General features: G+C 44.8%; 1 protein-coding gene across 1 annotated transcript; it reads left to right on the forward strand.

Moving 5' to 3' along the window:
• The first annotated feature begins 41,438 nt into the window (after window positions 1–41,438).
• On the forward strand, window positions 41,439–119,296 carry LOC120989267 (prostaglandin reductase 1-like). The gene is made up of 12 exons (XM_040417257.1): window positions 41,439–41,564; window positions 54,446–54,561; window positions 75,567–75,612; window positions 86,190–86,249; window positions 91,122–91,289; window positions 92,040–92,157; window positions 94,597–94,752; window positions 95,355–95,460; window positions 99,013–99,131; window positions 111,047–111,161; window positions 117,865–117,866; window positions 119,285–119,296. Exons 2-10 carry the CDS (start codon window positions 54,456–54,458, stop codon window positions 111,155–111,157), a joined length of 990 nt encoding a protein of 329 aa, XP_040273191.1. The 5' UTR covers window positions 41,439–41,564; window positions 54,446–54,455; the 3' UTR covers window positions 111,158–111,161; window positions 117,865–117,866; window positions 119,285–119,296.
• The last annotated feature ends 24,883 nt before the right edge of the window (window positions 119,297–144,179 follow it).

The raw sequence follows: 144,179 nt of genomic DNA on the forward strand, positions 1-144,179 counted from the left end.
TAGTGGAGATGAGTGGTACCCGGTGGGGTCTTCTGCTGTTGTAGCCCATCCGCCTCAAGGTTGTGCGTGTTGTGGCTTCACAAATGCTTTGTTGCATACCTCGGTTATAACGAGTGGTTATTTCAGTCAACGTTGCTCTTCAATCAGCTTGAATCAGTCGGCCCATTCTCCTCTGACCTCTAGCATCCACAAGGCATTTTTGCCCACAGGACTGCCGCATACTGGATGTTTTTCCCTTTTCACACCATTCTTTGTAAACCCTAGAAATGGTTGTGCGTGAAAATCCCAGTAACTGAGCAGATTGTGAAATACTCAGACCGGCCCGTCTGGCACCAACAACCATGCCACGCTCAAAATTGCTTAAATCACCTTTCTTTCCCATTCTGACATTCAGTTTGGAGTTCAGGAGATTATCTTGACCAGGACCACACCCCTAAATGCATTGAAGCAACTGCTATGTGATTGGTTGACTAGATAATTGCATTAATGAGAAATAGAACAGGTGTTCCTAATAATTCTTTAGGTGAGTGTATATGATATTAAATGGCACACCTCCACAGTTCAGTGTTTATCTCCGTTACGGATATACAAACTGTGACCACTATCTGAGTGGCAGAAGCCGGTGTAGAGCTGTGCTGTATGCATTGGTTCAAAGAATCTGCTGCCAGCCTCTCAGCCATTTAAGGCCATCACTGGGCAGAATGACCACTCTGCCCAGTGACCCACAGCAAAACAACGGGAAGTTTTTCCTACAAAACCCCATTCTAAAAATAGTATTTAATCACTGGACAGAAATCAACCTCTGCCCAGTGAAGAAGACAAACTTTAATATGGGAAAAATGCTGATATGGCCATGTGGACCCCTCCTTAATGTCCGGGATCCAGTCATGGCAATTATGCAATGCATATGTCCCACACACATCAAGCATCCAAAAATTATACATTAACTATAAAATTAATACGTAACACGTGAGAGTGGAGATAAACCAATAGCCATGGCCTGTTTATTAACTCATAAATACAACCAATAACATGTTTTAGAGCCTAGTCATAAACTCAGACTCAAACCATAATAATTATTATTTCATGACCTCTGTAAAACCACCCACTAGGCCCATGCTGTTTCAACCAAGCGGCAGGGGCCCCACCCCACCAACAGCTATTTCTACCATAGCCTGAAAGTTAAGGTTCAAAATATCACAACCGATTTCAGAAAGGTGAGTGCCATCATGAAAATACAGGCCAGCCTCTCCACTCTCCAAGTCAACATGACAAAAAGAAAAACCCCAGAGTAACGGCATAAAACGAGACATTATCCGATTTATCCGCTTCCAGACTTTATCTTTAAATTTCAAGTAAGGATTCACTTTCCAGCACCACCTAGAGATGATTTCAGAAAAAATTTAATGGGTGTTTGGGAAATGACGATGTAAATCGGTCATAGTTCTTTTCATCTCATAGACAAAGTCCATATTGTCGCCACACCCAATATAATTTCCTCCTAAATGGATAATAATAATGTTAGGGTTAGGAAAAACATCATGCAAATGTAAAACCAGATCAATCAAACCTGCCCAACGGAGACCACGAACTCCAGCCCAGAAAACCTTGATGGCATCCGAAGGTAATGATAAATTCACACCATAACAGCACTCTGCAGCCCTCCTATGTGCCCAATGGATATAAGAGTGGCCCAAAATCCAGACAGCTCGACCTTGAAAAACTAAAATGATCAAATCAATAAATGGGGCCGAACATAAAGTTGATATCTATTCAACGACCTCCTATCAATTAGTCTGATAACAGATTCATGTAGACCAGCCTGTGCAGCAGCAGTCGCTGCACCGATCCGAAATGAATGAGAAGAGAAACATTTTGCACCAAGACCCAATTCAGCTAAACCTTTTGATAAAACTGCCCTGAACTGAAACTGAGACAAAGGGGACAGATCCCTGTAAACCAGAAAAATAGGAAACATCACCAGGGGGTATGATAGCTTAATAGTGTAAAACTGTCGTAACAGGGCAAATAGTCTTATGTGACACTGCATCAATATGAACATAACAACCTATCCCAGCCTGGTCCGTCTTCCACTTCCTAATAAAAATAGTTAAAACAAAACCACGCACACTAACCTGCTGTAGAGCCAGACCAGAATGACAGCGTTTAGAACATGGTAACAACTCGCTAATACTCAAAGCTCCAAAAAAATAGTAAAATAAAAGCTGTAGGAAATAATTGCAGTACGCAGCCCTGCTGGGTGAGCGAATGTGAGGTCACAGGGGTAGTTAACAAACCGAGGGTTGCTTTTGGTACTCACAGCCTTTATATACCCTGGGCAGGTGTATAGCAGTGATGGAGAGGCTGGCACACGGATCCTCTGGGGCACCCTCTGTGTATAGGGACCAGGCCAGGTGGTAGGTGAGGTGCCCTGGGTGTTGTAGGTTTAGTGTGCCAGTAATAATTGAGGAACACAGGTTGCAGTGAACCAAAACTTCTGTTTACTGAAACAGTTTAACTATTTACAGTCTTTGGTCAGTTCCACAGGTAAAAAGTAGTGACAGGCAGTCTTTATATCAAATGGCAGGCACAATGTTCTTGCAAGATACTCAGAGGGTTAAACACTTACAGATCAGGCTGCACTCTTCCTCAGAATCCTGTCTGTCTTTCTCCCAAGGCCTGTATGCCCTATTGCTGGCTTTATCCTTGGTTAGGGAAAACTTCCTCTCGTATATGATTCCTTGCTTTAAATATGTCCTTCTGCCCTTCAGCTCACTATTTGGCTGGAACAAGCTTGGCTCTGCACTGTACTTTTATGGAACTTGGTTTCTCAGGAGGCAGACTCTTCTCCTGGTGGCAAGCTAGGAGCCTGGGCTATCTAGCTGCATGTCAGAAGCTGCTCCTCAGCTACTCACTGGCTAAGGTGCACAACTTGACTTCTGAACACTCTTCTCTCCTCTCTGGTCTGGACCTGGCTATTTATACTAGGGGGTTCCCTAGCTCCCTCTACTGTCTAGGAGGAGGAACTACACCCCTACAGGCCTGGTACACAGGAGATAAACATAAATAACATGACAATATACAGTCGTGGCCAAAAGTTTTGAGAATTACATAAATATTGGAAATTGGAAAAGTTGCTGCTTAAGTTTTTATAATAGCAATTTGCATATACTCCAGAATGTTATGAAGAGTGATCAGATTAATTGCATAGTCCTTCTTTGCCATGAAAATTAACTTAATCCCAAAAAAACCTTTCCACTGCATTTCATTGCTGTCATTAAAGGACCTGCTGAGATCATTTCAGTAATCGTCTTGTTAACTCAGGTGAGAATGTTGACGAGCACAAGGCTGGAGATCATTATGTCAGGCTGATTGGGTTAAAATGGCAGACTTGACATGTTAAAAGGAGGGTGATGCTTGAAATCATTGTTCTTCCATTGTTAAACATGGTGACCTGCAAAGAAACGCGTGCAGCCATCATTGCGTTGCATAAAAATGGCTTCACAGGCAAGGATTTTGTGGCTACTAAGATTGCACCTCAATCAACAATTTATAGGATCATCAAGAACTTCAAGTAAAAAGGTTCAATTCTTGTTAAGAAGGCTTCAGGGCGTCCAAGAAAGTCCAGCAAGCGCCAGGATCGTCTCCTAAAGAGGATTCTGCTGCGGGATCGGAATGCCACCAGTGCAGAGCTTGCTCAGGAATGGCAGCAGGCAGGTGTGAGCGCATCTGCACGCACAGTGAGGCGAAGACTTTTGGAAGATGGCCTGGTGTCAAGAAGGGCAGCAAAGAAGCCACTTCTCTCCAAAAAAAACATCAGGGACAGATTGATCTTCTGCAGAAAGTATGGTGAATGGACTGCTGAGGACTGGGGCAAAGTCATATTCTCCGATGAAGCCTCTCTCCGATTGTTTGGGGCATCTGGAAAAAGGCTTGTCCGGAGAAGAAAAGGTGAGCGCTACTATCAGTCCTGTGTCATGCCAACAGTAAAGCATCCTGAGACCATTCATGTGTGGGGTTGCTTCTCATCCAAGGGAGTGGGCTCACTCACAATTTTGCACAAAAACACAGCCATGAATAAAGAATGGCACCAAAAAAGCCTCCAACAGCAACTTCTTCCAACAATCCAACAACAGTTTGGTGAAGAACAATGCATTTTCCAGCACGATGGAGCACCGTGCCATAAGGCAAAAGTGATAACTAAGTGGCTCGGGGACCAAAACGTTGACATTTTGGGTCCATGGCCTGGAAACTCCCCAGATCTTAATCCCATTGAGAACTTGTGGTCAATCCTCAAGAGGCGGGTGGACAAAAAGAAAAACCCACTAATTCTGACAAACTCCAAGAAGTGATTATGAAAGAATGGGTTGCTATCAGTCAGGAATTGGCCCAGAAGTTGATTGAGAGCATGCCCAGTCGAATTGCAGAGGTCCTGAAAAAGAAGGGCCAACACTAAAATTACTGACTCTTTGCATAAATGTCATGTAATTGTCGATAAAAGCCTTTGAAACGTATAAAGTGCGTGTAATTATATTTCACTACATCACAGAAATAACTGAAACAAAGATCTAAAAGCAGTTTAGCAGCAAACTTTGTGAAAACTAATATTTTTGTCATTCTCAAAACTTTTGGCCACGACTGTACATAAAAATGCAATATAAAATACAATGACCGTGTTCCACAGGAGGTGTAGAACAACGTGGCCCAATTGACCCTTGTGTAGTGCCCACCCTTACGTAGTCGGACACTACATAATGATGTCTCAAAAGAAAAAAAAAACAACTGATGGGTAACTTTACATTATCTTACCAATAACTCCAGAGATATAGGACAACGACCATCAGGCAAATGACCTATAGATTTATAACCTTTCAAAAGCTGCCTAAGAAAATTGACTTGGATCCAATTTTTTTTTGAAAAAACAAAAATCCTGCTAAAATCCTACAAACAGAACAATACGCCAGCTTCTGTCTAAACAGCTCCAAACAAAAAGCCAACGCCATCGATTCATTAGCTACCAAAGGAGAAACTGACAATACAGAGGCAAAGTGATACCAGCGCCACCAAGTCGATAAATAGCTTTTCCATGTTGCTGCAGCCACAGAATGGCTCAACAAATCCAAAGCTAAGACCAAATTAGTCCCCAAAGGTGATCCGGACAAAGGTCCCAAAAACATCGGCTGACAGCACCAAATTCCAAAAATGGTCCATCTGAAAAAGTGATAAAGAATCAGCAATCTCGTTATCAATACCTGGAATGTGCACAGCCTTAAGCCAAATATTTAACCTCAAACAGAGCAAAACTAAATGAGGTAAAAGTTTTATCAACAAAGGACATTTAGATGATAAGCAATTAACAGCAAACATTACGCCCTTATTATCTATATGCAAATAGTTACGTTTATCTCTAAAAGTCTGACTCCAAAGCACTAACGCCACTACAACTGGAAACCATTCTAACAAAACAAAACTAGACAATACAGCATTCGCAACCCATGAATACAGGATACAGTCCTAACCTCAGTATCTGAGGAAAGGGATTTAGGGGTCATTATTTCAGAAGACTTAAAGGTAGGCAGACAATGTCATAGAGCAGCAGGAAATGCTAGCAGAATGCTTGGGTGTATAGGGAGAGGCATTACCAGTAGAAAGAGGGAGGTGCTCATGTCGCTCTACAGAGCACTAGTGAGACCTCATTTGGAGTATTGTGCTCAGTACTGGAGACCATATCTCCAGAAGGATATTGATACTTTGGAGAGAGTTCAGAGAAGAGCTACTAAACTAGTACATTGATTGCAGGATAAAACTTACCAGGATAGGTTAAAGAACCTTAACATCTATAACTTGGAAGAAAGACGAGACAGAGGGGATATGATAGAAACTTTTAAATACATAAAGGGAATCTACACGATAAAAGAGGAGAAAATATTCAAAATAAGAAAAACTGCTACAAGAGGACATAGTTTTAAATTAGAGGGGCAAAGATTTAAAAGTAATATCAGGAAGTATTACTTTACTGAGAAAGTAGTGGATGCATGGAATAGTCTCCCTGCAGAAGTGGTAGCTCCAAATACAGTGAAGGAGTTTAAGCATGCATGGGATAGGCATAAGGCCATCCTTCATATAAGATAGGGCCAAGGGCTATTCATAGTATTCAGTGTATTGGGCAGACTAGATGGGTCAAATGGTTCTGCCGACACATTCTATGTTTCTATGAGTCGTGCCATAAAGCAGTGCACCAATGACCTTTCCAAAAAGCGCCAAAACCAGAACTACCTGCTGCATTTGTGAACAGATTCAATTGTACTGCATCAATAAAATCATCTTGCCATAAAAACCTACCGTTAAACTCTTGCAAAAAGCTCAACCACACCGAAAGGTCATCCCTGACATCCTTGCATAAAGATACATGTAAACAAGGATTGCACAATCCCACAATAAGAGCAGATAGCTGCCTGCAAAAAACTCAACCAAAAGGCATGATCCTGCAACAAAACGCTAACAAACCTAACAACGATTTAACTTCTCTAACAGTCACACTATGATGCAATAAAAAATTCCTAATTAACAAAATGGCTTTCTAAATTTTTTCTTCCGGTAAACGAAACTCACCAACACATGAATCAATAACTATCCCCAAATATTCAACACAACTAGAAGGCAAAACCGTCCTCTCAGAAGCCAGGGGAACACCAAACTCTTCACAAACACAAGAACATTCTGACAGCAAATCCTGACAAACAGATGAGTCAGCCGTACCCACAAATAGAAAATCATCTAGATAATGCACAATGCCTCCTCTCATGGAGTGCACTGCAACAACCCATTCAAGAAACGTGGAAGCCTTAAAAATAAAAGCACAAAACAGATACCTTTGGGTAAATATCTATCAAAATAAGAAGCGCCCTCAAAGCAAAAACCTAATGAATTAAATGTAGCTGGATGAATTGGAAGGAGCCGAAATGCAGACTGAATATCAGCCTTAGCTATTAAGGCCCCTTTACCAAATGCTTTAACAACAGAAACCGCCGTATCAAACGTGGAATAACAAACACGCGACAAGGATTTATCAATCTCATCATTCAGAGATTTCGCAAACGGATGAGACAAATGATGTATGATCCAAAAAGAGTTAGGCTCCTTCTTTGGTACCACCCCCAGAGGGGATAAGCAAAAATCCTCAAAAGGCGGCACTAAAATCCTGCCAGCAGCAATCTCTCTCTATATCTTCAATTTAACCCCTTCAGGAAAACTCTGCACAGAAGATAAATTGCTTACCATCGTACAGCCCTGTCCCGAAAATGGAGGCAGAATGAAAGCTTCCGAAAAACCAGCAGTCAACAAATCAGCTATCTTCTGATTTGGAAACTTGCTTAACCATGGAAGCATTTTCGCTAAGCTTACCGGCGTCCAGTCGTTTAGAAATAAACTCCTTCACCATCGGTTGCGGGGGCAAATTCGCCTTTCTAAAACATCTGGATAGAGGGTGACTCCAGCTGCAAAATGCACATTCGTGCTAACACTTACAACTTGCAGGCCATTTACACTGCGAATCATTGTAAGCAAAGCAAAGACCACATTTCAACAAACCCCCAGCAGGGGAAGGCTTTTGGGTTACAGCGGTGATTTCTGGGGAATCAAAAGATTTAGCCAAAGGCCGACATCCTTTGTACCCCAAGTCAACTGCAGATAAACTGCCAATTTCTGTCAGAAATTCTCGTCATACTGAAACCAGCCAAAGCCACCAGTACAATGTCAACGTGCTGAAACAACCCAGAGCCTTTCTCAGGATATTTTTCACCTAACACGCTGGCAAATATACAAAAAGCCTGAAGCCAATTATTGAAAGAGCGAGAAATAGGATGGCGCCTATCTTCCTCTGATCTCTCTTCTCTGCGATCCAGTTTGGAGACAAACTCATTGGAAGCAGGCAAGAGAGATAAAATATCCACATATTCTGAATTCCATATTTTTTCTTTAACTGATGCAGACAGATGAAAACCATGAGGAGAGATAGGTCAAGGTAGAACTTCCTTCAAACAACTCTCAGAAAGACCTCGACATCTGTCAATCACGGGCAAACAGTGTGGATCCGCTAATGGTTCCACAATGCTGTCCGCATTACCCTCCCCACCGTCACCTCCTGCCGCAAGCCAAGCAGAAGACACATCAGCTATGACAGGATCACATACCGCAGACTGAGGGGGGGCGGGTTGAGGAGAAGACAAAGGGAATAAAGCTTGAAGGAAGGACAGGACAGTGGACAAAGAGGACAGAACAGGGGCCAGCTGTACAGCAGACCACTCACCCGACTGTAGACCTGGTCCAGACTGAGGTTCCGCAGGTGCGAAGGTCCTAGGATATCCTGGAGGGGGGATCCAGCCGGCCCAACAGTCTCCTCTTGCCTAGACACTTGTAATCTGGGCGTAGGTCCCTCGACTCCCCGCGACACACAGCCTGACATCTGCAGGGAGCAGAATGGCACCTGTGCCACCCCGGCGTACTGCTGCCCAAGTCCTGAAGATCCACGGAGCACAGTAAATGACGCTCCATCTCGACGTCCGGCCCATTGATACGCAGCTCTGGAACGTCTAACGTCATCACTGCGCGGCCGCGCATGCCTAGAGGGCGATGGAAAGAATCTTCTCTTCTGGGTGCTCTGCCTCCGGCTCCTCTCGCGAGATTCTGCAGGGCAATCATCACCGGAATCTTCTCTCCTCTGTACCATGACCTCCAACATCAGGGATGCCGCCACGCTGCCGTTTTCAGAATACATCGGACCAGGGGAACCGCCGACATCAGGGAGGCTCCAAAGTTGAAGAGGTGGAGGAAGACTTTACACGCTGAAGGCAATCCCGGATCCAGTACGATGCACCATCCTCCGCAGCACGGCTGGTGAGCTCCCCATGAAGAAGGCAAGCCAGCCCGCAGTCAGGACAATTATAGCCTACTCCTGAACCACCTTCTCCCACACCAATCAGGCACCTGTTACCAGGGTCTGGGTATTTTTTACTGAGATAGGAAATTCACAAAAAAGTTGCAAGCTGACTCAGAAGATGTTCATGACCATGTGCAGTACCCAGTACAGGGGGTATCTGCAAATGTTTGGTTTTGTAATATTATTTAATGTTTGCACTGTACACCAGCGGGTGAGGTATGACACTAGGATTGGTATTAAATACCCCAGTCCCCCCTCTTGTTAGGAGTAGATTGGTCCTATTCCCTGCCAGAGGAAGGGAGTGTTAGCTAGAACTGTGAGGAATGATGAAGTGCATCTGATTGCTCCTGCTTCTAGGGCCTTAGGGACCTGAAAACCAACTCATCTGTGAGACCACCACTGCAGAGAGACTTCAAAGACTAGAGCTACAGAGATTCTTAAAGGTTACATTGTTAGAGTCAGCAGACTGACCAGCAACCATAGTTATCCTGACTTTGCTGCAGGTGAGGGACTATGCACAGACACTCATCTCCATAGATCACATGCAAGACAGGTTAACAAAACAAAAAAACATACTAGAGGTTCCAATATCAGTTACTTTTCCAGCCACCAGACCTCATCATCTGTGAAGAGAAAATGTGCAAACTACTACTTGATGTACTACAACTTCTATTTTGCACAAGACAGACTTGTTCTTCTACTTCTGGCCTAACTCTTTATACCAATTTTTTACTGCACCGATCCTTAGGGAGCAACAGCCTGAGGGAGTACATAATGACACATCATCTAATCAGCACCACTACCATTCCCATCCTCTGCACCGGCTCCTCAGGGGCTTGCTGCATATGTGCTGTCCAAGTGTAGAACTGAACAGTTTTCTGTACAGATGATTAGTCTGTGCTAGTGTTGATCGAGCACCAAAGTGCTCTCGTGCTTGGGTGCTCTGACCGAATACATCTACCGAGCACCCGAGTATAATGTGTCAATGGGAGAACCCGAGCATTAAACCAGGCACCCCCTGCTCTGAAGAGGGGAGGGTGCCTAGTTCATAGGAAAAGGTCAGAAATTGATGGAAACACCACCGAAATGGTTCAGGAACAGCATGGGGAGGATGCTTGGATTCATCTTGGACTCACAGGTCGCTGCTGGGAACGATGTAGTACACCACTTTTAGAGACTGACAATAATACACACCAAACTGAAGATAAAATCGATTTTAGAGGAAAAGTTGTTAGGAAACATTTTTTCCTGTATATTTACTTAAGGGCTGCCAACAATTACAAGGAACCGGCACTCCAATACACCCTTTGTTACACATAAAGGAGGGGCATCATACACAGCCTTGAAAAATTATGATTGATAGCCTGCTGGTGACCCTCAAAAACATTTGGAGCAAGGGCCTGCTGATCTGACCATCTAAAACATTATGGGCGAGGGCCTGCTGCCGCTTTGGTGACTCTAGATAACCTGGAGCCGATCGCACGTCCCCGTGACGGCGACGATCCATTCGGATGTCTGTCCTATCAACTTTCGATGTTATTTTCATAAACCATGGTGACCACGGGTAATGGGGAATCATGGTTCAATTCCGGAGAGGGAGCCTGAGAAACGGCTACCACATCCAAGCAAGGAAGTATGAGCGCAAATTACATATTAGGTATAATTAGTTGAGGGCCTGCAGGTGAGCTGACCGTGTAAAAGATTTTCGGTGCAGGCCTGCAGGTGAGCTGACCCTGTAAAAGATTTTAGGTGCGGGCCTGCAGGTAAGCTGACCCTGTAAAAGAGTTTAGGTGCAGCCTGCAGGTGAGCTGACCCTGTAAAAGATTTTAGGTGCAGGTATGCTGGTGAGTTGACCCTCTAAAAAATTATTTGTGAGGGTCTGCTAATGAGCTGACCCTGTAAAACATTGTCGGTGAGGGCCTGCTGGTGAGCTGACCCTGTAAAAAATTATATGCAAGGGCCTTCAGGTGAGCTTACCCTGTAAAAGATTGTAGGTGAGAGCCTGATGGTGAGCTGACCCTGTAAAACATTATATGCGAGGGCCTGCTGGTGAGCTGACCCTGTGAAACATTATATGCGAGGGCCTGCTGGTGATCTAACCCTCTAAAAAATTATATGCGAGGGCCTGCTGGTGAGTTGACCCTGTAAAACATTGTAGGTGAGGGCCTGCTGGTGAGCTGACCCTCAAAAAAATTATATGCAAGGGCCTGCAGGTGAGCTGACCTGTAAAACATTGTAGGTGAGGGCCTGCTGGTGAGCTGACCCTCTAAAAAATTATATACGAGGGCCTGCAGCTGAGCTGACCCTGTAAAACATTATATGCCAAGGGCATATATGCGAGGGCATTATATGCGACGAATAAGCATGTTAATATGATAGAAGAGGAGAAGGAGAAGGAGAAAAGGAAGATTCAACCATTTACCCTTGTTTGTGGTGGAAGGGGTGCATGGGAATACAGTGTATTCAGTACATTATAAACAACACATTTAAAGTGCCTTTATGTTCATCAGCTTTCCTCTGGTGGAGTCGAGAAGTCATGGTCAATCAAGGCCTTGTTCATTTTTATAAGAGTCAACCTGTCAACATTTTCAGTTGACAGGCGGATACGCTTATCTGTTATAATGCCACCAGCAGCACTAAATACCCGCTCAGACAAAGCGCTGGCGGCAGGGCAGGCCAGCACCTCCAAGGTGTAGAGCGTCAGTTCGTGCCACGTGTCCAGCTTGGACACCCAGTAGTTGTAAGGCACTGAGGGATCATTGAGGACGCTGACACGGTCTGCTATGTATTCCTTCACCACCATCTTGTAACACTAGGCCACGCATCAGGGTGAGGGTGCTGGCGGGGTGTCATGAAACTGTCCCAGGCTTTGGAGAGTATTGCCCTGCCTCTGTTAGAACTGCTGTGTGTTCCCCTTGTTTCCCCTCCTCGGTTGGCCAAGGAACTACGGACTCTGCCGCCAGCGTTGTCAGATGGAAATTTTTGGAGCAATTTTTCAACAAAGATTTTCTGGTATTGCACCATTTTGCTCGAGCTCTCCTCCAGAGGAATGAGAGATGAGAAGTTCTCTTCGTAACAGGGGTCAAGAAGGGTGAACAACCAGTAATCAGTGTTGTCTAAAATGCATATAATGCGCGAATCGCAGGAAAGGCAGCCTAATATGAAGTCAGCCATGTGTACCAGAGTACCAACAGGCAAGACTTCGCTGTTGTCATCAGGAGGATCACTCTCAATCTCCTCATCCTTTTCCTCCTCTTCTGCCCACCCACGCTAAACAGATGGAATTAAACTTCCATGGATACTACCCTCTGTAGCGGAGGCAACCGTCTCCTGCTCCTCCTCATCTTCCGCCTCATCGTCCAATTCGCGCTGAGAAGATGAACTGAGGGTGGTCTGGCTATCACCCTCTGAACTGTCTTCCCCCATTTCCACCTCTTCCCCATGAAAAGCATCCGCCTTAATTGTGAGCAGCGAGCGTTTGAGTAGACACAGAAGTGGGATGGTTACGCTGATAATAGCGTTATCGCCGCTCACCATCTGTGTTGATTCCTCAACATTTCTTAAAACTTCACAGAGGTCCGACATTCATGCCCATTCCTCGCTTGTGAATAGCGGAAGCTGACTGGAAAGGCGACGCCCATGTTGCAGCTGGTATTCCACTACTACCCTCTGCTGCTCACAAAGCCTGGCCAACATGTGAAATGTCAAGTTCCAGCACGTGCTCACGTCGCACAACAGCCGGTGAGCTGGCAATTTCAAGCGCTGATGCAGCGTTGACAGACCGGCTGAAGCTGTCTATGACTTTCGGAAATGTGCACACACGTGGCGCACATTCACCAGTAGCTCAGGCAAATTGGGGTAGGTTTTGAGAACCCGCTGAACTACTAAGTTTAAGACGTGGGCTAGGCATGGGATGTGTCTGAGCTTGCCGAGCTCCAAAGCTACCACCAAGTTACGGTCATTATCAGACACAACCTGATTCTAGGTTGAGTGGCGAGAGCCAATGCTCAGTCTGGTCTCTCATTCTCTACCACAGCTCTGCGGCGGTGTGCTGTTTGTCCCCTAAGCATATCAGCTTCAGCACGGCCTGCTGCTGTTTCCCCACTGCAGTGCTACACTGCTTCCAGCTACCAACTGATGACTGACTGGTGCTGCAAGCGGATAATTCGGAGGTGGAAGTAGAGGAGGAGGTGGAGGAGGAGGAGAAGTGGGGGTTGGAGCCACAACTGTAGGTGCTGGTGGAAACCCTGATTGACGTAGGGCCCGCAATCCTCGGCGTCGGTAACACCTGTGCGATCCCAGGTTACGGCTCGCTCCTGGTCTCCACAACATTCACCCAGTGTGCCATCAGGGAAATGTAGCGTCCCTGGCTGAATGCACATATCCATGTGTCTGTGGTTAAATGGACCTTCCCAGTATCTGCGTTGGTCAGGGCACGTGTGATGTTACGGGACACATGTTGGTGTAAGGCGGAAATTAGCACACCTTAAAAAATAGTGGCGGCTGGGGACTGCCTAACGCGGACGGCTGCAAACATCAGGCTGCGGAAGGCCTCAGTGTTCACAAGCCTAAATGGCAACATTTCCAGGGCCAGCAATTTGGAAAGCTGTGCATTTAGTGCTATTACCTGTGGGTGGGTGGCTGGGTATTTGCACTTGCGTTCAAATGCCTGGGGTAAGGACATTTGTATGCTGCTCTGGGACACGGAAGTGGATGTGGTTGCTAATGGTGCTTGCGAAGGTCCAGGTGCATGGCGGGAAGAGGAGAACACAGGGGAAGAGGAGGCAGTGGTGTGACCAGCAGACACAGATTGTGGACCCAGGCGTTCGGCCCACCTATTACAGTGGTTTGATGCCATGTGGCGGATCATGTTGGTGGTGGTGAGGTTGCTAGTGTTCACGCCCCTGCTCATTTTTGTATGGCACAGGTTGTAAATTACAATTCTTTTGTCGTCTGCACTTTCCTTAAAAAAAGCGCCAGACTGCGTAACACCTACCCTTTGGCAAGGGGGAATTCCTCAAGGGTGTGTTCCGGGGAACAGTTGTGGGCCTGTTTGGTGTGGCCCGTCTTCTCCCTTTTTCCACCCCACTGCCTTTTCCAGCCTGTTGTGGTGCAGCAGATCCCGACCCCCCCCTTTCTGTACTGCTGTCCTCGCTCGGCTTTCCACCTTGCAAGGTTGGGTCAATGACTTCATTGTCCACCACCTCCTCTTCCACTTTCTCACTCTGCTCATTCTCCTGACTTGTTGACCTAACCACTACCTCAGTGATTGACAACTGTGTCTCATTCTCTTCATCAACCTCTTGAGACAGTAATTGCCGTTGAGTTATTGGCAACTGTGTCTCATCATCATCCACCTCATTAAACAGTAATTGCTGTTCCCCACCGTCATCTTCTTGTGATTGTGGATGCTCAAGAGTTTGGGAATCAGGGCACAAGATCTGTCCCTCTTCAAGAGTGCTTGGCGAGAGGGCCAAATCAAGGAATGGCGCTGAAAAGAGCTTCTCGAAATATCCGAGTGTGGGATCACTTGTTTGCCCAGACTCTCCATGGTGGGAAGAAGGAGGATCAGGGTGAGGATTGAGTTGACTCTTTGCTACTGAGACTGGACTTGGTGGAAGACAGGGTGGTGCTTAACCGACTGGAAGCATTATCTGCTGCAATCCAACCGACCACCTGGTCGCACTGGTCTGACTTCAAGAGTGGTGTCCTTCGCCGCCCTGCAAACTGGAACATGAAGCTAGGTATCGTAAATGATAGTTTTTTTTGTGCTCTGGCAGCATGCACAGTTTCACCTCTCCCAGGGCCACGGTCTCTGCGTGCATCATCAGCATCACGGCCACTTCCCCGTCCCTTCCTGCTCGCCTTCTTTATATTAAATATTATAAATGATTGAAAATCTGTAACACATACAGTAGCGTAGGATTTGGAAGTGTATGCGCAAACAAATTTAAAAAGGCATTTGGGATATGGAAACGTCACACTGGAGATATCCCACACATAATCTCAATGCTGTCACCAGCGGCTAATGAAAAATTATAGGGAATGTCACAGGTATTTGGGATGAGGAAACGTTATACAGGAGAGGTACCACCGGTAATTTCACTGTACGCAGCGTCTACGCAAAAAAGTACACTGTATGTCACAGATAAATTTTTGAAGCGCATACATTACACTTTAGATGTGGCCCTGGTAATGTCACTCTCAGAAGCGCACATTGTCTATTGAAAAAGTACACTGTATGTCACAGATAAATTTGGGATGCGCACACTTTACACGGGAGATGTGACGCAGCTAATGTCACTGTCCGCAGCGGACACCGTCTATGGAAAAAGTACACTGGATGTCAGATTTTTTTTGGTTGCGCACACTTTACACTGGAGATGTGGCGCAGCTAATGTCACTGTCCGCAGCGGACACCGTCTATGGAAAAAGAACACTGGATGTCACAGATATTTTTTGGATGCACACACTTTACACTGGAGATGTGGCGCAGCTAATGTCACTGTCCACAGCGGACACCGTCTACGGAAAAAGTACACTGGATGTCAGATATTTTTGGGATAAGCACACTTTACACAGGATATGTGGCGCAGCTAATGTCACTGTCCGCAGTAGACACGGTCTACGGAAAAAGTACACTGGATGTCAGATATTTTTTGGATGTGCACACTTTACACTGGAGATGTGGCGCAGCAAATGTCACTGTCTGCAGCAGACACCGTCTACGGAAAAAGTACACTGGATGTCAGATATTTTTGGGATGCGCACACTTTACACTGGAGATGTGGCGCAGCTAATGTCACTGTCCGCAGCAGACACCGTCTACAGAAAAAGTACACTGGATGTCAAAGATACATTTTGGATGCGCACACTTTACACTGGAGATGTGACGCAGCTAATGTCACTGTCCGCAGCGGACACCGTCTATGGAACAAGTACACTGGATGTCAGATATTTTTTTGGTTGCGCACACTTTACACTGGAGATGTGGCGCAGCTAATGTCACTGTCCGCAGCGGACACTGTCTATGGAAAAAGAACACTGGATGTCACAGATATTTTTTGGATGCGCACACTTTACACTGGAGATGTGGCGCAGCTAATGTCACTGTCCACAGCGGACACCGTCTACGGAAAAAGTACACTGGATGTCAGATATTTTTGGGATGCGCACACTTTACACTTGAGATGTGGCGCAGCTAATGTCACTGTCTGCAGCAGACACCGTCTACGGAAAAAGTACACTGGATGTCAGATATTTTTTGGATGCACACACTTTACACTGGAGATGTGGCGCAGCTAATGTCACTGTCCGCAGCAGACACCGTCTACGGAAAAAGTACACTGGATGTCACAGATATTTTTTGGATGCACACACTTTACACTGGAGATGTGGCCCAGCTAATGTCACTGTCTGCAGTGGACACCGTCTACGGGAAAAGTACACTGTATGTCACAGATATATTTTTTAAGAGTACACGTTACACTGCAGATGTGGCACTGGTAATGTCACTGTCAGAAGCGGACACCGTCTATTGAAAAAGTACACTGTAGGTCATAGATATTTTTTGGATGCGCACACTTTACACAGGAGATGTGGCGAAAGCTAAGGTCACTGTCCGCAGCGGACACCGCCTATGGAAAAAGGACACTGGATGTCAGATATTTTTGGGATGCGCAGACTTTACACTGGAGATGTGGCACAGCTAATGTCTCTGTCCGCAGCGGACACCGTCTACGGATAAAGTACACTGGATTTATATTTTTGGCATGCGCACACTTTACACTGGAGATGTGGCGCAGCTAATGTCACTGTCCGCAGTGGACACCATCTACAGAAAAAGTACACTGTATGTCACAGATATTTTTTGAATGTGCACACTTTACACTGGAGATGTGGTGCAGCTAATGTCACTGTCTGCAGCGGACACCGTCTACGGAAAAAGGACACTGGATGTTACAGATATTTTTGGGATGCGCACACTTTACACTGGAGATGTGGCGCAGCTAATCTCGCTGTCTGCAGCGGCCTAACTATTGTACGCTATTTAGCGCAGAATGCGCTAAAAATAGATATTGCTGCCACACACAATAGTCCTTTTGTCATCAGATTTAACCCCTCTAACCTAAACATATGCTCATGTCCAGACTAATAAGAAGAATCCTAATCTGGCCTTATTAAACCTCACTGTGGCTCTATTTGCCCAAAAAACTGGTTTTTATAACCTGTCCATCACTTACTTAAGGTGCACAAGGGGAGGACCGTTAATACAGGGTGCCCGGCCGCACCCCTCACCGTCCGGTGCCTAGCGCCGCCTTCCCTGTCTTCAGCGCCACCTTCTACAGCTCAGCGCCGCCTCCGCAATCCTCCCCGTCCCTCTGCCAGATCCCGCGCCTGCGCACTAGGCTCAGCCTGATGCACCCGTGCGGACTCCTGGCAGCGGCTTCGTTGAGCGAAGTGTGCATCAGGCCGACGCGTCGGCCTGATGCGCACTTCGCTCAACCCTGATATGACCTGCAGATTGGCTGAGCCTAGTGCGCAGGCGTGGGATCTGGCAGAGGGACGGGGAGGATTGCGGAGGCGGCGCTGAAGACAGGGAAGGCGGTGCTGGGCAGCAGACTGCGTGGGGTGCGGCCGGGCAACCTGTATTAACAGACCTCCCCTTGGGCACCTTAAGTAAGTGATTGACAGGTTATAAAAGCCTGTTTTTTGGGCAAATAGAGCCACAGTGAGGTTTAATAAGGCCAGTTTAGGATTCTTCGTATTAGTCTGGACATGAGCATATGTTTAGGTTAGAGGGGTTAAATCTGATGACAGAATCCCTTTAACCACTTCACATCTGGGCCATTTGCCCCCTTCCTGACCAGGCCTAATTTAGCAAAACTGACATATCTCTCTTTTACTTATCCAAGCCATTCAGAGATTGTTTTCTCGTGACACATTGTACTTCTTGACTGTCATAAATTTGAGTCAATATATTTCACCTTTATTTATGAAAAAATCCCAAATTTACCAAATATTTAGAAAAATTTGCAATTTTCAAAATTTTTATTTCTCTGCTTTTAAAACAGAAAGTTATACCTCATAAAATATTTAATACTTAACACCCCAGAGTGGTATTACCATTTCTTCACCCTGCTATTGTCTTTATCGGCTACCAATAATGTCATCTATGTATTTCTTCCAGGTCCTCCTACATTGTGCATTCCTAATGTTGTTACAAAACTGTTTTGTACATGTAATATGCCTGGTTAAGCAGTAGGTGGCAGCAGATATATGGCAGAGATATCTTTAGACAGAATGGAACTTACCATACCATTCCATTCTCCCCCTTTTGGGCAGAAGTGGGCTAGTCCTATTTCCTACCAAGTGAGGGGGAGCAGTAAGTGTCTAGTGAGTCTAAACCAGGGCAGCGCTAGAGGCAGATGTGCCAAGATGTAGCAGTGACGAGAGGCCCCCCTGCAGCAGGAGTCACTCTAGAGGGAAGCAGCTCATAGAGCACCATGACTCTTTGCAGATTAAACTACAGAGTGTCACAAAGAGTTCAACAGCCAAAGGCACCCCACTCCACAGATAGAGAACAGACCGAAAGTCCAGCTGCCAGGATAGAGTCGAGTTTGGCACAGCAGAGAGATAAAGCAGAATATTCAAGTTTGCCTGCCAGTTTATGCCAAAACCTGTTGGAACCAAGGAAAAGCCTGAATATTGTCTGGATGCAAGTTTATTTAAGTAAAGCTGTTGAACATTATAAAGTCTGGACTCCACTTATTCTCCACCGTTATTCTCCCCTTTATTGCTTCGGACCAAAACCTGGGAATCACCACTATCCAGGTAGGAGCACTGTGACACACACAGAGACTATTAGGGCTGCACCACACCACTCGGCAACCTGGGACATGATTGGCCCTGGGGGGCGGTACATTGCACATCATATGAACAGCATTTAGTATAATGCACAGATGGGCCAAGTCAACCAAAGCATGGGCAGCTCTTGCAGAACTTTCTGGTCTAGCTCAAAGTGGGGGTCCCAAAGGAAGGGAATTCCCTCTATGACAACCATAAGGCCTAAAAAGTAATATAGACAGGGGTTGTATACGTGAGACTGTCCCTTTAAATACTCCATATCTGTGTTTTTGGACTACTATATGGTTTCCTTTGTTAGATAGAACATGCTGGTTATGGGGTTAGTACTTACAGTTTCCTACTGGAAGGTAAAGCGGATGTTTTTTTTCCTAGGTTAGAGTAAGAGTATTTTGCAGTGTACAAAGTGCAATGACTTATTCTTCAACCAATAGCAACATTTGTTGGACTTATATAGTCCTATAAACTGTGCAGATTACACTTTGAACTGCAATATCTGACTGCAGTGGCATGGAGATTATCACATTTGTGCAAGGTCACTAGAGTTGAGCGAGTTAAAGTTAAAGGAATTAACTTCAATCCGAATTTCAGGAAAAATTTGATTTGCCACTGAATTTCCTGGCGCTTTGTGGTAACGAATCAATTTTCCCTGAAATAGCGGGAAAAAACAAAACAAAGTATACACACCCAGATTTCAGCACAAAGAATCACCTTGATTGAATAAAATTAACCAGTTCTAACACGCGCGGACTTGTGACATCATCATGCAGGCGCACATTTTGCAGTGGACCCGCCACTTTTTTCTATACCCTAAAGCCTCAGAGGTGTCACTAAGAGAAGGATGATCAGGGATGAGTCTGTAATTGTCTAAACCAAAACATAAAGTAAATATTTGCTAAAAAAGCTTACTCATGTAGGCCCAGAAGGTACAAGTACTGTATTACCAAATAATCTCATGTGTGAATTTTCTATGTTCCAGTTAGTGTAAGCTGTTTTCTTCAAGAGATAGTGTCCCAACTTAAAGGACTAGGATCCATAGAAATACTAGGCATTCAACTGACTGGTGCAATTTTGTGAGAAATGGCTAGGTGAAGTAGGCTGAGGAAAGTGATAGTCTCTCTGAGACCTATAGCAGCACAGAAGGTTTGGGCAAAAGGCAATATTCAAGGATTCAGCCAATTCTCCCCAATTCTCCTGATCTGGTTGCTAAAATGACAATGAGAGTGCAGAACTGTTTGCTGGCTGAATCACGATCCGGTGCTCTGTACTGCTGACACATGTTCACTGCTGGTATATACAGTATGTGTGCGGTATAGTCACTGCTGATATACAGTATATTAGTGTGTGTGATATGTTCACTGCTAGTGATGGACGAACATCGGCCGGGACGATTCGCGAACGCGATCGTACGAACGCGATCAAATGTTCGCGAACTGCAAGTTCGCGACGGGCTCCATTCACTTTAATGGCAGGCGAACATGAAAAACCTTCAGGTCATTATTGCAGCCACCAAATACTTACAAGAAGTGCACAAATCGTCCCACAACATGGACAGTGACATACCAGAGGGGAATCAATGGCAAAAATTTCCACAAAAAATATGTATTTTAATCAGGGGCCATTTTTATGCGTCTTAAAGGGAAAGTGTCAAAAATGTGGCCTGCTGGAGCCTAGAAAATTTTTATTTTAGGCCCCACGGGAGTACAGGCCCCAAACATTAGTCATTCACCAGACAGAAAACATCAAGTGATTATGTGGCTGGAGGTATATTAGACGGTCATTGGATAACAATTTTACTTCAGGCCAGTGGAGTACAGTCCCCAAAAATTATTCATTCAATGTACAGAAAAGAACAAGTGATTAAGTGAGGCTGGACTAACATAGAGGGAGGCCGACATGATAGCTTTTGGTGCAGGGCCGGGAGGTGAGGGGTTAATAGGTAGCTGGAGGGGCGGTTGGATAGAGGGGGTGGGGTTTAAGTAATAAAAAGGGGCGGTCACGTGTAGGGAGGCGCCATTTTGAGAAGGAAAAGAAGGAGCAGGCAACTCAACTCACCAGTCAAAGGGTTTTGGAACCGCGCTGCTAGAAACTATGTCTCCCGGTCAAAAGTGGATGGCAAAAGGGTATCAGCCCCTCTCCTCGACACCTAAAGGATACGATCCTTCCCAGACCTCCTCCTCTGCAGGGTTTAAAGAAGATAGGCAGAATAGTGAAGCACCCTTAGCAATCTTTTTATAAAAGGTTTTATTCTACTCACAACAAGTCGGTAGACAAAAGGCATAAAATACAAATCAGTCGTCGCGTTCCTGCCTGACCCGGGTTTCGCTGCCTCGCCTCTGAAGAAGCGAGGCAGCGAAACCCGGGTCTGGCAGGAACGCGACGACTGATTTGCATTTTATGCCTTTTGTCTACCGACTTGTTGTGAGTAGAATAAAACCTTTTATAAAAAGATTGCTAAGGGTGCTTCACTATTCTGCCTATCTTCTTTAAACCCTGCAGAGGAGGAGGTCTGGGAAGGATCGTATCCTTTGGGTGTCGAGGAGAGGGGCTGATACCCTTTTGCCATCCACTTTTGACCGGGAGACATAGTTTCTAGCAGCGCGGTTCCAAAACCCTTTGACTTGTCTTTACCAGTGTGAGCGACCTACCACACTATTCCGGGACCAGCAGCAGCGCAAGTAACTGTCCTTGTTGGGACACAGGACTGACTTTCTGTTCTATTTTGTATTTTAACTCAACTCACTAGCACCATGTCCCAGGATATCGAGGCGGTTCTGAGGAGGCTGAGGGCGGCGAGATTGGTGGTGGGGTATTGGTGCAAATGCAGGTGGGGGCGAGGATGATAGGCCCAGGGTGGATGATGCGGCCAGGGGGGAGGTGTACGTGTGCTTTGAGGGCCCCTTGGGGGCGCACTTGAAACAGGAAACGAGGGAAAGGATATGGAAGGGGGAATACGTCAATATTTTCTCGCTTCTTCCTTTGGAGCGATTTAACCACTTCCCGCAACTGTAACGCCGAAAGGCGTCATTGCGGCGGCTCCCCCAGGCTACGCTAACGCCAATAGGCGTCATCTCGCGTGAGCCGAGATTTCCTGTGAACGCGCGCACACAGGCGCGCGCGCTCACAGGAACGGAAGGTAAGAGAGTTGATCTCCAGCCTGCCAGCGGCGATCGTTCGCTGGCAGGCTGGAGATGTGTTTTTTTTAACCCCTAACAGGTATATTAGACGCTGTTTTGATAACAGCGTCTAATATACCTGCTACCTGGTCCTCTGGTGGTCCCCTTTGTTTGGATCGACCACCAGAGGACACAGGTAGCTCAGTAAAGTAGCACCAAGCACCACTACACTACACTACACCCCCCCCCCGTCACTTATTAACCCCTTATTAGCCCCTGATCACCCCTGATCACCCCATATAGACTCCCTGATCACCCCCTGTCATTGATTACCCCCCTGTCATTGATCACCCCCCTGTAAAGCTCCATTCAGACGTCCGCATGATTTTTACGGATCCACTGATAGATGGATCGGATCCGCAAAACGCATCCGGACGTCTGAATGAAGCCTTACAGGGGCGTGATCAATGACTGTGGTGATCACCCCATATAGACTCCCTGATCACCCCCCTGTCATTGATTACCCCCCTGTCATTGATTACCCCCCTGTAAAGCTCCATTCAGACGTCCGCATGATTTTTACGGATGCACTGATAGATGGATCGGATCCGCAAAACGCATCCGGACGTCTGAATGAAGCCTTACAGGGGCGTGATCAATGACTGTGGTTATCACCCCATATAGACTCCCTGATCACCCCCCTGTAAAGCTCCATTCAGATGTCCGCATGATTTTTACGGATGCACTGATAGATGGATCGGATCCACAAAACGCATCCGGACGTCTGAATGAAGCCTTACAGGGGCATGATCAATGACTGTGGTGATCACCCCCCTGTCATTGATTACCCCCCTGTAAAGCTCCATTCAGATGTCCGCATGATTTTTACGGATGCACTGATAGATGGATCGGATCCGCAAAACGCATCCGGACGTCTGAATGAAGCCTTACAGGGGCGTGATCAATGACTGTGGTTATCACCCCATATAGACTCCCTGATCACCCCCCTGTCATTGATTACACCCCTGTCATTGATCACCCCCCTGTAAAGCTCCATTCAGATGTCCGCATGATTTTTACGGATGCACTGATAGATGGATCGGATCCGCAAAACGCATCCGGACGTCTGAATGAAGCCTTACAGGGGCATGATCAATGACTGTGGTGATCACCCCATATAGACTCCCTGATCACCCCCCTGTCATTGATTACCCCCCTGTCATTGATTACCCCCCTGTAAAGCTCCATTCAGATGTCCGCATGATTTTTACGGATCCACTGATAGATGGATCGGATCCGCAAAACGCATCCGGACGTCTGAATGAAGCCTTACAGGGGCGTGATCAATGACTGTGGTGATCACCCCATATAGACTCCCTGATCACCCCCCTGTCATTGATTACCCCCCTGTCATTGATTACCCCCCTGTAAAGCTCCATTCAGATGTCCGCATGATTTTTACGGATCCACTGATAGATGGATCGGATCCGCAAAACGCATCCGGACGTCTGAATGAAGCCTTACAGGGGCGTGATCAATGACTGTGGTGATCACCCCATATAGACTCCCTGATCACCCCCCTGTCATTGATTACCCCCCTGTAAAGCTCCATTCAGATGTCCGCATGATTTTTACGGATGCACTGATAGATGGATCGGATCCGCAAAACGCATACGGACGTCTGAATGAAGCCTTACACGGGCGTGATCAATGACTGTGGTTATCACCCCATATAGACTCCCTGATCACCCCCCTGTCATTGATCACCCCCCTGTCATTGATCACCCCCCCTGTCATTGATCCCCCCCCCTGTCATTGATCACCCCCCCTGTCATTGATCACCCCCCCTGTCATTGATCACCCCCCCTGTCATTGATCACCCCCCCTGTCATTGATCACCCCCCCTGTCATTGATCACCCCCCCTGTCATTGATCACCCCCCCTGTCATTGATCCCCCCCCTGTCATTGATTACCCCCCCTGTCATTGATCACCCCCCCTGTCATTGATCACCCCCCTGTCATTGATCACCCCTCTGTAAGGCTCCATTCAGACATTTTTTTGGCCCAAGTTAGCGGAATTATTATGTTTTTTTTCTTACAAAGTCTCATATTCCACTAACTTGTGTCAAAAAATGAAATCTCACATGAACTCACCATACCCCTCACGGAAACCAAATGCGTAAAATTTTTTAGACATTTATATTCCAGACTTCTTCTCACGCTTTAGGGCCCCTAGAATGCCAGGGCAGTATAAATACCCCACATGTGACCCCATTTCGGAAAGAAGACACCCCCAGGTATTCCGTGAGGGGCATATTGAGTCCATGAAAGATTGAAATTTTTGTCCCAAGTTAGCGGAAAGGGAGACTTTGTGAGAAAAAAATTAAAAATATCAATTTCCGCTAACTTGTGCCAAAAAATAAAAATTTCTATGAACTCGCCATGCCCCTCATTGAATACCTTGGGGTGTCTTCTTTCCAAAATGGGGTCACATGTGGGGTATTTATACTGCCCTGGCATTCTAGGGGCCCTAAAGCGTGAGAAGAAGTCTGGTATCCAAATGTCTAAAAATGCCCTCCTACAAGGAATTTGGGCACCTTTGCGCATCTAGGCTGCAATAAAGTGTCACACATCTGGTATCGCCGTACTCAGGAGAAGTTGGGGAATGTGTTTTGGGGTGTCATTTTACATATACCCATGCTGGGTGAGAGAAATATCTTGGTCAAATGCCAACTTTGTATAAAAAAATGGGAAAAGTTGTCTTTTGCCAAGATATTTCTCTCACCCAGCAAGGGTATATGTAAAATGACACCCCAAAACACATTCCCCAACTTCTCCTGAATACGGCGATACCACATGTGTGACACTTTTTTGCAGCCTAGGTGGGCAAAGGGGCCCATATTCCAAAGAGCACCTTTAGGATTTCACAGGTCATTTACCTACTTACCACACATTAGGGCCCCTGGAAAATGCCAGGGCAGTATAACTACCCCACAAGTGACCCCATTTTGGAAAGAAGACACCCCAAGGTATTCCGTGAGGGGCATGGCAAGTTCCTAGAATTTTTTATTTTTTGTCACAAGTTAGTGGAAAATGCAGATTTTTTATTTTTTTTTTTTTTCATACAAAGTCTCATATTCCACTAACTTGTGACAAAAAATAAAAACTTCCATGAACTCACTATGCCCATCAGCGAATACCTTGGGGTCTCTTCTTTCCAAAATGGGGTCACTTGTGGGGTAGTTATACTGCCCTGGCATTCTAGGGGCCCAAATGTGTGGTAAGGAGTTTGAAATCAAATTCTGTAAAAAATGACCTGTGAAATCCGAAAGGTGCTCTTTGGAATATGGGCCCCTTTGCCCACCTAGGCTGCAAAAAAGTGTCACACATCTGGTATCCCCGTACTCAGGGGAAGGTGGGGAATGTGTTTTGGGGTGTCATTTTACATATACCCCTGCTGGGTGAGAGAAATATCTTGGCAAAAGACAACTTTTCCCATTTTTTTATACAAAGTTGGCATTTGACCAAGATATTTATCTCACCCAGCATGGGTATATGTAAAAAGACACCCCAAAACACATTCCTCAACTTCTCCTGAATACAGAGATACCAGATGTGTGACACTTTTTTGCAGCCTAGGTGGGCAAAGGGGCCCATATTCCAAAGAGCACCTTTCGGATTTCACAGGTCATTTTTTACAGAATTTGATTTCAAACTCCTTACCACACATTCGGGCCCCTAGAATGCCAGGGCAGTATAACTACCCCACAAGTGACCCCATTTTGGAAAGAAGAGACCCCAAGGTATTCGCTGATGGGCATAGTGAGTTCATGGAAGTTTTTATTTTTTGTCACAAGTTAGTGGAATATGAGACTTTGTATGAAAAAAAATAAAAAATAAAAAATCATCATTTTCCACTAACTTGTGACAAAAAATAAAAAATTCTAGGAACTTGCCATGCCCCTCACGGAATACCTTGGGGTGTCTTCTTTCCAAAATGGGGTCACTTGTGGGGTAGTTATACTGCCCTGGCATTCTAGGGGCCCAAATGTGTGGTAAGGAGTTTGAAATCAAATTCTGTAAAAAATGACGAGTGAAATCCGAAAGGTGCTCTTTGGAATATGGGCCCCTTTGCCCACCTAGGCTGCAAAAAAGTGTCACACATCTGGTATCTCCGTACTCAGGAGAAGGTGGGGAATGTGTTTTGGGGTGTCATTTTACATATACCCATGCTGGGTGAGAGAAATATCTTAGCAAAAGACAACTTTTCCCATTTTTTTATACAAAGTTGGCATTTGACCAAGATATTTATCTCACCCAGCATGGGTATATGTAAAATGACACCCCAAAACACATTCCTCAACTTCTCCTGAGTACGTAGATTCCAGATGTGTGACACTTTTTTGCAGCCTAGGTGGGCAAAGGGGCCCATATTCCAAAGAGCACCTTTCGGATTTCACTGGTCATTTTTTACAGAATTTGATTTCAAACTCCTTACCACACATTTGGGCCCCTAGAATGCCAGGGCAGTATAACTACCCCACAAGTGACCCCATTTTGGAAAGAAGAGACCCCAAGGTATTTCGTGATGGGCATAATGAGTTCATGGAAGTTTTTATTTTTTGTCACAAGTTAGTGGAATATGAGACTTTGTAGGAAAAAAAATAAAATAAAAAAAAATCATCATTTTCCGCTAACTTGTGACAAAAAATAAAAAGTTCTATGAACTCACTATGCCCATCAGCGAATACCTTAGGGTGTGTACTTTCCGAAATGGGGTCATTTGTGGGGTGTTTGTACTGTCTGGGCATTGTAGAACCTCAGGAAACATGACAGGTGCTCAGAAAGTCAGAGCTGCTTCAAAAAGCGGAAATTCACATTTTTGTACCATAGTTTGTAAACGCTATAACTTTTACCCAAACCATTTTTTTTTTACCCAAACATTTTTTTTTTATCAAAGACATGTAGAACTATAAATTTAGAGCAAAATTTCTATATGGATCTCGTTTTTTTTGCAAAATTTTACAACTGAAAGTGAAAAATGTCATTTTTTTGCAAAAAAATCGTTAAATTTCGATTAATAACAAAAAAAGTAAAAATGTCAGCAGCAATGAAATACCACCAAATGAAAGCTCTATTAGTGAGAAGAAAAGGAGGTAAAATTCATTTGGGTGGTAAGTTGCATGACCGAGCAATAAACGGTGAAAGTAGTGTAGTGCCGATTTGTAAAAAAGGGCCTGGTCTTTAGGGGGGTATAAACCTGTGGTCCTTAAGTGGTTAATATAGATATTGTTAGGAAGGATGTGGGAAAAAAGCAGGAGGAGGAGAAGAGGCGGTATCCGCTGATTCCCCGCACACTTTGGGAATTGGCTCCAGGCATTCGCTATTTTGGTGAGTGTGATTGGTGAAAGGGCGTCGGACAGTTCTCCGCTTTTTCGCTACCTGGATGCCATAGGGGAAGCTTATAGGGTGTACGGGGGTTCCGAGTGGTTGCGGTATAACAAACTGTTTCATCAGAGGAAAGCAGTCCGCCCTAACATGCGGTGGGACCATAAAGACATTGGGCTTTGGATGAGGGTGATGGCGCTGCTGCGGCAGGGGCAGCTTTTTCGGGGGGAGCAGGGGGGGGTAAGGTCAGTCCGGATTTGCGGCGGCATTGGCTAGGGGCCTGTGTTTCTTGTTCAAAGAAGGAAGTTGCAAATTTGGACAAAAATGCAAGTTCAAGCATGAATGCTGCACTTGCGGGGGTAGTCACGGGTAGAGATGTCGCAAACATAATATTTTCCGTTCGCGAACGGCGAACGCAAATTTCTGCAAATGTTGGCGAACGGGCGAACCGCCATAGACTTCAATAGGCAGGCAAATTTTAAAACCCACAGGGACTCTTTCTAGCCACAGTAGTGATGGAAAAGTTGTTTCAAGGGGACTAACACTTGGACTGTGGCATGCCGGAGGGGGATCCATGGCAAAACTCCCATGGAAAATTACATAGTTGACGCAGAGTTGGATTTTAATCCATAAAGGGCATAAATCACCTAACAATCCAATTTTTTTTTGAACAACGTGGTTTAAAACATCCAGTGTGTGTATACGATAAGGTATGATGTTGTATCGATCAGGTAGTGTAAGGGTTACGCCCGCTTCACAGACATTGACAGACCAAACTCCCCTTTTGATGCACCGAAAACAACCGCAAACAGTCCATTTGCCCAACCGCAAACTTCCCATTTGCACAAGGTTGGATACCAAGCTAGCCATGTCCCGTCGATGTCATTGAAGGTTTCATCCTCCACCCAGCCACACCAAGGGTCCCCGAAAGGTGAATTGAATAGATTTTTCGAACGGGGAGATGGTTAAAAAAACGCTGGCTCCCTCCCCTTTGTTTGAATCCACGCCACGGTCACAGCGTCTGCGCCGTGCAATTAACTGTCACACCCGTGAGTGGTATTTTCTGTAGTTCTCTCTTCTCATCAGTTTAATCCCTGTTACGTCCCCAATCTGGGGTCCATTAATTAAATAGATTTTTCGTACGGGGAGATGGTTAAAAAAAATGCTGGCTCCCTCCCCTTTGTTTGAATCCACGCCACGGTCACTGCGTCTGCACCGTGCAATTAACTGTCACACCCGTGAGTGGTATTTTCTGTAGTACTATTCTCATCAGTTTAATCCCTGTATGGTCCCCAATCTGGGGTCCATTTATTAAATTGATTTTTCGAACGGGGAGATGGTTAAAAAAACGCTGGCTCCCTCCCCTTTGTTTGAATCCACGCCACGGTCACTGCGTCTGCGCCATGCAATTTACTCTCACACCCGATATGAGTGGTATTTTCTGTAGTTCTCTCTTCTCATCAGTTTAATCCCTGTTACGTCCCCAATCTGGGGTCCATTTATTAAATAGATTTTTCGAACGGGGACATGGTTAAAAAAACGCTGGCTCCCTCCCCTATGTTTGAATCCATGCCACGGTCACTGCGTCTGCACCGTGCAATTAACTGTCACACCCGTGAGTGGTATTTTCTGTAGTACTATTCTCATCAGTTTAATCCCTGTATGGTCCCCAATCTGGAATCCATTTATTAAATTGAATTTTCGAACAGGGAGATGGTTAAAAAAACGCTGGCTCCCTCCCCTTTGTTTGAATCCACGCCACGGTCACTGCGTCTGCGCCGTGCAATTTACTGTCACACCCGATATGAGTGGTATTTTCTGTAGTACTATTCTCATCAGTTTAATCCCTGTATGGTCCCCAATCTGGGATCCATTTATTAAATTGAATTTTCGAACGGGGAGATGGTTAAAAAAATGCTGGCGCCCTCCTCTTTGTTTGAATCCACGCCACGGTCACTGCGTCTGCGTCGTGCAATTTACTGTCACACCCGTGAGTGGTATTTTCTGTAGTACTATTCTCATCAGTTTAATCCCTGTATGGTCCCCAATCTGGGGTCCATTTATTAAATAGATTTTTCGAACGGGGAGATGGTTAAAAAAAACACTGGCTCCCTCCCCTTTGTTTGAATCCACGCCACGGTCACTGCGTCTGCACCGTGCAATTTACTCTAACACCCGATATGAGTGGTATTTTCTGTAGTTCTCTCTTCTCATCAGTTTAATCCCTGTTACGTCCCCAATCTGGGGTCCATTTATTAAATAGATTTTTCGAACGGGGAGATGGTTAAAAAAACGCTGGCTCCCTCCCCTTTGTTTGAATCCACGCCACGGTCACTGCGTCTGCGCCATGCAATTTACTCTCACACCCGATATGAGTGGTATTTTCTGTAGTACTATTCTCATCAGTTTAATCCCTGTATGGTCCCCAATCTGGGGTCCATTTATTAAATAGATTTTTCGAACGGGGAGATGGTTAAAAAAACGCTGGCTCCCTCCCCTTTGTTTGAATCCACGCCACGGTCACTGCGTCTGCACCGTGCAATTTACTGTCACACCCGTGAGTGGTATTTTCTGTAGTTCTCTCTTCTCATCAGTTTAATCCCTGTATGGTCCCCAATCTGGGGTCCATTTATTAAATTGATTTTTCGAACGGGGAGATGGTTAAAAAAAAACACTGGCTCCCTCCCCTTTGTTTGAATCCACGCCACGGTCACTGTGTCTGCGCCGTTCAATTTACTGTCACACCCGATATGAGTGGTATTTTCTGTAGTTCTCTCTTCTCATCAGTTTAATCCTTATTACACCCCCAATCTGGGGTCCATTTATTAAATAGATTTTTCGAACGGGGAGATGGTTAAAAAAATGCTGGCTCCCTCCCCTTTGTTTGAATCCACGCCACGGTCACTGCGTCTGCGCCGTGCAATTTACTGTCACACCCGTGAGTGGTATTTTCTGTAATACTATTCTCATCAGTTTAATCCCTGTATGGTCCCCAATCTGGGGTCCATTTATTAAAAAGATTTTTCGAACGGGGAGATGGTTAAAAAAACACTGGCTCCCTCCCCTTTGTTTGAATCCACGCCACGGTCACTGCGTCTGCGCCGTGCAATTTACTCTCACACCCGATATGAGTGGTATTTTCTGTAGTTCTCTCTTCTCATCAGTTTAATCCCTGTTACGTCCCCAATCTGGGGTCCATTTATTAAATAGATTTTTCGAACGGGGAGATGGTTAAAAAAACGCTGGCTCCCTCCCCTTTGCTTGGATCCACGCCACGGTCACTGCGTCTGCGCCATGCAATTTACTGTCACACCCGATATGAGTGGTATTTTCTGTAGTACTATTCTCATCAGTTTAATCCCTGTATGGTCCCCAATCTGGGGTCCATTTATTAAATAGATTTTTCGAACGGGGAGATGGTTAAAAAAACGCTGGCTCCCTCCCCTTTGTTTGAATCCATGCCACGGTCACTGCGTCTGCGCCGTGCAATTTACTGTCACACCCGTGAGTGGTATTTTCTGTAGTACTATTCTCATCAGTTTAATCCCTGTATGGTCCCCAATCTGGGATCCATTTATTAAATAGAATTTTCGAACGGGGAGATGGTTAAAAAAACGCTGATTCCCTCCCCTTTGTTTGAATCCACGCCACGGTCACTGCGTCTGCGCCGTGCAATTAACTGTCACACCCGATATGAGTGGTATTTTCTGTAGTACTATTCTCATTAGTTTAATCCCTGTATGGTCCCCAATCTGGGGTCCATTTATTAAATTGATTTTTCGAACGGGGAGATGGTTAAAAAAAAACGCTAGCTCCCTCCCCTTTGTTTGAATCCACGCCACGGTCACTGCGTCTGCGCCGTGCAATTTACTGTCACACCCGATATGAGTGGTATTTTCTGTAGTTCTCTCTTCTCATCAGTTTAATCCCTATTACACCCCCAATCTGGGGTCCATTTATTAAATAGATTTTTCGAACGGGGAGATGGTTAAAAAAATGCTGGCTCCCTCCCCTTTGTTTGAATCCACGCCACGGTCACTGCGTCTGCGCCGTGCAATTTACTGTCACACCCGTGAGTGGTATTTTCTGTAATACTATTCTCATCAGTTTAATCCCTGTATGGTCCCCAATCTGGGGTCTATTTATTAAATAGATTTTTCGAACGGGGAGATGGTTAAAAAAATGCTGGCTCCCTCCCCTTTGTTTGAATCCACGCCACGGTCACTGCGTCTGCGCCGTGCAATTTACTGTCACACCCGTAAGTGGTATTTTCTGTAATACTATTCTCATCAGTTTAATCCCTGTATGGTCCCCAATCTGGGGTCCATTTATTAAATAGATTTTTCGAACAGGGAGATGGTTAAAAAAACGCTGGCTCCCTCCCCTTTGTTTGAATCCACGCCACGGTCACTGCATCTGCGCCGTGCAATTTACTCTCACACCTGATATGAGTGGTATTTTCTATAGTTCTCTCTTCTCATTCGTTTAATCCCTGTTACGTCCCCAATCTGGGGTCCATTTCTTAAATTGATTTTTCGAACGGGGAGATGGTTAAAAAAACGCTGGCTCCCTCCCCTTTGTTTAAATCCACGCCACGGTCACTGCGTCTGCGCCGTGCAATTTACTATCACACCCGATATGAGTGGTATTTTATGTAGTACTCTCTTCTCATCAGTTTAATCCCTGTTACGTCCCCAATCTGGGGTCCATTTATTAAATAGATTTTTCGAACGGGGAGATGGTTAAAAAAACGCTGGCTCCCTCCCCTTTGTTTGAATCCACGCCACGGTCACTGCGTCTGCACCGTGCAATTTACTGTCACACCCGTGAGTGGTATTTTCTGTAGTTCTCTCTTCTCATCAGTTTAATCCCTGTATGGTCCCCAATCTGGGGTCCATTTATTAAATTGATTTTTCGAACGGGGAGATGGTTAAAAAAAAACACTGGCTCCCTCCCCTTTGTTTGAATCCACGCCACGGTCACTGTGTCTGCGCCGTTCAATTTACTGTCACACCCGATATGAGTGGTATTTTCTGTAGTTCTCTCTTCTCATCAGTTTAATCCTTATTACACCCCCAATCTGGGGTCCATTTATTAAATAGATTTTTCGAACGGGGAGATGGTTAAAAAAATGCTGGCTCCCTCCCCTTTGTTTGAATCCACGCCACGGTCACTGCGTCTGCGCCGTGCAATTTACTGTCACACCCGTGAGTGGTATTTTCTGTAATACTATTCTCATCAGTTTAATCCCTGTATGGTCCCCAATCTGGGGTCCATTTATTAAAAAGATTTTTCGAACGGGGAGATGGTTAAAAAAACACTGGCTCCCTCCCCTTTGTTTGAATCCACGCCACGGTCACTGCGTCTGCGCCGTGCAATTTACTCTCACACCCGATATGAGTGGTATTTTCTGTAGTTCTCTCTTCTCATCAGTTTAATCCCTGTTACGTCCCCAATCTGGGGTCCATTTATTAAATAGATTTTTCGAACGGGGAGATGGTTAAAAAAACGCTGGCTCCCTCCCCTTTGTTTGAATCCATGCCACGGTCACTGCGTCTGCGCCGTGCAATTTACTGTCACACCCGTGAGTGGTATTTTCTGTAGTACTATTCTCATCAGTTTAATCCCTGTATGGTCCCCAATCTGGGATCCATTTATTAAATAGAATTTTCGAACGGGGAGATGGTTAAAAAAACGCTGATTCCCTCCCCTTTGTTTGAATCCACGCCACGGTCACTGCGTCTGCGCCGTGCAATTAACTGTCACACCCGATATGAGTGGTATTTTCTGTAGTACTATTCTCATTAGTTTAATCCCTGTATGGTCCCCAATCTGGGGTCCATTTATTAAATTGATTTTTCGAACGGGGAGATGGTTAAAAAAAAACGCTAGCTCCCTCCCCTTTGTTTGAATCCACGCCACGGTCACTGCGTCTGCGCCGTGCAATTTACTGTCACACCCGATATGAGTGGTATTTTCTGTAGTTCTCTCTTCTCATCAGTTTAATCCCTATTACACCCCCAATCTGGGGTCCATTTATTAAATAGATTTTTCAAACGGGGAGATGGTTAAAAAAATGCTGGCTCCCTCCCCTTTGTTTGAATCCACGCCACGGTCACTGCGTCTGCGCCGTGCAATTTACTGTCACACCCGTGAGTGGTATTTTCTGTAATACTATTCTCATCAGTTTAATCCCTGTATGGTCCCCAATCTGGGGTCCATTTATTAAATAGATTTTTCGAACGGGGAGATGGTTAAAAAAATGCTGGCTCCCTCCCCTTTGTTTGAATCCACGCCACGGTCACTGCGTCTGCGCCGTGCAATTTACTGTCACACCCGTAAGTGGTATTTTCTGTAATACTATTCTCATCAGTTTAATCCCTGTATGGTCCCCAATCTGGGGTCCATTTATTAAATAGATTTTTCGAACAGGGAGATGGTTAAAAAAACGCTGGCTCCCTCCCCTTTGTTTGAATCCACGCCACGGTCACTGCGTCTGCGCCGTGCAATTTACTCTCACACCTGATATGAGTGGTATTTTCTATAGTTCTCTCTTCTCATTCGTTTAATCCCTGTTACGTCCCCAATCTGGGGTCCATTTCTTAAATTGATTTTTCGAACGGGGAGATGGTTAAAAAAACGCTGGCTCCCTCCCCTTTGTTTAAATCCACGCCACGGTCACTGCGTCTGCGCCGTGCAATTTACTATCACACCCGATATGAGTGGTATTTTATGTAGTACTATTCTCATCAGTTTAATCCCTGTATGGTCCCCAATCTGGGGTCCATTTATTAAATAGATTTTTCGAACGGAGAGATGGTTAAAAAAACGCTGGCTCCCTCCCCTTTGTTTGAATCCACGCCACGGTCACTGCGTCTGCGCCGTGCAATTTACTCTCACACCCGATATGAGTGGTATTTTCTGTAGTTCTCTCTTCTCATCAGTTTAATCCCTATTACACCCCCAATCTGGGGTCCATTTATTAAATAGATTTTTCGAACGGGGAGATGGTTAAAAAAACGCTGGCTCCCTCCCCTTTGTTTGAATCCACGCCACGGTCACTGCGTCTGCGCCGTGCAATTTACTATCACACCCGATATGAGTGGTATTTTATGTAGTAATATTCTCATCAGTTTAATCCCTGTTACGTCCCCAATCTGGGGTCCATTTATTAAATTGATTTTTCGAACCGGGAGATGGTTAAAAAAAACGCTGGCTCCCTCCCCTTTGTTTGAATCCACACCACGGTCACTGCGTCTGCGCCGTGCAATTTACTGTCACACCCGATATGAGTGGTATTTTCTGTAGTACTATTCTCATCAGTTTAATCCCTGTTACGTCCCATATCAGGGTGGGATTGCCTTTTGTGAAAAAAAAATTAGGCCTGGTACCTTCGACTGCCTTCACAGTGACTGACCAAACTCTGATACACCAAACTGAATTGATTTTAGGAACCGGGAGATGGAAAAAGCAGCTTGGTCGGTCCTCTTACTCCCAAGTTGGGGCACTGCGCGTGCACGGATCAATGTACTGTGACACCCTATATGAGTGGTGTCTTAACTAGTGCTATTCCTATCAGTTTAATCCCTGTTACGTCCCCTATCCGGGGACGTGTGTCGAATTGATTAACCATTGTCGAATTAGCGAACCATTACGACATCCTGGAATAATTTCGTTTTGAGCTTTGTACTTGCTTTGTATTGGGATTGATGGGGATTTTTTTAATTGTCTGCATTATTTATAATAAACTATTAAGAGACTTTATTATGATTTTTTTATTTTATGTATTAAAAACCCACCCATACAACTTAAAAAATAGTAAAAAAAAAATTTAATTTTTTTCTATGAAAAATTATCCAGCCGATCGCTTTTGGTCTGATCATAATGAAGGAACGGCCTTATCATCTGGGGCGTGGCAACATTGCCAACACACTCATAGAGGTGATGATCGCTTCATTGTGATACGCAAGCCCCTTCACCACAACAAGGTAATGATCACGAAGGGGAATTGACACTTGTATGTGCCTTTTTTGTTTTGTTTTGTTTTTGCAGCCACAGTGCAGCACCAGAGGCCAGAAAAATTAGGCTTGTACACATGCCTGAAAAATAATGTTATTGTTGCAGCCGCTGTTGTAGCAGCGCCCGGAAAAATTGATGTTTTCAATGCAGAAAGGTGACTAAAACATTGCGGCTTGAACCCTAGTTGGTGGCGGAGAATTCACGAAAGTCATCCGGTATGCAGACATTAAATACAGCAGCGTGGGGACCATTTTGAGGCCAAGGCATGTCATCAGGCCTTTTGTTAGTCAAACGTATCCCCCACTGTCAGTCCCTTCAGGATCCATGCCTCATTCATCTTAATGAAGGTGAGGTAATCAACACTTTTTTGACCGAGGCTACTTCTTTTGTCAGTGACAATGCCTCCTGCTGAGGCTGTCCTAGCACCCCAGTCATACAAATACTCGTTGACGGCTTTTTCTTGTTGGAGCAGGCGGTCGAACATTAGGAGTGTTGAATTCCAACGTGTCGGGCTGTCGCAAATCAAGCGCCTCACTGGCATGTTGTTTCGGCGCTGAATGTCGGAAAAGTGCGCCATGGCCGTGTAGGAATGCCTGAAATGGCCACACACCTTCCTGGCCTGCTTGAGGACGTCCTGTAAGCCTGGGTACTTAGACACAAAGCGCTGTACGATGAGATTCAACACATGTGCCATGCACAGCACATGTGACAACTTGCCCAAATTCAATGCCGCCAACAAATTGCTTCCATTGTCACACACCACTTTCCGATCTCCAGTTGGTGCGGAGTCAGCCACTGATCCACCTGTGCGTTCAGGGCAGACAGGAGTGCTGGTCCGGTGTGGCTCTCTGCTTTCAGGCAAGTCAACCCCAAGACAGCGTGACACTGTCGTATCCGGGATGTGGAATAGCCCCTGGGGAGCTGGGGGGATTCAGTTGATGTGCAACCAGACGCCGCAGCAGAAGAGGACTCAGCCGAGGAGGTTATGGAAGAGGATGGAGTAGGAGGAGTAGAGGAGGTGGCAGTAGGCCTGCCTGCAAGTCGTGGCGGTGTCACCAACTCCGCTGCAGAGCCACGCATTCCATGCTTGGCAGCCGTCAGCAGGTTGACCCAATGCGCAGTGTAGGTGATATACCTGCCCTGACCGTGCTTTGCAGACCAGGTATCAGTAGTCAGATGGACCCTTGCCCCAACACTCTATGCCAGAGATGCCATGACTACCTTTTCAATCACTGAGTAGAGGTTTGGGATTGCCTTTTTTGAAAAAAAAAATTCTTCCGGGTACCTTCCACTGTGGTGTCCCAATAGCGACACATTTTTGAAGGCCTCAGACTCCACCAGCTGGTATGGTAAAAATGGCTGGCAGGCTAAGAGTTTCGTCAAGCCAGCTGTCAGACGCCGGGCAAGGGGGTGACTCTGTGACATTGGCTTCCTACGCTCAAACATTTCCTTTACAGACACCTGACTGTGGGCAAATGAGATGGAACTGCTGAAGGTGAGAGGCGGAGTGGCGGGTGGTTGAGAGGGGGCAAGGAGGACAGCAGTGGTTGACGTGGCTGAAGATGCTGGACCAGGGGGAGGATGGTGGCTTTGAGCTTGTGTGCTGCTTCTACTCGTCATCATGTGTTGATCCCATAGGCGTTTGTGATGTGCGATCATGTGCCTTCGCAAAGCAGTTGTACCTAGGTAGGTGTTAGATTTTCCACGACTCAGTTTGTTTTGGCACAGGTTGCAAATGGCATCGCTGTTGTCAGAGGTAGACACACCAAAAAAATGCCACACTGCTGAGCTTTGCAATGATGGCATTCTGGTGGTGGCAACAGCATGTGTTGATTGGCGTGCTGTCGGGCTGACCCCGGGTGCCGATACATGCTGTCTGACTGTGCCACTAGCTCCTTGCGACGACCTCCCCCTGCTTCCAACTCGTCTCCTCCTTCTCTCTGACTCCCCTTCTGAACTTTCCCCTCTTCTTCTTCTCTTCGAGCAGGCACCCACGTGGCATCCACGGACACATCGTCATCATCAACCACTTCACTTGTATCTGACACCTCAGCAAAGAAAGCAGCAGCGGGTACAACATCATCATCATCACACTGTACGTCCATGTGTGTAATGCTGCCTGACTGAGACATATCCCTGTTATCTCCATCCTCTGGCAATAATGGTTGCGCATCACTAATTTCATCCAACTGATGTGTAAATAACTCCTCTGAGGGATCAAGTGAAGCGGCTGTGGTGGCTGTGGTGGTAGTGGTGGTGTTGGCGGCGGGCGGGAGAGTGGTAACTTGAGAGCAGGTGACCAAAGCTGAGCTGGAGGAGGATGGTGCATCAAGGTTCTTAGCGGAAGATTGGGTGTCCTGTGTAAGCCAGTCAACTATTTTCTCCGAATTTTTGGGGTTCAGGGTACGTTGCCTCTGAACACTGGGCATTATTCCAGGGCCAGTGGAAATCACAGCACCACGACCACGACGGCCCCTGCGGCTTGGCCTGCCTCTGCCTGTCATTTTATATTAGATAAGTGTTACTCTGCGTGCAAGGTACTGTGCCACCCTATATAAGTGGTGGGCAGTGGGCACAGTACAGTCTGTGTGGGCCTGACACACACTGGCTTGCAACTGTGATTATATCACAGAAAAATATTAAATAGAATTTTTTTTTATCTGCGAGGTATTTGTGAGTGAGTGAAAGCCTGTAAGGGTATGAGTGGAGGCCTAGCCACTAGCCAGTGGCCACAATACAGTCTGTATGGGCCTGACACACACGGGCTTGCAAATGTGATTATATCACAGAAAAATATTAAATATAATTTTTTTTCATCTGCAAGGTATTTGTGAGTGAGTGACACCCTGTAACGGTATGAGTGGAGGACTAGCCAGTGGCCACAATACAGTCTGTGTGGGCCTGACACACACTGGCTTGCAACTGTGATTATATCACAGTAAAAGATTAAATATAATTTTTTTTTATCTGCAAGGTATTTTCTGTCACACCCTGTATGAATGGTGTGCATACAGTACTGTCTGTGACTGAGCCTGCAGCCTCTCACACACGGGCAGGCAACTGCAATATATATATATATATATATATATATATATATATAATTAAAAAAAAGCAGACTGATGTACCAGCCCTGAAAAGGGCTTTTTGGGGTGATGTGGACGCTGTCCTTACAGCAGATGAGTCTGTGGACACAGAACACTGCCCTAGCTAACGCTTTCCCTATTGAATCAGCAGCAGCAGCACTTTCCCTCCTCTCACTGAGAATGCAGATTCCGAATGAATCTAAAATGGATGCTGTCCAGGAGGTGGGAGGGTCTGGGAGGGAGGGTCTGCTGCTGATTGGCTGGAATGTGTCTGCTGACTGTGAGGTACAGGGTCAAAGTTTACTCAATGATGATGTATAGGGGGCGGACCGAACATCGCATATGTTCGCCCGCCGCGGCGAACGCGAACAAGCTATGTTCGCTGGGAACTATTCGCCGGCGAACTATTCGCCATCATCTCCAGTGCTTACTAGAGCAGGGGCGAATAATACGCTGGCGCCTAAGCCGCAGCGCAAGAGATACCGGAGGAGGGAGCCACAGGCTACCCACGTGCTGGTTGGTACGGCAGAGGCGGACAGAGCTCTCCCGCCACTGATCAGGACTGGAGGAAAGGGATGCAAGGTGTCTTCCGACATATGGACCTGCCTGATAAGAGAAGTGCGGCCCATCAGAGTCACGGCCACTTCTCAGCTCGTGCCTTGGGGGGTCTGCCGGACGGCTCACCAGTGTGAGAGACCCGGCCACTGAGGGAGAAACTGAAGGACCCCCAGTACAAAAGTGAGAGTGCAATGAGCAGGACACTGGGTCATTGGGGCTGCTATGCAGTGGGTCAGATTTAGTTGTGTATAAGTTTGTGACGCCAGTTGCAGCTTGCGCAGGTACTGTAGAAGGGCCCTTTAAGATGGTATGAGCACACGTACTAGGTGAGGAATGCCAGAGGGGGATATTGTCTCTGTATTGTGTCAACGATGTCTCCTACCTGTAGTACGGCTGGATTCCTGTATCCTGGCTCACATGCAACAAAATTGAGTGTTGTCAATAGGAGTAATGGAGGAATGATGGAATTCCACACAGAAAGTAGGGTCCAAGTTGTCTTTACTTGATGTTGTTATATGCAGCTTTAGATCCATACAATTTACAGCAATAGTCTAGGATCCCAGCAGGTGGTGGCAATATGTGGCAGGAATTATATATATATATTCTGCATCTAGTACATAAGCCTTTAAGAATCTGGCAGGTATCTGTCTTCTGCTCTGTCTGAGGTCTGCTTGGTATGGGCCTGACTAGCTGTGGAGGTACTTATCTTCTCCTTGTTCTGGAATCTGTACTTATAGGACTACTCGCAGGGTATGGTGGTTTCTTCCTGGAGATCTGATAGTTCTGAAGTTGACTGCTTTCCTTGGTCTACCAGCTGAGGTAAGGGACTCAGGCTGGGAAGGTTGATCTTGGGCCTCAGGGAGGCTTGGATCCCTGGTTGGGGTCCCTATTTCTGGGAGCTCCTATTCACACAGCCTACCCCAACAGGGGGTGGCTGGTACACTGCTAGAACTTTCTGTCCTCCCTCTGAAGTAGGATGTGGGAACATTCCACTCCTCCTCAGATAGGGGGAAGTTAGCCTGGAATGGTCTGTTCCAGCCTAGGTCTATTAACTAACTAACTAACTAACTAACTAACTAACTGTAGACTGCCTACATATTGCTGCCACCTGCTGGTGTACATCAAGAATTACAGCATACACATATTAAACAGTCATAGAAATACATGCAATACAAATGTAATGTCAGAATACACAAGATGTTAACACATTCACACTTTAACATCATATAGCAGGGTGACAGAGTTTTAGTGACATACTCTGGGATGTTACAAGAGGACCCAGTCCGTAGTGCCCAAGTGTGGCCTAGAAGTTTGTCACTGGTCCCCTGGAGGCATGAAGAAGATGATAATCTCGTCTGGGATGCCTGGAAGTAGTACGTGTCGCACCAGTGCGCTAATTGGCCTAAGACTCCCCCCAATCCCGGAGGAGATCCTTGCGGAGCTGAGCCAAAGTTCTGATCAGGTCGTGCCAAATCCAGCAGAACCACCTGGAGAACTTCCCATAGATCAGGACCCGTCTCTGTATGAACCTGGTCATGGTCCCGATGTAGCCCGGAACCGTCTGTAGGAGCTGGACTACCTCGATAACCATCTCCACCATCCTAAAAAAAAAAAATGACCTTGGGAGCAATAGTGTGGACTGTGCTTGAATGATGAGGGCCTGTTGGCATGTTTTATGTGTTTTTATATTTCAGGTTGCCATTTTTGTCCTCACCTGGATAGTAGCACTTAGTAAGGACTCCCCCCAACTACAAATATTGCCAAGCTGCGCTCAAAAGTGCCACCTACCTTTGTTTTCCTTTTCCCCCTTTTCAGGTTATTTGGGAGCCTCTGCTAATGGTTCTCATGACCTTTGCTGCTACAAGGGGAAAGGGATACCCCAGGCGCTGGTATAATGCTTTTGTTGCTGTATATACTTTTATTCTGACTGCTCCTGAAGAAGGGGGTATATAAGAACCCCCAAAATGCGTTGAGCCCACCTGTGATGATAATAAAAGGAAAGCACCAGAAGTAAGCCCTGGGTACTGCCGTGTTTATTCCTGATACACTACTTATCCCTTTGACCTCTTCCTCAGTGAAGTGAGTCAACTCTTTTTTCTTATATTTTGAAATAGCTTTTATTACAATTATTTGATTTTAGTTATCAGCCTTTATCTATTGACAACCAGAGTTCTTGGCGCCTTCCTGGTGGCTGTTTTTTCCTTTCCTTTCTTTATACACATTTATGGAGTAGTTTGATCTACTCATCGAGCCACCGCTGGCAGCCTTCCACTCTTCACACTCCCATACTAGTCCCTTCCCTCCTTTGGCGCCCTGCTTGTTATTCCGAGATTCTTTTAGGTTTTTATTCCAAAAGGGTCTTCTGACTAACACTCTAACTTTTTTTTTTTCTCTCCTGCCTTCAGTATGGGAGAGGGCAAAGTGCGGCCACTGAGTTCAGCTTTGGGAAACTGATTATGTATTAGAGGAGGGGCAGCACACCAGGAAGGGAAGTTGTAAAAAGCGCTTTCTTCTTGGACATTGAACAGTCTGTGGTGACACTTCAGCAGCACAAGGCTTACAGAAGGATTTGAGCACGTGGCCTTCACATCCTGCAGGTAAATCTACAGATACTTGGAGACCACTGATGAGAATGCTAGACAGAGACCAGCACCTTCTCCATTCAACTGTGGGCTACACACTGCACCTTCATATTATAGGAGGTGCTGTAATCAATAGCAACCATGGGGTCTGTTTAATATGTACAGGACATGTGCATCTTCACTTGTAAAGGTAACATTTCAGTATGAATTTAGGTGGTGACGTTTCAGAGATTTCGCCTTTAGGACATTTTCACATATGACAAATTTGTACCTGAACTTTCTGATGTTGTTCTGTTTATTTGAGGTGGACCTTGCAGAAATCCATATGCATGCTGCAAACAACCCCGTTCATATGGATGTAAGATATTCACAAAGCTGCCGTGTGTAAACTTATCCTGAAGGCTATTCACACAATTGCATTCCAGACATATATTACGTCCATAATGCTTGTGTGTGTGTCATGGCCCAATGCAGAGTTAAAGGGGTTACGAGTCTGACACACATTTACAACTGTTTTTTTACACACATATTTGGAGGACTCCCCTTTCCTGCAGCTCCCAGGATTCATTGCAGTTAGCTCCTGTTAACCCCGTCCTCCCCTGCATAGAAAATAGTCCCTCATATATAACCCCAGAGATACATAGGGACGGGTATGTAATGCCCCCACAATTTCCTCCTCCTCTGTTTAAAGGGAGATAGAGCGAGATATTTCTCTGAATTTAGAAGTTGGGATGAATAAATGAATGGTGTCTAGGCCACAACACTTGCTTCATATGAGATCACTATGCTAGCAGTGAGAGAAGAGGAGCAGGGTGTTGGTTGTGGGTTAGAGAAGACACTAGTAGCTTGTGATGAGGCAGAACTTGGTTTATTTGTGTGGATTAAGTTCTAAACATACAAGACATTTCAGAAAACTTGGTATAAAGAGAGAGAGAGAGAGAAAACCAACAAGTTTTACAGATATACGGTACACAACGGGTAACCTTAACATACAGTGCCATCTACTGGTCAAGTGATATTAATACACAATACTGTATATGGTACATGCTGTTGCATCCCCTACACCCCTTCTCAATGGCATGTGCATAATTATACAACATTCAGTCTCTTTTGTAGAAAAAAATGACTTTCCCTTGGCAAAAGTTTGGTGAGTGCGTCTGCAGCCATCTCCCCTGATGGACAGTACTGGATGTCGATAACTCCTTGTTCTTGCATGTCCCTGAGCAGATGATATTTTACATCAATGTGCTTGGTTCTTGGGTTAATCTTCTCAGATTGTGAAAGCTTTATGCATCCCTGATTGTCTTCAAAGATGGGTGTGGGTTGTGACATATTCAGTCCCATGTCTAGCCAAATGGCTTCTTGACATGTATGTGCTGCTGCTATGTATTCCGCTTCAGTTGAAGAGAGTGCAACAATCACTTGTTTCCGACTAGACCAGCTTATTGTTCCTTGTCCATACTGGAAGATGTAACCACTTGTAGATTTGCGGTCAGTAGTGTCTCCAGCCCAATCGGCGTCCACATATCCAATCAGTTTTGGGTTTGACGATGCTGGAAGTCGCAGCTTCATCTGATTTGTTCCCTTTAGGTACTGCATTACCCTCTTTACTGCGTTCCAGTCACGTTGACATGGTGTTGCGACTTTCCTGCAAAGTATTTATTCCCACTGCTACGGCAATGTCTGGTCTTGTCACGGTGGCGATGTATAGCAATTTTACGATTGCCCTGCGGTAATAATCATTGTTAGGTAACAAGTTTTCTGTTCCATTGTTTTTCGGATAATCTGGTTCCATTGGTGTTCTCACTTCCTTTGCATCTTGCATATGAAACTGTTCTAATATTTCTGGAGCACTACTGTGAAGGGGCACACATCTGTACAAAACTACTGTGAAGGTTGCACAATGAGGGCAATACAACTGTGAGGGGGTACAATCTTTTTAAAGTATGGGAGAAGGGTGCCAGAGAAAGGACCCACCCCAGGTGCCAAACACCCTAGCCACGCCACTGCTTCTGATAGACCTCTCTTTGCAAAGTACTTTATAGCTTCTGCGTTTCGATGCCCCAATCTTCTATGCCACAGGTGGATGCACTTGTCATATAGGTTATGAGTTGCGGCTTTAGCTTTCTCACTTTCAGTGACGAGTTTGTACAGATGTTTCATTAACCTTCCTCTTGCTAGAATTTGCTTTCCATTTTGAATTGTGCATTCATTACCTCTGGAAGGGAAGGGATATAAATGAGCTCTTAACAAGCTCTGCCTCTAATGCTACCAGATGTAAGGCAGCTATCCTATAGGTCAATGTTCATCTCTTAAAATAAGCCTTGAGACATGACTTGGATATTAAATAAGCCAGCAGCTCATCTGCAGACAGCTGTTTCGGGGTGATTGCCCCTCATCAGAGTACTGGCCTAACTGGGTGAGAGGCCTGTGTCCAGGTAAGGGGGCCCTCACACTGATTAAGGAGCTCTCTCCCTAAGGAGAGTTAGTTCTCCCCTTACCTGGACACAGGCCTCTCACCCAGTTTAGCCAGTACTCTCTGCTCTGCACTGATGAGGGACAATCACCCCGAAACAGCTGTCTGCAGATGAGGTGCTGGCTTACTTAATATCCAAGTCATTTCTCAAGTCCTCACAGGACACATTTACATATACAGGCTTTTTATACCAGTCTTTGTGCCCCTTTTGCGCTGCTGGAGCATGCGTCTAATTTATGACAAGGCATGCACACCATCATAAATTCGATGCATTTCCAGCAGTCCATGCGCAAGGAGGTAAAACTACTACAGTTCCTGACTGGAATTATTTATTTATTTTATGCACTTATATAGCGCTATTATATTTGGCAGAGCTTTACAGACATTAGCATTACACTGTCCCCAATGGAGCTCACAATCTAAGTTTCCTATCAATATGGAGTGGAGTGTAGGAGGAAACCGGAGTACCAGGAGGAAACCCACACAAACACGTGGAGAACATACAACCTCTATGCAGATGTTGTCCTTGGTTAGATTCAAACCTAGGACCCCAGTGTAGCTGACCAGCTAAGACCTGTCCTAGGTTGCTAATATAGCTTATATGTTTATACAGCTAAACCTGCCAATAACCTTAATACAGTTCTTATGTTTGTGTGTTAAAGACAAAAGCAGAGTTATTTACAGTGACTTCATGTTTGGATGTCATAAAACTGTTATATATTGTGTTGACAGAAGCAGAAAAGATAACATGCCTTTAAGATTCATTATATAATGTAAGGCAAGCTCAGTGACACAGCAGAAACAACAGAAAGCATAGAGTTAAACTGTTGTTGCTGGGCAGGAGTCTTGACCAATCACAGCCAGCCTCACACACAGCAAGAGTTTTGACCAATCACAGCCAGCCTTACACACAGCCTGCGTGGGAAATTACCCTAGCAGGAGATGCTAGAATCATTACACCAAAGGAGAGAAGTTGAAAAGACATTCGCTCCACTAAGAGCTGTGTTTTATGGAAGCAGAGGCCAAAATAGTTCCACCAATTGCAAACTACAAAGTTCACAATCCATATTCAAATTCCATTTTGCAATCCAAATTGAATACAACCATACCAGATCATACTCAACCAATCTGCAAATAGTTACTGCTAACTGCATACTGCAAATTGCGACCAAATTCAGCAAGTACATCTATTAGTAAGACCTCAGATATACCTCTCAGAGAGATCATAAAGTGCTTAAATAACTTAAGGTGAGAGTATAGATACTTAAGAGAGAAATATATCCAACATTTTATGTTGAATGACAAGATTGAACTGTTGAACCACCATCTTATGCATACCGCCATTTTGTGATATCTTTTCAACACGTGTTATGGACTATCTACTGCAGAGGCGGCAGTGTTATATATGAAGAAAAGTTGAAGTTATTTCAAGCATTTGGTGTGCTCTTTAAACCTACTGTTTCCATAGAACGGTGCTAGAGCAAATACACATTAATAGACAGTCTGGTTAGACAAAAAAGTCATAGATATCATAATTCTTCTAATGCCACAGCGCAAAAGGCACTTCATGGTGCTGCGCCTGCCACACCCAGTGCTGCAAGGCACCAATGCTAACCACTGAGCTACCATATTACCCACAGCAGGGGTGTAGCTATATGGGAAGCAGGGGAAGTGGCCCATCCAGGAGGAGGACTAAAAGATTTTATTGTCAGGGCCCCCTTAACATTATTATGCAGTGACACTGTTGGAAACAGATCGAGTAGCTGCCGGGCCTCGTCTGAAAGATTGATATTGACTAGCCACAGGAGTGGAGGTTGCACTGGAGGAGGGGGGTTGCAAAGAAGTTGCTTAGAGGGGGAGGGGTTGAGGGGGCCGTTCAAAAATTTGCTGCAGGGCCCAGTCATTTCTAGTTTCTCCATTGACCCACAGAGTATTTTTTCACCAATATTTACTCCTGTATGTTGGTAAATCTATCGGGGCCTATATCCAGTCTCTGACACTCCCAAGTGTCAAAGACAGTGCAATTTTTTATGTATTTTTTCTGCCACACAATGGAGTAGCATCGTTTGTAATTGACCCCAATTGAGCAGTACTTGCCCTTCAGTCACTCTGCTGATTCTTTAATCATGGCTGGGATCATGTAACTGGCTGAGGGCTCTTCCTTTGACATTGCAACCGAATGTGTGCCTATTCAGCTGCATAATGTAGATGTAGCTGAACAGAGAGAAAGAGGGGTCATCTGGTTGTGACATCAGAGGAGGAGCCCACAGACAGTCGCGTAGTCACATGATCTTGTTGGGTTGGGATTGCAGAATCGGTGGACCAACAGAAGGGTAAGTAATGATCCATGTGTCTTCCCCTCACAGGTTAGCTAAAATACATGTTTTTCATACAGGCCCAGTCAACCCCTTTAAAGGGGTATTGCCGTTTTTAGACATTATCCCCTATCAACAGGATAGAAGATGACTATTAGGCCTCATGCACACGAACGTTGCTTGGGGCCATTAACTTCAACGGGGCAGCAAAAGATGCGGACAGCACTCCATGTGATATCCGCATCCGTACTTCAGTTCTGCAGCCCCGCAAAAAAATTTTAACATGTCCTATTTTTGTCCATATCACACACAAGGATAGGACTGGTCTATTGAGGGCCAGACGTTCCATTCCGCAAAATGCGGCAGGCACACGGCCGGTATCCGTGTTTTGCAGATCCGCGATTTTCCACTAATGCAGAGGGTCCTACAGAAGATTGGACCTATAGGCTTCAATGGGAGTGTTGGATTCACGTCAGGGACCAAAGTGGCGCATGCTCACGTGATGGAACCACTGATGTGTAAACAAACGCATTAAAAATCAATGGGTACATTGTGGAGAACATGGACAACACAAATCCGTGATGCAGTAAAGTGCAAACGGAGGCCTTAGGCCCCTTTCACATGGGCGAGTATTCTGCGCGGATGCGATGCGGGAAGTGAACGCATTGCACCCGCACTGAATACCGACCCATTCATTTCTATGGGGCTGTTCACATGAGCGGTGATTTTCACGCATCACTTGTGCGTTGCGTGAAAATCGCAGCATGCTCCTCTTTGTGCGTTTTTCACGTAACGCAGGCCCCATAGAAATGAATGGTGTTGCGTGAAAATCGCAAGCATCCGCAAGCAAGTACGGATGCGGTGCGATTTTCACGCACGGTTGCTATGAGACGATCGGGATGGAGACCCGATCATTATTATTTTCCCTTATAACATGGTTATAAGGGAAAATAATAGCATTCTGAATACAGAATGCATTATTTTCCCTTATAACCATGTTATAAGGGAAAATAATACAATCTACAGAACACCGATCCCAAGCCTGAACTTCTGTGAAGAAGTTCGGGTTTGGGTAAAAAACACGCGCGATTTTTCTCACGCGAGTGCAAAACGCATTACAATGTTTTGCACTCGTGCGGAAAAATCGCGGGTGTTTCCGTAACGCACCCGCACATTTTCCCGCAACGCCCGTCTGAAAGAGGCCTAAGGCTACCTGCACACTGATGTGGGCTGTCTTGCAGAAATTCCACACAAATTTCTTGTGCAAGTAGCCTAAGGCCTCTTTCAGACGGGCGTTGCGGGAAAATGTGCGGGTGCGTTACGGGAACACCTGCGATTTTTCCGCACGAGTGCAAAACATTGTAATGCGTTTTGCACTCGCGTGAGAAAAATCACGCGTGTTTGGTACCCATACCCGAACTTCTTCCAGAAGTTCAGGCTTGGGATCGGTGTTCTGTAGATTGTATTATTTTCCCTTATAACATGGTTATAAGGGAAAATAATACAATGGTTATAAGGGAAAATAATAGCATTCTGAATACAGAATGCATAGTAAAACATCGCTGGAGGGGTTAAAAAAAAAATTATAATAATTTAACTCACCTTGGTCTACTTGATCGCGGCCCGGCATCTCCTTCTGTCTTCATCTGATCTCTGTGCAGCAACAGGACCTTTGGTGACGTCATTCCGGTCATCACATGATCCATCACTATGGTAAAAGATCATGTGATGACCGGAGTGACGTCACCAAAGGTCCTTTACCTGTAATTAATGCTCACCACAGGTCCTGTTCAGCAAAGGAGACAGAAGGAGATGTCGGGCTACGCGATCAAGTGGACTAAGGTGAGTTAAATTTTTTATTTATTTTTTTAACCCCTCCAGCGCTGTTTTACTATGCACTCTGTATTCAGAAAGCTATTATTTCCCCTTATTACCATGTTATAAGGGAAAATAATAATGATCGGGTCTCCATCCCGATCGTCTCCTAGCAACCGTGCGTGAAAATCGCACACGCATCCGCACTTGCTTGCGGATGCTTGCGATTTTTACGCAGCCCCATTCACTTCTATGGGGCCTGCGTTGCGTGAAAAACGCAGAATATAGAGCATGCTGCGATTTTCACGCAACGCACAAGTGATGCGTGAAAATCACCGCTCATGTGAACAGCCCCATAGAAATGAATGGGTCGGTATTCAGTGCGGGTGCAATGCGTTCACCTCACGCATCGCATCCGCTCGGAATACTCGCCCGTGTGAAAGGGGTCTTAGGGCACCTGCTCACAAGTGCAGATTTCAAAACAGAAATTCTGCATGGATTTTTGTGTGTATTTCTGCACGTTTCAACACCAAAATCTGCTTGTGTTACTTTGGTTTTTGTTGCAGATTTTATGCAGATCTCATATTTTGCATTGCAAAGGTTGAAATCCACACAAAAAAACGCACAAACAACTGACATTCTGAGGATTTCTAAATCCGCACGGCAGGTCAATTTCTGTACGGAAAGAAAAGCTAAATCCGCACGGCAGGTCAATTTCTGTACGGAAAGAAAAGCTAAATCCGCACGGCAGGTCAATTTCTGTACGGAAAGAAAAGCTAAATCCGCATGGCAGGTCAATTTCTGTACGGAAAGAAAAGCTAAATCCGCATGGCAGGTCAATTTCTGTACGGAAAGAAAAGCTAAATCCGCACGGCAGGTCAATTTCTGTACGGAAAGAAAAGCTAAATCCGCACGGCAGGTCAATTTCTGTACGGAAAGAAAAGCTAAATCCGCATGGCAGGTCAATTTCTGTACGGAAAGAAAAGCAAAGTGTACATCAGATGTTAAATCACATTCAATTTTGTTTTCTGCACGAAAATCCAGGAGGAAAAACTGAGCATAATCCGCAAAGTGTGCAGGTAGCCTTAGTTCTTCATTGACACTGGATGTTTAGGAACAATGGAGGTCATTTCTGAATGTTTTTACTGCATCTTTTGGCGTAGACAAGAATAGGCATTTCTATCATAGGGCTGGCGGAACGCACATGGCCGTTTCCGCATTCTGCGGACAGCAAAACAGCAGCCTTGGGCCTTATTCACATGTCCGTGATGACATCCATGATAAGATAGTCAGAAGCAGGGAATAACGTGGCTGAGAAAGATAATAGGGAAGCCCAACCAAGACTTATTGCTTCATAGTTATGATTGTTTTGATGAATGAGACTTTTTATTTTTTATTTTATTATATTTTTTAAACTCGGTTACACCTTAAGTGTGGGTTTGATGCATATTCCTAGCTTGTCTGGTTTCTTAACAGCAACCATGCTACTTATCCATGCTGAAGGTTCTATGACCTTTCTTTACTCCCAGCTTATCTAATCTTTCTATTTTCACCTTTAAAGCCTCATTCACACGTCAGTGTTTCACAGACGTGTAATGTACGTGTTCTCCATGGACAGCACACGTTCCCATTCATTTAATGTGTGTATTCAGACATCAGTGTTTTAGCCCGGTCCGTGGGTCAGTGTTTTTAGCACGGATGCATGCTCTATTTTGTCAGTGTTCACGGATCCATCACGTCCATTATAATCTATGAGTCTGTGAAAACCACGGATGCAGCGCGGATGCCATCCGTGTTGCATCCATATTTCACGGATCATTAAGAAGAGATGCTTTGAAAATTATTCGGTGTCAGTGAAACACGGATGCAACACGGACAACAAAAATTGGACACACGGACCCAACATGGATCCTTCACGGACAGCTTCACGGATGCATCACTGACCATGTGAGCATAAACACGGTGTGATGTGAGCATAAACACGGACGTGTAAATGAGGCTTAACTCTGCTTTGAGTGGAGCTTGCACTCTAGATGGTTGTGTTGTACATGAAGAATTGCTTTATCTGTTTCTAGGTGGCACTCTCAGGTAGACATACCAGTCTTTGTAAGTGTCTCTATGTTTACTTTTGATTGTGTCATAAGTGTGGGATTATAGTTTTTTGCTGATCATGTACACTGCTCAAAAAAATAAAGGGAACACTTAAACAACACAATGTAACTCCAAGTCAATCACACTTCTGTGAAATCAAACTGTCCACTTAGGAAGCAACACTGAGTGACAATCAATTTCACATGCTGTTGTGAAAATGGGATAGACAACAGGTGGAAATTATAGGCAATTAGCAAGACACCCCCAATAAAGAAGTGGTTCTGCAGGTGGTGATCACAGACCACTTCTCAGTTCCTATGCTTCCTGGCTGATGTTTTGGTCACTTTTGAATGCTGGCTGTGCTTTTACTCTAGTGGTAGCATGAGACGGAGTCTACAACCCACACAAGTGGCTCAGGTAGTGCAGCTTATCCAGGATGGCACATCAATGCGAGCTGTGGCAAGAAGGTTTGCTGTGTCTGTCAGCGTAGTGTCCAGAGCATGGAGGCGCTACCAGGAGACAGGCCAGTACATCAGGAGACGTGGAGGAAGCCGTAGGAGGGCAACAACCCAGCAGCAGGACCGCTACCTCTGCCTTTGTGCAAGGAGGAACAGGAGGAGCACTGCCAGAGCCCTGCAAAATGACCTCCAGCAGGCCACAAATGTGCATGTGTCTGCTCAAACGGTCAGAAACAGACTCCATGAGGGTGATATGAGGGCCTGACGTCCACAGGTGGGGGTTGTGCTTACAGCCCAACACCGTGCAGGACGTTTGGCATTTGCCAGAGAACACCAAGATTGGCAAATTCGCCACTGGGCCCTGTGCTCTTCACAGATGAAAGCAGGTTCACACTGAGCACATGTGACAAACGTGACAGAGTCTGGAGACAGCGTGGAGAACGTTCTGCTGCCTGCAACATCCTCCAGCATGACCGGTTTGGCATTGGGTCAGTAATGGTGTGGGGTGGCATTTCTTTGGAGGGCCGCACAGCCCTCCATGTGCTCGCCAGAGGTAGCCTGACTGCCATTAGGTACCGAGATGAGATCCTCAGACCCCTTGTGAGACCATATGCTGGTGCGGTTGGCCCTGGGTTCCTCCTAATGCAAGACAATGCTAGACCTCATGTGGCTGAAGTGTGTCAGCAGTTCCTGCAAGACGAAGGCATTGATGCTATGGACTGGCCCGCCTGTTCCCCAGACCTGAATCCAATTGAGCACATCTGGGACATCATGTCTCGCTCTATCCACCAACGTCACGTTGCACCACAGACTGGCCAGGAGTTGGCAGATGCTTTAGTCCAGGTCTGGGAGGAGATCCCTCAGGAGACTGTCCGCCACCTCATCAGGAGCATGCACAGGCGTTGTAGGGAGGTCATACAGGCAAGTGGAGGCCACACACACTACTGAGCCTCATTTTGACTTGTTTTAAGGACATTACATCAAAGTTGGATCAGCCTGTAGTGTGTTTTTCCACTTTAATTTTGAGTGTGACTCCAAATCCAGACCTCCATGGGTTGAAAAATTTGATTTCCATTTTTAATTTTTGTGTGATTTTGTTGACAGCACATTCAACTATGTAAAGAACAAAGTATTTCAGAAGAATATTTAATTAATTCAGATCTAGGATGTGTTATTTTTGTGTTCCCTTTATTTTTTTGAGCAGTGTATTAATTAATACATGTTCTACATTCAGAGTAAGCTGACCCATTTTTTGACATGTATCTGCTGAGAAACGTGGCTTGTGTTTACCTTTCACTTGGAATTGCAGTAGATACACTTTATCATTGTATGTCCAATTTAGATTACATTGACCTAGAGGTATCATATATGTATCATTATAGAATTATAATTTGACATTTCTCGTCTGCACTGTTGACTTTTCCTCTACAAATGATTTTCTTTAAGCTTAAAGGGAACCTGTCACCGGGATTTTGTGTATAGAGCTGAGGACATGGGTTGCTAGATGGCCGCTAGCACATCCGCAATACCCAGTCCCCATAGCTCTGTGTGCTTTTATTGTGTAAAAACCCGATTTGATACATATGCAAATTAACCTGAGATGAGTCCTGTCCCTGACTCATCTCAGAGACAGGACTGATCTCAGGTTAATTTGCATATGTATTAAATTGGGTTTTTAAACAATAAAAGCACACAGAGCTATGGGGACTGGGTATTGCGGATGTGCTAGCGGCCATCTAGCAACCCATGTCCTCAGCTCTATACACAAAATCCCGGTGACAGGTTCCCTTTAAGTCTTTGTTTGTCATAAGGCTGCAGGTAACCCCACAGTCAAACTGACAGAGTGAAAGGCATTTATGAAGCATTTACGCCACTGTTGTCACCAAGTTATAGCTTCCAGCACACTGGGGATCGGTGCAGTGGAAATGTCGTTTTGAAAAATGAGGCCAGAAGTAGACGTAAAGTCTTTTATACTAAGTGCAACATAGATCTTCAGGTACATTCAATTGCAAGAGCTAAAAAGGAATACAGAGGCAGGTTGGATGGCTGCAATTTAGCACTAGTATTGTACTGGCCTATTATTATTCAGGGTGATGGGTGTCTTAGCCATAGTCCCTCACCGCACAGAAGAGTCTTTGATGGAGGTATTAGATGTCTGACTTCTCAAGGTTTTACTTGAAGACTTGTATTGCTTAGGGCTCTTTCACACTTGCGTTGTTGTGTTCCGGCATAGAGTTCCGTCGTCGGGGCTCTATGCCGGAAGAATCCTGATCAGGATTATCCCCATGCATTCTGAATGGAGAGAAATCCGTTCAGGATGCATCAGGATTCCTTCAGTTCCGGAGCGGAACGTTTTTTGGCCGGAGAAAATACCGCAGCATGCTGCGCTTTTTGCTCCGGCAAAAAATCCTGAACACTTGCCGCAAGGCCGGATCCGGAATTAATGCCCATTGAAAGGCATTAATCCGGATCCGGCCTTAAGCTAAACGTCGTTTCGGCGCATTACCGGATCCGACGTTTAGCTTTTTCTGAATGATTACCATGGCTGCCGGGACGCTAAAGTCCTGTTTGCCATGGTAAAGTGTAGTGGGGAGCGGGGGAGCAGTATACTTACCGTCCGTGTGGCTCCCGGGGCGCTTCAGAGTGACGTCAGGGCGCCCCACGCGCATGGATGACGTGATCGCATGGATCACATCATCCATGCGCATGGGGCGCTCTGACGTCATTCTGGAGCGCCCCGGGAGCCACACGAATAGTAAGTATATTGCTCCCCCGCTCCCCACTACTACTATGGCAGCCAGGACTTTAATAGCGTCCTGGGTGCCATAGTAACACTGAACGCATTTTGAAGACGGATCCGCCTGGCCGTGCGGAGTCCGCGGGCACCTCCGGCAAATGGAGTACACGACGGATCCGGACAACGCAAGTGTGAAAGAGGCCTTATCTCTATGGAGAATCCTTCTTAGGAGCAGGAGCTCAGTAGTGTGCTTCCTCTCTCTTCTGTGGTTACACAGGAATTCCCTCTTTTGGCAGGAAGCAGGACCAGCCCACTCCTACCAAGAGGGTAGGAAGAGGCTGGTTATACCTGTTCCTTGCCAACCATTGCCAGCCATATACTTACTTGCAGTAATGACCATATATATAACAAAAATGCATAACAATATAACGACACAACTATAATACAATACTATTGTATAACAACAAAACTTTAATATAACAACACAACTATATACAGTATTGTAGTACCCTGAGGTCTGGGGTACTATACTCACTTATTTTATCCTCTGCGCTGGGGCGTGTTATCGCTGCAGCTAAGAAGATGATGCCATGGCTGTATGACAACAAGGATCAGAATGTGGTGCTGGGGCATGTGAAATAGGTGAGTATATACAGTATGTTCTTCTATTTTGTGGCAAGTCAGTGCACAATTTTTTTTATAACATGGGCAACCCATTTAGTACTTCCTTTTTCATATAAAAATGCTGGAAAATACATCATCTAGAACTCATTTGGATGGCATTACAACTTAAATAACCTGATCTATTTTAACTCCTTTGTGTCCATTGCGAAAGCTCCACTCAGAGATGTTCTTGGTAATGGCTATGCTCTTTACAGTGTGGTTGAGAAGGAATTTGGCGATCTTAGCATATAGTACATGAAGATGTGATCCTGTTTCACTTCTCATAACCTTCAAACCCACAAACATTTCCATTGAATGTTTTTTCCCCCCCTGTTTTACAGGTTATCGAAAATGGTTGTGTCTAAGTCATGGACAATGGTGAAGCACTTTGTTGGTGCACCAAAACCTGAGGACTTCAAACTTATAGAAAAAGAGCTGCCACCACTGCAAGAAGGAGGTAATGGAACCCTGTTTCAAACACCTGTTTCACTCAGAACCTTCAAACACCATATTCATTAATATTGCTACTAGGCTAAAACACACTTATAATATAACTTATGCTTCTCATAAATTTTCCAGAATATGGGCTAAAGTCTACCATCTGTCAACTAATGTAGAGATGATTGAATCAATAATAAACAAATCACATTTGTTACGAATTTCACAGAAAGTCATCCGCCAAACTAATCCGAAGCTTTTGGGATTCTCTTCAGACGAATTGCATAAAACTTTGCCATTGTACTGTTAATATGGGCAGTTAGAACCACAAGGGAGGAAGAAGACTGAGGATCCCATGACACTGGAAGGAAGTGGAGGGGGGGGGGGGGGGGGGGGCTTGCCCTGATTGACTTAGAGGTGGAAAGACAGTCTAATCAGCCAATCAGGGGGCAGCAGGCAGATTCTTCTGCTGAGATAGAAGAATCATTCTGTGACCTAGAAGGAGTGTGTGTCTGATAAAAATGATTAGAAACACAAGCCACTAATGTACTGTGATATAAATACTATAGGGGGAGAGAGATAATTTATGTAGATTTTAGGGAAAGCTTTGAGGGAGTAAAGGGCTGGTCACACTGGAATAATACAGCAGCGTGCTGTTGCAACAGCTCGGCTCTGCATTACAACACCCCCTGGCCTGCAAAAGAAAAAAAATCATTTTTTTCTGTATATGAACAACCTTTTTTTTTTCAGAACCTTAATTTTCGATGTTGCCAGGACAACACCCCAATAGCATTCTACTGCAAAAGCTAGTAATTGTACATTGTTCAGTGCACGTGCATTATATCCATGCTATTAAATGCATTCTATTATAGCTAAAGCATTTTATGGCATTAATGCCATGTTTTACCCATGTTAATGAATGCATATTTGAAAGACATTTAACTGCAAATACTGCATTGTTATTTCTTTGTTCGCAAAATCATTATTGCAGCAGACCATGTGTTTCATGGACATTTTAGTATGGAAATAGTATGGAGATAGCATAGCGCAAATACATTAACAGTGTGTTTGTAGAAGGGGAGGGACATTTAATTGTGCCTCTGTTTCAATGACAGAAAACCCACTTGCAATTTTACTACTACCATTTAATAATCTGCTTGTACCAAACCTATGATTTTTCATTAATAGGGAACTTGTAGCTTTTAATGTATAGGACTCATACTAAAATAAATGGAAGAGTGCAAAATGAAAGACCTAGGCCTCGGTATGTAGGTAGTTGCAGTATTAGCAACGTCAACTATCCATCCAATAGTAGTAGTGGGCCACAGTTCTCCCAGATTCTAAAAAGGTCAACTCTGCAGCCAAATGCAGGAGAAGTACACTGTCTGCTACTCAGGAGACTACCTGTGAGGAACACACTAGCAGTGCATGGGTTCATGAAAGCAGCAGCAGGCAGGCATCACGCAGTGGTGGAGGGAAAATGTCAGAGTGGGAATTTTTCACAAACTCGCTGGGGGACGTTAGCGTGGTGGAATGCAGAAGGAGAGGCGCAGCCAGGGTGCTAATGTTGGCAAGACGGCCAACACATGGAGCGTCAGTGGTATGGGAAAACCGTGCCACTTGTTTAGTGTTACAGCCTGATGCAGCCACCGCTGTATCTCCCACCAGCGTGTACCCCCTCTCCAGCAGTAGAAGGAAGATGACGTTCCTTCTCATCGACTTCAATGTCATCTATTGTCCCATCTGATGCTCCTCCTCATCACTTGTTTCTACAGAAATTGATCATAGAGGCGATTGCAAAAAGACAACAGTATGCATGCACTGATTCAAGTTGTTAGTACTTCAGTCCCTCCTTTTCCATGTAGTCGACTCTGCACATTTCAGAGAACTGATGGCTTGTGCCCACCCAAGGTGGAGAGTCCCAAGCGGACATTACTTTTCCAAAAGAGCTGTACCAACCCTGCACAAGTATGTGTATTTTGAGCAGAAGTTTGGCCAGTCCTTGGGCCTCTCATGTCTGGTGGAGTTCACGCCAGTGCTGACATATGGAGTTGTAACTAAGGTCAAAGACAATATATGTTGTTCATAGCCCATTGGGTAAATGTAGTTCTGGACCAGGCACACCAGCAACTTGGCCAAGTGTAATGACCGACGACACGCACAGGGAGGAAAACAGGGAAAGCCCTGCCCAAGGGAGAGGAAAAGGTGGTGACCCCTAACTCACCTTGCGGCTGGCACCTGACTGCCCTGACGTCCCTAGACGGGTTCCTCACCCGTGCGGCGATCACGTGCCTAAACCCTGGCTTTCCCTAATATGAGCCCTGGATAGTGAACAGGCCGGTGGGATCGCTAGTCCACACCACTATCACTAAGAGGGAAACACCAGGGAGAGGACAGACAAAACATACAAACACATACACCCAGGTGGGCGACCACAATAAACCAAAAAGGTCCAACAGGGATCTGGAGGGTAGCGTACTGGACCAACTACCAGCGAACGCAGCAACACAGCTCCAGAAGGTCAGAATAGATGTCCAGGCAGGAAGCTCTATCTCTGGCAATCAGAGAAGTGTGAGAGAGAAATATAAGGAGGTCTGGGAGTGCTGGACAAGGAACAGCTGAGGAGAAGGAGCTACGGATCCCTGAGTGAGCCAAAAGGGTTTGCTAAGCAAACCCAGAAAGCTACCATAAGGAAAACAGCCCTATCTTAAATAGAGTGTGCAGCCAACCGCTGCGACTTCCTGACCCCGGGTATAACGGAGTCAGGCGTGGTCCTCGACACCCTCGTGACAGTACCCCCCTCTCTACGAGGGGCCTCCGGACACTCAGGACCAGGTCTCTCAGGATGAGAGGCATGAAAAACCCGAACTAACCTGTCGGCGTTTACCTCAGACGCAGGAACCCACATTCTTTCCTCGGGACCGTAACCTCTCCAATGCACCAGATATTGAAGAGAGCGGCGGACCCGACGAGAATTAACAATTTTGGATATCTGAAATTCTAGGTTACCATCCACGACAACAGGAGGGGGTGGCAGCGGTGATGGTTCTAGAGGTGGAACATATTTTTTGAGTAACGACTTATGAAAAACATTATGAATTTTAAAAGTCTGAGGTAACTCCAGGCGAAAAGCCACGGGGTTGATGATGGCTACAATTTTGTAAGGGCCAATAAACCTAGGACCCAGTTTCCAAGAGGGAACCTTCAATTTAATATTCCTAGTAGACAACCACACATAGTCATTCACTCCTAGGTCCGGACCTGGCGACCGTCTCTTATCAGCCATGCATTTGTATTTACCTCCCATATTTTTCAAGTTAGCTTGCACCTTCTGCCATACCGATGAAAGAGATGACGAAAACCGTTCCTCTTCGGGAACCCCAGAAGACCCCCCCTCTTTGAAAGTACAGAATTGGGGATGAAAACCATATGCACCAAGAAATGGTGACTTGCCAGTGGATTCCTGACAACGATTATTTATGGAAGTGAAGTGAAGTGTACCATTTTGCTAAACCTGTCCACTACTACCAAAATAACTGTTTTACCCAGATGTGTCCACGGTCTATTGGGAATGACGAGTGGTAATAGAGACCCTGCAGGACGTGTATGTGAAACTTTTGCACGCGCACAGGTAGAACAAGAAGACACAAAATCCCATACATCCTGACGCAACCTTGGCCACCAAAAACGACGAGACAATAGTTCCAAGGTTGCTTTACTACCCGGGTGCCCAGCAAGTGCCGAATTATGATGTTCCTTTAATAATTCGAAACGTAAGTTCAACGGTACAAACAATTTCTCTGAGGGGCAAGAGACCGGGGCGTCCCCCTGGGCCTCTAACACCTTCCCCTCCAAAACAGAGTGTACCGCAGAAACAACCACTCCTCTTTGAAGAATGGGTACCGGATCACTCACATTACCCCCTCCAGGGAAACAACGAGATAGTGCATCAGCCTTGGTGTTCTTTGCCCCAGGACGATAGGTAATCACAAAGTTAAACCTGGTAAAAAATAGCGACCACCTAGCCTGTCTAGGGGTGAGACGCTTAGCTGATTCGAGGTACAGAAGATTTTTGTGGTCCGTAATCACAGTGACGGGGTGGACTGCCCCCTCTAAGAAATGACGCCACTCCTCAAACGCAAGTTTAATAGCTAATAGTTCCCTATTGCCAATATCATAGTTCTTTTCTGCTGCAGATAGTTTTTTAGAAAAGAAAGCACAAGGACGCCATTTGCCAGGAGACGGACCCTGAGACAGCACCGCCCCCACTCCCACCTCTGACGCATCGATTTCAACAATAAAAGGCTGAGAGACATCAGGTTGGACCGGAACAGGTGCTGAGGTAAACCTCTCTTTTAGAGAGGAAAAAGCAACTTTAGCGGCGTCAGACCATTTAGAAAAATCAGTCCCCTTCCTAGTCATGTCAGTAAGCGGTTTTACAATAAGTGAATAATTTTTAATGAATTTCCTATAGAAATTCGCGAAGCCCAAGAACCGTTGTAGTGCTTTGAGGTTCTCAGGAAGATCCCAATCTAAAATTGCCTGGACCTTCCTAGGATCCATACGGAAACCTGACGCAGATAAAAAATAACCCAGGAATTGTATCTCCTGAACGGCGAAGACACATTCTTCAATTTTAGCATATAATTCATTCGTCCGTAGGACCTGCAGTACTTGTCTGACATGCACCTCATGTGTTTTCAGATCAGACGAATAAATTAAAATATCATCTAGGTATATTACCACAAACCTGCCGATTAGATGACTAAAAATGTCATTAACGAAATGTTGAAAGACGGCAGGAGCATTGGTCAGACCGAAAGGCATAACTAGATTTTCATAATGCCCCTCAGGGGTGTTAAACGCTGTCTTCCACTCATCCCCCTCCTTAATACGAATCAGATTGTAGGCACCCCTAAGATCAAGTTTGGAGAACCACCTAGCACCCGCAATCTGATTAAACAGGTCAGGAATGAGAGGAAGAGGGTATGGGTCTCGGATGGTTATCTGATTTAATTCGCGAAAATCTAAGCAAGGACGCAGGCCCCCATCTTTCTTTTTAACGAAGAAAAACCCTGCAGCCACGGGTGAAGAAGAGGGTCTGATGTGTCCCTTAGCCAAGCTCTCGGAGATATAATCTTTCATGGCTTGTCTCTCTGGACCCGAAAGATTATATAACCTGGTCTTGGGTAATTTTGCGCCGGGAATAAGGTTAACCGGGCAATCATAAGGACGATGAGGTGGTAGCTTCTGACAACCCTTTTCAGAAAAAACCTCCTCAAAGTCCGAAATAAATGTAGGTAGGGTAGTTATGGAGGCGACTAAGCAATTGCTATTTAAGCAATTTTCTCTGCACTGCTCACTCCACTCCAATATCTCCCTGGCCTGCCAATCCACCACTGGATTGTGCGCTACCAACCAGGGAAGACCCAGCACTACCGGAGTGGGAAGCCCCTCCAGAACATAACCTGAAAGCATCTCGTTATGGTGGTCCCCTACCCGAAGGTGTAAATTATGAACAATGTGCGTGAGGTTTCTCTGAGACAGGGGAGCAGAATCAATAGCGAATATGGGAATGGGTCTCTGTAAAGTACAGAGAGACAAACCCAAAGTGCGGGCAAAATGGGCATCTATCAAATTTACCCCTGCTCCACTGTCTAGAAAGAAAGAAATAGTCTCCGTCTTATCACCAAAAATAATAACCGCTGGCAACACAAATTGCGATGTACGTATGGAGGAAACGTATACCCCCCGGCTGACATCCTCCACACAGCCTGGGGTTAGTAGTTTTTCCGACGGTCTTTTGTTTCTGAGGAAAGAATGACAGACATTAATGAAATGACCCCTCTCCCCACAAAAAAAAACAAACCCCACGCCTACGGCGAGCCTCAGGAGGACGGACCTGACGAGTAGTTCCTCCTAGCTGCATAGGCTCGTCTAAGTCCGTACAGACTAACTGCTGCTTGGGAGGGGTTACCAATTGCTCCGGTTTTTTCAACCTGACCCTAAGGCGTCTATCTATTCGGATAGAAAGGGACATAACCGCATCAAGGGAAAAGGGGGTCTCATATAATGCAAGCGCATCCTTAACCCTTTCGGATAACCCAGAGCAGAACTGACTCCTGAGAGCCGGGTCGTTCCATTGGGTATCCGTAGCCCACCTACGGAATTCAGAGCAATACTCCTCTACCGGCCGCTCTCCTTGTAAGAGTCTCCGTAATCTTGATTCAGCCAGGGCGACTCGGTCAGGGTCATCATATATGAGACCCAAGGCCCCGAAAAACTCATCCACTGACCGAAGAGCCTGGGAATCAGTAGGTAAAGAGAAAGCCCAGGACTGCGGATCCCCCTGCAGCAGGGAAATAACAACCCCCACCCGCTGATCTTCATTACCAGAGGAGTAAGGGCGCAGTTTAAAATATAACTTACAGGCCTCACGGAATGTCAAAAACTTGTCCCTTCCCCCAGAAAATCTGTCAGGGAGAGGGACCTTGGGTTCCGCAACAACCTGGTTACCAGTAGCAACCGCTGGGCTTGCAGTCAGTTGTAATTGCTGCTGTTGCTGGAGGACCGACGCCTTCAATCCTACCACCTCCAAAGACAGGCCATGAAATAGTTTGGACAGAGCAGCAATTTGATCCATACTGGATTCTAAGTAGGTAAAATTTTTTTTTTTTTTTACCTACACAAAATAAGGGCCAGAGATAATGTAATGACCGACGACACGCACAGGGAGGAAAACAGGGAAAGCCCTGCCCAAGGGAGAGGGAAAGGTGGTGACCCCTAACTCACCTTGCGGCTGGCACCTGACTGCCCTGACGTCCCTAGACGGGTTCCTCACCCGTGCGGCGATCACGTGCCTAAACCCTGGCTTTCCCTAATATGAGCCCTGGATAGTGAACAGGCCGGTGGGATCGCTAGTCCACACCACTATCACTAAGAGGGAAACACCAGGGAGAGGACAGACAAAACATACAAACACATACACCCAGGTGGGCGACCACAATAAACCAAAAAGGTCCAACAGGGATCTGGAGGGTAGTGTACTGGACCAACTACCAGCGAACGCAGCAACACAGCTCCAGAAGGTCAGAATAGATGTCCAGGCAGGAAGCTCTATCTCTGGCAATCAGAGAAGTGTGAGAGAGAAATATAAGGAGGTCTGGGAGTGCTGGACAAGGAACAGCTGAGGAGAAGGAGCTACGGATCCCTGAGTGAGCCAAAAGGGTTTGCTAAGCAAACCCAGAAAGCTACCATAAGGAAAACAGCCCTATCTTAAATAGAGCGTGCAGCCAACCGCTGCGACTTCCTGACCCCGGGTATAACGGAGTCAGGCGTGGTCCTCGACACCCTCGTGACACCAAGTGATGGCAATGCTGCCTCTGTGTTGTAATGATGGGATTTCTGTGCCAATGTCATCCTCTGCCTCCTCATCCTCCACCTTGTCTTTACAATCCCCTCTAAGCACAGTTCACATTGGTCCTCCAAAATGTGCACAATTACACAATAAAAGCACACAGAGCTATGGGGACTGGGTATAGAGGATGTGCTAGCAGCCATCTAGCAACCCATGTCCTCAGCTCTATACCCAAAATCCAGGTGACAGGTTCCCTTTAAGCAAAATGTCTTTATTAACGACGCATCATGGTACATTTTTCAATAACTCATTAGGGTAGACACTAATGTTGGGCAAGCATACTCTGCCGAACACTAATTTTACTCGAGCATCGCGATGCTCGGCACATTGTGGAGTTCGGCCGAACACCGCGTGTGCTCGAGCGTGATGCTCAAGTCTCCTCCCCGCACGATTGTTGGCTGCTATGCAGCCAATAAACGTGCGCAGAGGTACTGGCAGTCACTGTAATGCCGTAGTCATGTTGGCTACTGGCATTACAGTGATTGCCTGTCCGGAACGCGTTATCGGGTGCTATATAGCAGTGACATTAATTCAGTGTAATTTTTTATTAGCTGCTGGTGACAGCGACATTACTTGTGCTATACCTCCTGTATAACGTTTGCACATCCTAAATATCAGTGACATTCATTCAGTGTAATTTTGTATTAGCCGCTGGTGACAGCGACATTACTTACGCTATACCTCCTGTATAACGGTTGTGCATCCTAAATATCAGTGACATTCATTCAGTGTAATCTTTTATTATTCGCTGGTGACAGCAACATTATCTGTGCTACATCTCCTGTTTAAGGTGTGCGCATCCTAAAAATATCTGTGACATTCTGTGTACTTTATTTGCGCATACACTTACAAAACCTGCGCTACTGTACGTGTGACATACTTGCAAGCATATATACCATTTAATATGCGCAAGGCGAGCAGTAAGGGACGGGGAAGTGGCTGTGCTGCTGATTGTGCACACAGAGGTTGTGGCCCTGGGCGTGTTGAAACCGTGCCTGCTGCCAGAGCACAAGAAACACACTCATCAACGATACCTACTGTAGCTTCATGTCCCAGTTTGCAGGGCGGCGCAGGACACCACTCTTGAAGTCAGATCAGTGTGACCAGGTGGTCGGTTGGATTGCAGCAGATAATGCTTCCAGTCGGTTAAGCACCACCCTGTCTTCCACAAAGTCCAGTCTCAGTAGCCAAGAGTGTGGTCAACAGAATCCTCACCCTGATACTCCTTCCTCCCACCATGGAGAGTCTTGGCAAACAAGTGATCCAACACTCGGATATTCAGAGGAGCTCTTTTCATTGAATTCCTTGATTTGGGCCTCTCGACAAGCCCACTTGAAGAAGGAGATGAGGAGATATTGTGGCCTGATTCCCAAACTCTTGAGCATCCACAGTCACAAGAAGATGACGGTGGGGAACGGCAATTAGTATTTCAAGAGTTAGATGATGATGATGAGACACAGTTGCCAATAAGTCAACGGCAATTAGTGTCTCAAGTGGTTGATGATGAGGATGAGACACAGTTGTCAATAACTGAGGTTGTTAGGTCAACAAGTCAGGAGGATAACCAGAGTGAGGAAGTGGAAGAGGAGATGTGGACGATGAAGTCAATGAGCCAACCTGGGAAGGTGGCAAGCCGAGCAATGACAGCAGTACATAGGGGGAGGTATCCGCAGCACCGCAACAGGCTGGAAGAGGCAGTGGGGTGGCAAAAGGGAGAAGGAGGGCTATAACAAACAGGCCCGCAACTGTTTCTCAAAGCACCCCCTTGCGGCAATCTCCCTTGCCAAGGAGTAGGTGTAGTCTGGAGCTTTTTTGAGTAAAGTGCGGACATAAAAGATCTGTCATTTGCAACCTGTGCCGTACAAAAATGAGCATGGGCGTGAACAATAGCAACCTCACCACCACTAGCATGATCCGCCACATGGCATCAAAGCACTCTAATAGGTGGGCCGAAAGCCTGGGTCCACAATCAGTGTCTGCGGGTCACACCACTACCTCCTCTTCCCCTGTGTTACCTGCTGGCCAATCCCCTGTCCAAGACGCAGGCCCGGATGCTTTCCGTAATGCACCTGGACCTTCGCAAGTACCATCAGCTAGCACATCCACTTCTGTGTCCCAGCGCAGCATACAGATATCTATACCCTAGGTCTTTGATCGAAAGCGCAAATACCCAGCCACCCACCCACAGGCCATAGCACTAAATGCACACCTTTCCAAATTTCTGGCCCTGGAAATGTTACCATTTAGGCTTATGGACACTGAGGCTTTCCGCAGCCTGATGGCGGTGGCCGTCATGCATTACTCTGTCCCCAGCCGCCAATATTTTTCACAGTGTGCAGTCCCAGCCTTACACCAGCATGTGTCCCGTAACATCACCCGTGCCCTGACCAACGCAGTTATTGGGAAGGTCCACTTAACGACTGACACATGGACAAGTGCTTTTGGCCAGGGACGCTACATTTCCCTGACGGCACACTGGGTGAACCTTGTGGAGGCCGGGAGCGAGTCGTACCCAGGCATCATACAGGTGCTACCGACGCCAAAGATTGCGGGCCCTACTTCTATCAGGGTTTCCTCCACCACCTAGGTTAATGGCTGCAACCCCCCCTTCTTCTCCTCCACTTCCATCTCTGAATTAACATCTTGAAGCACCAGTCAGACATCAGTCAGTAGCTGGAAGCAGTGTAGCACTGCAGTGGGGAAGCGGCAACAGGCCATGCTTAAACTGATCTGCTTAGGTGACAAACAGCACACCGCCGCAGAACTGTGGCAGGGGATAAGGGACCAGACTGAACTGTGGCTCTCGCCACTCAACCTACGACCAGGCATGGTTGTGTCTGATAATGGCCGTAACTTGGTGGCGACTTTGGAGCTTGGCAAGCTCACACACATACCATGCCTAGCCCACGTGTTCAACCTAGTGGTTCAGCGATTTCTCAAAACCTACTCCAATTTGCCTGAGCTACTAGTGAAGGTGCGCCGTGTGTGTGCCCATTTCCGCAAGTCATCGACAGCTTCCGGCGCTCTGGCAACGCTGCAGCAGAGCTTGAAATTGCCAGCTCACCGACTGTTGTGCGACGTGAGCACTCCACGTTCCACATGTTGGCCAGGCTTTGTGAACAGCAGAGGGCAGTAGTGGAATACCAGCTGCTACATGGTCCTCGCCTTTCCAGTCAGCCTCCGCTCTTCACAAGCGACGAGTGGGCATTGATGTCTGACCTCTGTGAGGTTTTACGCAACTTTGAGTAATCAACACAGATGGTGAGCGGCGATAACACTATAATCAGCATAACCATCCCACTTCTGTGTCTACTCAAACGCTCACTGCTCACAATTAAGGCGGACGCTTTGTATGTGGAAGAGGTGGAAATGGGGGAAGACAGTACACAGGGTGATGGCCAGACCACCCTCAGTTTGTCTTCTCAGCGCAAATTGGATGAGGAAGAGGAGGAGCAGGATACGGTTGCCTCCGCTACAGAGGGTAGTACCCATGGAAGTTTCATTCCATCTGTTCAGCGTGGATGGGTAGAAGAGCAGGAAGAGGATAAAGAGATTGAGAGTCATCCTCCTGATGAGGGACTGTGGCACACATGGCTGACTTTATGTTAGGCTGCCTTTCCTGTGACCCTCGCGTTGTACGCATTTTGGCCAATACCGATTACTGGTTGTTCACCCTTCTCGACCCCCGCTACAAAGAGAACTTCTCATCTCTCATTCCTGTGGTGGAGAGGAGCAAAATGGTGCAATACCAGAAGGTCCTTGTGGAAAAATTGCTCCAAAAATTTCCGGCTGACAACGCTGGCTGCAGAGTACATAGTTCCTTGGCCAACCGAGGAGGGGATACGAGGGGAACACACAGTAGTTCCAACAGAGGCAGGACAACACTCTCCAAGGCCTGGGACAGTTTTATGACACCCCGCCAGCACCCTCAACCTGACGCGCGGCCTAGTGTCACAAAGAGGGAAAATTTTTAGAAGATGGTGGTGAAGGAGTACATAGCAGACCGTGTCAGCGTCCTCAGTGATCCCTCTGTGCCTTACAACTATTGGGTGTCCAGGCTGGACACGTGGCATGAATTTGCGCTCTATTCCTGGGAGGTGCTGGCCTGCCCTGGCGCCATCTTTTTGTCAGAGCATGTATTGAGTGCTGCTGGGGGCATAATAACTGATAAGCGCATCCGCCTGTCAACTGAAAATGCTGACTTGTTGACTCTTATAAAAATTAACAAGGCCTGGATTGCCCCTGACTTCTCTACTCCACCAGAGGAAAGCGGCTGAACATAAAGGCACTCTAAATGTGGATTTTATGGTGTATTGAATACACTGTATTCCCATGCACTCCTTCCACCACTAAAAGGGTATATGATTCAATCTCCCTTTTCTCATCCTTCTCCTCCTCCTCCATCATATCAACATGCTTATTAGGCTGCCCTCGCTCCTAATGTTTTAGAGGGTCAGCTCAGCAGCAGGCCCTCACCCATAATGTTTTAGAGGGTCACTAGCAGACCCTCGCCCATAATGTTTTTGAGGGTCACCAGCACATCCTCGCCCATAATGTTTTACAGGGTCATCATCAGGCCCTTTTTCATAATGTTTTTGAGGGTCACGAGCAGGCTCTTGCCCCTAATGTTTTATATGGTCAGATCAGCAGCAGGCACTCACCCCTAATGTTTTAGATGGTCAGATCAACAGCAGGCACTCGCCCCTAATGTTTTAGAGGGTCAGCTCAGCAGCAGGCCCTCGTCCCTAATGTTTTAAAAGGTCAGATCAGCAGCAGGCACTCGCCCCTAATGTTTTAGAGGGTCAGCTCAGCAGCAGACCCTCACCCCTAATGTTTTAGATGGTCACATCAGCAGCAGGCCCTCACTCCTAATATTTAGATGGTCAGATCTGCAGCAGGAACTCGCCCCTAATGTTTTACAGGGTCAGCTCAACAGCAGGCCCTCGCCCCTAATGTTTTAGATGGTCAGATCAGCAGGCCCTTGCTCCAATAGTTTTTGAGGGTCACCAGCAGGCCATCAATCATAATTTTTCAAGGCTCTGTATGATGCCCTCCTTTATGTGTAATAAAGGGTGTACTACTTTTTAGTAGCGGCGTAATCGCCGTAGATATTTTTCCAAATGGTTAATGAGTTCTCTTTTGTTACATCAACAGGACGACACCTTATGGTTCTGTGTTACGTGCGATTATAACTATACACCAGGTCTTGTAACTTGTCAATGCATCTGTATGTGTTTTGTTCTCTAAGATAACGCCACATTCTTGTTTTCAGCGTTCTATTAAAACGCTCCACCAATGACGCTTTGACCGTATTCAAAGTAAAAAAATTATGTATTTTAAAGGTTTCACAAAGTTTTCTCATAGGCTTGTTTATAAACTCTCGACCCCGATCTGTCTAAAGTTTCCTGGGGGACCATCCGCTTAAAGTAAATATCTGTTAAAAAGCGGCTGCCATTGTCGCCCCGCATTTATTGGAAAGTCTAGACACTTAAGCATATTTCGAAAGAATATCAACGACCATTAGCAAGTATTTTACACCATTATTTTCTTTAGAAAAATCTATCATCGACACAAGATCGGCTTGCCATTGGTCGTCTATATCAGACACCACGACTTTGTTTCTTTCAAATGGTTTTTTAACCGGTTTGTGCAATGTGTACAACGTCTTTTATTATTCCAAATTTTCGTGTAGTACGGTTTTCTCAATATTTCGGCATTTGCGATAATTTTAGCAATGTTTCAAAGTACCTGCTATCACCGGTGCGCCCTCGCGGTTTATGCAATTTTAACTAATCAAGATGGTGTATTCATTCTAAAAAGAAAAACAGACTACATTTTTATTTAAAAAGTCATTTTATATAAAACATTGAGATATTACATACAAATACATTTTTATGTACAGTCAAAGTAAAATTTACAACGTTAACAAACCGTCTGTAACAAAGTTATATATAAAAAGAGATAAAAACATTATCAAGCACTACATAGAAATACATTGAAAGTAAAAGTTACAAGGCTAACCAAGATGTCTGTAACAAAAGCGGCGTTCTCTTTTTAGGTAATAAAGAGCCTTGCGTAAACACCGGTGTTGTTGTTACGAACGGATGCTGACTAAAAGGGGTACGAACCGCTTCAAAAGGTTCACCAGGCGACCCGCTTTTTAAATTATCGTAAAGTTCTCTTGTTCTTATATTACCGATCACAGTTGATGGTATGTTCAGTTCGGCGATAGTTTCCATGAAGAAGTCCCACCCGCGAGGCGTTTTAGCCTTAAGCAAACCATAACTCTGTGTCGCGGTGCGAATCAGGTCGATGATGTTGGATCCTGGTATAACTTGATCTTTGTAAATGAATTCACCCCTAGCGTTCCAGTACGGCTTGTTACCCTATTATCGCAGTTTTTTCAACAAAAGTTCTGCATTTTTCCTATACCTTATATTAACATTGTCTCCGCTAAAAGCGTCATTTGTCAATCGTTGTTGATCAAGTTGCGGTTGTGTAATCAAAGTTAGAGTTGACATTTCTTTATCTGACTGTTTGTTGAGCGTCAAGTATCTCTGTAACACATTTGTGTATCTATTAATTTTTTCATCATCTGAAAGGTCATTTCTGTGTAGTATTTCGCTAATTTTGTCGTCTAAACGCTGCGTAGTGGTTTGGCGTATGTCTGGTGTTTCTACAGATGTTTTTTTTAGGCAGTCCAGCTCGTGTTTGGAAACCAGGAGCATTTTCTCTGCATACTCCATTATGAGCCGCCAACTCTATTATCTATCAAGCTAGTGAGTAAAGGTATTGCAAAGCCGAGCAGCGAACCTATAAAACCGCCGCTGTGGTTCACAATGCGCTTCTTGTCTTTAATAGGCTGGCTTTTATCTCTTAATTTCTTTATAGCCTTGCGCAATCTTTTCAGTATATTTTTTTTGTCGCTCTCTAAAAGGTATCTTTCCTTTAAGGATGTTGAGAGTGATCTCGCCAATAGCAGATATCAAATCTTTACTGGCGCTGCGTAATATTGATATTCGGACCGTCGGTTTTGTTTTAACCAACACTTTTAAAAGATCCCAATTACATTGAATCCTGTTCGACATCTTTACAGGAGCGGCGGCGCTAACAAGAATGACCATTAAGATGCGAAATATCACATTTTAGAGCTTCTTTTTGCCCACAAAAAGAAGCTCTAAAATCAGATATCCAACTCTGATTTTGCGTACTCAGTGGATGCATCATGTACAAAAGCCATAGCTGTTAATTAGAAGATGTTGCTCGGTGAACGGCTTCTTGTTTTCTGGTGGCGATTTCTCTTAGTCGGCTCTACTTTATTCATAAAAGGTGGTAGGATGACGGTGTCGCGACTGTACCATGATGCGTCGTTAATAAAGACATTTTGCTTAAATCACGTACACATTAGATTTTTATTAAACAAAATTTTGTAACGTAGCAAATTTCTGTTTTTTTGTTGAGCCTGTAGCGCTCTTATACATACCGCCAATTGACTACGTCTGAAAGATAGATAGTTAGGATAGAATCTTAATATCATTTTATTAGGACGTGATATTAGATAGATAGATAGATAGATAGGCACTAGCTAGATAGATTAGGTTTTTATAAGATTCGTAGAAGAGATTAATAGTCTTTTAATATTCTGATGAAGAGTTTGATAGAGCCTTAATATCATTTAATTTTTAAAGATATTAGAACGTGTCTGGACATGTTTTGACAACTGTTTGCTATTGTCGCAGCTGTTCGTACATTAGGCGGACTATGTCTCGTAACTCGGGTGCCGCAATTAGCTAATGTTAATATTTATAGATGATACATATCTGTGTTAGATAGCTATGTTGAATATCTGTGATAGATGTGCCTATGAAATAGGACAAAATGGGAAGACAGAATCGGAACCCTGGAAAGTTACTGTAGGTGCCGCGGCTGATGCAGCTTCTGTAGTTTCTGCCGCAGCTGCTGCGTTTGTGATAGGACAAAAGACAAATCTGTATGAAGATGCTAAGGGCGTTGTGTTCTACGTGTTATCGGCATCCAGGAAAGTTGGGTGCCGCAATTAGCTATTGTTAATATTTATAAATCCTACATATCTGCGTTAGATGCGGTGATCAAATATTTTGCTTACATCACGTACGCCTTCTATTTTTATTAAACACAATCGTATATAATTAAAGCAAGTTTACATCGCAGGTCCTGCAGGATCTAACAAAGGGACAGCATCAGTTCCACTTCGAGGACCTGCGTTGACATCATCAAAGCTACTTTATCAGATCTATTAGAATATATAGGTTACAACATTGCTGTGAAAATTCTCAAACTAAGTGCAAAGCAACCAATAATAACCCCTCAAAAAATGCAGACTCACTGGAAACAGGCGAACCTATAGCGAAATAAAAGAGTTCTTAAACGGCAGTATATATGAAAATAAAAATAAATTTTTATTAAGTACATAAATATAAAAACATAGAGATAACAAAACACACACAAAATGTGTGGTGCCTCCTAGCGGACAGGGTGTACATAAGAAAATGAGTGAGGGGTGAGCACATATAGAAAAAGCCTGCAAATGTCTATATGATAAACAATTATAAAGTGCCAAGTGCAGCAAGTATACAACCTACAAAAGCAGGAATCAGTCAAAGACTTATAATAGCGCCCACATAAAACAGAGTGTATTCACATAGTACAAATCAAGCTTACCCATAATGTTGCTGTCACCACAAGGAGGATCACACTCCCCGACGCGCGTTTTGGCGGAAACACCTTCTTCTGGGGGGCATCAAAGGTCCTTTAGCTTATTGAAGATTCTAAGAGTTTGATAAGCTTTTAATACAGTTTCTAATAAATTTATAGAGCTTTTAATAGATTCATACAGCTTTTAATAGCATTTTATTTTTAAAGATATTAAAACTTAATTGAATTACTAACACGATATCAGATCTAACAGAATAAGGGCGTCGTCGAATGGTGCAGTATTTAGGCGTGGTTTGGGGCGGTATTTAGGCATGGTTTGTGAAGGACTGGGAGGGGTTGTGGCTGGAGTGGGCGGGTTTATAGGCAGGGAAAGAGGCGTGTCGACCTGCCACTTTTGATTTGACAAGCTGTGTCGCCCTTTACTACTAGCAATTTCAGTCTGGAGTCTCTTATGAGCACTTTTCTTTAGCCGCATACTGAAGAAACCATCCACCAGCAACAGAACCTCAACTAGAACATAGTGGCATACTTGGACTGCACCCTGTCATCCATGATCCAAGATTCCCTGGACTACTGTGTAGTGTTGAGCAAATCGAGCGACGGATCCTAGATCTGAAGTCGATTTGCTCCAAAATTAGTTTAAACGCTGTACAGAGACGGTTTAATGCTGTTAAAATGTATGGGCTCCGGTGAGACGAAGTGAGTCATCACCGAAGTCTCGTGAGACTTCGGTGAATAGTTTCAGCCAACTTTTTTTTAACTTTTAAAATCATTTTAAAACATGGATCCGAAGTCAGCTTTGGTAAAGACTAGTACCTTTGGATCCATGTTTCAAAATGATTATAAAGTTAAAAAATCTAATCTCGAAGTTATTCACTAAAGTCCCATGGGACTTCGGTGATAACTCACTTTGGCTCGCCAGAGCACATACATATGAATTCTGTACGGAGACAAATTTCCATACAGCTTTCAAATGAAGTTATGACCAAAGCGACTTTGGATCTAAGATCTGAAGCTCGCATCGCTCAACACTACTACTGGAAATGCCAACTTGAATTGTAGCTATAACTGGCTGAGTTGGCCATGGCCATGCTTTCCTGCCTGGCTAGCAGTGTGGCATCAGAGCGGGTGTTCATTGCGGCGGGGGGGCATAGTTACCTCCAAAATGTTGAGAGACTAACCTTTATAAAGATGAATTGGGCGTGGATCAACCCAGACTTCCAGATACTGATGCCTGATGTTCTGTGTTGACATCACTGTTTATTTTTCCGTTCTTCTTATCCGCCAGAAGAACAGGAAAAAAGGATCTTTTATTTTATGCATCTGTTAGGCTGCTTTCACACTAGCATTTTTGCTGGATTCGGCAGGGTTCAGCAAAAACGCTTCCGTTACTGATAATACAACTATCTGCATCCGTTATGAACGGATCCGGTTGTATTATTTGTAACATAGCCAAGACGGATCCGTCATGAACTCTGTGGAAAGTCAATGGAGGACGGATCAGTTTTCTACTGTGTCAGAGAAAACAGATCCGTCCGCATTGACTTGCATTGTGGGTCATGACGGATCCGTTTTGGTCCGCATCCCAGGAACGAAAGCTGCGGTTTGCTCTCCGGTATGAGAACGGAACGAAATGCATTTTGGAGCATTCCATTCTGTTCAGTTACGTTTTGTCCCCATCTACAATGAATTGGGACAAAACTAAAGCATTTTTTTCCGGTATTGAGACCCTATGACGGATCTCAATACCGAAAAATGCTAACGCTAGTTTGAAACACAGATGAGAAGCAAATATTTCCATTACTTTTTATCTCCTGTTTTGAACCCACTCCTATTTTTGGCCTACACATACTGATCAAATACTGATGCAAAATACTGACCGTGTGAAAAAGGCCATTAAAGTCCTGCATCATGGCTTTTTTTCTTTGTTAAAAGAAAACTGATTTCAGACATAAATGGCCAAAATGGATGTAAATTGAGCATGAGGTCTCTCACATGATCAGTATTTTGCATCAGTATTTGATCAGTATTTGTAAACTAAAAGCTTACAATGACTGATCAAATACTGACCATCTGAAAGAGGCTTTATAGATGCTCAAAATGCAGTATTCTTTTTCTTTTTTTAGTTTTCTGTTCTTCTAACGCATCAGAAAAACTGAAAAATAAACCGTGATTTGAAAACTGCCTTACTCCCACTTTCTGCCCCCACTATGTTATAGGGCCAATATTGTCACTGTTACTGCCACTACTGCCACTCTCCACACTCTGTTCTTGCATTTCAGCAATTCTTTTGGGGAAAGGAATCCCCTCCCAATAGAACGGTCTGCCATTGCACCACTTGATTTACGACATTCCAACTCGCTGGAAATTCCAACTCGCTGGAAATCCACCTTGCATATGCTAGAGCTTCTGCACGACCAGCGTAGACTAGTGAATGTTTCCGTTATGCACCATACCACCTTAGCTGGGAGCATGTGTTGGTCCCTTCGAAGAGGCCACCAGATTTGTCACTAGGTTCAACTGCGGCATCAATGATGTCATCCCCCTGATATTTATCTTGGAGCAGACGCTCATGCACCAAGGGAGGGCAGAAAAAGAAAAGCTTACACATTTTGCTGGCTGTCTTGTAGCTGTTGGGGACCCACACAGAGAGAGTCCCATGAAGGATGAGTAGCTACCACTGGAGGAGGAGGAGTGGTGCCATGGTAGAGGTAGAGCCAGAGGCTGTAGATGATGACACTGGCCATGATCAATTATCTCAGTGGAAGCCAGAATGGCAAGCTGTATGCTTGTTTGCTTAAGTAAAGACAGCTGCATACTTACCATCAAGCAATTTGATGATCACTGGATAGCCATGCTTTTAGACCCTCGCTATGAAAGCAAAATGGGGGAATATTTTCCTCATGTTGAAAGAGAGGTCAAATTACTTTTTACAAGGAAACACGGTATATGCAGCTTTTGGCTGAGGCCCATCTCTGTCTCCTGATGAACCACCCACCTTCTCCCATCTTTGCTACCACAAGCAGCAGAAGTTGCAGTAGCTAGTACAATGGAGCAATTTTTTCAAGTACCATGCCAGGCTGACTCAAATCAGCAAATGAAGATGTACTGCCTCAACACCCAGGTTCATCCTTACCTGGACTCTGGTCTTTCTGGGCATCCATGTACAATGTTCACTGACCCCATGGACTTCTGGGCAGGAAGATTGAAGCAGTGGCCTGAACTGGCCCAGTATGCTCTCTCTATGTCATCTCAGAGAGTTTTCATCGCGGCATTTGGTGCTGTCATACCTAAACAGACAAAATTGTCCTCCGCCAGGGTACAAAACATCACTTTTGTCAAAATGAACAGGGAGTGGATCCATAAAGATTTTCACATTCCTCTGGCTGAGGCCAATGAATAGATCTGAAGATGCCCCATCAAGCCCCTGCTGCTATCTGCTGTCTATCATCATGTTCTGTACTACATGGTTGCTGCCGCTATATTTCCACTGCCGTGGTCTGCCTGCCTACCATCATGTTCCATACTGTATGACGGCTGCCACCATCATGTCACTGCTGCTGTCTGCCTGCCTACTATCATGTTATGTATGGTATGGCTGCTGCTACTGCCACAGCTACTACTCCCTGCTGCTAATCCCCATACTGCCCCTTCCATTGCCCATACTGCCACACCAGAATTGATTTGGGTCCGAATCTAATTTCAAGACATTCAAATTTCAAGACATTCGCTCATCTTTCATGGGTGGGTTCACATCATGTTTTTGCAGTCTGTTTAACTTATACTTTGGGGGGGATAAAAAGATACAAAAGTATAGCACACCATGCTTTTCTATTCTGCAGAGTCCAGTAAAACTGTATATGGTAATGTATACTTTCTGTATGCCATCTGTTAACATACAGTCAGGTCGATAAATATTGGGACATTGACACAATTGTAACATTTTTGGCTCTATACACCACCACAATGGATTTGAAATGAAATTAACAAGACGTGCTTTAACTGCAGACCGTGAGCTTTACTTTGAGGGTATTTACATCCAAATCAGGTGAACGCTGTAGGAATTACAACAGTTTGCATATGTGCCTCCCACTTGTTAAGGGACCAATATTTATGGACCTGACTGTATATGTTTTTTGTGAACCCAGTCTAAACTAAAGTATATAGTGTTTTATTATTGAAGTCAATGCCTAAATTTACTAATCCTGTAAATGGTGTAATCTTAGAGAGCCTGTCTAGACCTGCACCAGACGTACCGCAGAGGCTCAGGCTGGATGATAAATCTGGTGCAGGGATAGACCATTTTCACTGACTCTATAATTACTATTGGTTGGCTTACATTAATACAGGACTTCTTTGTACTAAGCCCTACCCCCTTGTCGAGTAAGTCAAAAAAAGTGTAAAAACCCTAGTTGCACCAACTTGCACCACATTTTAGACAGGTTTTAGGTGTATACACCTTAGTAAAGCTGGGCCAATATATACACAGTGTACAGTCAGCTCCAAAGCTTCTGGTGGCTGTATGTGGTCAGAATTTTACCTTTTTAAAAGGTTTTTGCAGCCATAGAAAAAGAAAATTTCAGTAGGATGCTAATGGTTTAAAAAAAAAAGATTCATACCCCACTGATGCCATTCAGATGGTGCCCGGGTCCACAATGTGTGCAGCTTTTTGCTGACATAGCGGGAATGTTGCTCACTCAATCACTGGGATTGGCTGAGCGACATTCCCAGCCATTTCCTGCTGTGTGAGGATCTCCGCAGGGAATAGATGACAGTGGAGACTTAGGCACCATCAGAATGGCCACGATGGGGTTGGAGAGGTGAGGTACCTATTTTATTTGTTATTTTTTTTACTGGATATATTTTCCACCTGAATTCATAATAACATATTTTTTACATGTATATATTTTCAGAAATTTTGCTGGAATCAGTCTTTTTAAGTGTGGACCCATATATGAGGTAAATAAGTTTAATAATAATTATAGTAAGGCCTCATGCACACGACCGTATGTATTTTGCGGTCCGCAAAAAATAGATCCTTAAAAAATACAGATGACGTCCGTGTGTATTCCGTATTTTGCGGAACGGAACAGCTGGCCCCTAAAAGAACAGTACCATACTTGTCCGTAATGCGGACAATAATAGAACATGTTCTATTTTTTTTGCAGAACGGAAATACGGACATACAGAAACGCAATGCACACGGAGTAACTTCTGTTTTTTTGCAGACCAATTGAAATGAATGGTTCCGTATACAGTCCACAAAAAAAACGGAATGGACACGGAAAGAAAATACATTTGTGTGCATGAGCCCTAAGTTATACTTTGTTGGTCAATTTGATTCCAATTTTGTCATTTGTGGGTTGTTGGTGTACAACTAAATGCTGAGTAGAGAACTAGGTGAGAAGCCGCTAAAATGGCACAACGGCCCAGAACAAATATTATGAATGTGAATATATATATATATATATATATATTAGATTCTCTACATACATGAATATGTCAGCAATGATCATTTTCCCCCCTCTTTTTTTTTTTGTGGTGGTTTCTCTGGTGTTTTTTAGGCACACAATTGGGGGTCATTTATCAATCTGAAATATGCCTAAATTAGGTGTATTTCAGGTGCAGATTGCAGCGCAACGGTTAGTGGCGCTGCAATCTGCGACTTCTCCCTGCTCAGGCCAGGTCTAAAATTATGGATTGGGAAGGGGATGGGCCGTTAGGCTTATCTCATTTACCATTTTCTACACCTGTTTTAGGGGTAGAAAAAGGTCTAAATGTAAGACAGTTCGAAAGCGGTCTTACATTTAGAACTGTCTGAGGATCTGCCGACGCTATGGAGAGGCCGGCGCCTCTTCTTAACTTCGCCGGATCCACAGCCAGCTTAGGGCTTTATTAAGACTGGCGTCTAAAATGTTGGTCGTAATAAATGTCTCCCCAATGTGTCTTACCACTAGCATTTTTCCCCTATAGAGAATGGGATGAAAACACCAGAGCTTAAGCATTTTTGAAAAGAAAGAAGCCAGAACAACAACAAAAAAAACTGTTGTGAAAAAATCACAAAAATGCAGAAAAACAGCACTAACTATGGCAGAAATCATTAAAGGAACAATGGCCAGTACCACATGTTAATATATCTTATTCTTTACAGTTTTGCTACTGCGTTTTTTTAACGTGGGCAGTCCAAGGAAAATATTCCTAGTACTGCTTTTATGGAAAACCATGTTGCAGTACCTCATGTAAAACCATGATCATGTGGTTGTTAAATAATGTTTTTCCCATCAAAGTCAAAAGGGGAAGAGGCAGACCCATGATTAATATGCTAAGCTACATTTTAAAGGGGTTAGCTCAATAATTTTATGTTTAGCAAAAAAAACTCAATGTGGGAGATTTAAAAAAAAAATGGTGTAAAGTAGAACTGGCTTAGTTGCCCATAGCAACCAATCAGATTCCACCTTTCATTTTTCAGAGCTACTTTGGAAACTGAAAGGTGGAATCTGATTGGTTAATATGGGCAACTAAGCCAGATTTCCTTTACAACACTTTTGATAAATATCCTCCGTAATTCTGAGCATCTTTTGTAGTGATGTATATTTAGAGATTACATTTAAGACATATAATAGCGTCACCTAGCAGTTCAGCCCCATAGTACACCCTCTTTTCTACATGGTCAGAGATGGACATACATGAGCTGTTTCTGTGCTCTATTTCTCCATCTTTGGTGTGGAAGGATCCCTGAGATTAAGGCCTCTTTCACACTACAGTATGTCTTTTCCAGTGTTTTGCGGTCCGTTTTAAACGGATCCGTTGTTCCGTTTTTTGGTTCCGTTGTGGTTCCGTTTCCGTTCCGTTTGTCCGTTTCCGTTTTTCCGTATGGCAAATACAGTATACAGTAATTTCATAGAAAAAATTGGGCTGGGCATAACATTTTCAATAGATGGATCCGCAAAAAACGGAACGGATACGGAAGACATACGGATGCACTTCCGTATGTGTTCCGTTTTTTTTGCGGACCCATAGACTTTAATGGAGCCACGGACCGTGATTTGCGGACAAACATAGGACATGTTCTATCTTTCCACGGCACGGAAAAACGGAAATACGGAAACGGAATGCATACGGAACACATTCCGTTTTTTTGCGGACCCATTGAAATGAATGGTTCCGTATACGGACCGTATACGGACCGCAAAAAACGGACCGCAAAACGGAAGAAAAAAACGGTAGTGTGAAAGAGGCCTAAAGGGGTTGTCCATGATTAGAAAAACATAGCTGCTGTCTTCGAAAAACAGCACCACCGCTGTCCACAGGTTGTGTGCAGTATTGCAGCTCTGCCCCATTTACTCCTACGGAGGTATGCTGCAATACCCGACACAACCTATGGACAGGGGTGGTGCTGTTTTTGGAAGAAAGCAGCCATGTTTATCTAATGCTGGACAACCCCTTTAAGCCTTCCCTGCTTGTCAGAAGAGGAGAATGTCATTGTGCATGTTCAGCATCTATACTCACAAGCAGAGAAAAAGAAAATGACGTTCTTTTCCTCTGACAAGCAGAGAAGACAATGCAGATTATGGGACAGCCTTCCCCGCAGCAGGCATCACCCCACTTCTAAAGATTACAAATTGCATATACTTATCCACATCTGAACTCATAGGTTTATTCAGTACGGGGAAGGGAGGGGGGGCATACACTCACCTAAAGAATTATTAGGAACACCTGTTCTATTTCTCATTAATGCAATTATCTAGACAACCAATCACATGGCAGTTGCTTCAATGCATTTAGGGGGTGGTCCTGGTCAAGACAATCTCCTGAACTCCAAACTGAATGTCAGAATGGGAAAGAAAGGTGATTTAAGCAATTTTGAGCGTGGCATGGTTGTTGGTGCCAGACGGGCCGGTCTGAGTATTTCACAATCTGCTCAGTTACTGGGATTTTCACGCACAACCATTTCTAGGGTTTACAAAGAATGGCGTGAAAAGGGAAAAACATCCAGTATGCGGCAGTCCTGTGGGCAAAAATGCCTTGTGGATGCTAGAGGTCAGAGGAGAATGGGCCGACTGATTCAAGCTGACTGAAATAACCACTCGTTACAACCGAGGTATGCAGCAAAGCATTTGTGAAGCCACAACACGCACAACCTTGAGGCGGATGGGCTACAACAGCAGAAGACCCCACCGGGTACCACTCATCTCCACTACAAATAGGAAAAAGAGGCTACAATTTGCAAGAGCTCACCAAAATTGGTCTGTTGAAGACTGGAAAAATGTTGCCTGGTCTGATGAGTCTCAATTTCTGTTGAGACATTCAAATGGTAGAGTCCGAATTTGGCGTAAACAGAATGAGAACATGTATCCATCCTCTGATGGCTACTTCCAACAGGATAATGCACCATGTCACAAAGCTCAAATCATTTCAAATTGGTTTCTTGAACATGACAATGAGTTCACTGTACTAAAATGGCCCCCACAGTCAACAGATCTCAACCCAATAGAGCATCTTTGGGATGTGGTGGAATGGGAGCTTCGTGCCCTGGATGTGAATCCCTCAAATCTCCATCAACTGCAAGATGCTATCCTATCAATATGGGCCAATATTTCTAAAGAATGCTATTAGCACCTTGTTGAATCAATGCCACGTAGAATTAAGGCAGTTCTGAAGGCAAAAGGGGGTCCAACACCGTATTAGTATGGTGTTCCTAATAATTCTTTAGGTGAGTGTATTTAAAGGGATTCTGTCACCAAGTTTTGGGCTATAGAGATGCGGACATGCACGGCTAGATCGCCGCTAGCATGTCCGCAATATACCGGTCCTATAGGGCTGTGTGCTTTTATTTTCTTTAACCGCTTGCCGCACACGTAACGCCGAGATTTCCTGTGAACACACGCTCACAGGAGCGCACGTTCACAGGATCGCAAAGTTAATAAGTTGATCTACAGCCTGCCAGCAGCGATCATTCGCTGGCAGGCTGTAGATGCGATTTTTTTAACCCCAGAAAGGTATATTAGACGCTGTTTTGTTAACAGCGTCTAATATACCTGCTACCTGGTCCTCTGGTGGTCCCTTTTGCTTGTATCGACCACCAGAGGACACAGGCAGCTCTGTAAGTAGCACCAAGCACCACACTACACTACACCCCACCCTGTCACTTATTAACCCTTTATTAACCCCTGATCACCCCATATAGACTCCCTGATCACCCCCCTGTCATTGATCACCCCCCTGTAAGGCTCCATTCAGACGTCCGTATGTGTTTTGCGGATCCGCGGATCCGCAAAACACGGACATCGGCAATGTGCTTTCCGCATTTTGCGGATCCGCAGATTGCCAGAACTATATAGAAAATGCCTTTTCTTGTCCGCAATTGCGGACAAGAATAGGACACGTTCTATATTTTGGCCGAACAGAAGTGCGGACCCGGAAGTACAGATCCGCAATTCCCGATCCGAGCGGGACAAAGTCTGTCCCCATAGAAATGAATGGGTCCGCAATTCCGTTCCGCAAAATGCGGAACAGAATTGCGGACGTGTGAATGGGGCCTAAGGGTCCCTTATCCCCGCCAGTTAGTTAGCTACTTGTTAGGTAGTTAGCGCCCAGCCCACCGCACTGCAGTCACTGATTAGTCGCTGATTAGCGTCATCGCTGTCGCTAATCAGCACTATTACTATATAGTATCTGTAAGTGATCAAGACTGATCGCAATCAAAATCGCTGCGGCGCTATAAAGATCACTTTTGAGCTTTTTGGATCTTTATTAGCGATCGCAGGTTTTTTGTTTTTTTGCAGATTTTTGGCAGAGATTTTTTCATCCACATTGATCGATGCGAATGAAGAAATCTGTGAACGAAAAAAAAAAAATCTCATTACCCGTATGCTCAATATAAGGCCTCATGCACACGACCGTGCCGTTTTTTGCGGTCCGCAAACCGCGGATCCGCAAAAAACGGAAGGTGCCCGTGTTGACTTCCGCAATTTGCGTAACGGAACGGGCGCCGGCAATATAAATGCCTATTCTTGTCCGCAAAGCGCGGACAAGAATAGGACATGTTATATTTTTTTAGCGGGGCCGCGGAACGGAGCCACGGATGCGGACAGCACACGGAGTGCTGTCAGCATCTTTTGCGGCCCCATTGAAATGAATTGGACCGCATCCGAGCCGCCAAAACGGCAGCTCGGATGTGGACCCAAACAACGGTCGTGTGCATGAGGCCTAAGGAGAATAGCAGAAACTCCTAATGCTGGCCATACATGTAATGATTGCGGAGACCCTCAAATGCCAGGGCAGTACAAACACCCCACAAATTACCTCATTTTAGAAAGAAGACACCCCAAGGTGAGGGGCATATTGAGTCCATGAAAGATTGAACTTTTTGTCACAAGTTAGCGGAAAGGGAGACTTTGTGAGAAAAACAAAAAAAAAATCAATTTCCGCTAACTTGTGCCAAAAAAAAAATCTTCTATGAACTCGCCATGCCCCTCACGGAATACCTTGGGGTGTCTTCTTTCCAAAATGGGGGTCACATGTGGGGTATTTATACTGCCCTGGCATTTTAGGGGCCCTAAAGCGTGAGAAGAAGTCTGGAATCCAAATGCCTAAAAATGCCCTCCTAAAAGGTACTCGTTGGACTTTCGGCCCCTTTGCGCATCTTGGCTGCAAAAAAGTGTCACACATGTGGTATCGCCAAACTCAGGAGAAGTAGGGCAATGTGTTTTGGGGTGTATTTTTACATATACCCATGCTGGGTGAGAGAAATATATCTGTAAATTGAGTTGTCATTTACAGAGATATTTCTCACACACAGTATGGGTATATGTAAAAATACACCCCAAAACACATTGCCCTACTTATGGCGATACCACCGGTGTGACACTTTTTTGCAGCCTAGGTGCGCAAAGAGGCCCAAATTTCAATGAGTACTTTTAGGATTTCACAGGGCATTTTTTCGCATTTGGATTCCAAACTACTTCTCACGCTTTAGGGCCCCTAAAATGCCAGGGCAGTATAAATACCCCACAAGTGACCCCATTTTAGAAAGAAGACACCCCAAGGTATTCCATGAGGGTATGGTGAGTTGTAAAATGTAATGTTTTTATTAATGTTAAAATTTTACTTTTTGTCACAAGTTACTGGAATATGAGACTTTGTAAGAAATAACAAAAACAAAAAAATAAATCAATTTCCGCTAACTTGTGCCCAAAAAAAAAATCTTCTATGAACTCGCCATGCCCCTCATGGAATACCTTGGGGTGTCTTCTTTCGGAAATTGGGTCACTTGTGGGGTATTTATACTGCCCTGGCATTTTAGGGGTCCTAAAGCGTGAGAAGTAGTTTGGAATCCAAATGCGTAAAAATGCCCTGTGAAATCCTAAAGGTACTCATTGGAATTTGGGCCCCTTTGCGCATCTTGGCTGCAAAAAAGTGTCACTCATGTGGTATCTCTGTACTCAGGAGAAGTAGGGCAATGTGTTTTGGGGTGTATTTTCTTACATATACCCATACTGTGTGTGAGAAATATCTCTGTAAATGACAACTTTTAAAAAAATGTTATACAAAATTGTCAATTTACAGAGATATTTCTCTCACCCAGCATGGGTATATGTAAAAATACACCCCAAAACACATTGCCCTACTTCTCCTGAGTACGGCGATACCACATGTGTGACACTTTTTTGCAGCCTAGGTGCGTAAAGTCCAACGAGTACCTTTAGGCTTTACAGGGTTGCTCACAATTTAGCCCCGCCCAAAATGCCAGAACAGTAAACACACCCCACAAATGACCCCATTTCGGAAAGTAGACACCCTAAGGTATTCACTGAGGGGCATAGTGAGTCCGTGGGAGTTTTTTTTTTTTTTTTGCCAGAAGTTAGCAGAAATGGAAACTTTATTTTTATTTTTTTTCTCAGAAAGTGTAATTTTCCACTAACTTGTGAAAAAACATTAAATCATACATAAACTCACCATGCCCCTCCGCGAATACTTTGGGGTGTCTTCTTTCTAAAATGGGGTAATTTGGGGGGTATTTATACTATCCTGGCATTCTAGCACCTCAAGAAACATGACAGGTGCTCAGAAAGTCAGAGCTGTTTCAAAATGCGGAAATTCACATTTTTGTACCATAGTTTGTAAACGCTATAACTTTTGCGCAAACCAATAAATATACACTTATTGGATTTTTTTTTATCAAAGACATTATAAATAAATTCTGACACAAACTTGTATAGAAATATAATTATATTTGAACAATTTAACCAGAGAGAGTTAAAAATACTATTTTTTTGAGAAAATTGCGGTCTATTTTGATTAATATCAGAAAAATGAAAAATCTCAGCAGCAATCAAATACCACCAAAAGAAAGCTGTATTTGTGAGAAGAAAAGGAGGTAAAATTCATTTGGGTGCCAAGTTGCATGACCGAACAATAAACCGTTAAAGTTGTGAAGTGCCGATTTGTAAAAAGGGCCTGGTCACTAGGGGGGTATAAACCTGTGGTCCTTAAGTGGTTAAAAAAGGATTTTAGAGATATGTAAATTAGTCTTGCGATGCGCATGCGCGAGCTCGCGCATCGCGAGATTAGGGCAATCTATCGTTGATGAAAGGAGGAAATTCGGAGGACATAGGTTGTGCTGGGCTCCTTCACAGGCGGGCGTGGCTGGGCACCAGGAAGGTTCGTATAGCCCCTTGGGCACCTACAAGACTAATTTACATATCTCTAAAATCCTTTTTTAAAGAAAATAAAAGTACACAGCCCAATAGGACAGGTATATTGCGGACATGCTAGCGGCAATCTAACCGTGCATGTCCGTATCTCTATAGCCTAAAACTTGGTGACAGAATCCCTGTATTGTGTCCCAATATAAAATATGTTTTAATTAACTCTAAAATTGTGGGATAACCCCTTTAACTCCCTTCTCTTACAGCACCATAAATATACAGCAGATGTGGGTGTTTTAAAGAGGGCACCCATTTTTGAGCGCAGCAGGCCCCATAGCCACCGGGTGCCTGCTATTTTCAACAGCAGACACCCTAATGTCTGCATTCAGTGATGATGCTGATGGAGATATTTAACCCTCAGATGCCATGGTAAAACGTGAACACAGCATCACTAAAACCAGAAGCCCAATGCTTCCCAGCCCAGGATGTATGTCTTCCCCTGGTTGAGATCGGGGAAGGTATTCCATAGTAGTAATAGGCCTGAGCCTGTACAAGGCTTCCATGCTTATTACGAGTATATTCCAATGCTGGCAACCATGCCTTGTAATACAGTATACTGAATTCTGTAAGGCCCCTTTCACACGGGCGAGTATTCCGCGCAGATGCGATGCGTGAGTTGAACGCATTGCACCCGTACTGAATACCGACCCATTCATTTCTATGGGGCTGTGCACACGAGCGGTGATTTTCACGCATCACTTGTGCGTTGCGTGAAAATCGCAGCATGCTCCTCTTTGTGCGTTTTTCACGTAACGCAGGCCCCGTAGAAATGAATGGGGTTGCGTGAAAATCGCAAGCATCCGCAAGCAAATGCGGATGCGGTGCGATTTTTACGCACGGTTGCTAGGTGACGATCGGGATGGGGACCCGATCATTATTATTTCCCCTTATAACATGTTTATAAGGGAAAATAATAGCATTCTGAATACAGAATCCATAGTAAAATAGGGCTGGAGGGGTTAAAAAATAAAATAAAATAATTTAACTCACCTTAATCCACTTGTTTGCGCAGCCGGCATCTCTTCTGTCTTTATCTGTGAGCAATAGGACCTTTGATGACGTCACTAAGCTCATCACATGATCCATCACCATGGTGATGGATCATGTGATGGACCATGTGATGAACGCAGTGACGTCATCAAAGGTCCTATTGCTCACAGATGAAGACAGAAGGAGATGCCGGCTGCGCGAACAAGTGGATTAAGGTGAGTTAAATTATATTATTTTTTTTTAACCCCTCCAGCTCTATTGTACTATGCATTCTGTATTCAGAATGCTATTATTTTCCCTTATAACAGGAAATAATACAATCTACACTACAACTAACCCAAACCTGAACTTCTGTAAAGAAGTTTGGGTCTGGGTACCACATTTGGTTTTTTATCATGCGCGTGCAAAACACATTGCACCCGCGCGATAAAAACTGAACATCGGAACGCAATCGCTGTCAAAACTGACTGCAATTGAGTTCCTACTCGCGCGGGTCCTAATCCGGACACGCCCGTGTGAAAGAGGCCTAATGGATAAAAATCCATTACAGAATACAAATGATAATATAAATAAAATAAAATAAAAATAAACGAACAATATAAAAAATAAACATCATAGTCATCAGTGTGTATGAAAACACATGTACTATTTAAATACATATAAAAAAAAATATTAAAATGGCCAATTTGTTCTTTTCATTGATTCACCTCCCCAAAAAAATGTAATAAAAAGTGATAAAAAAAGTCCTACACAACCCAATGACATAATTGGAAAGTACAGATCATTCAGCAGAAAATGAGCCCTCAAACAGCTCCATAGACATAAAAGTAAAGTTGCGGGGGTTATAATATGGTAATGCAAAAAAAAAAAATTTGTTCTTTTTTAGAGATTAAAACACAAGAAAAACTATACAAATGTCGTATCGCAGTAATTGTATTGACCTGGAGAATGAAAAGAACAGGTTAGCTTACCACTCAGGGAATTCTGTAAAAATGAAACCCATAAAGCATTTTTTTTTTTCCCAATTCACCCTATTTGGAATATTTCCAGCTTCCCACTACATCGTATGCAACAGTAAATGGTATCATTAGAATGCACGACTTGTCCTGCAAAAACCAAGCCCAAATATGTGAATGGGAAAAAAAGTTATGGTTTCGGGAAGGTCTAGAGTAAAAAACGCTCAACAAAAAATCCTCCTGGATTAAAGGGGTTAAGGGTTGTTTAAGACACAGCAGTTTTTGGTGCATTTCTTTTTAGCTAAAGCCAGTAATAGATTCCAAATGAATGAGAAAGATAAAGGACAGACTTATACTTCATTGCTGGATCTATTTCTGGCTTTGGGTCAAAAACTGTCACAAAAACTGATGGTTTCAGCCATGGAAAAATGTTGATACATATTTTCCAAGCAGAATGGATTTCACTGCCATTCCGTAATGAATCCGCAGCAAAATCTGCATGTGTTAGTTGCGGATTTGCCCTGAAATTCACCCTTTGCAATACAATCCACAATGAAAATCCTCAAAAACCTGCCCTAAGTCCTGAAAACATTACTGTAAATATGGTGACAATCAAAGCTTAGAAATCCCAGTCTCAGATTCTCACCCACTTTTCAATACTTGCAGCAGAAGGCCACAGAGTGCCATTTATTGGGTACATTTGATTGGCAGTGAAAATTAATTTCTGAGTCTGAAGAAACTGGTAATACATATTTTCTTTTTGTCAGATTTTATTGTTAAATACCACAGAAATTGGCATTTTTGAAGGGATAAACAATATTTAGTGAATACTCATGATGACATGCAAGCAGCACTAACCTAATTCTTTTATATCTTACAGGCCGTATAGTAGCCGGACTATGAAAGGAGGGGATGTAATGATAGGATCCCAAGTTGCCAGGTACTATATATAATCCATGCCTTTCAGGACAGATGGGTCTTGGGTTGTCAGACAGCAGGTTACGAGATTCCTATTCATTTTTCACTTCTGTTAACTAAGGAGTATATATGTTTAATATGTTTGATAATGTACAGTAAAAAAGTAATAAAAGTAACCCTCCATTTTAAGAAAACAAAATCACATGAACTCGGTAACAAAAAGAATACTTTCGTGGTGCTCTCCTTTTCATCTTTTTAGTTGCAGATCCTGCTAGTTCTCAAGCTCCTCTGTCATCCAAAAGGGGTTGTCTGGTAATTTGATATTGATGATCTATCCTCAGGATAGGTCATCAATATAAGATCATCAGGGGTCCGCAGGGAAACCCCTGCTGATCAGCCGCTAGAAGAGGCCATGTGATGTCACCATAAATCTGTAACATCAGCCTAATTGCAGCTCAGCCGGATTGATGTGAATAGGGCTGAGCTGCAACGCAAAGAAAAGACGCTGTACAATGTACTTAGCGGTGCTTGGAAAGATGCCGGGAGCCGGATTTGCTCACCAAAGCTACAGTGAGCACAGCGGCTCCCTGATTTAACTGATCAGCTGAGGTGCCGGAACGTGGACCCCTGACGATGTGATAATGATGACCTATCCTGGGGATAGATCATCATTATATTTACATGGATAACTCCTTTACTGAACCAGAGGGTCATTTTAAATAATTTCACTGCTGCAGGACCTTATCAATCATTTTTTTTTAAGCTAAATTGTGAATAATAAAAAAATGTAAAAAAAAAGTTAAAAAATGGACTAATGACTTTCTGGTTGGAATCAGCTGTTTTGGGGTTCTTGTCCTCATCAACAGAGCAATGCTACATCAAAGGCCTATCACCTGGCCAATCAGTAGCCTGCTTTATACTGAAGGGGAACAGGATCTCTGAAACAGTGCTATTTTGTAGGAGATATTGGCTTGCCTGATATCCAAAGTCACGTTTCAAGGCTCTTTCATAGGTCAGATGTTGACTTACAGGGTAGTTACCCACAGGTTAGTCAGAACGTTTAATTCCACAGGAGGAGAGCTAATTTGTGCGTTTACAATGCATACAGATGTAGTAGCACTTGCAAACACAGGTTTCACATTGCGTTACTAACGAATCGCGACTTCTCCTCTTTCATTCCGAATGAAATAACAATTCTAACAGCAGTACACAACAAGGCCAGTAGATGGCAGTGTTAACCTAAAGTACATAATGACACTACATTACACTATGCCCGATCCTTCTCTGCAACCTTTCTCCACAAATGTAACATTATAAAGTGTATATGTAGTGTGGTAAGGTGAACAGAAAAGTGTATGGTAAAGTCCTGGCAGGGGTGGATATCCCACCCAGCTTCCTCAACTGGGTGAGGTAAATAAGATCCAGAAGGTTAAAATGGTCTCAGCAATGTGTAGGTTGCTGAGACAGCTTTGTTAAGTTTATGGGCTGGATTTTATTGGACTGGGAGAAGGTAGGATTGGTAGAGGGACCTCCCCAGTCCACCCCATTCCGGGACAGGTTTTTCCCTAGCCTGAGGGATCCCAGCTGAAGCCAGCTGGGATCATCAAGGGGAAATAAAGCACAGTCCAGGCTATCAGTCTGGGGAGAGTAATGCCTGGAGAAAGTCTGGGAAGCTGGCTGCCCTGCTGGCTAGAGAAGCCAAATTCTCTGTGTGAACGGTGTTCAATAGGTGAGTTAGGAACTTCACTGTATTAGCCAGAGCCCAGACGGGCAGGTGTTTATTTTAGTTTGGTTTATGTTTTGTGGTGCTGGTCCTTCACCTTACCCAGTGAATTATAACTGAGGTTGCCTGTATTGCCGGAGTGTGATAAATAAAGCAACATTTGGACTTTAACCCTTTGGTATGCAAGAGAATCTGTCATCGCCGCCCTACCTGAGAGTGTAACCCCTTACAGTAGGTATAATACTTCATCCCCCCATCCTGCAACTTCTGATGTTCCCATTTCAGGATGGCTGAGTGGGCGCGCGATCCCCCCAGCCTGCTTTACCACTCAGCTGCTATAATTAATATTAAATTAGATGGCCGGATCTATATCTAAAATCATATATCCTTTATTCTAAGAACAATGCCGGCTGAAAGGTTCTGATCCACACAGTCCATGTGGGGATCAGAACCTTGTTAAATATGTAGATATATATATATATATATATATATATATATACAGTATATACACATTGTTATTTTATTACTTAATCCCCCCGCAGCTCCTGATGTGCCCCATTTCAGGATGGCCGAGCGGGCACCCGAGCTATATACCTATTTATTTATACCTATTTTATTACTGTCTACTACACAATACTACTACACAATAATTCTGAAAAATATAAATCTCTTATATATATATAAAAATTAATTTCTGTCTGTCTGTCTGTCTAGACGTCTGTCTGTCTGGACGTTCTTTATGCGCAACCAAACGACTGGAAAGATCTTCACCAAATTTGGCACACAGGTACATTAGGTGTCCGGGAAGGATATAGACCGGGCCTTCGCTCTCTAGGACGTACCATTCCTGAGATATTCCCCAAAAATTACCCACATTAGCCAATACAAGCCTGCAAGTCTTTCTCTTCAAATCCCAACTGCCATAAACAAAGTTTTACTCCAGGTTTCCATAACAACCCAACCATTTTTCTTTACTGCTTAAAGGGGCGGGCACTGTGAAGGTCACTGTTTTTAAAGGGGCAGGCACAGTGGAGGTCACTGTTATTAAAGGGGCGGGCACTGTGGAGGTCACTGTTATTAAATGGGCGGGCAGTGTGGAGGTCACTGTTATTAAAGGGGTGGGCGCTATGAAGGTCCCTGTTAAAGGGGCGGACACTTTGAAAGTCACTGTTAAAGGGGCGGTCACTGTGAAAGTCACTGTTAAATTACAGAGCAGAGTAAGTCCTCCTGCTGTTATATGCCTCCTCTTTATATGTTTTTTGCCACTTTATATTTCAATGTGTTCAGTACCTTCTATGTGCTTGAGTTGAATACGGTATATTATTAATCTGCTTACCAGTGTTAGTTAGTGCGATTGTCCGCTGTTACTGGAAGAAAGACAACTACTGTATGGGCCCGTAATTGTGTATACAATGAAGAGAACACTTGATGGCATGGTTCTGTTCATTGTATAGGTGTATGTGGTGTATAATGAAGTTAATAATTTCTTACCTGGCAACAGGATCTGATTGGAGAAGTCATCGGCGAATGACGTCTGGGGAAAGTTGCAGGTGCCATTGGTGAATGATGATTGGTCCTGCTCTTTAATGGACGTTTCAGGTACCTATAAAAGAAGGAAACAACGGTTAGGGCACATTCACTGCAATGGACAACAAACAACTACCGCCCCCCCTCCTCTATATTGTCGCAATGTTAGATTCATTGGGTGAAGTCACTCATTATTTGAGTGGACGTGTTGTTTATTATTATATCTATTTAACAGTTAATTAGTTAGTTAAAGAATAAACATTGTGGCCTTTTCCTCCACATATATACTTATAAATAATTTCCTTAATAAATGTTATTTAGCAATTTATTGCACTTTGTAGTAATTTCTGGAACCTTTGCCCATCATGTATAGTAAAGTCAGCCACGTATGTATATACAGTAACTGCCACCAGTAACAGCGGACAATCGCACCAAAACACTGGTAAGCAGATTAATAATATACCATATTCAACTTCAATATTCATATTCAATATTTTTATATTTGTTTTGTTTTTATAAAGTATATAAGTATATTTACATTCTCTAATGAAACACGATATCGCTCTGTGCTCACGCGATTCCGCTGTGATCTCTAGTGCTGCCACATCTGTAGTAACTTAGTAACATAGTAACATAGTTTATAAGGCCGAAAAAAGACATCTGTCCATCCAGTTCGGCCTGTTATCCTGCAAGTTGATCCAGAGGAAGGCAAAAAAAAAAACTGTGAGGTAGAAGCCAATTTTCCCCACTCAATTCCTTCCCAACTCCAATCAGGCAATGAAAATAGCTCCCTGGATCAACGACCCCTCTCTAGTAGCTATAGCCTGTAATAGTTTTACACTCCAGAAATACATCCAGGCCCCTCTTGAACTCTTTTAGTGATCTCACCATCAACACCTCCTCAGACAGAGAGTTCTATAGTCTCAGCGCTCTTACCGCAAAGAATCCTCTTCTATGTTTGTGTACAAACCTTCTTTTCTCCAGAATATGTAGAGGATGTGCCCTTGGCCTATAAAACTTCCAATACTAGTTCTAGTGTTCTTCACAAGGAGAACTAGTACTCTCAAGACCTACCTTATGTCAAAGACCTCACATCAGGCTAATCAACCACCCTGTTCTGTTACTCTGTACTGAGGCAACAACACTGAAACAGTTATTTACTGATTGGTCCTTTTTTCCTTTTGAAGAAGGCTCCTGGTGTAATATTTTTTGTCAAGCAAGGCCTGCTACATTTTGGACATTAACTATAGTGCATCTGTCTGCACTAGGTGGCACTACAGAGACAGCTTTTATTTTCTTGGAAGATAGCTAATCTGAATATACCATACAATAGATGATACTTTTACTATCCATAGCTTAAATATTATTAGTAGTAGTAGTAGTAGTAGTATTGAAACTGGCTAACAATGAATCATACGACATTTGCATCTTTCTAGACATGGTTGTTCATGTTTAAAGACCTGTAACATTAGGGTAATCATAAATGTACTTTGTCTGCCTCATCTTTTCTACCCAACATATTTACAAACAGTTTTATACAGTTGCAGTCATTTATAAAATTGTAAAACAATAAAGTGTTCCTGGTATCCTAAATTATGTTAAAGGGAGCTTGTTTTGAAAACTTTAAACTTTTTTGTCATTTAGGATAATAGAAAGCAAAAATTCAGCATTCGCAGTGGGTGGATATTATGTTGGAAACTCTGGCTGGACAACACACTTTATATCTAACGGCAAAGGTCTGCTTCCACTGCCTTCTGAATGGCCTGGATCTCTGCCCAGATCATTGGCTCTCGGAACAGTAGGCATGCCTGGGTAAGCTTTTATTTAATGTTGATTTGATCTGGTTTACACGGGGCAGTTTTGGTTTTGAGGGAATTTTAAAGGGAACCTGACAGGTTATTTGTGCTAGCCTTTCTAAAGGCGGAATAAAGTAATGACAGACATGCTGACATCATAGGTCAGTCACTTATGTGTTAGCAAACTTTGAAAACTTGATACTTTGAACTTTTTCCATGGCCTGCAAGGAGTCCAACAATGATCATGATATGCAGGAAATCCCCTGCCGGCAGCTTATTGACAGATTTTCCCTATTATCCATTCAGCATGTGCCAGCAGCAGCTCTTACATAATACTAGTTAGTATTATATGCCAGGGAAGGCAGCTCTTTGCTTGCAACTCTCCACATATAACACTCCCCACCCACGCTGTTTGTACTGTGCCCAGGGGTGGATTGGCCATAGACTTTACAGGGAAATTTCCCGGTGGGTCGATACCCAGGGAGCCGCCTGAGCCCTCCTCATGGCCAGTCAGTGGAAGTTTTTAGGGGTGTATTTTGTGCTGCGGGCAGTATTTTCTGAAGGACTATGGTATTTGGCTCTGTTGGGGTGGTATAATGTGCCACAATTGCTGGCTCTGCCTTCCATCAATTTGGACCTGACTTCAAAACGGTACCACTTTTAGTATTTTTTCCAGGGCCACTTTAAGTTCCCAGTCCGCCCCTGACTGTGCCACTGGTGTGTTTTAGACTTTGTGATTTATCAACACTATTCTGTATTTTATTAGTGTAACTGCATATTTTGGCCTTTTGGAAATCTGCAATCCTAAGGAAGGAGATGTAGTTCTTGTCAATAGTGCTGCTGGAGCAGTCGGATCAGTTGTAGGACAGATCGCCAAGATAAAAGTAAGTAAATGTGAAAGCAAATTTTTCTTTAAAATGAAATTTATTTCAAACCTGGTAAAATTAAGATAGCATTTTGTTTTACTGTCCTGTAGTTAATAGTCAAAGGCGTTGGGCCATCTCACATTTTGATGGCATATCAGTAGGATATGTCACCAATGTCCGATTGGTGCGGGTCCCACCTCTGGGACCTGCATCTATCTCTAGAACAGGTGCTGCCAAAAGGAAGGAGGGTGCATTGCACAAGCGCAGCTACCATTCACTTCTATGGGAGTACTCTTCATTTGCTTCTATGGGAGTTCCAGAAATAGCCAAGAATACTCGGTTCTTTTTAGAACTCCCATAAAAATGAATGAAGAGCATGTCGCATATGTGCAGTGCACTCTCCTTCACTTTGCAGGCCCCATTCTAGAGATAGGTGCTGGTCCCAGAGGTAGGACACACATCTATTGGACATTGGTGGCATATCCTAGTGATATGCCACCAAAGAGTGAGATGGACCAACCCCTTTAATGCTATTCTGTTTCACATTGCAAGCATCACAGACAACTTACTGTTACATTGTTGTGACCAAACACTGTTGCTTGACCTCTTTTGATGAAAGTCACCATAACTGGCAGCAATAAGTTACCACGATTATCACTATTGATAGCACATTTTTATGTCCCAAATAGTTTATGAATTCTGGAAGGGCCATTTGTGAGAAAATTCTTAAATGTTTAGTGTTATATGAACACCCTAAAAACTCTTCTTTAATTGTGATGAATTAAGTTTATGCAATTAGAGGGATGTATCACCTTTGATCTTGTGTGTTTTTCTCTTAATTGACTCCGGATCTGTGATATCACCTGTTTGAAATGTTAGATTCTGTGTTCTGTTGATTAACAATAAAAAAAAAATATACAAAAAAAGAATTGAGGTGAATTTTTAGATAAGAAAGTGTTACATGTTGCATGGCATATTTTATAAACTGTCCCAGCTTTGCTCTATTTTTAAACCTCAGGGTGGTGAACAGGCTGAGGTATAGAAGTGGCCAGCTTAAAAAAATAAGTCATTATAGTAATGACATCCAAGGGCAAGGACATTGATTAAAGGTGTTTTGCAAAACTTTTTTTTACTAATGACTAGGGATAAGCGAATCGACTTCGGATGAAACATCCGAAGTCTATTCACATAAAACTTCTAATACTGTACCTCTGGATAGGTCATTAGTATCTGGTCGGTAGGGGTCTGACACCTGGGACCCCCACGGATCTGTTGCATGAGAAGGCAGCGGTGCTCCCAGTAGCGCTGATGCCTTCTCTCAGTTCAACAAGCACAGCACTACACATTGTATAGTGACTGTGCTTGGTATCGCAGCTCAGCCACATTCATTTCAATGAGGCTAAGCAGCACCTTGGCCATGTGACTAATGAACGTGATGTCACATGGCCTAGAGAAAGCTGCGAGAATGTGGTGGGGCTACTGCGAGTGCTAGTGTCTCTTCAAACGGCTGATCGACAGGGGTCCAGAGTGTTGGATCCCCACTGATCAGATACTGATAGCCAATCCAAAGGATAAGCCATCAGCTAAAAAAAAAAATTGGAAAACCCTTTTAAGCACAGGAGTGAGCTCTTCAATAGGGTGTTGGTGTCCTTAAAGTGTACTGGCTGTGCTAGAATGGTAAGTCGGAGCCTTTATTTCTTTCTGGCTGGGTGCTATATTCTGGTCAGCTTGGGATCTTGCACAGTGGCCAGATTTACTAATCCTAAAGATGGCGTAAGCTTAGACAGGATGTCTAGCCCTACACATGATTTATCACAGGGGCTCCAGCAGGATGATAAATGTGGTGCAGGGATAGCCACTCTGACTCTGTATCAATTAATGGTTGGCATTTCAGACAGATTTTTACGCAAAATTGTGCATCTTAAGCTCTGTCCTTTCCCACAAAGATCCATCCCTTTCCACTAAGTCTCATCTTCTTGTCGTGTCAAAAAAAAGTGTAGCAGCCCTACATGCTCCAAATTGCACCAACTTATGCCACTTTTTAGACAAATTTGTGTGAATGTTTTAGTCCTAAGCTGTGTTCATTATGACACCAGAAACAAAGGGAGTGATTTATCAAACTGGTGTAAAGTGGAACTGACTTAGTTGCCCATAGCAACCAGTCAGATTCCACCTTTCATTTTTCACAGCTTCTTTGGAAAATTAAAGGTGGAAAAAAATAGGACAGGTTATATTTTTTTGACGGACTGGAACCACGGATCATGGACGTGGATGACAAACGGTGCATTAGCCAAGTTTTCAACGGACCCATTGAAAGTCAATGGGTCCGCAGAAAATCATGAAAAACGGAACAACGGACACGGAATAAAACAACGGTCGTGTGCATGAAGCCTTAAAGTGGAGTGTGGGCCCGTCCCATATCAAAATATCATATGCAATTTTTGTATTTCTCCTTAGGGCTGTAAGGTAGTGGGATCTGCTGGTTCAGATGACAAAATCCAATATTTAAAAGAAATTGGCTTTGATGAAGCTTTTAACTATAAAACAGTGAGTTCTTTGGAAGAAGCCCTGAAGAAGGCATCTCCAGAAGGCTATGACTGCTATTTTGAGAATGTGAGTCTTGCTCTCTCTTGTATTGGGGAGGCAGGGGGAAAACAAAGCCACTCGAATTTAGAATAAAATGTGCGTATGTGTACATGAGTGATAACGCTATATTTGACCATAGTATGACTTTAATTTGGCATATTTTAGCAGCTTTCTCTTTTGCAGGCTATATCTCTAAGTCTCAGTTGAATCTAAGCTGGTGGGTGGAAACTAGCTGCTCCCCATATAATACCCCTAGAGATAACAAATTTGGCTCCATAATTCTGTTTCACTCAGAATCGCGCAAAAGTACAGTACAGTATGGGATATCATAGAGAAGTATTGGGCTAGTATAGATGTGAATAAAGCACTTGCGTGCTATATAACATTTACTGTTAGCTGCTGAATCATGTCTGTACTGTTCTGGGAGTTCTAAGGAATGATGTAATCTGTAGCTATCATCTCCTATGTCTGAGGGTGCAGTAAGACCTTATGGATGAATTAGATTAGTTTTAAATATCCAAGAACATTGAAGAATGAAGTAGCAATGTCAAGAAATTGATGTGGGACAAACAATAAATGTGAATACAAATACAAAATATATTAAACACATTTTGTTCTTTGCTCTGTAGGTTGGTGGGAAATTTTCCGATGCTGCACTACCACAAATGAAGGATTTTGGAAGAATTTCTGTCTGTGGTGCGATATCCATGTATAATGATGCAGTGCCTCCATCAGGTAAATTTGTATGGCTGTTAATCAGTTTAATTCATGTATTAAATGGGTTGTGCAAAAATGGGGAGGGTTTTGGCAACCTCTTGGCCGGACCTGTAAAGAGAAGCTTACTTACCTGCTCCCTGGTGCTGGCTCCCTGCTCCTTCTCTTCCAGCTCTGCTGGGCTCCCTTGCTGAAAACATTTACTTTGACATTGCCATGGCCAGTGATTGGCTGCAGGCAATGTCAAACCGGATGTTTACAGAGAGGGAGCACAGTGGCACAACTTTTACAGGTCCAGCCAAGTGGAGGGGTTGACTAAAAAAACAATTCTTGCACAACCCATTTAAGGACTAGGCTACACTACTTAATTTGAGGCTTCACCGGTTGTGTGGCAGAAACTGAATTGCACTATTTATTACCCAAGATACTGCTGCACATATTTTTTTCATAATTACTTGAATGAACTGAACTTCGGCATTCGGAGTCAGAGTTATATCATCCAATTTCAGGTGCATGCTAAATTCATCTTTAATGATCCTGAAAGCATTCCAGCTACACAGCAAAGGTCCTATAGAGAGTCCCATAATGACATCTAAGACACATTCATGTAATTCATTCTCTCTACTTGTTAGAAAAACCCAAATGTGGGAGATCACCTCTAAATTAAAACTTGTGTAGTATATCCAGCTAACATTTAAGTCACCTAATAAAATTGCTGGGTTAGTATGGTTAGGGTCAAGCTATCCATGGCTCTACCGTGGTAGTAGTTATGAAAATGAAAGGCATATTTACATATGTAACATGTGGCATGTTTCCTTCAGTTTAACAAAAGAAATCTGCAGACCTAATGAATGTCAAGATTTTCAACTTTAGTAAATTCAACTGAAAATAGATGTATTTGTTACCACCACTTTAAGAGGCACAGTGGCCTAGATTTATTAATGTCTGTTAGAGAAATCTGTCTGCAAAGATTGGTGCATCTATGTTTCTACACTTTTTTCCAAATACATGACAAGGGGCAGTGCTTAGTGTATAGGGACGGAGATTCATGGGAAAGGGTGAAGGGCCTAATATGCACCATTTTGGCACCAAAATTGAGCCAGAATCTGTCTAAAAAATCTACATCAAAGTAAGCCAACCAATAGTTGGTATATAATCAGAGAAAAGTGTCTATCCCTGCACCAGATTTATCATCCAGCCTAAGACATTGTGATAAATCTGATGCAGGTCTAGACAGTCTGCCTACGTTTAGGCTATCTTTAGGATTATTAAATAAAAAAAAGAAGCCAGAATTTTTAGCATATCCACCACCAAAAAAAAGCGATCAATTACAAGCGATCAATAACTCTTATGTACACCAAAATGATACCAGTGAAAATTACAAGTCACAAAAATCAAGCCCTCACACAGTTCCAGAAAAATAAAAAGGATATGTCTTGGGATGTAGAGATGCAAAACCATTTTTTTAAAGGTTTTTTATCGTGCAAAAGTAATAAAACGTAAAAAAAGACCTACAGTATATGACGCAAAAGAATGTTGTAAAATTCACAGTGTAAAAATGTAAAGGCAGTATTGATGTTTTTCTTACATTCCTCCCCTGAAAGAGTTACATGTAATAATCAGTGATTATTACGTGTGATAAATGTACCATTAAAAACTACAATTTATTCTGAAAAACAAAAAACAAGCTCCCATGCGGCTACATCGACATAAAAAAAAAAAAGTTATAGCTCTTGGAATGCGACGATCAAAAAAATGAAATAACTGCTGCTTAGTCACTAAGGTGCCTAATGGATATGGGCGTAGGGGTTAAAAAAAATTAAGGTCATATTAACAGCACATAGCAGTTCCCAAAGGGAACATAGTGAAAAGTATGTCAAGCATTGCAGTGCCCATACGCTATATGGCAGTCACCATGATATATATTCTTATACACTGCGTGCAGAATTATTAGGCAAATGAGTATTTTGACCACATCATCCTCTTTATGCATGTTGTCTTACTCCAAGCTGTATAGGCTCGAAAGCCTACTACCAATTAAGCATATTAGGTGATGTGCATCTCTGTAATGAGAAGGGGTGTGGTCTAATGACATCAACACCCTATATTAGGTGTGCATAATTATTAGGCAACTTCCTTTCCTTTGGCAAAATGGGTCAAAAGAAGGACTTGACAGGCTCAGAAAAGTCAAAAATAGTGAGATATCTTGCAGAGGGATGCAGCACTCTTAAAATTGCAAAGCTTCTGAAGCGTGATCATCGAACAATCAAGCGTTTCATTCAAAATAGTCAACAGGGTCGCAAGAAGCGTGTGGAAAAACCAAGGCGCAAAATAACTGCCCATGAACTGAGAAAAGTCAAGCGTGCAGCTGCCAAGATGCCACTTGCCACCAGTTTGGCCATATTTCAGAGCTGCAACATCACTGGAGTGCCCAAAAGCACAAGGTGTGCAATACTCAGAGACATGGCCAAGGTAAGAAAGGCTGAAAGACGACCACCACTGAACAAGACACACAAGCTGAAACGTCAAGACTGGGCCAAGAAATATCTCAAGACTGATTTTTCTAAGGTTTTATGGACTGATGAAATGAGAGTGAGTCTTGATGGGCCAGATGGATGGGCCCCTGGCTGGATTGGTAAAGGGCAGAGAGCTCCAGTCCGACTCAGACGCCAGCAAGGTGGAGGTGGAGTACTGGTTTGGGCTGGTATCATCAAAGATGAGCTTGTGGGGCCTTTTCGGGTTGAGGATGGAGTCAAGCTCAACTCCCAGTCCTACTGCCAGTTTCTGGAAGACACCTTCTTCAAGCAGTGGTACAGGAAGAAGTCTGCACCCTTCAAGAAAAACATGATTTTCATGCAGGACAATGCTCCATCACACGCATCCAAGTACTCCACAGCGTGGCTGGCAAGAAAGGGTATAAAAGAAGAAAATCTAATGACATGGCCTCCTTGTTCACCTGATCTGAACCCATTGAGAACCTGTGGTCCATCATCAAATGTGAGATTTACAAGGAGGGAAAACAGTACACCTCTCTGAACAGTGTCTGGGAGGCTGTGGTTGCTGCTGCACGCAATGTTGATGGTGAACAGATCAAAACACTGACAGAATCCATGGATGGCAGGCTTTTGAGTGTCCTTGCAAAGAAAGGTGGCTATATTGGTCACTAATTTGTTTTTGTTTTGTTTTTGAATGTCAGAAATGTATATTTGTGAATGTTGAGATGTTATATTGGTTTCACTGGTAAAAATAAATAATTGAAATGGGTATATATTTGTTTTTTGTTAAGTTGCCTAATAATTATGCACAGTAATAGTCACCTGCACACACAGATATCCCCCTAAAATAGCTAAAACTAAAAACAAACTAAAAACTACTTCCAAAAATATTCAGCTTTGATATTAATGAGTTTTTTGGGTTCATTGAGAACATGGTTGTTGTTCAATAATAAAATGAATCCTCAAAAATACAACTTGCCTAATAATTCTGCACTCCCTGTATAAATGTGTTATTTCTCTGCAGATAACTTTTTACTTTTAGTCTTTAATTAAAATTTCTTTTGCATGTCTTTTATAGGACCTTATATACAACCCACCATTCTCTTCAAACAACTCCGAATGGAAGGTTTCATTGTGACGCGCTGGTCAGACAGATATCAAGAAGGACAAAAACAGCTCCTGCAATGGGTTTTAGAGGTAATGTTATACATACGGTATATGGTAATGTTATATATGGTAATTTAAAATAATTATTCCATGGTAGCATACACTATGACAATATGATCTAGAGTTAAGTTATGCAAGTAAAGAGTGGCACTACTTGTGGCCAGTCACTTAAAGGGTTTATCCAGCTATCTGTAACTGATGACCTCTGGATAGGTCATCAGCATCTGATTGGTGCTGAGCTGAGACAAGGCCACGTGACCGATGGTCATGATGTCACTTGCCTATGGTAAGCAGCTAATCTGAGGGTGTCCTGGGTGTCAGATACCTAATGATCAGATGCTGATGACCTATTCACTGGATCAGTTACCATAGCCGGATAACCTATTTAAAGGAGTTATCCCATGGTTAATGTAAAAAATAAATACCGGACATCATATAGTACATGACAATTTCTTTCTAACAAAGCTAGAACCAGTCCTGTACCTCCCATGGATCCCGAGCTCTCCCCATTCATTGTTCCAGTCACTCTGCAGGATTTATATCAAGCTGGCAGCTCAGGGAGCATGTACCTTCTGTTGCAAATCTCTCCCTATCACAGTTTAAGAGGCAGTTGTAGGGTGGAACTAAGCATGTGCGTCCACCTAAGCGAGGTGGACAGAGAAATAAAAAAGCAAACAGCAGGTGGCACTATTATAGGTACATTTTATTGAATAACTCAGTGGCTGCACTAAATTAACTTTTGCAATTGCATATACTGTAATTATATTCAGATCCAGGTGCTGGTTTGAAAACTGTTGAATATTTTTCGTCGGACAACCCCTTTTTATTATTATTATTTATTATTAAAGCGCCATTCATTCCATAGCGCTGTACATATGAAAAGGGGTATACATACATAATACAGACAATTGCACTAAGCATGAACAAGACGAGTTACAAACTGGTACAGAAGGAGAGAGGGCCCCGCCCGTGAGGGATTACAATCTACATGGTATGGGAGAAGGACACAGTAGGTGAGGGTGAAGCTAGTCATGATGGTATAGAAGCAGCAGGGTCACTGGTTGTAGGCTTATCTGAAGAGGTGGGTTTTTAGGTTTCTTTTAAAGAATTCCACTGCAGGTAAGAGTCTGATATGTTAGGGTAGCGAGTTCCAGAGAATGGGGGGACATACGGCAGAAATCTTGGAGGCGATTGTGGGAAGAGGTGATAAGAGGATAGGAGAGAAGGAGTTCTTGTGAGGATTGGAGATTGCATGTAGGGATGTATCGGGAAAGTAGGTCAGAGATGTAGGGAGGGGACAGGTTGTGGACAGACTGGTATGTATTTGCTAGTATTTTGAACTGAATTTGTTGGGCAATGGGGAGCCAGTGAAGGGATTGGCAGAGGGGAGAGGCAGGGGAGTAACAGGGTGAGAGGTGGATCAGTCGTGCAGCCAGTGCCGCTCTGGCCAGGCTTAGCATTAGGACCTTTTTATCCGGCCCGCAGCACCGCCTCCTAGCTAATTTATTCACTTCACTTGCCGCTGAGGTAATTGCAGAGAAGCGCCGTAATCTCGCACAGGCGCACTGGATACAGTAGTCTGCACCCGGGCCACTACTGGCAGAGGCATCATCGAGTGAAGTGCGCATGCGCCGTCTTCCAGCACACCTCGCTCGACGATGCCTCTGCCAGTAGTCCGCACGGCCCGGGCACAGACTATTGTATCCAGTGCGCCTGTGCGCGATTACGCCGCTTCTCTGCATTTACCTCAGCGGCAAGTGAAGTGGATAAATTAGCTAGGAGGCGGCGCTGGGAGGGGAGGGGATCTGTGGATGACACTTGTGAGGATCTGTGGGTGACACTTGTGGGGATCTGTGGGTGACACTTGTGGGGATCTGTGGGTGACACTTGTGGGGATCTGTGGGTGACACTTGTGGGGATCTGTGGGTGACACTTGTGGGGATCTGTGGATGACACTTATGGGGATCTGTGGATGACATGGTATGTAGCTGGAGGGAGAAAACATGGCTTTACCACAATGAAGGGTACAGTCTGTATAAATAGGTGGGCGACAAAAAAGGGGCGGGTCAAATGGCGTGGTCAATAGGCGGAGTCAAGGGTGTCAAAAAATCCTTGCACTGGTCCTGTCTGCAGCAGAGTTGAGGATAGATTGGAGGGGTATGAGAGTGCTAGATGGAAGGCCACAGAGGAGAATGTTGCAGTAGTCTAGGCGGGAGATGATGAGGGCATGTACAATTAGTTTTGCAGACGCAAAGGTGAGGAAAGCGCGGATGTGGGAGATGTTTTTAAATTGGAGGCGGCAGGTGGTGGAAAGGGCTTGGATGTGTGGTCGGAAGGAGAGGGCAGAATCCAAGGTCACTCTAAGACAGCGGACTTGGTTGACCGGGGAAAGTGTGCAGCCATTGATTGTGATAGATAGGTCTGTTGGGGGGGGGGGGGGGAAGATGATGAATTCTGTTTTATCCATGTTAAGTTTTAGAAAGTAAGAGGAGAAGGAGGAGGATATGGAAGCAGTGGCGTCTCTAGCTTTCAAATTTTGGGGGGGCACACTGGGGGCCAGGACAAAAGTAGGGGGGGCAGCTATAACAACGATACATTTAAACAAGTACGCTTAGAAATGCTGCAATACTTTACCCAATACCTAAAACCGCAACAGGGAAGAAAAGTCCAGCTGTCTGTGGATGACACTTTTATAGAGAGGGGGATCTGTGGATGACACTGCTATGGGGGGATCTGTGGATGCCACATACCGTATATAGCATCTTATGCTATATGTGTCACCCACAGATCCACCCCATGACAGTGTCATCCCCATTTCCCCCTCCATAACAGTGTCATCCACAGATCTCCCTCCCTATAACAGTGTCATCCACAGATCTCCCTCCCTATAACAGTGTCATCCACAGATCTCCATCCCCGCCTCTCACAGGAGTGTACATATATAAAATAAACATATTTCACATGAACACTTACAGTTACTTGGCTTGGCCCTTGGGGATCTCGGACGCCACTTCCACACTTTGGCCGGGGGCTCGGCGGAGCTGATGTTGTGATTTATCCTAATGAGAAAGATTTCATAATAAGGATTTGGAGAAGGGGCAGAGGGATAGCAGAGCAGGGAGAGGCTGGTGCTGCTACTAGGGGGTCATACCATGGGGGAGTAATAAAACCCACCATAATGCCCCCCAGTAGAAATAATTCTCCTTATAATGTGCAAAACATACCCCCTTATGCCCCCAGTTGAGCTAATATCCCCCATAATGTGCCAGTATAAAATACCCCTATATAGTGCACCAGTAAATGCCTCCATAGTGCTCCTCTCCCCCCTTCCTGCTAGTGCCCCCCATAATGTACCAGTATAAAATGTCCCATATATCGTGCCCCAGTAGATGCCCTCAGTGTCCCCCATAATATGCAAGTATAAAATACCCCTTCTTAGTGCCCCTGTAGATGACTCCATAGTACTCCTCAGTCCCCTTCTCCATAGTACCAACCATAATGTGTCCCAGTATAAAATGCTACTGTACAGAGCCTCCCATATTAAACACCCCTTCTTTGTGGCCTCAATAGATGCCCCTATAGTGCCCACCAATAATGTGCCAGTAATAAGTGCCCCCATCACGTGCCAGTAATAAGCCCCCATCACGTGCCAGTAATAAGCCCCCATCACGTGCCAGTAATAAGCCCCCATCACGTGCCAGTAATAAGCCCCCCATCACGTGCCAGTAATAAGCCCCCATCACGTGCCAGTAATAAGCCCCCATCACGTGCCAGTAATAAGCCCCCCATCACGTGCCAGTAATAAGCCCCCCATCACGTGCCAGTATTAAGCCCCCCCATGTTCCAGTATTAAGTCCCCCCATCATCATGTGCCAGTATTATGTCCCCCCATCATCATGTGTCAGTATTAAGTCCCCCCATCATCATGTGCCAGTATTAAGTCCCCCCCATCATCATGTGCCAGTATTAAGTCCCCCCCCCATCATCATGTGCCAGTATTAAGTCCCCCCCATCATCATGTGCCAGTATTAAGTCCCCCCTCATCATCATGTACCAGTATTAAGTCCCCCCCATCATCATGTGCCAGTATTGTAATAAGCCCCCCCAATGTGCCAGTAACACTATTGTAAAAAAAAAAAAAAACACTTATACTTACCTAAGTGTCAGCGATGCGATGCAGCCTCTTCCTGTGTCCCACGCTGTAATGTAAGGCTCAGGCGGCACGATGACGTCATTGCACCGGCCTCTGATAGGCTGCCGGCCTAGTGCCTGCAGCCAGGGGAGTACATAAAAATCACTGGGCCCCATAGCAGGAATCTAAATTGGGCCCCCATTCCCCTTTTATAGCCCCTCCCTTTGTTCCATGAACTATTCTTGCTGCTGCGTTTTATAATTTATGCCATCAGGGCCGGATTGGGATTACAAAACAGCCCTGGCACACAAAAGAGGTATAATAGATGCAGATGTATATTATATACAGCAGTGTACAGTTATGTGAGGTACGCGGTATAATATATGCAGTGTGTACAGGTATATAGTATATTCCCTAGTGTTCTGATATGTGAGGTACAGGGTATAATAGATGCAGTGTGTACAGGTATATAGTATATACAGCAGTGTACTGATATGTGAGGTACGGGGTATAATATATGCAGTGTATACAGGTATACAGTAGTGTAATATGTGAGGTACGAGGTATAATAGATGCAGTGTGTACAGGTATATAGTAAATACAGCAGTGTACTGACACCTCGTACCTCAGATATCAGTACACTGCTGTATATACTATATATCTGTACACACTGCATCTATCATACCTCGTACCTCACATATATAGTATATACAGAAGTGTACTGATATCTGTACACACTGCATCTATTATACCTCGTACCTCACATATATAGTATATACAGAAGTGTACTGATATCTGTACACACAGCATCTATTATACCTCATACCTCACATATCAGTGCACTGCGGTATATACTATATATCTGTACATATTGCATCTATAATACTGTTTAATATATGCAGTGTGTGTGTGTATGTATATATATATATATATATATATATATATAGATGTGAGGCATACAAGGTATAATACTGTGGATGCAGTGTTTATAGAAATATGTGGTCAGTTATACATTATGGTCACTGTGTGTGAGGTACATGGGGTAGTGGTCACTGTAACTGTCTGAAGTATTATACATGAGTGAGCAATGAGTAAAAACAGGGCATGGAGGGGGGGGGGGTAAATGATGAGAAGTGGAGGACCTCCTCTTACCTCTCCATTCCAGTCTGTATGGATCAATGCAGAGCTGCTTGTGAACTTCTAATACTTGCTGTTAGGGGTTGAAGGACCTGTGATGATGTCATCACAGGTCCTGGCAGATATACCTTTGAAACCTAGGAACTACACCATTTTTGGTGCAGTTCCTTTGCTAGATTCTGCAGGACCTGTGATGTTGAAGATTATGTCATCACAGGTCCTGGCAGATGCACCGTTCTAACCTGGGAACTACACTTTACACTGTGCAGTTCCCTTACAGGACCTGTGATGACATCATCAAAGGTCCTTTAGCTTTAGAAAGATAAACAGGAGCCATTAGGGGGCGGGGCCTCTCCTCCACTTCGGGCCTGCCTGCAGCCTATCAGAGGAAGGGGAAGGGACACGCCTCTCCCTCCCCTGCACCTCTGCTCCGCTGGCACAGGCAGTTTACAATGGAGATGAGCGCAATGGAAGCGCTCATCTCCTTGTGCCCGGCGGCGGCGGCTCACTGGGGGGGGGGGGGGGTATTTTAGTTGGGGGGGCACAGCATGATGTAGGGGGGGCCGTGGCCCCCTCTGGTCCCCCCCTGGCGACGCCACTGTATGGAAGATAGGCATTGTGGGATTCTGGATAGTAAGATGGTGATGTCAGGGCCAAAGAGGTAGATTTGATGTGTCGTCGGCATAAAAGTGATACTGAAAGTCATGAGACTCTATGAGCTGTCCCAGGCCAAAAGTGTAGATAGAGAAGAGCAGGGATCCTAGAATAGAGCCTTGCATGACACCAACAGAGAGGGAATGAGACGAGGAGGTGGTGTGAGAGTGGGAGACGTTAATTGTCCATTCTGTGAGTTGTGATGTGATCCAGGAGAGGGCCAGATCAGTGATGCCAAGAAATGAGAGAGTTTGTAACAGAAGGGAGTGGTCGACAGTGTCAAAGGCAGAGGACTGGTTTAAAGAGAATTTGTAACCACAAAGTGCAGTGCAATTTTCAGACAGCATGTTAAATAACAGGAGAAACTGATCGGATTGATATATAACTTTATGGGAAAAGATTCAGTAAAACTTAATTTAATACCTTTATCTCTGCTTTTTCTTACTTAAAGGGGTTTTACCATCACAGACAATGGGGGCATATCACTAGGATATTCCCCCATTGTCTGATAGGTGCGGGTCCCAGAGGTGGGACCCACACCTACAATGAGAACGGAGCGGGGAAATGAACGGAGGGCGCACTGCGCATGTGCAGCTGCCCTCCATTCATTTTTATGTGGCCGCCGAAAATAGCCGAGCGCTGTCTCAGCTATTTCCGTCTGCCCCATAGAAATAAATTGGAGCAGGGACTGCGCGTGCGCGGTGCGCTTCCATTTACTTCTATAGGGGCAGCGCTTGGTGGAGGATGGGGTCCTCCAGCCACAGCTCTCCCTGCTCCGTTCTCGTTGTAGGTGTGGGTACCAGAAGTGGGACCCGCACCTATCAGACAATGGGGGCATATCCTAGGGTTATGCTCCCATTGTATGTGAAGAGAATACCCTTTTAAGACTGCTTCCGTGTACAGCTATGCAATAAGAAGAACTCCAGCACGAAACAGAACTTGTGCAATTCAAAGTGATACTTATTGGAGGGCGGCTGTACAAATCATGACGTTTCAACCATCAGGCCTTTTTCAAACTGTTGCTTCTTAGAAATGTAGATTGAAAACAAGGAGTAGTGTGCTCTGGTAGATAGTGTGCATATACGCTAGAGAAAATGCACTGTGTACAGCTATCAGTGACTGACAGCTATCTCTGTATACTGTGGGAATTGCTCTGGTAGACAGGCTTGCGGACGCAGTATAGAGGCAACGACAACGTCTTTAACTTAAACAGTTCGGTGTTTATTCACACAAAAGGATAAGCAAAACAAACAGTCACATTAAGTCTGGTGTTTGTTCACACCATGCAGAAGTCCTTGGACATAGCAGAAACCACCTGCTCTCAAGCCAACAAGGTAGCAGGCCTTTACCCAGACCCAAACTCCCAGGTCCCAACACAGAGACTGACAGAGTTTCACTGTCAGAGAGGAGTAAATTCCTACCACCTGACAGTGCTGACCCGGCCTGAAACGTGGGGAGAAGCCACCCACCCTGCACTTTGGCTTCTCCCAGTAAGAGCCAGCACGGATCGGCTTTACAGCCATTCTAAATAGCAAAACCATGTCAGCCAGCACTAGCTGCCGCTGACACATGAAATTACCGGCTCTTACCTCACCAAGGCCAGGAATCTCGGTGACACATACCTTCCGTCAATGGCGGACCCTTGCGCCTTCCTACAATACACACTTACACAGAGTATGCTATCAATCACTGATAATACCTCCCCTGTGTACAGGTATCAGTGACTGACAGCTATCTATATATACACACTTGCACATAGAATGCTATCAATCACTGATAATACCTCCCCATGTACCACTATCAGTGACTGACAGCTATATATGTATACACACTTACACAGAGAATGCAATCACTGATAACATCTCCCCTGTATGCAACTGAAGTGAGAAAATGCAGAGGTTTAAATGTATAAATTACAAGTTATACTGAATCTTTTCCTACAAAATTATATATCAATCCTCTCAGCTCCTCCTGCTCTATATCATGCTGCTTGCAGATAGAGATGTCGCGAACATAAAATTTTCCGTTCGCGAACGGCGAACGGGAGTTTTCGCAAATGTTCGCGAACGGGTGAACCGGGCGAACCGCCATTGACTTCAATAGGCAGGCAAATTTTAAAACCCACAGGGACTCTTTCTGGCCACAATAGTGATGGAAAAGTTGTTTCAAGGAGACTAACACCTGGACTGTGGCATGCCGGAGGGGCATCCATGGCAAAACTCCCATGGAAAATTACGTAGTTGACGCAGAGTCGGGTTTTAATCCATAAAGGGCATAAATCACCTAACATTCCTAAATTGTTTGGAATAACGTGCCTTAAAACATCAGGTATGATGTTGTATCGATCAGGTAGTGTAAGGGTTACGCCCGCTTCACAGTGACAGACCAAACTCCCCGTTTAACGCACCGCAAACAGTCCATTTGCACAACTGCAAACTCCCCATTTGCACAAGGTTGGATACCAAGCTAGCAATGTCCCGTTCCTTATCCTCACTGATGTCATTGAAGGTCTCTTCCTCCACCCAGCCACGTACAACACCAAGGGTCCCCGAAAGGTGACAACAAGCCCCCTGGGACGCCTGCTGTGGTTGGTCTTCCACCTCCTCAAAGCCACCTTCCTCCTCTGACTCCTCTTCTTCAGACTCCTCTCTCTGCGTTGCCTCTCTCTGCGTTATTATAAGGTGTTTTAAGTAGTACTATTACTATAGGTTTAATTCCTGTTACGTCCTCTATATGGGGACGTGTATATGGCATCGATTTTAGGAACGGGGAGATGGAAAAAGATGCTTGGTTGGTCCTCCTACTTCAAATTTGGGGCACTGCACGTGCAATCTAATGTGCCGCCAGATAGTTGTGGTGTGTTATGTTGTTCTATTTTTATCAGTTTAATCCCTGTTACGTCCTCTATCAGGGGACGTGTATATGGCATCGATTTTAGGAACAGGGAGATGGAAAAAGATGCTTTGTCGGTCCTCCTACTTCAAATTTGGGGCACTGCGCGTACAATCTAATGTGCCGCCAGATAGTTGTGGTGTGTTATGTTGTTCTATTCTTATCAGTTTAATCCCTGTTACGTCCCCTATCAGGGGACGTGTATATGGCATAGATTTTAGGAACGGGGAGATGGAAAAAGATGCTTGGTCGGTCCTCCTACTTCAAATTTGGGGCACTGCGCGTGCAATCTAATGTGCCGCCAGATAGTTGTGGTGTTTTATGTTGTTCTATTCTTATCAGTCTAATCCCTGTTACGTCCCCTATCAGGGGACGTGTATATGGCATCGATTTTAGGAACGGGGAGATGGAAAAAGATGCTTGGTCGGTCCTCCTACTTCAAATTTGGGGCACTGCGCGTGCAATCTAATGTGCCGCCAGATAGTTGTGGTGTGTTATGTTGTTCTATTCTTATCAGTTTAATCCCTATTTCGTCCCCTATCAGCTTTCAGGCAAGTCAACCTCAAGACGGCGTGACACTGCCATATCCGGGATGTGAAATAGCCCCTGGGGAGCTGGGGGGGTGCCGTTGATGTGGAGCAAGAGGCAGCAGCAGAAGAGGACTCAGCCGAGGAGGTTATGGAAGAGGATGGAGTAGGAGGAGTAGAGGAGGTGTGTCACCAACTCCTCTGCAGACCCACGCATTCCATGCTTGGCAGGTTTAACCAATGCGCAGTGTAGGTGATATACCTGCCCTGACCGTGCTTTGCAGACCAGGTATCAGTGGTCAGATGGGCTCTTGCCCCAACACTGTGTGCCAGACATGCCATGACTTCCTTTTCCACAATAGAGTACAGGTTGGGGATTGCCTTTTGTGAAAAGAAATTTCGGCTGGGTACCTTCCACTGCGGTGTCCCAATAGCTACAAATTTTTTGAAGGCCTCAGACTCCACCAGCTTGTATGGTAAAAGCTGGCGGGCTAAGAGTTCCGACAAGCTAGCTGTCAGACACCGGGCAAGGGGGTGACTTTGTGACATTGGCTTATTACGCTCAGACATTTCCTTGACAGACACCTGACTGTGGGCAGATGAGCAGGAACTGCGGTAGGTGAGAGGCGGAGTGGCGGATGGTTGAGAGGGGGCAAGGAGGACAGCAGTTGTTGACGTGGCTGAAGATGCAGGATCAGGAGGAGGATTTTGGCTTTGAGTTTGTGTGCTGCTTGTACTCATCATGTGTTGATCCCATATGCGTTTGTGATGTGAGATCATGTGCCTTCGCAAAGCAGTTGTACCTAAGTGGGTGTTGGACTTCCCACGACTCAGTTTCTTTTGGCACAGGTTGCAAATGGCATCGCTGTTGTCAGAGGCAGACACACAAAAAAAATGCCACACTGCTGAGCTCTGCAATGACGGCATTCTGGTGGTGGCAACAGCATGCGTTGATTGGCGTGCTGTCTGGCTGACCCCGGGTGCCGATGCATGCTGTCTGACTGTGCCACTAGCTCCTTGCGATGACCTCCCCCTGCTTCCAACTCGTCTCCTCCTCCTCTCTGTCTCCCCATCCGAACTTTCCCCCAGTTCTTCTTCTCTTCGAGCGGGCACCCACGTGACATCCACGGACACATCGTCATCATCAACCGCTTCACTTGTATCTGAAAACTCAACAAAGGAAGCAGCAGCGGGTACAACATCATCATCATCACACCGTACGTCCATGTGTGTAATGCTGCCTGACTGAGACATATCCCTGTTATCTACATCCTCTGGCAATAATGGTTGCGCATCACTCATTTCTTCCAACTGATGTGTAAATAACTCTTCTGACAGATCAAGTGAAGCGGCTGTGGTGCTAGTGTTGGTGGTGGCGGCAGGCGGGCAAGTGGTAACTTGAGAGGTGCACAAAGCTGAGCTGGAGGAGGGTGGTGCGTCAAGGTTCCGAGCGGAAGCTGTAGTAGATTGGGTGTCCTGTGTTAGCAAGTCAACTATGTCCTCAGAACTTTTCGAGTTCAGGGTACATGGCCTCTGAACACTGGGCATTAGTCTAGGGCCAAAGGGAATCACAGCACCACTACCATGACGGCCCCTGCGGGGTGGTCTGCCTGTCATTTTTTTTAGATAAGTTAAGTTGTACTATGCGTGCAAGCTACTGTGACACAAGATATGAGTTGCGCTGAAGTGACACTATGCACTGCACTGGGCCTTAAACACACAAACACGTGTGTAACTGACTGCTATTTATTCAGTCAAAATTGTTTTTTTTTCTTTAAAAGGAATCGAATGTGACACCAGATATGAGTTGCGCTGGTGACACTATGCACTTGCAGGGCTGGGAGCCTGACACACACGCTGGCAGGCAGGCAACTGCAATTTGATTACACAGAAGAAAAAAAAAAGCAGACTGATGTTCTAGCCCTAAAAAGGGCTTTTTGGGGTGCTGTCCTTACAGCAGAGATCAGATGAGTCCTTCAGGACTGCAGTGGAGACTGAATACGCTTGCCTAGCTATCGATTTCCCTATTAAATCAGCAGCAGCTACACTGTCCCCCCTCTCACTAAGAATGCAGCTTCCGAATGAATCTAAAATGGATGCTTCAGTGCTTCAATAGCACTGGGCTTGCAGTACCAGAAATGGCCAGCTTTAATTGATATGACTGAATATGGTGAATAACTTCGGGATTTAATTTCTCAACTTGAAAGCCATTTTAAAACTTGGTTCCAAAGTTGGTGTCGGTACTGAAGCTGACTTTGTATACCTTTTTTTAAATGGTTTTCAAGTTTAATAATCAAATGCCTAAGTTATTCACGGAAGTCTCATGAGCCCATACATTTTAATGCTGTACAGAGACGGATCTAGGATCCAAAGCTCGCTTCGCTCATCCCTACCTGTGATACTCTATATGGGTTTTATCAATGTAAATTTAACATATTAACAAACAATATGAAAAAAAGAACTCTTTTTGGATCTGAAATTTCCACATAAAACTACAAAATTCATTACATACTGTATAGTTGGGTTAGACATCACCGAATCTGGTGATTAAATATAGATGTACACTATTATAAGATACAGTAACATTCATTATTTTCTTTTAGGGTAAGGTGAAATATCATGAACACATCACCAAAGGTTTCGAGAACATGCCGGCTGGATTCATAGGAATGCTTCGTGGAGAGAATACCGGAAAAGCAATTATACAAGTTTAAATATGTCTGTATACAGTTTACATTACTATGGCTTGCCATCTGTTAAGATGAATACTGCTTGTAGAATTTTATACCTACATCACACGTTATTATCACAATAAAAACTGAGCAAATATATGTACATTTCGAAGATACCATGATTTTCTGAATGTTACTTACGTGATCATGAAGAAAGTTATACACTAAACAAATACAACTTTTTGACCTTCCTTATGCTCAATCAATGTGTTGTGTTCTGATGTCATTTTATGCAGGAGGTATCATGCATATTGCTTAGTTTTTTGTTTTCCATGGCATGTCTTTTACAAATGCAGCATACTCTTGGTATGGAGTGACCAAAAATAACACAATATGTAGAAAAAAAGTTGAAGAGCAGCACACAAATCCAAACTGGTGCAATTCCTTGAAGCAGACCACGGACCTGGTCCTATTAGATATGTGTAAAAAAGGCCAAGGCAGCACTCAAATATCCGTGAAAATAAGGCTATTTTAATCACCCATGTGGTAACAGCAACGTTTTAACTCACTCCATGGAGCCTTTGTCAAGCCATAATACATAGTGCAAAATCAAGTGCTTATATAGCATACATGATTAACAAAGTGATTACATAATTATACATTAATCTTTACAAAAACAATGTTAAAAACAATATATATCAAATCAAATCTCACTAAAAGCAGACAATAAGTCATAAAGTGCTATGTGCCAAAAATGTGTCCATAAATTCATATGATTACAGTGCATAACATCATTATTCAATATCACAAATCAGGTGTACATAATTGTGTTGATTAAAAACAGATAATTCATCCACATTCAAGATGGCGACCTGGCACTGAACATCGACCGAGCATGCTCATTCCCAAAGTAGGGTGGAAACAGTCTGACACACACATCTCACATGACAAAGTCACATGACCGCCATTTATTCCAGCAGACCTATCATACTGCACCATTTTTTTTAATGATTACTCAAAAGGAGGGAGTCAAACAATGCAAACGGGGCTAATGGCATCCCGCCAATATCACCCCTATAAACATACTCCCATACCATCATATGTCAATGGTTATATATCTAATGGTCCACCTGTCGTAGGCAGTCACACTTTATCTCAGGGGGTGTGGCATCTCCACCGGGGGTCACCCGTTCGGAGGCAGCATGCCCAAATGGGATCCACAGACGCAGCCCTCACCATGAAGCGACTCTGCATCCCGATCCCCATCCTGAAAAAAACATCCAATCACACGCAGACTGTATAATGCCCTAGGGATCCAATATACACAGATACATGGCCTAAAACCAGTGGCCATCTGCACTGTGCCAAAGGTCCCATAATATTAGAAAAAATTGCAAGGTCAGATCTTGTCTGTGTCGTCATATGTCCCAATGTGATTACATACATGCATCAGTGAGCACAAAATTTTTTAATACAATTATTTTTTCACATATCCATAACCACCAATATGGTCCTGCTGTCTTGTAGCTTCCAAGGAGGTAATTCATTATTGAACAGGTTTGTATATCCATCTATATAGAAAATAATAGATAAAACAGGAATCAGTTATTGGAATAAATCCAATGCTTGCACATGTATAAAACCTATACGAGAGAGAAGGGCAGAGTTCATCAGAACCATAGAAAAAAGAAAAAGAAGAAAAGAAGCGAAGAAGGAAGAAAAAACAAAACAGGAAAAACAGAAAAAGAACAGAAAAAAGACAATGAGAGATATTCATATAACCCTGAAATCCACATTGAGGCCTCTGGGCTTGAGAGTTTGTACCTCAAAGATCCAGTAGAGCTCTCTTCTTTGAACGTATCGTCCTATCTCCACCCCTTCTGGACAAAGGCACTTGCTCAAGTACTCTAAATTTCAAATCACGTTCACAGTGTCCTGCTTCCTTAAAATGTTTGGGCACAGGTAAATCCAGCCTCTGTTTTCTTATAGTATATCTATGTTATTATCATGTCCGTGTAACCTGTGGTATGTTGGTGAAACAACTTGGGATGTTAAAACACGCCTAAACCAACATAGATATACTATAAGAAAACAGAGGCTGGATTTACCTGTGCCCAAACATTTCTGATAATTCTAGTCTGGCTCAACATCTTCCTTCTTGAGTCAGCCTCCACACATTAAAGTGGTTTTCTGGGAGTTTTACACTGATGACCTATCCTCTGGATAGGTCATCAATATCTGATCAGTGGTGGTCTGACATCCGGGACCCTCACTGATCAGCTGTTTGAGAATGCAACAGACCTTCTCACAGTTTACCAATCAGAGCGCTGTACATTGTATAGAGCTGCGCCTAGGCCATGTGACCAATGAATGTGATGTCACATGGCCTAGGGAAAGCTGAGAGAAAGCTGTGGCACTACTGCCTTCTCAAACAGATGATCGGCGGGGGTCCCGGGTGTAGTGATGAACGAAGAGCCAATAAAAGTCGCAAATTTTTGCACAGTTTAAGCGATTGCGCAAAAATTTGCGACTTTTTCACTCCATTATTCTGACTTGAGCTAATGATAAATCTGGCCCTTTATCTCTAGACCTCCATACATTTCCATGGGATTAAGTGATTTGCTTGTGTGAAGATTGGTGCTTATCTTATTAAACAATACCACAATGGCCCAGTTGACCCAACATCTGGTATTAGCATAATTGAATTGGATCAAAAAATAGATGTTCCTATCACCACACAGCCTCCCAGATTCAGCTGATTCTGTTGACTCTTGGTTTCTCCATCTGGGATGCTGGTCTGGGGCTTGTATCCTGAAAGCTTCTTGCCCTAACTATCAGCCTGGCGTCCACCGGCATGCCACGCAGATAGGAAGACTGTTGTAACCGTCTCTGTGTGGTTGGTGATTGAACCTGCTTGGTCGCTGCATCATAAATTTTGGTGATGCTATGGCTGCTGTGTGTTTAATCCATAAAGTCGAGTTCCTATAGAAGCACAGAAAAGCATATTAAATATGTGGTTGGAAACCAACTGTTTCAGATTGATAGACAAAACCTGCGGGGTAAAATATCTGCCCATTAACGGCATATCCATATAAAAAATGTCCCATCCGAAAAGAGCGGAGCTCGCCTACTTGGCTATTTTCTTAAGCCCCACTAAAGTGAAAGGAGAGAGCAGCCCAACGTCGGCCACTTCCCCCTTTCCTGGCTGTGTGTGACAGGGTCCCTTTCTTGGAAATTTTACTGCAGATTTTGCTGACATTCCACAGTGGATTTCGGTGCGGATTTACCAAAGATCTAACCCTACGCATTGCAAACGGTGAAATATACAGTGGAAATCTGTAGCATAAATTAAACCAATCAGATTCTATCTTTTATTTTGGACAGCCCCTTTGGAAAATAAAATGAGGAATCTGATTGGTTGCTATGGGCAACTAAGCCAGTTCTACTTTACACCAGTTTGATAAATGACCCCCTTAATTCTTCTCTGTACCAATCCTGATTCCTATTCGTTTTGAATGTGTACTCTTTGTGGAAGCTTCCATGCAGATTTTTTTTAGATGAGGTATTGGTCATTTCAAAGACAATGTATAAGAAACTGGTTATACTAAAATCTTGTTAATGTGATAGTTTGGTCGATCGCTACTTATTGGCACCAAAAGAAAAGTCCACTGGAATCTGTGTAAATTCAGATGTAGCAAATGGACTTGAGGGCATGGGTGTGCATATTACACCTCAAATCTGTCATTACACTCCCTAACTTACTATTGGTAGGGCAGCTTTTAAATGCCATAGTGATTAGGGGCCTTTCTAGTGACAAGTATATTGTAGAGTCTCCAGTCAGTCAAGAAAGGGTTAATACTTGGGACCACTGTGGCTGACTTCACAGTTAAAGTGCATGAGGTAGGTACCAATAATAAGCCCCTGTAGTAACTATGGCAACTGTGCGGCTGATGTCATAGATGCATAAGTCTATGACATAAAGAACCCACAGATGAATGTCCCATAACAGAAGGACAAACGGCCATTTGCAGAGCCGTGCTTGATGTGTCTGGAGACCTGGAGCTTCACCATCTGTAGAGGGAGGAAGGGGACGTCCGCCTAGCCAGCCAGATCAGCCCTATCGCCTAACCAGCCAGTTCAAGTCCAAAAAGTTGAGAGGTATGCTGACATGTGAATTAGGCTTAAAGGGGTTGTCTCACTTCAGCAAGTGGCATTTCTTATGTAGAGAAAGTAAATACAAGGCACTTACTAATGTAGTGTGATTCACCATATTACCTCCTTTGCTGGCTAGATTCATTTTTCCATTACATTATACACTGCTAGTTTCCATGGTTACGACCACCCTACAATCCATCAGTGGTGGTGGTCGTGCTCGTACACTATAGGAAAAAGCACTAGCCTATGTTAGGTCTTACGGTACCAACCACCAAATATGTAGGTCAGCACTTTTTCCTATAGTGTGCAAGCACGGCCACCACTGATGGATTTCAGGGTGGTCATAACCATGGAAAAGAGCAGTTTATAATGTGAAATGTGGAAAAATGAGTCCAGCCAAACGAAGCAATATGGATAATGACAATAAATTAGTAAGTGGTTTGTACTAACTTCCTCTACATAATAAATGCTATTTGCTGAAGTGAGACAACCCCTTTAAGATGACCGTGGTCAGGCCGGGAAATACAAAGAAAAAAGTATACTATTAGACTCTGCCATAGGTGCTATTACACTTCTGCACATGTCTGACCTGGAGGCCTTTGTTAATGGCACCACACAATTTTGTTGCAACGTGCTGACATAGGAAGCCCCTTTCGTCTCTTAAACTCCTTAGATGCTACGGTTGCTATTGTTTGCAGCATCCAAGGCATTAAACAGCCAGGCCTGGAGCCTGGTTTTCAGTCAAAACTGGCCTCCCACAGCGACCCCACAGGAACAACTTCTGCTATTATGTCAATTGGCTGGAACTACATAGTTCCCATGATGTATTAAAATCTCACAGGGTGAGAAGGGGTTAACAAGTTATGGTAAGGTCTAGTTCACACGAACGTTTTTATTGCACATTTAGTATACGGGCCGTTTTTTTGTGTTCCGTATACGGTCCGTATACGGAACCATTCATTTCAATGGTTCCGCATTAAAAACGGAATGTGTTCCGTAAGCATTCCGTTTCCGTATTTCAGTTTTTCCGTTCCTTTCAAAGATAGAACATGTCCTATATTTGGCCACAAATCACGTTCCGTGGCTCCATTCAAGTCAATGGGTCCGCAAAAAAAACGGAACACATACGGAAATGCATCCGTATGTCTTCCGGATCCGTTCCGTTTTTACTGAACCATCTATTGAAAATGTTATGCCCAGCCCAATTTTTTCTATGTAATTACTGTATACTGTACATGGCATACGTAAAAACGGAACGTAAAAACGGAAAGGAAACGGAAACACAACGGAACTCAAAAACGGAACAACGGATCCGTGAAAAACAGACCGCAAAAAACTATAAAAGCCATACGTTCGTGTGAACTAGGCCTAAGGCTGTATTCACACCTGTGTTGTGTTTTCTGTCATATGAAAAGGTAACCAGTACATTGCTGCCACCTAGTGGAGGTGTGAAATACATTTTAGTTACAAAGGAAAAAACTGCCCCATTTCCACACTGGAGAAATGCATCTACTGTAGCTACTAATTAGTGGAAATTACACAAGGCTATTGAGCCTTTCAGTGCAATCTTTTCAGGGAGCTGATCCCTAACATGCTGAACCGACATGTCTGAATTCTGTTACCGTACAATCCTAAACGCTCTAAGCTCTATAAAACCTCATTCACACCTCAGTGTTCCACGTATGTGCCCTCAGTGTACATAATACCCCCCAGCAGTAATAATGTCCCCATAGTGGCCCCCAGCAGTAATAATATCCCCCATAGTGCCCCCCGGCAGAAATAATGTCTCCCATAGTGGCCATTAGCAGTACTAATGTTCCCCATGGTGGCCCATAATGTTTGCCATAGTGACCCCTGCAGTAATAATGCCCCATAGTGGCTCCCTGCTGTAATGTTTCATTTCAGCAAAAAAAATGAAGAAAATATATATATACTTACCTCATCCTCTTGCTCCTCTATTGAATAAAAAGGACCTGCCGAAGGACCGGCGCTCAGCGTGATGACGTCATTGCACGCTCCCAGCGCAACAGATCCTCTTTAATCAAAAGAGGAGTTACTGTCTCTTTGTGTGCAAGTGGATGAGGTGAGTATAACAATATTTGCAATGGGTGGCCGCGCCACAGGGCCCTCTATGTCGCGTCCCAGGTGTAGGAACGGCCGAGTGGTATAGGGTGGCCTAAAATGTCCCTTTATATGAGGTGTGAGTGTCAGGGTGCTCCTACCTGGATACGGCTGGACCATAGGCATTGGCTCCGAAGGAAACAAATAGGGGGAATAGTTGAGGGATAAAAGAATAACTTGAGTCCAGATCTTGAGATGCAGTTCCAACTTTGCCTTGGTCCCAGCAGGCTTTAGCATTAGGACTCTGGCAGGCAAACTCATCACTGCTACATTTGTTGCTCTCTGGCTCTGCTGTACTATCAGGCTGGCTGTATAACTTTGCTTCTTCTTTATGCTGCACAACACTTAGTAGTCTGACTCTATGTTTGGCAAGGAAATACTCCTCCTGGCTCCTGAGGCTTTAAGCTTTGGCCTCCATGTCCAGCAGAGCTAAGGGTGCTCTGGATGGCTTGGCTTGGGCATGTTCAGGAGAGACGTGCCCAGCACACCCTCCCTTGGCAGGGGGTAAGCTGGAACTGACTCTCACTAATCCCCACCCTTCCTGCAGGAAGTGGGACTGGCCCACTCCTCCACCGAGGGGGTATAAAATGGAATGAAAAGCTCCATTCTACCTAAATATAGCTCTGCCGTATTTGCTGCCACCTGCTGGTAAACCAGGCAAATTGCATTTAAACACAACAGTTGCAAACATTAGAAATGCACAGTGTAGTGGACCTGAAATAAATACACAAGATGACATGATATTAGCACATTAGAGATAGTAGCGGCGTGAAGAAGTGGTAATGCCACTCTGGGGCGTTACATATACACTGCTCGTTACCATGGTTATGACCACCCTGTAATCCTCTCTGGTGACCAGGACTGTGGAAACTCACATAGGCTGGTGCTTTCTCTTATAGTGTGCAAGCAGGGCCACCACTGATGGTTTACAGGGTTTTTGTAACCATAGGAAAAAGCAGTGTATAATGTGATGGAAAAATGAATCCAGACAGCAAAGGAATTTAAGTTAAATAGGTCTCGATTCGTCATGGCCGCCGCACGGTGATTGCCCGTGCTTTAGGGACCGCAAATTGCAGTCCCCAATGCACGGAACGACCGCACAACGGCCATGTGCATGAGGCCTAAGGCTGAGTTCACATGTATTTTAAGCATCTGTTATGCACATGTTGCCTTCGTTTTAGCCATTTCTGTCTACGATCCGTTATTTTAGACTGCAAAATTAGTAGGAATTTTTCCCCTCTAAAATAACGGATTCCAGATGGAAATGGCTAAAAAGGATGCAACACGTGCATAACTGAGCATAACGGATGCTTAAAATACAGAAGAACGGAAAGCTAAACGGTGATGTGAACCTGGCCTAACAGGCACTCCAGCACTAAGATCCCGTTGGAGATTGCCACTACTTTAAAAAAAAATCAGGATTATTGGATTTCATTAACACTTGACATAAGTGCAGGAATTCATCAAGATTAGTATTTGAAAAGAAAAAAGTGATCAGGAAGGTAATGTCCCCTTTAACTCTGATGTTGACATCACCATGGCAACTGCAGTAAACAGACAGCTGTTGGTCGGCTTGAATCTAAAAATCATCAGTTGGCTCCTTGGGAGATGAAACTGATTTTATGGTTTGTGATGAATTTCGGAGACACCCGGAGGAGCTGCGCTTACGCCCACTGCTCACGGTGGGATTTCTGGGGTAAGATACTGAGATATATCTAACTGTTATATTCAGGTGCGGGATATCTCCGTATAACACTGGTGTGTTTTTAGTAAGCTACAATAAATACAATAAAACAGGGAAAGATGTTTAGCGTTTTCCCTAAATTTGAACGGTTTATTATGTGTCTAGGAAAAATAGGACTTTTGGTCAGGTCTACAACACTTGTGGTGAAGTTACCTAAAGAACGGTGAAGTATAAAGAATGGCAGACACTGCAGATGATTGCATTAGGGCCTTATTGGCACAGTCAGTGGTTGGTCAGTGATTTCCATCAGTGATTTTGAGCCAAAACCAAGTGCGGGTCCAAAACACAGAACAGGCGGCGATATTTCCCTTCTACCTTATGTCTGTGTAGGATCAACTCCTGGTTTTGGCTCACAATCACTGATGGAAATCACTGACCAAACACTGACTGTGTGAATGAAGACTTAAAGGGTTTCTGTCACCCTGCAAAACTCATATTTTTTTTTTTTGGATAGTTAGATTGCTCATAGTGCGATATAGCAGAATATAATGCTCTTACTTACTTTCATGCGGCCGATTCTTTATAAAACGAACTTTTATAATATGTAAATGAGGGCTCTACCAGCAAGTAGGGCGTCTACTTGCTGGTAGCTGCTGCAGCAATCCGCCCCCTCGCCGTGTTGATTGACAGGGCCAGCCATGATCTCCTCCTCCGGCCGGCCCTGTCAGTAATTCAAAAATCGCGCGCCTCGCGTCATTCGGCGCAGGCGCTCTGAGATGAGGAGGCTCGTCTCCTCAGCACTCCCTCAGTGCGCCTGCGCCGATGACGTCTTCTCTTTCGGTGATGTCATCGGCACAGGCGCACTGAGGGAGTGCTGAGGATACGAGCCTCCTCATCTCAGAGCGCCTGCGCCGAATGACGCGAGGCGCGCGATTTTTGAATTACTGACAGGGCCGGCCGGAGGAGGAGATCACGGCTGGCCCTGTCAATCAACACGGTGAGGGGGCGGATTTCTGCAGCAGCTACCAGCAAGTAGACGCCCTACTTGCTGGTAGAGCCCTCATTTACATATTATAAAAGTTCGTTTTATAAAGAATCGGCCGCATGAAAGTAAGTAAGAGCATTATATTCTGCTATATCGCACTATGAGCAATCTAACTATCCAAAAAAAAAAAAAAGAGTTTTGCAGGGTGACAGAAACCCTTTAAAATGTGAAAATTCTTGGCGTTTTTAAACTCATCTCATGTAGTTGCCTGTAAGTTAGGTTCTTCATATGCATTGCGGTTTAGGCCTCATGCACACGACCGTTGTTATAGGCATTTATATTGCCGGCGCCCGTTCAGTTCCGCAAATTGCGGAAGGCAACACAGACGGCTTCCGTTTTTTGCGGATCCGCGGTTGAGGACCGCAAAAAACGGCACGGTCGTGTGCATGAGGCCTTAGCTTGTGAAACCAGCTTTTTTGGATTGAACCCTTAAATGCAAATCTTGCTCTATTACTACAGGCACAGTCATATAAATATCGGAAAAACCCTCCCAAAAAGGGAAATTTTTTATTCAGATAGTTGGTTGGGCTGGTATGAGTTAATTTGCATTCTCCCCTCCAAGCCTTAGGGTGCCTGTACACAGGTGTAGGGTAAGGTGTAGAAAATCAGCACAAATTTCTGTACGGATTTCTGTGCGCTTCTGCAACAAAAACCGCATGAGCAGAGCGGGCGCCATATCCGCCAGGTGCCTTCTGTTTTAAACTGCAGGCACCTGGGACTAATGTAATCGTAATGACCAAGAATAAAAATAATTGGTCAGTTTTAATGCATAGGAAACGGTGTTAAAAAAACTAATATAAATGTTGCAGAATTGTTTATTTTTTTATAATTCCACCCCATTTGAAATTTGTTTCCGCTTCCCATTCACATTGTATGCAACTATAAATGGCGCCATTAGAAAGTACATATTGTACTGCAAAAGACAAGCCCTGATACGGCTATGTGAATAAAAAATATAAATATGCTTGATACTTTTATTGCTACAAAGAAAAAAAATGTGGGGGGTTGAGTCCGCACAACCTGTCTGTAGGTGCAGATCACTATGGCGAAATACATATACAAACGGAAAATGCAAATGTGATCGCACACTACATCCAGCATTATGCCCTGCCTCCATGCTGGATGAGACATTGGTGTACATTTTGGCCAAAGCGTAATAAGCCACTCACCGTGTCAAGGTCGTCTCATTTGAGTGGTCCCTAACGCTATTTCCTACCTGTTTATGGGCCATGACAGCCACACAAAGTCCAGGGAATGCAGGTCCGCATGCAAGCCAAGCACATTCTGCTTTTAACCCCGTCCGGTGCCAATACAGCTTTCATCGGATCCAGGGATGCAAGTACCAACATGCATGCTGAGCCCACCATATACTTCTCCTGGAGCCAAATGGCTACTGGTAGGTTCTATACAAGCAGACTCAGTTTTATACTGACTTTAAAACCAGCCTCCAGGACAGATTGACTGGTCAGGTGTGCAGGACTCAAAGGAGATCGGAAAAAAAATGTGGGGGGTTGAGTTTTCCGTTTGTATATGTATTTCGCCATAGTGATCTGCACCTACAGACAGGTTGTGCGGACTCAACCCCCCAAATTTTTTTTCTTTGTAGCATATATTGGAGGCGTGGCGATCTCCTTTGAGTCCTGCACACCAGTCAATCTGTCCTGGAGGCTGGTTTTAAAGTCAGTATAAAACTGAAGCTGCTTGTATAGAACCTACCAGTAGCCATTTGGCTCCAGGAGAAGTATATGGTGGGCTTAGCATGCATGTTGGTACTTGCATCCCTGGATCCGATGAAAGCTGTAATGGCACCGGACGGGGTTAAAAGCAGAATGTGCTTGGCTTGCATGCTGACCTGCATTCCCTGGACTTTGTGTGGCTGTCATGGCCCATAAACAGGTAGGAAATAGCGTTAGGGACCACTCAAATGAGACGACCTTGACGCGGTGAGTGGCTTATTACGCTTTGGCCAAAATGTACACCAATGTCTCATCCAGCATGGAGGCAGGGCATAATGCTGGATGTAGTGTGCGATCACATTTGCATTTTCCGTTTGTATATGTATTTCGCCATAGTGATCTGCACCTACAGACAGGTTGTGCGGACTCAACCCCCCACATTTTTTTTCTTTGTAGCATATATTGGAGGCGTGGCGATCTCCTTTGAGTCCTGCACACCTGACCAGTCAATCTGTCCTGGAGGCTGGTTTTAAAGTCAGTATAAAACTGAGTCTGCTTGTATAGAACCTACCAGTAGCCATTTGGCTCCAGGAGAAGTATATGGTGGGCTCAGCATGCATGTTGGTACTTGCATCCCTGGATCCGATGAAAGCTGTAATGGCACCGGACGGGGTTAAAAGCAGAATGTGCTTGGCTTGCATGCTGACCTGCATTCCCTGGACTTTGTGTGGCTGTCATGGCCCATAAACAGGTAGGAAATAGCGTTAGGGACCACTCAAATGAGACGACCTTGATGCGGTGAGTGGCTTATTACGCTTTGGCCAAAATGTACACCAATGTCTCATCCAGCATGGAGGCAGGGCATAATGCTGGATGTAGTGTGCGATCACATTTGCATTTTCCGTTTGATACTTTTATTACCCAAATTGCTGTTGCAGAGATATCTTAATAAATATGCTAATTAGGGTCTTGGTGCACGATTTGGGAATACTTTTTATACTTCTTTTTGCAACCCTTTAAGAATCTCCATTGGGCTGAGACTACATGTACATATTTTATGTGACGACATCAACAAACTCACAGAAAATGACAGAATGTTGGAAATGAGTCAGTATCAGAAGTTGCAGTTGTCCAGTTCACTTAGCAAATGAAAGGTGAGGTGTGACAAGTTACAATGGACATCGGGGTCACTCGTTGTTTGATACAAGATTGAGACACGGGGTCCATCCTGATAGACAGTATGTGTTAAAGAGTCCAACAACTGCTCCAATATTTATGTCATGTTTTCTTTTTAATTCAGACACAATCTTCAGTCTCCGCAGTCTTCACAGAGAACCTTCTCACAGACCACAGGATAGGATAAGTGTTGCCTTTATGTTGTGTATATAGGACAGGTATATTCTTTATAGTTAGTCTGTATATAGGGTAAGTGTATATAGCGTATGAATAAGGTGCAGTGTAATAGTGTGTATATAGGATAACCGTAGTGTATATAGCGCATGTGTGTAGGATAAGTGTAATCTATATAGTGTCTGTATATAGTGTAAGTGTAGTGTTTATAGTGTATGTATATGGTAACTATAATAAATGTAGTGTATATATAGGGTAAGTATTGTCTATAAAGTTTCTATATATGGTAAATGTAGTCTATACAGTATGTACATAGGGCAAGTGTAGTTTACATAGTGTGTGTGTATATAAGGTAAGTGTAGTCTACATAGTGTGTGTATATAAGGTAAGTGTAGTCTACATAGTGTGTATGCAGGATAAGTGAATCTTTATAGTGTTTGTGCATAGGGTAAGTGTAGTGTATATATTGTATTATACGGTAAGTGCAACGATTTTAGTGTATGTGTAGGTTAAGTGTAGTCTATGTAGTGTGTATATAGGATTGGTGTAATCTATAATGTGTCTGTATACTGGATAAGGCTAGTGTATATAGTGTATGTATAGGGTATGTGTAATTAATATAGTGTGTACACACGGTAAGTGTAGTGAATAGAGTGTATTTGTAATGTAAGTGTAGTCTACATAGTGTGTACTTAGGATAGGTGTAATCTATATAGTGTGCTTATAGGATAAGCGTAATATATTTAATGTCTGCATATAAGGTAAGTGTAGTATATTTAGCGTTTATATAGAATAAGCAATCTATATAGTGTCTGCATATAGGATAAAGGTAGTGTATATAGTTTATATATAGGGTAAGTGTACTGTATATAGCATATATATAGTGTAGTCTATGTAGTGTATATATAGGATAACTGTAGTCTTAAAGTTTTATATATAAGATAAGTGTAATCTTTATAGTTAGTCTGTATATTGGGTATGTGTAGAGTATATATAGTGTTTTTGTAGGCTAAGTGTTGTGTAATTTATACAGTGCCTGTATATTGGCTAAGTGTAATATATATATATATATATATTGTATGTATATGGTATATGTAGTCTATATGGTGTGTACATACGGTAAGTGTAGTGCATATAGTGTGCATATATGATAGTTATTCTATATAGTGTCTGTATATAGGGTAAGTATAGTGTATATATGTAGGGTAAATGTAATGTATATATTGTATGTATAGAATAAGTGTAATTTATATAGGTTCTGTATATTGGGAAAGTTTAGTGTATATAGTGTATGCATATGATATGTCTCATCAATGCAGTGTGTATATACGGTAAGTGTAGTGCATTTAGTGTGTGTATATATAGGATAATTAATCTATATATTGCCTGTATATAGGGTAAGTGTAGTATATATAGTGTATGTATAGTGTATGTAGTGTGTGTTTAGGGTAAGTGTAGTGTATATAGTGAATGTGTAAGGTAAGTGTACTCTACATAGTGTGTACATAGGATAGGTATATTCTATATAGTGTGCTTATAGGATAAGCGTAATCTATTTAATGTCTGTATATAAGGTAAGTGTAGTATATATGGTGTTTATATAGGATAAACAATTTATATAGTGTCTGCATATAGGATAAACATAGTGTATATAGTTTATGTATAGGGTAAGTGTATTGTATATAGTATATCTTCAAAGTGTAGTCTATGTAGTATGTATATAGCATAAATGTAGTATTTATGTTTTGTATATATGATAAGTGTAATCTTTATAACTAGTCTGTATATTAGGTATGTGTAGAGTATATAGTAAATGTATAGTGTACATAGTGTTTGTACAGGGTAAGTGTTTAATTTATATATTATCTGTATATAGGGTATGTGTAGTATATATATTTATATATATATTATATGTGGGGTAAGTGCAATGTATATATTGTATGTATAGGATATGTGTAATTTATATAGTTTCTGTATATGGGGTAAGTTTAGTGTATATAGTGTATGTATATGATGTGTAGTCATTATAGCGTTACATATGATAAGTGTAGTGTATATAGTGTGTATATAGGATAAGCAATCTATATAGTGTCAGCATATAAGATTAATGTAGTGTATATAGTATATGTATAGTGTAGTCTCTGTAGTGTGTATATAGGTGTAATCTTTATACTTAGTCTGTATATTGAGTATGTGTAGAGTATACAGTGTATATATCGTGTATATAGTGCTTGTATAGGGTGAGTGTCGTCAATATTTAGTGTATAAGGTACGTGTACAGTATATAGTGTATGTATAAGGCAAGTATAATGTATATAGTGTATATTTAGGGTACATGTACTCTATGTAATGTATATATGGAGTAAGAATAGTCTAGTGTATATTTACGGTAAGTGTAGTCTATATAGTATGTATATCAGGTAAGTGTAATGTAGTATATATATACTGTGCATACACAGGGTAAGTGTGGTGTATATAGTGTATGTGAAAGGTAAGTGTAGTATATGTATAGGGTAAATGTATGCAGTGTGTATATAGAATCAGTGTAATTTATATAGTGTCTGTATATAGGTTAAGTGTAGTGTATATAGTGTATGATATCACTTCCTGCGTGATATCCATAAAATGTTACACAGTAATAGGAGAAAAGTTCTGTTCTAAATTTTACATTTTAGAAAAATCAAAGCTTGGCCTCCGCCACATAATGCACTAAAAACAAAAAAGCTTTTCTTCTGCAGTGACTGACTATACAAACATTGCATGGTGTACCAGTTGCAATCAATATTGTTATAACATTACATGGGTTGAATTCTATTTCATATATTAAATTCACATCTGTTTTGTTAGCCCTTTTGCAGTGCTTAATCCCTCCTTGTTTAGGTGGGTCCCTACACTAACACGTTATACATATAACAGGATATATTGAGTGTAACTGGTGTTATCACTTGCAGTGTGCTTTTACATTATTTTATATACAGTAGTCAGTTGTTATAGAGAAACACCAATATACTGCTTATCAGTTTGGCTTTCAAATTAATAGTGCAAACCAGTGTAAATCATGTTATTAAAAAAAAAAAAGAGTCTTAGTGTAGGGACCTATCTGAATGAGGTCGCCTTGACGTGGCAGATGGGCTCACACAATGTCATCAGATTGTGTGCTAAGAACCTCATATTTTCAAAAGTGTGGGTGACAAGATTCTTCTGAGAGTTTTTGAGCTTCCATATCTTAAGGAATTAATCAGTTGTCCCTCTTGAAGCATAGATACGTTCATAGAGATAGATGGCATCATTTATTTTTATTAAGGCTACACCATGAGTGGGCAACACGGTGGCTCACTGGTTGGCACTGGTGCCTTGCAGTGCTGGGGTCCTAGGTTCGAATCTGACCAATAACAACATCTGCATGGAGTTTGTATGTTCTCCCTGTGCTTGTGTGGGTTTCCTCCAGTTTCCTCCTACACTCCAAAGACATACTGATAGGGAACTTAGATTGTGAGCCCCATTAAGGACAGTTGGATGCTAATGTCTGTAAAGAGCTGCGGTATATAGCAGCGCTATATAAATGCATAAAATAAATAAATAAATTTGGCCTGGACACCTTGGGAGACTTTTTGAAGAGTATGGGTTTCTACTGTAAAATACCAGAAATGCATTTTCATTCAGACATAAGGTGCAGCAAATAATGACTGTTGGGCTCCACGTTTACCCCTATCTTATATACAGGGTGGCCCACGAAAAAGTACCCACCTCCAGCGATAGTATGACAAGATGAATGAGCAAGTGGATTGTTATTTTTTTAATTACCCACAAGTCACAAAAGATACTGAAAGTGGTCCCTGTTCCGGTCTATGCATCTTTGGCCACATCGGATTATGTTGGCCGATACTGCTTGCAGCTCTACAGCAGTGATGCTGCAGAAACAAAAATGTCCTGCTCTTTCCAACAAGATGGGACAACATGCCACACCTCACTGGCACGGATTCATGAACTGTTGATGTAGGAGCAAACTGTGAGCAAGGGGTTATGGCCACCACGTTCCTCAGACTTGTCCTCATGCAATTTTTATCTGTTAGGAAATTCAAAACAGAAAGTGTCCGCTAACAATCCACATCCCTGGATGAACTGAAGGAAAATATCACAAACACTATCTGCAACATTACAAGTAGTATCAGCCGACATAATCCGACGTGCCCAAAAATGCATAGATATGAATGGGGACCACTTTCTGCATCGTGTGGCATGTGGGTTATTAAAAAAAACAATCCACTTGCTCATTCATTTTGTCCTACTATGACTGGAGACTGTCTACTTTTTCGTGGGCCACCCTGTATTACCCCTTCTCGACATAGAGAAGGGATACATGACCAGCGTATTGTCAAGTCGTTTTACCTCCCACTCTTCCCTCCTTCCCCAAATAAAGACACAACTCCTCCGGTGGATTTTATTGACCACAGCAGCCATTTATTTATTAATAATAATAATTTAAGCATAAATAACATATAACATAACCAATCCAAGGCCTTCCCACCTGAAGGCCCCCCGCCCAAGAAAAAACTTCCAGACCACAGAGAAACATGCCCAGCACGGAGAGGGTCCTTGGAGCCCCGTAAAACCTGACGGATAACAGCCCCTGCCCTCAATTAAATTACCTCCAGCCGATAAACGCCAGCTCGGAGGCAGAACCGGTAACCATGGGCAACAACCGTTGGGCAGATACCCACCATATCACACCCCAACATCCAATACCTGGGGCGTCTAGAGCCCCTTTGGCTTCATCCCCACCATGCCAGAGCCACCATAACCACCAACTCCAAGGACCCACCCCCGCCATGGCCGCTATGACAATGTCGTCCCTGCTGGACCAAAATCCACCCATAAACCACATCAACCTTGACCGCCGCTAGCTTCCCTACCCAACCAGCAACCAACGGGTGGGTGGGAAGGGGCTGCTGCAAGACTGTTGTCCCACACGAGATGACCCTGATCCCGCCTCCCGCTGCCCTTTTTAAACCATACACTCCTCCTCTAACGTCCCCCCGCCCCCATCCTTGCAATACCCCTTAACCCTAAGCCCCCCAACTCACTCCCTCCAAATGCCTGTCATGCCAGGCCTACCCCCAGTCTTGCAGCCTTAAGTCCGGCCTGTGCTTGACCAGCGTATTGTCAAGTCGTTTTACCTCCCACTCTCCCCTCTTTCCCCAAATAAAGACACAACTCCTCCGGTGGATTTTATTGGCCACAGCAGCCATTTATTTATTAATAATAATAATTTAAGCATAAATAACATATAACATAACCAATCCAAGGCCTTCCCACCTGAAGGCCCCCCGCCCAAGAAAAAACTTCCAGACCACAGAGAAACATGCCCAGCACGGAGAGGGTCCTTGGAGCCCCGTAAAACCTGACGGATAACAGCCCGTGCCCTCAATTAAATTACCTCCAGCCGATAAACGCCAGCTCGGAGGCAGAACCGGTAACCATGGGCAACAACCGTGGGGCAGATATCCGCCATATCACACCCCAACATCCAATACCTGGGGAGTCCAGAGCCCCTTTGGCTCCCTCCCCACCACGCCAGAGACACCATAACTAGAGTTGAGCGAACACCTGGATGTTCGGGTTCGAGAATTTCGGCCGAACTTCCCAGAAATGTTCGGGTTCGGGATCCAAACTCGACCCGAACTTCGCCCCGAACCCGAACCCCATTGAAGTCAATGGGGACCCGAACATTTCGGCACTAAAAAGGCTGTAAAATAGCCCAGGAAAGGGCTAGAGGGCTGCAAAAGGCAGCAAAATGTAGGTAAATCCCCTGCAAACAAATGTGGATAGGGAAATGAATAAAAATAAAAATAAAATAAATTAAAATTAACCAATATCAATTGTAGAGAGGTCTCATGGCAGAGAATCAGGCTTCATGTTATAGCAGAGAATCAGGCTTCACGTTACCCACCACTGGAACAGGCCATTGTCAGATATTTAGGCCCCGGCACCCAGACAGAGGAGAGAGGTCCCATAGCAGAGAATCAGGCTTCATGTCATAGCAGACAATCAGGCTTCAAGTCATAGCAGAGAATCAGGCTTCATGGCATAGCAGAGAATCAGGCTTCACGTCACCCACCACTGGAACAGGCCATTGTCAGATATTTAGGCCCCGACACCCAGACAGAGGAGAGAGGTCCCATAGCAGAGAATCAGGCTTCATGTCACCCACCACTGGAACAGGCCATTGTCAGATATTTTTAGGCCCCGGCACCCAGACAGAGGAGAGAGGTCCCATAGCACAGAATCAGGCTTCAAGTCATAGCAGAGAATCAGGCTTCATGTCATAGCAGAGAATCAGGCTTCACGTCACCCACCACTGGAACAGGCCATTGTCAGATATTTAGGCCCCGGCACCCAGACAGAGGAGAGAGGTCCCATAGCAGAGAATCAGGCTTCATGTCATAGCAGAGAATCAGGCTTCATGTCACCCACCACTGGAACAGGCCATTGTCAGATATTTTTAGTCCCCGGCACCCAGACAGAGGAGAGAGGTCCCATAGCAGAGAATCAGGCTTCATGTCATAGCAGAGAATCAGGCTTCACGTCACCCACCACTGGAACAGGCCATTGTCAGATATTTAGGCCCCGGCACCCAGACAGAGGAGAGAGGTCCCATAGCAGAGAATCAGGCTTCATGTCACCCCCCACTGGAACAGGCCATTGTCAGATATTTTTAGGCCCCGGCACCCAGACAGAGGAAAGAGGTCCCATAGCAGAGATTCAGGCTTCATGTCATAGCAGAGAATCAGGCTTCCTGTCACCCACCACTGGAACAGGCCATTGTCAGATATTTTTAGGCCCCTGCACCCAGACAGAGGAGAGAGGTCCCATTGCAGAGAATCAGGCTTCATGTCATAGCAGAGAATCATGCTTCATGTCACCCAACACTGGAACAGGCCACTGTCAGATATTTTTAGGCCCCGGCACCCAGACAGAGGAGAGAGGTCCCATAGCAGAGAATCAAGCTTCATGGCATAGCAGAGAATCAGGCTTCACGTCACCCACCACTGGAACAGGCCACTGTCAAATATTTTTAGGCCCCGGCATCCAGACAGAGGAGAGAGGTCCCATAGCAGAGAATCAGGCTTCAAGTCATAGCAGAGAATCAGGCTTCATGTCATAGCAGAGAATCAGGCTTCACGTCACCCACCACTGGAACAGGCCATTGTCAGATATTTAGGCCCCGGCACCCAGACAGAGGAGAGAGGTCCCATAGCAGAGAATCAGGCTTCATGTCACCCACCACTGGAACAGGCCATTGTCAGATATTTTTAGGCCCCGGCACCCAGACAGAGGAAAGAGGTCCCATAGCAGAGATTCAGGCTTCATGTCATAGCAGAGAATCAGGCTTCATGTCACCCACCACTGGAACAGGCCATTGTCAGATATTTTTAGGCCCCTGCACCCAGACAGAGGAGAGAGGTCCCATAGCAGAGAATCAGGCTTCATGTCATAGCAGAGAATCATGCTTCATATCACCCAACACTGGAACAGGCCACTGTCAGATATTTTTAGGCCCCGGCACCCAGACAGAGGAGAGAGGTCTCATAGCAGAGATTCAGGCTTCATGTCATAGCAGAGAATCAGGCTTCATGTCACCCAACACTGGAACAGGCCACTGTCAGATATTTTTAGGCCCCGGCACCCAGACAGAGGAGAGGTTCATTCAACTTTGGGTTGCCCCGCAATATAATGGTAAAATGAAAATAAAAAAAGGATTGAATGAGGAAGTGCCCTGGAGTACAATAATATATGGTTAAGGGGAGGTAGTTATAAATGTCTAATCTGCACAAGGGATGGACAGGTACTGTGGGATCCATGCTTGGTTCGTTTTTATGAACGTCAGCTTGTCCACATTGACTGTAGACAGGCGGCTGCGTTTGTCTGTAATGACGCCCCCTGCCGTGCTGAATACACGTTCAGACAAAACGCTGGCTGCCGGGCAGGCCAGCACCTCCAAGGCATAAAAGGCTAGCTCTGGCCACGTGGACAATTTGGAGACCCAGAAGTTGAATAGGGCCGAACCATCAGTCAGTACGTGGAGGGGTGTGCACACGTACTGTTCCACCATGTTAGTGAAATGTTGCCTCCTGCTAACACGTTCCGTATCAGGTGGTGGTGCAGTTAGCTGTGGCGTGGTGACAAAACTTTTCCACATCTCTGCCATGCTAACCGTGACACAGCTGCATTGGCGAGAGGAGCTGGCCGTGACACAGCTGCATTGGCGACCTCTTGCTCCTCCTCTGCCTTCGCCTTGGGCTTCTACTTGTTCCCCTGTGACATTTGGGAATGCTCTCAGTAGCGCGTCTACCAAAGTGCGCTTGTACTCGCGCATCTTTCTATCACGCTCTAGTGCAGGAAGTAAGGTGGGCACATTGTCTTTGTACCGGGGATCCAGCAGGATGGCAACCCAGTAGTCCGCACACATTAAAATGTGGGCAACTCTGCTGTCGTTGCACAGGCACTGCAGCATGTAGTCGCTCATGTGTGCCAGGCTGCCCAGAGGTAAGGACAAGCTGTCCTCTGTGGGAGGCGCATCGTTATCGTCCTGCGTTTTCCCCCAGCCACGCACCAGTGATGGGCCCGAGCTGCGTTAGGTGCCACCCCGCTGTGAACATGCTTCATCTTCATCCTCCTCCACCTCCTCGTCCTCCAGTAGTGGGCCCTGTCTGGCCACATTTGTACCTGGCCTCTGCTGTTGCAAAAAACCTCCCTCTGAGTCACTTCTAAGAGACTGGCCTGAAAGTGCTAAAAATGACCCCTCTTCCTCCTCCTCCTCCTCTTCCTGGGCCACCTCCTCTTCCATCATCGCCCTAAGTGTTTTCTCAAGGTGACATAGAAGTGGTATTGTAACGCTGATAACGGCATCATCGCCACTCGCCTTGTTGGTAGAGTACTCGAAACAGCGCAACAGGGCACACAGGTCTCGCATGGAGGCCCAGTCATTGGTGGGAAGTGGTGCTGTTCCGCAGAGCGACTGACCCGTGCGTGCTGCAGCTGAAACTCCACTATGGCCTGCTGCTGCTCGCACAGTCTGTCCAGCATGTGCAAGGTGGAGTTTCACCTGGTGGGCACGTCGCATATGAGGCGGTGAGCGGGAAGGCCGAAGTTACGATGTAGCGCAGACAGGCGAGCAGCGGCAGGATGTGAACGCCGGAAGCGCGCACAGACGGACCGCGCTTTATGCAGCAGCTCTGACATGTCGGGGTAGTTGTGAATGAACTTCTGCACCACCAAATTCAGCACATGCGCCAGGCAAGGGATGTGCGTCAAACCGGCTAGTCCCAGAGCTGCAACGAGATTTCGCCCATTATCGCACACCACCAGGTCGGGCTTGAGGCTCACTGGCAGCAACCACTCGTCGGTCTGTTGTTCAATACCCCGCCACAACTCCTGCGCTGTGTGGGGCCTGTCCCCCAAACATATGAGTTTCAGAATGGCCTGCTGACGTTTACCCCGGGCTGTGTTGAAGTTGGTGGTGAAGGTGTGTGGCTGACTGGATGAGCAGGTGAAAGAAGAGGAGGAGGAAGCCGAGTAGAAGGAGGCTACAGGAGGCAAAGAATGTTGCCCTGCGATTCTTGGCGGCGGAAGGACGTGCGCCAAAGAGCTCGTCGCCTGGGGCCCAGCCACCACTACATTTACCCAGTGTGCAGTTAGGGAGATATAGCGTCCCTGGCCGTGCTTACTGGTCCACGTATCTGTGGTTAGGTGGACCTTGCCACAGATGGCGTTCCGCAGTGCACACTTGATTTCATCGGATACTTGGTTGTGCAGGGAAGGCACGGCTCTCTTGGAGAAGTAGTGGCGGCTGGGAACAACATACTGTGGGACAGCAAGTGACATGAGCTGTTTGAAGCTGTCTGTGTCCACCAGCCTGAATGACAGCATTTCATAGACCAGTAGTTTAGAAATGCTGCCATTCAGGGCCAGGGATCGAGGATGGCTAGGTGGGAATTTACGCTTTCTCTCAAATGTTTGTGAGATGGAGAGCTGAACACTGCCGTGTGACATGGTTGAGATGCTTGGTGACGGAGGTGGTGGTGTTGGTGGTACATCCCTGGGCGGCAGGTGCCAACGTTCCTCCAGAGGCGGAGGAAGAGGCCGAGGCAGCAGCAGAAGAGGTAGCAGGGGGAGCCTGAGAAAGTTCCTTGTTTTTAAGGTGTTTACTCCACTGCAGTTCATGCTTTGCATGCAGGTGCCTGGTCATGCAGGTTGTGCTAAGGTTCAGAACGTTAATGCCTCGCTTCAGGCTCTGATGGCACAGCGTGCAATCCACTCGGGTCTTGTCGTCAGCACATTGTTTGAAGAACTGCCACGCCAGGGAACTCCTGGAAGCTGCCTTTGGGGTGCTCGGTCCCAGATGGCGGTGGCCAGTAGCAGGCGGACTCTCTTGGCGGCGGGTGTTCTGCTTTTGCCCACTGCTCTCTCTTTTGCTACGCTGTTGGCTCAATCTCACCACTGCCTCTTCCTCCGAACTCTGAAAGTCAGTGGCATGACCTTCATTCCATGTGGGGTCTAGGACCTCATCGTCCCCTGCATCGTCTTCCACCCAGTCATCAGAGACGTGCTGAGGTGGTATTCCCATGTCCTCATCATCAGGAAACATAAGTGGTTGTGCGTCAGTGCATTCTATGTCTTCCACCGCTGGGGAAGGGCTAGGTGGATGCCCTTGGGAAACCCTGCCAACAGAGTCTTCAAACAGCATAAGAGACTGCTGCATAAGTTGAGGCTCAGACAGTTTCCCTGATATGCATGGGGGTGATGTGACAGACTGATGGGCTTGGTTTTCAGGCGCCATCTCTGCGCTTTCTGCAGAAGACTGGGTGGGAGATAATGTGAACGTGCTGGATCCACTGTCGGCCACCCAATTGACTAATGCCTGTACCTGCTCAGGCCTTACCATCCTTTAAATGGCATTGGGCCCCACCAAATATCGCTGTAAATTCTGGCGTCTACTGGGACCTGAGGTAGTTGGTACACTAGGACGTGTGGCTGTGGCAGAACAGCCACGTCCACTCCTAGCACCAGAGGGTCCACTAACACCACCACGACCATGTTCGCGTCCCTTACTAGATGTTTTCCTCATTGTTACCGTTCACCACAATAAGAAAAAAATTATTTGGCCCAATGTATTGAATTCAAATTCAGGCCTTTTTTTACAGGCACCTAACACTACCTGGCTATCTACTTAAGTACCGTAATACACTAATACAGGCACAGCAGTAACCACAGATTTAGCTGAATATAAATTGTAGGCCTAGTATTTAGGCGGTGGATGACAGGTATACGATTACGGACAGAATTAGACTTGTAGATGCACGGTAGCGTTTGAAGTTATTGAGAATGACCCTATCCGCACCTTTAATCTAATATACCCTTTTATGGATAGATTTAAACTTGGCCTTGATACAGCAGAAACCACTGATTTAGGGAATTGCTCAGTTGGGAATTGTATTTTAACCCAGAACAAAAACTGTGCTTTGACGGACACTAAATAACTTTATCAGCCACAGCAGTAAACACAGATTTAGCTGAATATAAATTGTAGACCTATTATTTAGGCACTGGATGACAGGTATACTTTTACATACAGAATTAGACTTGGAGATGCACGATAGCGTTTGAAGTTATTGAGAATGACCCTATCCGCACCTTCAATCTAATATACCCTTTTATGGATAGATTTAAACTTGGCCTGATACAGCAGAAACCACTGATTTAGGGAATTGCTAAGTTAGGAATTGTATTTCAACCCAGAACAAAAACTGTGCTTTGGCGGACACTAAGAAGAGCAACGGAGCGTGGCGTAGCCGTAGTGAAGTGCGGCTTGACTTAGGGGGAAGACAGAGGGCATCAAAAGGGTTAATGCAGTTAGTGTGTCTGGGGAGGTCAAGTGTAGGACAGGGGGGCGTGGTGTGGATGTGCATTTTCCCGGGCAGTATATAGTGCAGGGCTCTGAGGGGAGGTACATCTGATTGGTTTGCAGTTTTGAGTGAAGTTGGATGTTGGTGTCATGGCCTCCTTGGAAGATATGTGTAACGCACCTAGTTGATCAGTTAGGATCTCAACTGCGGAAGCAATGGACATCCACTATTATCCCACCGCCCTTGTTTCTGGCTGTGGGATTCGCGGTTACTCAGTATGTACCCCAGGCGTCTCTCTCAGTCTTGGGCGAAGAGTTTGGGTTAACAAAATCATTTACCACTATCCATCAATTAGTTACTGCTGGAAAGGAAGGTCCCCCAGTATTACAGGAGTCACAAATTAGTATCAGCTTGTGCACAGTTCAGAGTTAGTATGCAGTATGCCCTCAGTTTAGTATATAGTATGCCATAGGTTCAGGGTTAGTATATAGCATGTCCTCAGTTTAGTAAGTAGTATGCAGTAGTTTCAGAGTGAGTATAGCATGTCCTCAGTTTAGTATATAATATGCAGCAGGTTCAGAGTTAGTATAGCATGTCCTCAGTTTAGTATATAATATGCAGCAGGTTCAGAGTTAGTATAGCATGTCCTCAGTTTAGTATATAATATGCAGCAGGTTCAGAGTTAGTATAGCATGACCACAGTTTAGTATATAATATGCAGCAGGTTCAGAGTTAGTATAGCATGTCCTCAGTTTAGTATATAATATGCAGTAGGTTCAGAGTTTGTAAAGCATGTCCTGAGTTCAGAGTTGGTTTGGGAATATCGCCTCACACCAGCAGGAACCACCCCACTCTGAGTTCCAGGAGCTTAATCAGAGCAGGTAACAGGCATATACTTGCGGTTAGTTGGTCCTGGCTAGGAAGCCAGCAGTGGGGAAGCCAGTGGCAAGAAGGTAGGCAGTCCTTCACAATGTTGTTAGGGATCCAGGTCTGGATATGTGGACAGAGTCCACAGATGCAATGGAGCTAGCAGGGTGCGCACTCCATTAGTGGAACACCCTGCTTAGCACCTGTCTTCTATTTAAGGCCCGGAGGTAAGTGGGCGGAGTCACAGGACGGCCCAGCGGCCACTGCGTTCCACGCTGGAGCGCAAGCCAGCGTATCGTCACAGGGAGCCGCTGCGATCCAGGCTGTACTGTTACAATATGCTGGCTGCGGTTCGTGCTGCTGCAGAGCAGCGGGGCATGGAGTGGCTACAACAGAACCTGATGGGTACGCTGGGTGTCCCCGCTATTTCCCCTGTGGATCCCTCTGTTCGGCCTCGGGCTCGTAGATCTGCGCCCCTGAGCGCTGGAGCCCCGATACTACCCCCAGGGCTCGTCGGCGCCTAAGGAGCCCCTCCGGGGACCCTCAGCTGCGGGCGGCGGTACAGGCATCGCCCGCCTCACCCCGCCGCTGCAGGAGGAATCCTGCATGGCGCGGCGGGCCTGCGTGAGAAGGCGGGTTCTCCACCCGGCCTGTTTCCCTTGTCCGATTTGGGGGTTCCAATTCTGATGCGGCGTCCTCCCCCCGAGATGTCCTGCGGGGGGAGCGAGCCCGGCGTGTCTTACCTGCACGGGATGTGGAGCCCTGTGAGCCGGCTGAGCGTCCGGCTGCGAGTGGTAGCGGTGCGGGCCTTCCTCTGGAGGATGGAGGAGCCGCTGCGGTGCGGCTGCGGCCTGGTAGCTCGGGTCGGCAGCCCAGGAATTGCGACGACCGGCCTGTGGAGGAGCGGCGACGAGCTCGCCGGGTTACCTGTCCCTCGGCGAGAGGACCTGTGCGGCGGGCGGCTGTGGCACTGCGGAGCGGTGTCTGTGCTGGCTCCAGGCCTGGAGTGTCTTCCTGCGCCCCTGTTGGTGAGAGGCGGGCCTGCACTTCGGCTGGAAGAGCCGGGAGTTTGAACTTGCCCTCAGGTTTGGTTGAACAGGAGCAGTACCTCCAGTTGGCGCACTCTTCTTCTGATCTCCTGGTGACTGGTGAGGAGGTGCCTTCGGCGCTGGCCCTGGAAGAGGGTGAAGTGGATCCGGACTCGGGACCTGACGATGACGAGCGAGGGGGCCTGCGGCCTGCAGTGGAGTCGGCTTCGTCTTCTGCTGGACAACCAAGGGCAGCTTCGGGAGGCTCTACGGCCGCTGGGCTTACCACCCAGGGACGGCCAGGTAAGGAGACGACTGGGGCTTCGTATGTGCCTGGGGTGGGGGGTGGGGTTTGCTTTCCTAGTGTTGGAGCTGAGAATTTTGCTAGGGAGATGTTGGCGAGTATATTGTCCTTAGTCGTGGGGGCGGGTTCTGGGACTGGAGCGTCCCCGGCGGCGGTCTGGGCACCCTCGGCTTCTGCGCCTTTTTTGCCACAGGCAGTGGGGGGGTTGCAGTGCCCGCAGGGGCGGTTGGTGTTGGTGCTGTGGGTGTTGAAATAGGGGCAGTCGTGGAGGATGTGAGGGTGGAGGATTCGGCCAAAGGGGAAATTTACGTATGTTTTGAGGGGCCGTTGGGGGCCCATTTGAAAATGGAGGTGAGGGAAAAAATCTGTAAGGGCGAATATGTTGAAATTTTTTCTTTACTACCTTTGGAGAAGTAGGGGTAGGGTTGATGAGAGCAAGAAGGAGGATGAGGAGAAACGGCGATACAGGCTGATTCCTCGTACTTTTGTGAACTGGTTACAGGCGTTTGCGATTCTGGCGAGTGTTGTTGGGGAGAAGGCGCCAGAGCATTGTTCGTCTTTGTTTTGTTACATGGACGCGATTGGGGAAGCATACAGGGTCTATGGCGGGTCTGCGTGACTCCGCTATGATGAGCAATTTTGGCAGAGGAAGTTGGTCCGGCCTAGCATACGTTGGGACCACAAGGACATTAGTTTGTGGATGCGGCTGATGGCGGCGCCAAAAGTGGGGCAGCAGCCCTTTCGAGGAGTGGCCGGGGGCTCCTCGGCCTCGGACTCCCAGGGTGGAAGTAGGAGGGGTTGTTGCTGGCAATATAATGAGGGATATTGCAAGTTCCTTGCAGACTGCCGGTATAAGCATGAGTGCTCGGGCTGCGGCGGGGCCCACAGTTTATCGCGGTGTTTTAAACGGGGTAGAGGAAAGGGTTTTGAGAGTGGGCAGAAGAGGGCTGACGCCGGTCAGGGTGGACGAGATGGCCCCCTTTCTAAGGTATTACCCAAATAGGGAGGCGGCGGATTTGTTGTCCATCGGTTTTACGGAGGGTTTTAGGATCCCATGCACCGCGGTGGGGCCGGTGGTGGCATCCCATAATTTGCGGTCGGCCTTGCAACGCCCGGCTGTGGTTAGTGAGAAGATTGTTAAGGAGGTGGCTGCGGGCCGGGTTGTTGGTCTTTTTGCTGAGTGCCCTTTGCCGGGTTTGTGGGTGTCTCCTTTGGGTTTGGTCCCTAAGAAGGAACCCAATAAATTCCGGCTTATTCATCACCTCTCTTATTCGCATGGGGGGGTCGTTGAACGATGGCATTGATGATGGCCTGTGTTCAGTTTCTTACACGTCTTTTGATGCGGCAGTTCAATGGGTGCGTTTGTTGGGGCAGGGAGCTTTGATGGCCAAGACAGACATTGAGGCGGCTTTTCGTTTGCTTCCCATTCACCCGGACAGTTTTTACTTACTTGGTTTTAAGTGGGAGGACCAGTTTTATGTTGATTGTTGTTTGCCGATGGGTTGCGCTATTTCATGTTCGTTGTTTGAGACGTTTAGTTCTTTTTTGGAGTGGGTCGTGAAACAGGAGGCGGGGTGGAATTCTGTGCTGCACTACCTGGACGATTTTTTGTTTTTGGGTCCGGGGGGGTCACGTGTTTGTTCGATTTTGTTGCGGACTATGGAGCGGGTTGCAGCTCGGTTCGGGGTTCCCTTGGCCCCCGAAAAGACTGAGGGCCCTTCCACGTTGATTCGGTTTTTGGGCATTGAGATTGACAGCATGGCGATGGAGTGTAGACTTCCTGGTGACAAGGTGGAGGATTTGCGTAACGAGATGGCTTCGTTGGGGCGGTTGAAGAAGGTGCAGCTTCATCGTGTCCAATCTGTTTTGGGTAAGTTGAACTTCGCCTGCCGCATATTGCCCATGGGGCGGGTTTTTTGTCGGCGTCTTGCAATGGCTACGGCGGGTGTGGCGGTTCCGAGTCACTATGTTCGGTTGTCGGCTGAAGTCCGTGCGGACTTGGCTGTGTGGGGGGTTTTTCTTACTGGTTTTAATGGCAAATCTGTGTGGATGGAGACGGTAACTAGTGTGGATTTGGAGCTTTGGTCGGATGCGTCTGGCTCTTGCGGTTACGGGGTTTTTTGTCAAGGGCAATGGAGCGCTGGGTTATGGCCAGAGGAATGGAGATCGGCCGGTTGGTTGGGTAACCTTGTATTGTTGGAACTGTTCCCTATTGTTTTGGCGACTGAGCTGTGGGGTGATGTGCTGCAGAATAGACGGGTGAGGTTTTATTGCGATAACAAACGGCTAGTTCCCCCCCTGTTTTGCGGCTGCTGCGGCATTTTGTTCTTAGGGGTTTAGAGTTGAATGCTTGTTTTGTAGCGGTTCATGTACCGGGGGTGGATAATTCAATTGCGGACTCCCTTTCTCATTTACAGTGGGATCGTTTTCGGCAGCTGGTTCCAGATGCAGAGGTCCAGGGGTTGCCTTGTCCCCAGTGGCTCTGGCACGTGGCCTTGGGGTTTCCTCGGGGTTGATCCGGCGGTCCGTGAGTACCAGCACGTGGTCAGCTTATTCGTCTGTATGGGTCTTGTGGGAGCAGTTGCTGGATCAGGTTGGTGGGAGCGATTTGTTTGGGGATTTTCAGACATTGCTGGTCTATTGGTTAGGGGAATCTTTTTCTTCCCAGGTTTCTTTTTAAGTGGTGTCTAAACGTGTTGCGGCTGTGGGTTTTTGGTTGCGTCTCCGGGGCTTGCCGGATGTGTCCAGGAGTTTTTTGGTGCGGCAGGCTTTGAAGGGTTATCGCTGCGGGGCTTTGTGTCGTGATACTCGGTGCCCGGTTTCCTTTCAGGTACTGCAGAAATTATGGGATGGGGCTGCGTTGGTGTGCTTTTCTAGTTTTGAGGTGTGTTTGTTCCGGGCTGCCTTTTCTTTGGCCTTTTTTGGGGCTTTTCGGGTCTCTGAAATGTTGGCTCGCAGCAAAAATTGTGGGGGGGGGTTTGTTGCGGGAGGACGTGTGTTTGAGTGAGGATGGTTTGTGTTGTTTGATACGCCATCTAAGACTGATCAGCTGGGCAAGGGTGTTCGTGTGTGGTTGCGTCCATTGGTGGGGTCGGTGCTTTGTCCGGTACGTTGTTTGGAGGACTTTTTGCGGTTGCGGCCTGATGTCGCTGGATCTCTGTTGGTTCATCAGGATGGGTCTGTGTTGTCGAGGTTTCAGTTTGTGGCGGTGTTTAGGAAGTGCTTGGCGGCTGTGGGTTTACCAGCTCTGGATTATGCGGCCCATTCGTTTCGCATAGGTGCCGCGACGGATGCGGCCAGGTGGGGTTTGGGGGAGGATGTTATAAAATGAATAGGTCACTGGGAGTCGTCTTGCTTTCGGTCCTATATTCGTCCTCATCTTGTGTAAGTGGGTTGTGGCATTGTGTTCTTAGGGATGTCTGTTAATGTGGTTTTGTTCTGTTTTTCTTATAGGGTCCGACTGTTGTCTTGCATGGATATTCGGCCATTCATACGTGTATTGGTTCGGTGGATTGGCTTGCGAGGTCTTATGTGGGGGCGGGTTTTGCCCGAGTTGCAGGCTAATGTGGCGTTAGATAGACCGCCGGACATATTGGTGTTGCATGTTGGTGGCAACGATTTAGGTGTTCGGAGTTCACGAGATGTAATTCGTGATATTAAATTGGACCTGTTGCGGTTATTGTCCGATTTTCCGGGTGTGTTGCTCGTGTGGTCCGATGTGGTTGCCAGACGAACGTGGCGGTTTGCGAGATCTGTTGATAGGATTAATAAGGCCCGTGCTAAGCTGAATAAGGAGGTGGGTCGTTTTGTGAGGCGTCTGAGAGGTTTTGTGGTGCGTCATAGGGATCTGGAGGCGGCTTCGCCTCAATTCCTACGGTCTGATGGTGTTCACCTCAATGATGTGGGATCTGATTTATGGGCGTTAGGTGTTCAGGAGGGCTTGGAGACAGCCCTGAAGGTTTGGCGGGACGCCCATAGGTGAGGTGTCACCTCTGGTCATCTGTGACAGGCAGGGGGAAGGATCCTGGAAGGTAATTCAAGGGTAAAAATGGTGCACTGCATGTGAAAACGTGCAACTCATGTGTTTTCGAAGCTGTACGCTGGGTGCCCCTGTTTGGGAAACGGCCTACAGGGATATTTACTGGTATTAAGAAATATTGGTGCCCTTGGGTCGGTGAGTGCGGCCAGGGGTAAGGTGGCGATACAAGTGAAAGTGATGAGTAAGATTACAGCTTGATTGGTTGCCTTCCGGGGTCCTTCTACAATGCAAGGGGTTGCAGTGTCGGGTTGGTTGGCCGTGGTCATGTTATGTTGGATATATATATATATGTTATATATATGTTATTCTGGAAATGCCTAATTGTTTGATTAAAGAAACATGTGAACATTCTGGGTTAATAAAGTTATGGCTACGGCCCGTTTCACCATAGAAGGTCTCCGTGTCGTTTGTGGGTATTAGGATAAGGGATGGGTTTAGGGATGGTCAGCCCGTAAGAGTTCTTCCATCCTTTTAAGTCAGAAGAGCAACGGAGCGTGGTGTAGCCGTAGTGAAGTGCGGCTTGACTTAGGGGGAAGACAGAGGGCATCAAAAGGGTTAATGAAGTTAGTGTGTCTGGGGAGGTCAAGTGTGGGACAGGGGGGCGTGGAGTGGATGTGAATTTTCCCGGGCAGTATATAGTGCAGGGCTCTGAGGGGAGGTACATCTGATTGGTTTGCAGTTTTGAGTGAAGTTCCCGCCCACCCGCCCGTGTTTTTGTCAAGGTGGTTCACAGTTCGTAAGTTTGGCAGGCAGGGGGAAGGATCCTGGAAGGTAATTCAAGGGTGAAAATTGTGCACTGCATGTGAAAACGTGCAACTCATGTGTTTTCGAAGCTGTACGCTGGGTGCCCCTGTTTGGGAAACGGCCTACAGGGATATTTACTGGTATTAAGAAATATTGGTGCCCTTGGGTCGGTGAGTGCAGCCAGGGGTAAGGTGGCGATACAAGTGAAAGTGATTAGTTTGTTGGGTATATATATGTTATATATATGTTATTCTGGAAATGCCTAATTGTTTGATTAAAGAAACATGTGAACATGCTGGGTTAATAAAGTTATGGCTACGGCCCGTTTCACCATAGAAGGTCTCCGTGTCGTTTGTGGGTATTAGGATAAGGGATGGGTTTAGGGATGGTCAGCCCGTAAGAGTTCTTCCATCCTTTTAAGTCAATAACTTTACCAGCCACAGCAGTAAACACAGATTTAGCTGAATATAAATTGTAGGCCTATTATTTAGGCGCTGGATGACAGGTATACGTTTACGGACAGAATTAGACTTGGAGATGCACAGTAGCGTTTGAAGTTATTGAGAATGACCCTATCAGCACCTTCAATGTAATATACCCTTTCATGGATAGATTTAAACTTGGCCTGCTACAGCAGAAACTACTGATTTATGGAATTGCTAATTTGGGAATTGTATTTCAACCCAGAAAAAAATATATCCTTTGCCAGACAGCAGACATTATTACAATTGGCTAGCCACAACTGAAACACCAGATTTAGGGTACTGCTATTTTGGCAATTGTATTTCACTCCTCAATAAAATAGCAAGCACAGCCAAGCCCCTGATGTAGGATATAGCAAAAAAAAAAAAACACTATTGATGGTTAAATGTACTTGGTGGCAGCTTGTGCTAGCGCACCACAAGACACAAAGTGGCCGCCGATCACCCCAGAAAAAAGTGACAGAAAAACGCTCTGGGCAGCCTTAAAACAGTGAGCAATTAAATAGCGGAGGTTGAATTATACACAGCTGTACATCGATCACTTCAGTGATTGTTTTTGAAGACTAAATGTCACAGCCAGACAGCTGAGAAGCTCTGACAGGAGCTTTCCAGATCCTCCTCCTTGAATTTCTTTGTTTTGGTTTAGTTCCTCATCTCGTTAGTCTATCTCAGCTGTCATGCAGTTGGACTGATTGCTGCCCTTTAAGTTCCTCCCCATAATGCAGTAGTATGCGGCTTATACAACTTCCTGGAGTGTGTGCACATGCTGTTTCTATTTCCCAGTCCTCTGCAAGATAAGTGTTGTTCCTTTATTTGTTATTTTCTGTCTGCAGGATTTTAGGAGACCCTGACTCCCTCCGTGTCTAGTGTAGGGAGCCGGTGGTCGTGTCCCCTCACTATTGTAGGGTATTCAGGTATTAGATAGCCGAGGTACGTGGATATGCGCCCATCTACCTTTGGGGTGTTCGCATAGGCTGAGCAGTGAGGAAAAGTTGCAGGTCTAATGCAGGGGTCTCCCTTTTGTTCCTTAGTTGTGGATCCAGTGAGTCATTGATTGTATTACATTGTCTTGTTTCCTGTACACCATCCGTGACACTAAATCACTGCCTAATCTCACCCTAACAGCAGCAGCTGCATCCTATCCCTACACTGATCAGCGCAGAGTGACGTGCGGCGCTACGTGACTCCAGCTTAAATAGAGGCTGGGTAACATGCTGCACTGGCCAATCACAGCCATGCCAATAGTAGGCATGGCTGTGATGGCCTCTTGGGGCAAGTAGTATGACGCTTGTTGATTGGCTGCTTTGCAGCCTTTCAAAAAGCTCCAAGAAAGCGCCGAACACCGAACCCGAACCCAGACTTTTACGAAAATGTTCGGGTCACGAACACCCCAAAATTCGGTACGAACCCGAACTATACAGTTGGGGTTCGCTCATTCCTAATCTACATACATTGTGTTTTGCGGGTGCAGGGCACAATTTCTTTATCCTGCCCTGAGCCCAGTGACCAAAAAAAAATAACTTTAATAAGTCAGTTAGGTGGGCGGCGGCGGCCATTTTATGCAAGCTCAGTGCACCAGCACTACATCTTAACTTTTGGGACATTGAAAATCACAATTTTTTGGGCAATATACAACATCTGGATTAGTCAGTGTGCAATTTAA

Source organism: Bufo bufo, chromosome 2, assembly GCF_905171765.1.
Source record: "Bufo bufo chromosome 2, aBufBuf1.1, whole genome shotgun sequence".
NCBI classification, from domain to species: Eukaryota; Metazoa; Chordata; class Amphibia; order Anura; family Bufonidae; genus Bufo; species Bufo bufo.

Excerpts from the sequence above, each read along its gene's own strand:
- LOC120989267 (XM_040417257.1), top strand. The coding sequence starts at position 54,456 with ATGGTTGTGTCTAAGTCATGGACAATGGTGAAGCACTTTGTTGGTGCA. Across the intron at positions 54,562-75,566 it reads GCCACCACTGCAAGAAGGAG|AAATTTTGCTGGAATCAGTC; the intron begins GTAATGGAACCC and ends ATATATTTTCAG. Across the intron at positions 99,132-111,046 it reads TCCTGCAATGGGTTTTAGAG|GGTAAGGTGAAATATCATGA; the intron begins GTAATGTTATAC and ends ATTTTCTTTTAG.